Source organism: Paramisgurnus dabryanus, chromosome 18, assembly GCF_030506205.2.
Source record: "Paramisgurnus dabryanus chromosome 18, PD_genome_1.1, whole genome shotgun sequence".
Lineage (NCBI taxonomy): Eukaryota > Metazoa > Chordata > Actinopteri > Cypriniformes > Cobitidae > Paramisgurnus > Paramisgurnus dabryanus.
Window position 1 is genome coordinate 24,655,310 of NC_133354.1, and position 116,104 is coordinate 24,771,413.

The following is a 116,104-nucleotide window of genomic DNA, read 5'->3' on the forward strand; positions in this document are numbered from 1 at the left end:
CTACCATTCATCCCGTCAGGCTGACGAAAATATTTCTAGGAGTTCGACTAGCTTTCATACTTTAGAGCTACAGTGCTACTGGGATGAGTTTTTTGATACAAAGCCAAAATTATGCCACAGAGATCGACCTCAAAGAAGTCAAGGTGCTATGATAGATGATACGCAAATCCTTGTCAAAAATCTCTGTGGATGAGAAACGGCGATTTTTATTACCAGGTAAGAAATAGACACTTTGCTTCTTTTTTTTTATCTAAACAACATTATATTAACAAAATTGTGTCTAAAAAAAAGACACAATCGACATAAAAACACAAGTAAATAAAATTTCAAATTCTTTGGTAATTTTATTTTATAGTAGATTTGTGCACCAGGCAGTGCCCTTATTAACATGGCTATAATATAGGCGATTTGTTTAAGGAAATGTTACATATTAATTTTGACAAATATGTACACATTATAAATAGTACACATTATGTTGTTTATTTACACCCTTTATTGCCTTATTTGTGATTTTAAAACATGTTTAGCTGCTGGTAAAACGCTGTTGTAATGAGCGACATGTGATTCGACCAATGGCTGATCACGATCTCAAACGTAAAACAGATCAACTGACATAAAATAGTAGTATTTGTGCTTATCTGGTATACAATTTGTAAAATAACCACATTTCTGTTAGTGGCTAGTCAATTTTTGTATTATGATTTTGTCACGTAAATAATCGGCCCAGCGGTATGACCTGAAAATTCGGCCGTTAACTGTTATGCAAAGCGTCAAGCTTTTATCCTCTGTCGGTGTGTTTTGACTGTACTTAAGAACACACACAAAAATGCTTTCATGCGTCGCTGCGCAGACAAATTGGCGTTTGACATCAAAGTATCGCGAGATTGATTCTGAAGCACAACTTTCGAATCGTTCCCGCGGTATTTTGATGTTACGTGTGCGCAGCGGTGCGTGTCATGATGCTGAACACAAAAATGCACTGCCTCCAGCTCCAGCCTGGTTGCGAAGCGATTTGACACTCCCCCATCCACAACACTCCGCCCCATATGACTGCGTAGTCTACTGTTAACGGAACAATAGTGTTTTATGTTTCTTTCATGTATCTTTGAGCCTATATGAGCTGAAGCTCCACAGATATATTCACATACGGTGACCGGCGTGGACAGAGTGTAAAATAAGGTAATGTAGCTACTAATTTAAAAGTCGCCATTCTGTAGCGTATTTATCGGTTTCCTAGTGTATCGTTTCCTTGTGTTAGGCTGCGTCGTGTGCAAATGTTATGGAAAGAACCTGCATTTGATCTAATTTCGTCTCTTGTGATTTCAGCATGTTATACAGTTGTTATTACAATTGCGTAGGCATCGTTAAATATTTTAAATCTTATTCGCTGGTCATATGCGAGACGTTTTCGCGAATCTCATTTTATTATGCAATCTTGTATCTGCATATTTGTATTGTTTCGTTGTCCGCTAACTTATATGTTGCTAACTTCTAACCTACTGCACTGTGTGCATTACTGCCATTGTCACGTCACGTGACACCCTTAAAGGGTCAACACTAGATTTTTTTATCATGAATATTTGTATTATATTTAGTGGTAAAAATAAATAATTGACAATTTGTTAAAAACAACCTGTGTCGTAACGTCTGTAGGGAACAGAGTTTTAGGTCACGAGCTTTGATCAATGTCTCATATTTATTTGTAAGAATAATAACGTTACTTTCAGCAGTTCTGGAGTGATCTGTATGTTTGGATTTTGACATAATTCTTTCAATCTGAATTACATTTCAAACATAATACACAATAAAAAATATTGCATTTATTCTTTACATTTATGCTCTTGGTTTTCACTTTTATCCAGTGCATTCAAGGAAAACACTTTAAAGCAATATGTACTGATATACGTGTATTTTATCAGCACAACCTATGATCTTTGTGCTGCCAATGCATGTTTTCATTTGTCATTGTGTTCTTGTAGCTCAACCAGTAGAGCATTGTTTTACCAATGCAAAAGTCATGGGTTTGATTAAAAAAAAAACGCACATATTGATTAATGTATACATTTGAAGGCACTGTATAATGCAAGTGTCTCATATGTCATTTACTTAATAAAGGCTTATATATGTCAAGCCACCTGTCTTACATAATACTATATGCATTCATTGGGTAAAGTAAACCTAAATGTGACAGAAGTATAGCCAGAGTGAAATAAATACCTTCCTGTTTCACAGTATGTCTCGAGAGCAGAAAGCAGTGGAGCGTGCCAGAAAGGCTTTCCTCACAGGCCGGACCAAATCATTGGACTACCGCATTACCCAATTAAAAAACCTGCTGCGCTTCGTTAATGAAAGACAAAAGGAAATCGCAGAGGGTCTCAAAAAGGATCTCAGTAAGGTAGGTACTGGCCCATCCATCCACTTGTGTATAGTCCAGAATTTAACCCTATATGGCAAAAACGATTCATTGTTGTATATGTCTGATTCCAGAGTGAGTTTGGGACGCCTTTATATGAGACCCTTGGTATAGAGAGTGAGATTAACCAGGCCGTCAGCAAGCTGAAAGATTGGGCAGCTCCTCGACCCGTGACCAAAAACCTTCTGACCATCACCGATCAGGTCTACATCCAGCCTGAACCTTTGGGGGTAGTGTTGGTCATCGGAGCCTGGAATTACCCTTGGGCTGTGACCATTCAGCCCCTTATAGGAGCTATAGCAGCAGGTAACTGAGGTGTATGGAGGATCTGTGTAAAGTTTTTGCAAAATGCATTGAGGCCTACTTGATACGAGAATTTATTTGATTTTTGTGGGAATAAATTGCATACTTAATTCAAATATATATGCAGTCATCTGACTAGACTTTATTTTATATTAAAGATTGCTTTATTTATTTATACTTTGCACTTTCGTATTAAAGTGAACAGGGAATTTCAAAACATATTTCTCTTGTGTTTTCATAGCTTAGCCATGAACTTCAATCACATTATTTAAATGTATATTTCTGTGTACTTTAACCTGCCCTTTGATACTGCCAAGTGCTAACAAACCAAAGTACAATTTCTGTAAAAACCCTTAGTCACTATCAAACACTTAGTAATACTTATGGGGTCAAGTTAAGGAAATTGTGCAATTGACAGGCTACAGTTTAGGATGGTGCCTAAATAGCAGTTTCATACTTCTGCCATGTTTTAATTGATCTTTAAAGAACTGGCAGATCACGTCACAATGAGCTTAATCCATCTTTCTGTTATCTTTAAGAATGTTATTTCGCTCTGTACTAACTAAAAGGTCAAGTTTTGCTGAAATATTGACAGCTACGTGGTGTCCACAAGGTGTTTGGACATAAATGTGTGTTGGCAGTGTGTGAACACAACCACCCTACAAAGAAAAAAATCCACCTACTCATTTTTGAATCCCCATTAAACCAAAGTAGTCTCATTAGATATGTTGTTTTGATTCTCTTATCAATGTGATGATCAAAGCCCCGCCCATGGCTGCTGAATGACAGTCCTGCATTACCATAGTTTCCGCTCTCAGCGAGTTGTATGCTGTCTGCCATATCTCAATCGTAAGATACTGTCTAATGGTGCGTTCACACCAGATGCATTAAGCATTAAGCGTGAGTGATTTACATGATAAGTCAATGCAAAGACACGATAGACATCCTGCAGCATGATTCGTGCAAATGAGGCGTTTCACACAAATGATGTGGAGCGAATTAAGTGTTTTGGTCACTTGAAGTGCGTAACGCGAGTTAACCAATCAGGAGCTTGCTCTAGTAGTGACGCGATTACGACATATACACATATTGAGACTACAAGCTAGCTAAAGGCGGAAAATTTACCATGCTCGCGTCTGAATTTCATACGTGAATTATGCTAATTTTAAACGGGAATGAAGCAAATTTCTTGAATGAAGCTAGTTAACTCAAAATTTTCAAACATCCAAATGCACGCGATTTGTTCACTTCATTCGCGGCTGGTTAGCATTCACAGGAATTAGATCTATTTTAACTAAAAGCACTCAATGTCTCTTGGTAAGGGAGTGAGGAGCAGTAGCTCGTTTTCATTTAAAGGTACCTACCTTTAAGAAAAACAGGAGGTTTTTGCTCCCATTTAAATAATGACATTTTGGAAATGCTATAATAAATGATCCGTGGGAAAACTTCACAGAGAGATTCTGGGCACACCTGAGACTAAAATGACATCTTGTAAAAATTGACATAATAGGGTCCCTTTAAACATCTTTTAAACATTTGTTCAAACTCCAAGCTACATAATGATGGTGTAACCTGGGGTTTGAATAAATGTTTACCTGTAAAGATATTAAAGATGAACAATGATTGGATAATTACATTACATATCATATTACAATAAACACTGTGATGTTTAACAGGTAATGCAGCTGTGATCAAGCCATCTGAAGTCAGTGCACACACTGCCAAAGTAATGGAGGATCTCTTACCTCTCTACCTGGACAAAGTAAGATCCTCCTCTCACAATTTTCAGAAAAGTAATTCGTAAATTAATCAAATGCTCATATTTTTCCATTGATTTGGTGGATATAAACTACAGTCAATAGCCATTTTGAGTGGCAAGATGGCGCCAAATACCTATAGTAGTTTACATGATATGAATACAGAAAGTTTCAAGAGAGACATGAAAGTACAGTAGTAGCAGTGTTCAAATGCAAAGTTTAGCGGTCATAAGAAATTATGTGACAAACCAATCAGAAATAAGCATTCTCAACTGCATTCTAACAATCTCAGGAGCTGTACCCTGTTGTCACCGGTGGGGTGACGGAGACCCAGGAGCTGCTGAGACAGCGTTTTGATCATATCTTCTACACTGGTAATGGTACAGTGGCTAAAATCATCATGGAGGCTGCAGCTAAACACTTAACCCCTGTCACGCTGGAGCTGGGTGGAAAGAGCCCGTGCTACATTGACAAAAACTGTGATCTCGCTGTTGCCTGCCGGTCAGTTTATTCAAAGCTCTAAAGCTCTTTTTACTTCAGTGTTATAACTGAAGCTGAAACGCATTTTCTCTGTCACACATGTTTTAGACGTATTACATGGGGGAAGTATACAAACTGTGGTCAGACCTGCATTGCTCCAGATTTCATACTGTGTGAGCCCAGTATCCAAGACAAAGTCATTGAAGAGATCAAGAAGAATATAAAGGTATGTGTGTTTATTATTTACACTACTAGAGCAACTGCAGATGCAATGTGGCCTTATTAGTAAATGTGACCCTGCCTGTGAAAACCCAAAATACATTTTCTTTAGCACTTTTTTAGGTATGTCTAATGATTACTCGCAACTAATCGTTTGCAGTACAAAGGTTTGTGTAAGAAATAATTGATGATGGGCCGTTGAATTAAAATAAAATAATTCACACCCAAGGTGGTATAAGTTTACATAATATGTGTGGGTGTACTGTGTATAATAATTATGTATAAATACACACACACATGCATGTATATATTAATTTTTTTTCAATCAAACAGCAGTTGGTTCGTTTTGATTTAATCACAATAAAAACACAATAAAACATGATAACAATAATAAACGTGTTGACAAAAATGTTATAATGTTTTGAAACCAAACTTTTATTTACATGTTTATAATGCTGTCAAAAAATTAATAGTGATTAATTGCATACAAAATAAAAGTTTGTTTTGCATAATATTTGTGTGTGCACTATGTGTAATTATTTTGTATATATAAATATACACACATACATCTATGTTTTTATAAATATATATTTATCAATTTATACATTTAGAATATAAATTTTGGATTATATATAAATAAATGTTTTCTTAAATTATACATGTATGTGTGTATTTATATACACATAATAATTACACACAATACACACACAAATATATAATCAAACACAAACTTTTATTTTGTATTTGATTAATCGCGATTAAACTTTTTACAGCCCTATTATATATATATATATATATATATATATATATATATATATATATATATATATATATATATAAATAAACCAATTTATAAATTAATATAATAAAAAATATATAACAAAATTGTTTTTAGTAAATGTTGTTAAATTATTTAACAGAGTTAACTAATCAGACAATTTAATTACATTGTTATTAAGCTTGGATTTTCATTATAATATTTTCCCCATAAAAAATGCTTTTCAATTTAAGTCCATTTTGGATTTCATTTAATAAATTTGCTATTTAAAAATGACCTTCTTAGACAGCAGTCTGGTTATGTGATTGTTTGTTCAGTATTAAATTTGGTCACTTGTTGAAGTTAAGGTACACAGTGGTATGTTACGCTATGTTACTATGATACAGTATACTCAATCCTTAAAATGCAAAGTTAGCCACTTAAAATAAAAGCATCTGCCAAATCCATAAATGAAGATAAATTAGAAGCAAAACTTAAGCAACAGTTAAAACCAAAAATATCTGTGTAAACTTTGAATGCAGTGCCTTTATGTATGTTATCAGAAAGCCTGTAATCTTATCCATTTAGTATTACTGCACATAAACTTGAAATGAATAAAATATTTGAGTGATATCTCATCAATATAAAATGTTAAAAGATACCGTAACATAAGAGCTATTATACTTTTGTGATTTACAGGACTTCTATACCGAAAATCCCAAAGCATGCCAGGATTATGGACGCATCATCAATCAGCGCCACTTCAAGAGAGTGATGGCAATGCTGGAGGGCAGCACTATTGCTGTAGGGGGAGAAAATGATGAATCGGACTGCTACATTGGTATCATTACAGCTGCATTACTGTAAAATTACATGAAATAGTCATTATATTTGCTAGTCAATTCTGTATTCCCATTTATATCTGTGTATTGTGTCGAATCTTCTTTCCTTCATAGCTCCGACTATTTTAAGGGACGTGAAGCCGGATGCAAAGGTGATGCAGGATGAGATCTTTGGTCCTCTGTTGCCCATCATAACAGTGAGCGGTGCAGACGAAGCCATCAAATTCATGAACCAGAGAGAGAAGCCCCTCGTTATGTACGTCTTCTCACAAGACAAGAAGGTTAATGCTTGTTCACTTAATTCTAGACATATAAAATCACATTTCTTCGGTTAGACATACTTATATCTATTCCCTATACTTTTCAGCTGATTAATCGCATGATTGCAGAGACATCTAGTGGTGGAGTCTTGGCCAATGACTGTTTGATCCACTTCTCAGTCAGCACTTTGCCCTTCGGTGGAGTTGGTAGGTTTGTTTAAGTAGGATAATAATTCACAATGGCTAAAAGATACACCAGTGTCACGTTGACTGTAACTTAGCACTCTGGCTCCCTCTACAGGTAACAGTGGGATGGGCAGCTACCACGGCCAGTTTAGTTTTGACCGGTTGAGTCACCTGCGTGGCTGTCTTATCAAACAGCTGAAGATGGAGGGAGTGAATAAGATGCGTTACCCACCACATACAGCAGAGAAGCTGGGCTGGGCACGCTTTTTGATTCTCAAACAGGTCGACTTTGGCAGCCTGGGCCGCTTAGCACTGCTGGCTCTGCTGGTGGTGTTTGTTGCAGTGATGTTACAGGTAAACAATCTGCTGTTAGTAACATAATCATACATCCTTATATAGCATTTAAGCTAAATGGGTTTTAAAAATTTAAATGCATTTAACATGTGCATGTATCAGCTGTTTCACATTGGTATTACAGTATATTTTATCTACTTATATTTGACCTATTTTTAAATATATGTCATCCTGCCTGTGAAAACCCAGCTAATTTCTTATAATTTGCATAAAATTATCTTACATAATGTAAAGAACATTTAGTGACAATATAACCTTGATATCTTTAATATTGACGGAGTAAGAATTTTTTTTATGTCCATTATTGCAACAGCTTTTCCTGTCTGACTCGTCTTGTTTTTCTTTACAGAGGTACACTGACTAAAATGTGAAATATTATGAAGAAAGTTCATCTTTACCCTGAAGACAGATGTTGGGTGAATGGGAATGTACAAGTGCTGCTTTTCTCTTTTGCCTTATATTGTCATGAGCCTGGAAACAGGCCACAAATCATTTCAACTGTTAAACATGATTTTATTTTTAAAAGTAATTTAAACTAATATAACATTTTATTGATTTTACGAGTAATGAATGGAACATTTGCAATATCTAAAGCACTTTAATCGGTGTTTATTTAAATATGCAGACCTTTGCTCTCCCATCCATCATGTTTGGGTTGTTTTTAAATGAAGGAAATGAAACGCTATCAGAATACAGTCGATTTTATGATGCTGTATTCTTGAGTAATAGAAACACTTTACTTAAACTCTATGATATTTTAAAAGATGTCCAGCATTTTGAAGAAATGCACATTTCAAACAGAAAAACAGCCAACGTTATACATTTCATGCTACCGTTTCTTTTGGCTGATATGTTATACCTCTTAGAGATGATGGTTATATGGTCCAGTATGTTTCATGATTAGAAAGTTTTTACTGAAATATAAAATACTAAATCATGAATGTTTAATGTTTCAGGTATAAGAAAGTAGACCAAAGATGTGTATGTAATATCCATACTAAACATGTGACCCTGGACTACAAAATCAGCCATAAGGGCACATTTTTTGAAATTGAGATCATATGAAAGCTTATATAACAAGATGTTTGGATTGTTATGATTGGAAAAAAATAAAAAATATTGGGAAAATCACCTTTAATGTTGTCCAAATGAAATCTTTAGCAACTGCATACACTCACAAAAATAAGGTTTTGGTATATTTACGGTAGCAAATTTACAAAATATCTTCTTATAACATGATCTTTACAATAATTTTGACATAAAAACTATAATTTTGACCCATACAATATATTGTTGGCTGTTGCTGTAAATATACCGTGGTTTTGTGGTCCAGTGTCACATATGTTTAGTATGGATAGCTTATAGAAAAACTATGTCTGACGGATTTCCATTAAACTTCTCATCTGTGTCTTATACTGTAGTAATACTACTGATACAAGAGTTGTATCACATACAGTGATTTTTAATAGCACAATAAACATTTTACACAGCTTTTAATTGTGGGGTTACTGCGTTCAATGTGAAGCTTTGGCAGCTCATTGCCTGTTTTTCATGCTTTTATGTTTCATTCTTGTTTATTTTGTAATCTGTGTCTTTGTTTACCTCCTACACAAATGTGTGACCAAATCACGTGTACTCTTCATGTATGCACAGTGTTTTTCTTTGACAAAAGCACACAAACGTAATATTTTCAGAGTTACTCATCACAAAACATCACAGGTGCCATGTGTTCCTCACACATCGTGTAAACAGTAAAACCACCTGAGGCATTATTCTGATAGATAAATGCAGTAAACTTATTACACTAAGTCTCTGCTATGTACTTAAACGTGCTGTGCATGCTGTGCACTTTACACAAGGAGACTAAGGTCAACATAACTATTCCTGCTGTGTGGAATGAGGAAGTCAAACTGGTTCTGCGGGATCGATCTTGTTTCGATGAAACTGTCTTAAATTTGCTGCATTCATGCAATTTACAGTAAAAACACTAAAATTAACTTTTTATGATACAGTAAGTCAAACCCACTCCGGTTGTCAGTGAAGATGTTAAATACATACTGGCTCTACAATTGTATATATTTTGTGAATCAAACTCACCTTAAGCAATGAATGAATACTCACCTGACCAGCTTTTCTTTCCTTTGAATTTTTTGAGCCATTAGGGAGGTGTTAAGGTATCAGATATCAACATAGTGATGACGCCATAAAATGATTGACACTGTAAGTAGGTAAGGGTTAAACCGCCTCAGAAGGTCTAATTTTATGATTCATTTAGCCATATGCATTTACATTTTAGTTTCACAAATATTGTGTAAATATTAAACCCGTATTGGTATATATTTACAGTTGCTTATGTTAAGCCCCGCCTCTCTCTTTCTCCAGTGGGCGGGGTTAACGTGGAAACAGACAGGTGGCTCGAGGAAACTGGATTTGCTACAGTTTACTGTAGACGGAAATATCGTGAAAGGTGCATTGTTTGACAAACGTTAAAAAAGACTTTGAATTGACTTTCAGTTGGGCAGCAATACGGAAAAGATCATTTCTATAGTTTTCATGTGATTGTTTTTTACAACACAATCACTCTCTGAAGAATATCCACAAGAAGACAAAATGCCAGGGTTAGATTTTAAGTTTCTGGAACGACCGAGGAGGAGGTTGTATTGTCCTTTGTGTAATAAACCGATGAGGGATCCTGTGCAGGTGTCTACATGCGGACACAGATTTTGTGACACCTGTCTGCAGGAATATCTCAGGTAAAGCTTTTTACTTCACATGCTAGAAAGGCAATATGTGGACTAACATTTGATTTGATGTATTTTTGGTGATGTAAAAGCATTTAAGCGCATTAAATGTTATTAGTTTTACCGTACGTGTAAGTACTTCAGTGCACCATAATTGCTATAAAAGCAAACGCACATTTTATTGCTACGACTACGAGTACAACATTATTGGTAGTAACAGGTTTTGAATTCATACTGTGTTATGTGAAGTGTGATCGAATATGACCTTAACAATTTTTTCAAAAAGTAAATATCCTAAAAATGGTTTTGTTTATGAAAATTTTTTATAGGGCACTCGTAAATTGTATTAATTTTAATTACTCAGTATTAATATAAATTAATATAAAAAATAATATCAGTTGTTGTACTAGCTAAATATTTTCCTGACATAAAAGTGCATATGCACATCTTATCCATTATGTCCATAAATGTTTTTTTTTTTTTAAAGTAAATGTATGTTTTTTTTACACTGAAATGACCTTCAAAAACTACCTGAATTCACCCTTCTTAAAAAAAAAACGTTACATACAATTTCATAAAATGAATAAAATATCTGGTCAAAAAACGTTTATTATTCTTAAAGCAAGTTTAAGCCACTTGGCAGTTTCCCAGAGACAGGGCTTAAGTTTAGTCCAAGACTAAATGCATGTTTGAGTCTTAACTGAAAACAGCTTGCACTTATATATTTAAAACTATATCAGTGCCATTGTTTTGTCTTAATGCACAACAACAGTAATGTTTTTTTATGTTTAAAAAAAAACTACTCAAATGTTGTGATGTAGCTTTAAGGCCTAGTCCTGGTTTAAATCTAAACCCTATCTGGGTATTTACAACTACCACCATCACATGGCAGCTAGTGGATTACAACAAAACAGACTTTATATCTGATAGATCTGATAGCCTATAAAAATATAAAAAGTTAGTAATTAAGAATTTAAACACATGTTCATTATAAAAGACTTCATGTATTTTACTACTTGCTAAACATAAATAGTTTTTATTGTAGCCTATCTTCTTTTGTACACAGAATGTGAAAATACAAATATCACTTACACATAATTGCACCTTTGACAAAAGAAACACCAAACAGGCTGAACAGGATGTCAGAGATTTGAGTGTCACAAAAGAATCTGATAGGTTGTGCTTTTCTCTTCCTGCACTGTTAACCTAGATATTGTCTTATTGTACTTAAACAATGAAGTAAACATCACTTAATATTTTGAGTTTTGGATAAATAAATGTTGTAAGAAATACCCATAATCCTATGTGCCTTAATATTTTGATTATTTAAACTTTTTCGCAGAATAAGAACCGATAAGAATAATTACTTAAATATTTGTCAATAAAAGTTTATGCTATTATATTATTCATGTTGTTTTGTTGTACAGTAAATGCTAATTTTGTATAGTCACAGTTCAGGTGATCAGTTTTTACTTACATGAACCCTGTTCATCAGCACATTTTATTGTTGTTTTCTACAAAGTATTTAAAATGCATGTCACAAATGCAGTTTTGTGTCTGTTTATGTGGAGAATCAGTTCTGACTTAAGGTCAGTCATACATCTTGTGTAATAATACCATTACTAACATTAAAAGTAATATGGTAACACTTTACAATAAGGTTCATTAGTTAACATTAGTTAACTTGAACTAATAATGAACTGCAATAATGAACGTTAGTTCATGCACTGTGAACTAACATGAACAAACAATTAAAAGCTTTATTTCTATTGCTGTCACTAACATTAACAAAGATGAAAAATAATGTAACAAATGTATTGCTCATTGTTTGTTCATTAACTAATGTTTAATATGAACCTTATTGTAAAGTGTTTAAATTTAATTCATTGAACTAGTTAACTAAGTGGAGCCATTGGACAGAGCAATTAATATTACAAATTATTTCAAGTTAAATGTACTTCAAATAAAGTTTAATGAACTTGCAAAATTATTTTAGAATTACTAGAAATTTTCAGTTAAATGTAATTTGTTTTAGTTAAACAAAATTTAGGACAACTTCCTCCAATTTTTTAAATAAATTAAATTTTTCCAGGTTTACATGTGCATGCTTTATATTTTTAAACAAATAATTTAATATTTATTTTATTAATATACAGTACAGAATACACAAAATCTGCTTTATTATGGAAACATTTGTAATGTACTTTTATTTGTTATAATTAAGAAATCTACATTAAGCTACGTTAAAATAGCTGATCTGAATCGCATGCATAGACTGTTTATTCAGTAATAACTGGTGCCACAAACAATCGCATTCATTGTGCTTTGTTTTAGGATGTTATCCTTGTAGTGATTCAAGCGTTGTCCAATCACATTCTAACATGTGCTATTCAGTTACTAAACTAAATGTAACAGATGATAATTCGAAGTTACAGTATATCAGATCATTTAAGAGTTTATTAGTTGAACATCTTCTACCGTCTTATTACCTCAATGTGGATGAAACACAAATGCAACTATATCAGAGTTTTTTTACTGTATTAAGTATTTAGGTTCCCTTAGTCACAGATGTGCACGTGTGTCACGTGTATTGAAAAGATGAAAGATCTATTAATATTCTGGTTATGTGCTGGCCGTGCTGATTCTCTTTATTACATGTGCTGTGGGACGTCACCATCACAGATGGATGGTCCACTCACTTTCTCCCGAAGGCGCGCTGTGTCTGTATGTGGTGTGGGAGGTGATCCTGATATTTTCACACTGAAGTTCCTGTAAAGACAGTTGAGCAAATGCAAATTAATTTCTTCACATACATGTGTGAATGCTGCTTTTCGTTATGTACGGAGCGTAGACGTCACATGTGAAATCAATCAGTTTACAGTATGTTCAGAAACGTATGGTCCAAATAATTTGAACTCTGTTTCAGAATTCAAGATTTGTTCCTCTGTTTATAGATTTGCTTGTACACTTTAAAAAGATTTGTTGTTTCAACTTAAAAAAGTTCAAATTTTGAGTTAATTCAACTTAATTTTGAGTCAACTGAGATTGAATTAACTCAACATTTTAAGGCATCAGGAACACTTATTTTTTTAGTTGAAACACCAAATCTTTTTACAGTGTAAAACCTGTTGGAAAGCATCTTTTGCAGCGATTTTTGTGTGAGCATATCATTGAACACCCCTGACCACTTGGTGAGTTTCACGTCTTTGTAAACGAAAGTTTAATGCAAAAATATAATGACCCAAAAATATAATGAAACCGATACAGAATTTCTGTGCCGATGTTGATATTTATATATTGATATATTTTCTTTTACTCTCTCTGTTTCAAGTGCACAGCATTGTCCAATAGTGGGGAAAATGCTTTTATTTGCCAATACTGATTATATGCCGATATATTTGTGCATCCCTAAATGAAACATAATCAATATTGGCAGATAAAAGCATTTTTCCCAATTTTATTTTTATGAAAGTAGAGTTATCCTTTAAGATAGAAGAGGTTTGTCTACAGTCAGTATTAATTTGTCAAAGTATTTCCAAAGTATTTTTGGAAAATATGAGTTTTTAGTTGTTTTTTGAATATAGTGAGAGATGTGGCTGATCGGACTCCTATAGGAAGATCATTCCACCAGCAGGGAGTAGTAAAATGTAGTACAAGCACTAACTATTGTGCTTTAACTATGGTGTTTTATCATTGAATGACCCAAATTTCATACAGCAATGATTTCTGTGAAAGTGTTGTGAATCATTTGTGACCCTAACCAGCCATAAGTAGCACGGTTATGTAGCAAAAGCTAATATTACAATATGAGTCAAAATTATTGTTGTTTTTTAATTGTCATATCCTAATAAACCATACAATAAAAAGCGTGTTTATTCAGCTTTAATTATATACATATATAATGATAAAAAGACCCTTATTTTGTTCTCCAGGGTCACATTCATACTCTGTAATGCAACTCTCTGTTTTTCTCTGTTTAATGTCAACAGTGAAGGAGTGTTCAAGTGCCCTGAAGACCAGCTGCCACTGGATTATGCCAAAGTGAGTGCACTATTATTAAGCGCCAAATGAGAAGGACTGGAACGAGTTTCACTAAACCTCAGCTACTATTTCATGTCTTGTTTTAATGTGTTTGGTGTTGCACTGCATCGTATATGGTATGACATCACCCTTCTCACAAACTGTATGAAAACATGAAAAGTTCGAATGCAACAGCCACTAATCGTCACCTCCGTCAAAAAAAATGAGATAATAATATTGACCGAATGCTCATCAAATACTTTTGCTTCAAATCTGATTAATCCCGGCCTCGAGTCAATCAGAAATATCTGTTTGTCTGCCAAATTCTAAAGGAAGGAAAACTAGATGAACGATGACGCGCATACGTCAAGGTGCGCAAAATAGTTTTTTTGTCAGTTAAAGGAGCTTAACTGAATATATTAGGATATTGACCGAAATGAGCATTTTACCTTTATTCAGAAAGGAAAGTGAAAAGTGACTTTTTTAGAAATGGAGATTGCATGCATTTAGAGGGTTTTGCAGTGAAAGACAGTCAACTTTATTAAAGGAACACAAAGCAGCATTTTTATGTTAATAAATCATCTTCGTAAGTCGATATATGGTTTAATGACTCATTACCGGACGAATGAAGACTCTCTCACCCGCCCCTACCATCTGTAGGACGAATACCCCACTTGCAAGTTCGCTGTATCCGACCCGGTGTCCTCCAGTCTCGCAAAGTCTCAGATATCGCGAGAAGCAGGATCACTTTACGGCACACAACACAGAGGCAGGCGAGCGAAACACGGCTAGCGATTGTTGCAAATGGCAGAGCCGGGGAAGATGCAACGAAAACCCTTGACGGAAGATTCCAAGAAAAGAAAAAGAGCTTCAGACCTAATATATATTTTAGGTTGACCATACGTGCCATTTTTCCCTGGCCAGGATTTCGGGTCCGTCTTCCGGAAGTCATATTTGTCGACCGCATACGTCATAGAGGATTATTATGATTATTAATACAGAAAGGCAACAGTTACATTTTAAGGTAAGAATGAAACTACGATTGCATGTCTTATGTTTTTAACTGAATGGCGTATGTGCTCAACAAATACGCCTACCGGAAGATGCACCGAAATCCTGGCCAGGAAGAATGGCAGGTATATATATATATAGATAGATAGATAGATAGATAGATAGATAGATAGATAGATAGATAGATAGATAGATAGATAGATAGATGTAGAAGGATAATATTTGTCTAAAGTTATATTAGTAAGGTCTATAAGTTCATCTGGACGAATTATGTTTTCCCTTTGCTTGTCTTTATATATTTTTTATTTATTTATAATTATATTATTCTCATGCCCACTCTCCCAATAAAAACAGAACACGAAAGCAGTAGTTTGCCTCGTTCATATCGGTTGTTCATTGTAAAAATACTATTATGCATGACAACACATTAAAAAAAATCAGTTGGAAAGGAAATATTACTTACCTAACTTAACTTACATAACTGGATTGGAAATAAGCTGATAAACTGTTACTGGTTACGAGGAGGGAGGGACAACAGTTCGTTTTTACAACAGTGTGTTTGAAAGCATTTACAAAACACTAGGGGGAGCTCGTAGAGAAATAAAACTCAGACTTGCCTGGTTTCCCTTTAAACACGAACGAAATGACTTAAGTGACATTTGAGAAAAAAATAGTGAAAAAAAATTGCTCATCTACTGTACATGAAAACATGTCAGAGCTCTTCACATTCAGTATGGTCTACATTATAGTCATGCTGTCCTGCACAATAATCACAGATGACCCTCTCTCTCTCTGACTCTTTCACTTTGAACTACTTTTGTCACTATACCTTCACTAGGACAGTTATGTATGATAGCTTAAACCCCAGTGAACATTCATTAATGTGGATTTGTGATTACAGATTTTTCCAGATCTGGAGTTGGAACAGCAGATTCTTGCTCTGCCCATTCGCTGCATTCACAGTGAGGAGGGCTGCCGATGGGCCGCACAGAACAAACTGCTCCAGGTAAAAACAAACACATACAGTACAGTATGTTCATCTTTATGGAGAGGTGTGGATGACCAAAACCAAATCTATCACAAAACCAATACTTAGAAAAACATAGCTGAAAGAAAGCTTTTTTTCTAAAGGAAAAGTAGCCAAAATAGTCAGGATCCTCATAATAATGTCCACTAATAATGCAATGCGCAAAACAAAAAAAGATCATATATGTTGTTACTTGGTTTTAATAAGTAGTTATTGACACAAGTTATAATATATTACAGTATTTATGTCGCTTGAAAAATGTGTGGACATTAACTCAAACGCAAATTTATATTGTACTCAAAACCCAGACAGTGTCTCCACACTGGGGCAGTCCCCTTTATAAAGGGACCATTTTTACTGACTTTGTACAAAGGAAAATTACCTATATCCGTGTGATCTGTCTTTTCTGAAGGATCTCACTCTCTTACTCTAACACTGGGTGTATCTCGCCCCTATCAGGCTCATCTGTCCGTGTGTGAGTTTAACGTGGTGCCGTGTCCGAACCGCTGCCCGATGAAGCTGCTGAGGCGAGAGCTGCCCGATCACCTGCAGCACGACTGCGTTAAGAGAAAACTGCACTGCGATCACTGCGGTGACCAATTCACCGGTGATGCATATGAGGTCAGACAATCCTGTTTCTTAAATTTCATTTAGTTCATGTTTCTTCTGCTGTTGTGAGTGTTTTGGATGCTTTTAAAATATGCTTTATAGATGCTCAACCCTAATTTTTATTATTCTGGGGTCACTAAGTGGTCAAAATAATTCAAAAACACTTGTGCATTGGTCATCATTATCCATTGATGGGATTGGGCGAGTGTCCTGAGGCACCAACCAATATAGGGGTCCAGACTGCAACCAAGTTTTTGAGACAGCGCATGTGCAAATGTGGAATTTCTTCTAGTTGTTTTTTCATGTTAAAAGACGAGTAGATCGCAAGCCCATAAGTGTGCAGTGGTGGATTTAGGAAATGCATGGGCAAGATGGGCAGCTGCCAAGGGTGGCATATTGCAGGGAGGGCTATATGGGGCAACAAATTACCTGCAACAAATCAATTACAACCTAACTATAGTGATTGAAAAATAACTGTAGCTGCCAACATATTGAATCTCTATGGCTAATTTAAAAGACATCTATATTTTGCTGATATGTTGTAGGCTACATTGCATTAAAATATAGGGGGGCACTTCAAATGTCTTCACCTTAGGGCATTAGTGTCTTAATCCGGGCCTGACAAGTACGACTAGTTACCATTAAAACACAAATTCATAGTTTTTAAAGTACAAGCGTACAAAAATGTTCGCCCTCTGGAGGTGATCAATGAGCATAACACACATTACTGTACATTCAATTTGATGTTTTTATAAGCTCCATTATATCTGGCTTTTTGTCTGCTGTTCATTTATCCTTCACCTTTCTCTTTTGATCTTAAGTGCAATGAACCTGTATGAAATATTTTTCTATCAAATGCCTACTACCATTTTTTGGATCTCTATTGTAAAGCGACCTTGGGTTTGTAAAAAAGGCACTATATAAACTGAACTTATTTTTATTATTAAAATCATTATTATTGGTTTTTATCTATATATTTATGGATATTTTATAACACCTATCTGTCCTCAAACAGAATCACCAGGATGATTGTCCGGAGGAAAGCATCTATTGTGAAAATAAATGTGGTGCTCGTATGGTGCGCAGACTGTTGACCCAACACTGTGCGTCTGAGTGCCCGAAACGCAAGCTGCCCTGCAGATACTGCAGAAAGGAGTTTCTCTATGACACCATTCAGGTTAGACGAGACAATTTTTTTTCAGTGTTTCCTTGGATTGAACCCACAACCTGCCGTTGCAAGCACCATACTGTACTATCAGTCGAGCTACAGAAACACAAATAATTTTTTGACAGCTTTTGTGGAACTGTTAAAGAATTGTAAACATGGGGGTTTGGGTTGGTTTAAAGGTGCATTGTGTAACTTTTAGAAGGATATCTAACAAAAATGTAATATAATATACATCACTATATTATCAGTTGTGTATAAAGACCTTACATTAAAGGGATAGTTCGGCCAAAAACGATATTAAACCCATGATTTACTCACCCCCAAGCTGTCCGAGTTGCATATGTCCATCATTGTTTAGACAAACACATTTTCGGATATTTTAGAAAATGTTTTAGATCTTTCAGTTGATTAAATGTAATGTTACGGGGTCCAGCCATAGACCTTCAAGTCTAAAAAAAGTGCGTCCATCCTTCACAAATTAAATCCAAACGGCTCCAGGATGATAAACAAAGGTCTTCTGAGTGTAATCCGCGCGGTGTTGTTGTAGAAATATCCATATTTAAAACTTTATTAACGAAAATAAATACCTTCCGGTAGCACCGCCATCTTAGTCGCATCCGCATTCAGGATGAGAGCTTACGCAGCCTACGGAGGCTACTCTGCTGCTGCTCTGTGCCCCCGCCCTCCGAATTTGTCATACGTCACTAAGAAAAGTGCGTACACTATGCTAATACTCTCTCCTGAATACAGAGGAGTCTAAGATGGCGGCGCTACCAGAAGGTATTTATTTTCATTAATAAAGTTTTAAATATGGATATTTCTACAACAACACCGCGCGGATTACCCTCAGAAGACCTTTGTTTATCATCCTGGAGCCGTTTGGATTTAATTTGTGAAGGATGGATGCACTTTTTTTAGACTTGAAGGTCTATGGCTGGACCCCGTAACATTACATTTAATCAACTGAAAGATCTAAAACATTTTATAAAATATCCAAAAATGTGTTTGTATGAACAATGATGGACATATGCAACTCGGACAGCTTGGGGGTGAGTAAATCATGGGTTTAATATCGTTTTTGGCCGAACTATCCTTTTAAGAACTGTATTGTTTTTATTACCTTAGAAAGACCTGTTTTTATCTACATACATACACCATGGTTCCCCTTACATAGAAGTCGCCGTGATGTTTCTACAGTAGCCGTAAGCTGACAAATTGCTCTACAGAGTGTGTTTTATCACTACGTTGTCTCAGACAATGACATGTTTGTCCTGTGGCGGCTACTGTACAATCTTGCAATTTGCGATCTCACACGTACATAGAACTAAAATCTACACACTGCACCTTTAATATAATTCACAGAATCATCAGCAACAGTGTCCACGGTTCCCAGCGCAGTGCCCGAACAGGTGCGGCACACCCGGACTCACCCGAGAGAACATCACCACTCATATAAAGGAAGGCTGCAACACTGTTATGGTCCTCTGTCCATTTAAAGAGGCTGGCTGCAAACACAGGGTATGATGATCTTCACTGAGTCATGTTTAATCCATACTGTGGTAAATACTATGAAATATCTTTAATCTGTCAGATGTATGGTAGCCCTAACAAGTATTTACAAATGGCATTCACACCAGACGCGAATGAATCAAATGAATCACATTATTCACGTTTAGTTGGACACTTGACTTCGCTTTATTCACGTGTAAAATGTGTGACGTTTGCGCATAAAATTCGAGTCATTTGCACGTGAAATACAGATGTGAATACGCTCATGTTGACGGCTTTGGCTAGCTCTTAGTTTCAATATGTATATATAGCTCAAAATGAGTAAAAGAGCGTTTTTTAGAACTCACCAGATTGTCCGAACTCCTGGCTCACTTTTTTCCAAGCAAGATACTTTTTCTCCTGCTTCTATAAAAGTACGAAGATGTGTCGTACAGCGTCCGGTGTCCACATACTGTGAAGATGATTTTGTCCTCCATTGTTGTTTTGTATTTTTGCCTAAGTTCACTATGTCATCATCACGTCACTACTAGAGCAAGCTTCTGATTGGTTAGCACAGAGCGAATATCCGCCAATGTCCATTTTTTTTAACTTAAGCGATTTGTGCGAGTCTATTGCGTCTTTGCATTGCCGTAACATGTAAATCAATTGCGTATAACGCTTTATTCATGCCTGGTGTGAACGCATCATTACACTGCATGAATGTCATTGAATTCGATTTTACACTTTCTTTCTTTCTTGCGTTGTTATCTGTATTGTATATGTTTTGGATTAAGTATATAATATATGTATATTACAGTAGAACATATTATAAAAACTATACCCTTGATATCTTTAATATTGACTGAGAAAGGTCATCAAATTAATGTGAAATCAGTGATTGAAATCTAGTGTTGTCTCTGTTGTACTCGCAGTGCTTAAAAAATGCAGTGGGGCGGCACCTTGAGGAGGCCACAAACGCCCATCTTTCTCTCCTGTGTGGTCTGGTGAACCGTCAGAGACTGGAGCTCAGGGAACTCCGGCGTGGAGTGGAGGAACTCTCCGGAAACCGTAATGGAACCCTGCTCTGGAAGATCACAGATTACGCGCTACGACTGCAGGAGGCCAAGAGCAGGACCGATGGGAGTCTGGAGTTGTTTAGCCCCGCCTTCTATTCCCATAACTACGGTTACCGTCTGCAACTGTCCGCCTTTCTCAATGGGAACGGCAGCGGGGAGGGCACACACCTGTCCATCTACATTCGAGTTTTACCAGGAGAGTATGACGGCCTGCTAGAGTGGCCCTTCCCGTACCGCGTCACCTTCTCGCTCCTGGATCAGAGCGACCCGGCGCTCAGCAAACCTCAGCACATCACAGAGTCCTTCAGCCCGGATCCTAACTGGAAAAACTTTCAGAGGCCTCGACCCGGAGCTATGGGAAGTGTTCGTGCGGGCTGTCTGGATGACAGCATGCTGGGGTTCGGCTATCCTAAATTTATCTCCCATGAGGAGATGAGGAAAAGGAACTATATCAGAGATAACGCTGTATTCATTAAAGCCTTCATAGATGTGGTGCAGAAGATAATGAACTGAGGGGTTTGAAAAGGTAAAGGCGAATCTTCAATGGCTTTTTACGTTTTGATTGAAAAATGGGGATGAAAATGACTGCATAATTTTAATGTTTAATATGATCAGGCCTCTGCCACAGATGAAGGATAATTAATCACTGCTAATATGTCACAAAATTTGTGTATTTGCATTGTAATTGACACGTACAGTATCTTCTTTGTAACATTTTTGTTTTTAAAAAAGTAAACAATGAAACTTTTAAAAAAGGCTGCTGTGCTTTTGTTATGCATGCATTTTAATGCTGGAAATCTATGCAAATATTCGTATCTGTGCTTTTGACCCACTAAAGGATGTGTGACAAACCGTGAATCACAATTCCAAAAAAGCTCAGATGGGAGTGGTAATATCTGTGGGTTATTTACTAAAAAGGCGCAAAATAAATAACACAGGCGCAAAAGAAAAAAAATTTACTAAGAGCAGCGCAAATTAGTTCAGGGTCACAAATAACAGAGCTGATGCTCCTCAGGTGCGGGTGATCTAATAACGCCTGATGCGCTTGAGTTCAGCACCACGGACATCGGATGGCTGAAAATTTGGGGTGTGAAATCTCAGCTAACTGTTATGTGTCCTCTGCCTTGTACCACGCTCTCTATGATCTCTGTGATGCCTCTTCTATCAGCAACAATTGCAGCCATTTCAAGCGCAAAATTATTTAAAGAGCACCTATTTCATTGCTAAAAAACAACATTGTTTTGTGTATTTGGTATAATACAATGTGTTTGAGTGGTTTATAATGAAATAAAACATTACTTTCCAAATACCGTACATTTTTGTAGCTCCAGATATCCTGCCTTCCCTAAATGCTCTGATTTTTTACAAAACTCATCGATCTGAAAAGCGCTGTGTCTCTGATTGGCTAATCTATGGAAGGCCGAATTATCTTATTGGCTTGAATACCTCTGACGTCAGCTGGAAATGTGACGCTTTTTACCGTGTTTAAAAGATTTGTGCACAATGCAATGGTGACAGGAGTTAATTTACAGACTGAGTCGATAGACTGTTGTGTTCAACAGGCCGAGGAAGTAAACAGTTGCCTAAAATCTGTGTGTTTGTTGTAGTCCATGAAAAAAAGATTTATGTTGAAAACTATAACTCGCATCATCGTTTACTTTGGATTTTGTACCTTTAGCATATCGTTAACATGTACTAATACACACTTACACACCAAAGGACATGTAAAATCCTGAATTGAATAATTTGCTATTTAAGACATTAAATAATGGCATCAAAACCGTTTATGATAAAAGAGTATCTGGCAAACGCGAGCGTCTCTTTTATCATAAACCCTTTAGACGCGTCTGCAGCATGCACTTATTTTGGCATGACACATGATGCACACACGATCTCTCAAAGCGCGGAACACATATTTTGAAATTATGAACCACACACGACGGGATACATACATGTTGTAACGAACTTCGCATCGAGCATCCTCGAAAAAAGAAGTCAGCGGGCGCCACTGGTTACAACCCATGCTCATCATGTAATGCTAAAAATTGTGTGTGGTCTTATGTACTCATAAAAACACAACAAAACAATAACTGCACAAAAATTCAGAACCAAATTTAATACAATTTTCACTTTACATGCTCATAAATATTCATCCTTCATCTTTAGCATGATCTTCCACCCTTAAACGGCAAAGAAAGACATCAGGAAACGTCTCCTTGTCGAATATCACCAGTCCATCTTTACCCTCAGGGTTTTCCTCACATTGGACAGAAATCTGAAAGACATCATTCATAAACAAAGATTAAACTGTCTATTATCATAAAACCATTCTGTCTCTCGCTTTATCCATTAAAATATACCTGAGGTTGACGTGCAACAGGCCTTAAATCGTTAACCTCAACGTCGTCTCTCAATGGGAAATAATTCTCGCTAAGATTTGATTCTTCATCACATTTGCAACAGGTTGTCCCCTTATTTGATAACAAAACAATACTTCAATATTTGATAGTGTTACAGTACTCATGTATTTGTTACTTTAGGTACAAACAAAAACATACAGTAGAACACGTGACGATATTACGACTCAAAACATTATCATTCAATGTTAGTTCTGCCTTACCATTGTAGAAGTTGTTTAACGACAAATTATGCAAACTTTAGATTAAAAAAAAGTTTTTTTGTGTATCGCGCATACAGTCAATAACAATCATCAAATGTCAATGACACAACATGACAGAATACTTCCGGGACACTGCACTATGGAAGCTTGTTGAGTCCATGAGCTCAAATAGCGGTTATCAAAAACCTGAACGGACAATATCATGTGCCTTAGACAACTTTTAGACTCAATGTGTTGGGTTTATTCTAGCTTTAGTCTGAGAGTATTACCCAGATCACACTTGATAAAATTATAAATTACCATGAAGACACACATATAGCACTCAAGAGTATGGATTCATTACGAACAATGATTGTTTTCTGGTTATTTCTCGGCTTTGAGAAAAGAAACCAAGCGTTAAAAGGATTTACAGAAACTTTTACACAAGAAAATTACAATGATATAAACATCAAAGATATGCGTTGTAGTGTGAACACAAGTATTTTCTCTACAAGTAGCGTAATTTAGTCATTCAGTGTCATTCACTATTAAAAATAAAAGTATTATGAAATATTATTCACAATGATGCCCAAGAAGCATGTATTTAAAAGTTCTTTAAAGAATAATTTCTTATTTTATATTTTGTTGAATCTTTTCCACTTTAAAGTACCTGTTGTACTACAGAAAGCTTTTTCTGATGTTAACGATTTTTTTTTTTTAATTTAGAAACCTTAATAAACTTTATAAAAGTGTTGGACTAATGTAAGATAGTATTAAGTCAGTCATGTTCAGTCTTTTGTACTGTAATTAGAGTTTAATTCTCTCTAAGCAGATGGGACACTGTCGAACTATAAATAAACACTGTAACAATTTTTTTTATCATCACTAGTATTGAGATGTTGTAACTTATAAAATATAATTTAATATACATAAATATAAATTAAAATAACTTGAGCCACACTCTAAAAAATGCTGAGTTATTTTCAACCCAGCATTGGGTCAAAAAGGGACGAGCAAATCAGCTGGGTTACAGTTAACAAAAAAATTGACTCAACAATTTGTTAGAATAACCCAGCATTTTGGGTTGAAGCAACCCAGCATGGGCTAAATTACAACCCAGCGGAGTGGGCTCGTCCCTTTTGACCCAATGCCGGATTGAAAATAACTCTTTTAGAGTGTAATTCAACTTTATTTTTCTATGTCACACCAACTCATGAAAAGTCAAGATAAAAAATTTCATTTGAAATGATTTGTAAATCCCAGTTGATTATACTTAAAAATGTAAGTGAAATTTAAGTTTTTGTTTTTTAATATCACCACAAATGTTGTTTTCTTTAAACATGTCATTTTCATCACTTTAGTTTTTATTGTTTTTGCCAAGACATTAATGATTTAATAAAGATTCAACTTAAAAAGTTACTTTAATTGATAACACCTAAATAATGTAAGTTTATTAACTTTTTCACCTAAAGTGGAATTTTAAGTTGAATAAACATGCATTTTTAGTTGTTACCAACAAAAGTATTTCCCTCTTTTATGATGATATTTACAGTGTAATTGCTGCAATTCCACTTGATGCTTGAACAAGTACAAGAAAAAAGCTCTTCTGGCGTATAAAGCAGGAAAGTGTTAAATATATTTATATACTCTACCACTGAAATGTATTCTTCATTTATGGCAAAATTGAAAAGCCAAATTAATGATTCGATATTGCTTACCTTCAAGTTGCACATATATTCCAGCTTTCATCTTTGAATGCAAATCAATTGGCTTGTAACGTCAAGGTTGCAGGCAGGGACAAGCTACCTTAAGCCCAATTGCTCTCTACAGCACACTTCTCTGATGGCGATGGGGGTGTGTTCACAACATGCAGTGCGAATGTTCACTACTCAGTGGGATGGGTAAAGCAGATGTGACATTTTGAGTGTTGATGAGTAAGATGTGTTGCACACTTGACAAACTGTCTATTTCACTATCAAGTATTTTTTTCCAATTATGCTCCAGTAGTAAAAACCACAGTGAGAAATAAACAAATAATGATATGATATATAATATAATATAATATTTATCATATATAATAAATACTAAAACTATTAGATGAATATTGAATTTTACAAATATAATAATGGTAACAGTAAATGCTTTTACAATTCTCTGAAATGACTAGAATCGGGTGTTGTTAACCACAGAATCAACAAAGCAGTTCAATAAAAAAAAATTTTTTTTATTACTATTAAATAACTTTTTGTTTCATACTGAGAAAAAACTGTACCACACCTCTTGTGCATATCACATTTACAGTAGTAAACATCATAATCAAAGTAATATCTTTATCATTGTAAGACACAACTCTCATTTGAAGCCATTGTGAGCCATATTTACAGTTATCATCATGAGGAAAATTAACCATGGATTTTTTTTGACTGAACCGGTATCCAAAATGCTCCACGCCATTGCCCCAAGGCCGATGCCCACCACTGTCTCACGGTCCTGGCCCACCCACTCATGGACTTGTGTAAATGACTATTGTTTTTGGTGGGTGCCTGGAGTCGCCCATAAGAGGGATGGGTTACAGTAGGTAAGGTTTTGTCTTTTCATGTTCATGTTTTTTAATTTGAAGTTATAGTTTTGATGTCTTTAATTTTGATTTCATGTCTGACCATGTTGTCTCTTGTTTCATGTGTCTTGTTCTGATTGGCTCCCTTGTACTACAGTATGTGTCATGTTCCCATTAGTGCCCTGTCCCTCATGTTGCCATTGTCTGGTGTCAGTCATTAAATGCATATAGTTGCTCTGTGTTTGTTCCTGTCCATGGTCAATGTCAAGGATTTCGTGGTTCAAGTCTGGATTTATACTTATGTTTTGTTTTATTAAAGTTTCATCTGCACTTAGATCCTGCCTTTGTTTCAGGTCTGGACAACTCATTACTGCACTTGGTAGGTTTTTTCCACAGCGTCTGAAGTTTGCTAAATATCCATGATTTCTCTTTTGAGAAACATTAAACATGCATTTTTGTATATGACAAGATCATAAGGAGCGCATGATGCACTGTTCTCTGTTGTGGGTTTTTTACCTTGTTGAACTTATATGCATGAGTAATTATAGTCGTAACCCCATACGGTTTGAAATTCTTTTTATATCTTGCAAAAGGTTTGCCTTCAGTCTGCACTATTCAAAGTGTACATAGAGCAGGTGAACTTCTGCTCCGCGCTCACAAGTTTATATTCAGCTGCATTCGTTTTGCTAACAATATACATCCTGTTTTGCAGCTCTGTATCTCTGTACAAAACATTACGTCCAAACAGTAAGGCAATCATTTTCCTTTGCTACTGTATATAGCCAACAGGCCGTGGCCTGTCTGAACTTAAGGTCAAGACTTATGCAGCTAAACAGCAATTAATGCTCAAATCATAAAACAGTAGAAACAAGTAAAGATAAAATAAAAATAACATTTTTCATGACATCTGTCATGCTGGTGAATGAGCTCAGCTTTAGTGCAGATATTGATGAAAAGCTCCCTGATCTCTGCTTCACCTCACCCAAATTTTCTCATTGTGAATTTTGATCTGCGTTTACATCCCTGTGTCAAAGAGATGAACCATAACTTTTGGTTGCGATGTCCTCAGTAGGACACGGACTTTATGGCATTGTGTCTACATCTTGTTGACACTGAATGCTTTCTGTGAATGTTCCGGCAAAGTTAGGTCCTCTTTATGGGAGCAATCCCAGAACATTTACGGGATGTGTTTGTGTTCACACAGAAGCCTGAAATTTGCCTGCAATTATTCACATTTTTCTTTAATATAACTGTACTACTGACAAATACTTTGATAATGAATAGACTTAACTCTGTTTGCATTTGTTGCACATGTCATTATGCACAATTGATCAAACTTTCAGAATAGGAAGTTGTAAACCAAAGAATCATATTACAAGCTCCTCAACTAATTCTAACCATCCAGTTAGCATATTGTAATAAAAAAAAAGAGTGTCGTGGCTATACATATGATATACTTGTATCAACTTGTCAAATGTTTTTACTGTCATTTATTAAAAAATCTTCTTTTGTGAAACTCATATAGATTTTGAACAACATGAGGGTGAGGAAATGATGAAAGACTTTTCATTTTTGGGTGAACTTTTCCTTTCATAGAATAGATAGTTTATCCAATACTTTAGTTGCAACAAACTGCAAAGGATTCCTGTAAGTTACTCCTTATGGACATATTTTGTAGACTGATTCTCTATTTCCTATTTTCTCAGTACAGAAGTCTCTCACAGTGGTCTTTCACTTCGTGGTTTGTGGTATAAGTTCAGTGTTTTATATTGGTTCGTTACTTAAACCTGGATCACTTTTAACTCTATTTTTATCACCATTATAGTGATACCAAATCTTGTGTATCTAGACTGTGTAGACTTTAAATATTTGTTTTGGATAGGCCTGTGTGAACACTGTAACATTCTGACACTAAGGGCCCTATCTTGCACCCAGCGCAATTGACTTTGTCAGTGATGCATGTATCATTCGTATTTTGCACCGGCGCACAGCGGGTTTTTCCCTCCACAGACGCACGTCGGCAAACTAGGGAATGAACTTGCGCTCCCTGGGCGGTTCAGCGCAAAAAAGGAGGCGTGTTGCGGTGCAAACCATACCTGATGCTATTTTGCAGTTTCAAAAAACAATTGCGCCACTGACCAAAAAAAACTAGTCTAAAGTCAGTGGCGCGTTGCGCGTGGATCATTATGCTATTTTAAGGGCGCATGCTTGACCATAATGTATAGCGTGCACAACGCGCACACACTTTGCTTATCTAATCTACACAGATGCAACAAGTATTTTTGCAAATCATAAATTGTTACAATAAAAAATATTAACACATGAGATAAGGGAAATCATTGTGGTGAGCATTGTGGTGATAGTTTTCATTTATTTTGTGTGGCTGCGTTAAAAAATGATCATGCAAATAACGATTAAAATATTTTCATAAGTTTGTGGTGTGGCAATTGTGGGATTTTTATGTTGTTTTATTAATCTTGCTAATTGCTAAAAGTGTTAAAGTTACAAAGATGTCCAAATAAGGACTGTGGAAATTGATTTTGTTCCATTTTTATATTTCTTTAATTGATCATTTTATTCTATAAACATTGTGTGTTTCATATATGCACTGAGCTATTATGTAGAAATGAGGTGTTTATGTTTGAGAGTGGAGAGTTACCAGTTTTTGTGTGTGTGCTGCAAGGAGGAATTTAGGAATTTACGACTGGTATCGATCAAGATAAGAGAGAGGCCTGAGGGGGAAAGCAAACAGGCGACTATGTCATTAACTAATGCCTTAATGTTCACAGGATAAAATATGCAATGTATTTCTTACTTAATCAGTATTAATCATTGAATAATTGATGTAATAAATATAAGATGTTGTCTTTGATAAATTTGTATTAACCAATAAAATGAAGGTTGCATACAGAATAACTTAATGGGGGCAGGGCAGCTCAACCTTGAAGAAACAGAATCTCCTGTGTGTATGTATGTGTGTGTATGTATGTATGTGTGTGTATGTATGTGTGTGTGTGTGTGTGTGTGTGTGTGTGTGTGTGTGTGTGTGTGTGTGTGTGTGTGTGTTTTCTTTCCTAACAGATGATTTTAATAATGATTAAAGTGTTTGCTTAGAGGTAGTATTGCAGTAAAAGATTTAATATGTGTTTATCTATCTAAAGAATTTAATGTGTGCCATATTCATATAACCAATTTTACAAATAATGAAATGATGTCATGATATTGAAATATGTTTTACATAATAATCACTTTCATCTTACAGCTTATGTTTTTTATAAATGAATGTTTTATTAATGATTTGTTTTTAAGAAAGCATTATAACATGCTATTCAAAGTGGAGGAGTACTGGAGAGGAACTGCAGGGCTCCCAGGGATGAGAGGAGAACAGATTGTTTTTTCTTTGTCTATGTGTGTCCATCTTTGCCTACAGGCTAAAATTGGGTGTGGTGATGGAGTCAGATGGACGAGGGGAACGGCCTTTGTGGGTGGAGATTTTCTGAAGAAACATCGACGTCACATATTTTATAAATAAGCATGTTACTTCCTGAGCTGGTTGTTCGCTACTTGAGAGGACCCAGCGCTGTTAAACTTTTTCATATCTGATCAATAAATATTTGAACTTAGAGATTTGTATCTTGTGCCTTCCCTCTAAATTACACGCAATGGACGCCTTAAAGCCCAACAATTGGTGACCGCCGACGTTTTGTGGAGGGAAAGGAGAGAGTGAGAGGAAGGAGGGTTTCACATTGAAGAAACCAGAGTAAGGGAGGGCTCCATTTCAACACAAAAGACCGGTCTTCTAAAATAGAGGTAAGCAGAAACCTGTTATATCAAATTCTGCTATTGGACATATACCAAATTACTTGTGTTGATAAGGAGATCCGAACTGAATTACAAATTTACATTTTTGTAAATTGATCAGAGTGAAAAACTTTTATTTTTATAGATATTAAGAGATTTATTAAAATTGGGTTTGAGGCCCTTAATGTATTAGACATTATAAAGTAATAAGTTTGGGTTAGAGGCCTTTAATGTACTAGACATTATAAAGTAATAAGTTTGGGTTTGAGGCCCTCGGGTTAAAGTCCCGTAAAGGTAAATTGTGGTTGGAGTCCATTAATGTATTAGACATTATAAAGTACCAAGTGGGTTAAAGTCCCTCGGATGCAAATTCCGTAAATTCTAATTTTAATCCGGATATTATTTAATCGCTTTCAACTTTCGCTAAAAAGACGGGTCAGTAGTCGCGCGGGTGAAACCCCTGAAAACTACTGGTGTATATATTCTTTTGCTAGATTAGAGTGACGTTTTGTGGTTTTTTGAAATTCTGCATGCTTGTAAATTGTGTGAAAATGGCTAAATTCCAGAAAGAATGTGATGAGTATGAGTGTCCAACAGTGTATGTGTATTTGCAAAAGATTGTGAGGCTTAGGATGGTCCGAACAGATCGAAATGCTTTTGTATATAGAGAAAAGACAAAAAGAGGTTGCATTAGCGTGGAACACGTTGAGAGAAGAAAACTGTTGGGAGGCAGAGGAGAAAAAGAGAGTTCCTCTCACGCCTATTATTTTTGCCATGGAACATAGACTGGTAAACAAAATTAAGACTGTAAAAGCAGAAGGAAAAGTGGTTTGGTAAAGGACCAAATGTGACAAGCTTAGAGAAAGAGTTGAGAATTCAGACGAGATTAGCTCTGGTTGCTGCTGTCATGCAGGCTATTAAATCAAATAGAAAAAGGGGAAGTTAGCAGTGGTGCAGCTGCAAAGCAAAAGGAAGTTAAACAAGGAAACAGTCAGCCAGACTCAAGTGTGACAACTACGGCTCCTCCTCCAGTTCCACCCCCAGTGAAATTGATCTACCCCTCCTTGCACACACCTACTCCTTATGAGAAAGCCAAAGCCCAATGAAACAGCCCGTTTTTCAAATCAATAGCGGTGAATTAAATGTAGATGTAGATTTTATTTGTGTGAAAATGTAGTGTGTCTGTGATATAATGGGTCTGTTAAAACCATAAATGGGATTAAGCAAAACCTAGCAGAAAGACAGAAGCGGAGCTTTGAAAGAAAAAACAACAAATTACAGAAAAGAGTAGAGACCAAGTTATTAAAGGTGGAAATAAAGATGAAAAAAAAAAAAAAAAAGGACAGAAAATTGTTAAAAGGTGAATGAAACAGATAGATTGTATAAAGGAAAAAAAGATTTAACAAAATGAAGAGGAGTCTTCATCTGATGATGGAAGGTGGTCACAAGATAAATTTTATTTTTAAATTGAAAGGCAATATTTTGCATGGGTCAAGCTGAAACCTTGTGGGCTGATTATTCCCATCCTTTGACATTCAAGAAAGTGAATAAAAGCTGGCAATGAAAAGACAGTGGCAAAAACTGTGTGTGACATCAAAGTGTTGGAGTTACAAAGAGAGAAGTAACTCATAAACTGGACTGAGAACACATTCTATTTGAATGGGACTATACTTAAACTCAAGCAGTGAAGGGGGCACTGCATATGGTCAGAGACAATTACAAGGATGAAACACCAAAAAGACTGAGTGGAATCCAGAAAGATTCATAAAGATAATAATGTTCTTGGAGGAAAGAGAAACTGGACAATACTTCACTGGACACTGAACTTTTTCATCTTCATACGAGCCTTTGAGTGAAAAGGGGGAAAGAGTAAACAGCCGTTCAATGCTTAGTAAAGACCTTGTTACTATAGGGACACAGACAATCTTTATGAGAAAATCAGCTAGACAAATTTAAAGGCTGATAAAGAACTTTGTTGTTAGGTGTGACTACCTGTTCTGAAATCAAATCAGACTCCTATTAATCTGACAGGAAGAAATGCATAATTGAATTTGGTATCTACAGAGGAAGTCAGAATTCCACTGATGGTACTGAGCTAAAAAGTAAATATATATGGCATAGAACAGCTATGGCAGAAAGGATATTAAAATAGATAAAAGAAATAAATTGAAAAAGAAAAAAGAACACCATAGAACACTATAAAAGGTAAACAAGAAAAGCTGTGACAATAGAAAAAATAACTGATTATTGTAACAAACTTTGTATATAAGGAAATTGCCAGCCCAGACATCATATATGTGCATGAAGGTGTTCACATGGCAGATCTAATCACTGAGGGTGAGCCAAATGATTGGATACCATTGACTGATATACAAATTATTATTATTGTAATTAATTGTATTTGTTATACCATTGACTGAAAAAGCAAATATATTGAGAGATGGTTTGTTCGCGGTACCACTGACAACTCCCCCACCGTTAAACACACTGTTTACAGATGGTTGTTGTTTCAGAGCAGCAGATGACACATTGAAGGCAGGCTTTGCTGTGGTTGAGCAAGTTGTGGGTGATTTTGTAACACGACTGAGTGGTAGATTGAAAGGTAAACGGTCAGCACAGAGAGCTGAAATTACAGCTGTTATCAAAGCCTTGCACTACACTGGTGAAGAGAGGGTGATTGTTTATAGTGAATCTGCATATGTGATTGGTGCAGTATATATGGAACTGCCATATGGCAGATAGGTGGGTTTGAAACCAGGAAAGGCCGGCCTATAGTAAATGCTAGCAAAGCCTGACACATACTACAGGCTGTGAAGGTACCTAATGAAGTGGCTGTTGTCAACTGCCTAATAAACCACTTATATCCCCAACCATGGTTTCCCAAGACAAAGTTAGATCTGACATACTGACAAACACGTAATGGAATTGACAAATAGTTTCGGGGCTGCTTATCACCCCAATGTTACAGTAATGCTGAAATAGTGAACCTGACTTTGACATTACAACTTGACTTGACAAAATCTGTGCACAGACAAAAATAACATGGCTTGAGGCATTATCAATTGCATTAATGTCTATTCGTTATTCTGTTAACAGGATTTCTGGTTTCACAACCTTTGAATTGCTTACAGGTCGACAGTTTCCAGGTCCAAGGCATGACGTGGTGCAGGATCCCATCCTGCCTATAACACATGACGTTTCATCTGACAAACTAACTGCTATGATTGAACATTTTTCTTGCCAGGCTACCAAACAACGAAATTGTGAGAACGACCCAGCTGTTAAAACTGATGATTGGGTTTCTAACAGACACAGGTGTGGACCTGAGGACTCAGGTCCAAGAGAGGGAAAGTGTTGAAAGTGAAAGTGAATCAGCTGGAATACAGAGAGGACAAACAGGAAGTGGTAACACATCAGTGGTAACACTCACACAACACTAACAACAAAGTCAACAAACTCTGTAAAATTGTGCATAAAAGAGGTGACATTTTTTCCAGCCCAGTAACAGAACCCCTAGCACACTGTGTGAGCACAGATTGTGCCTACGGAGCAGGTATAGCCGTACAATTCAAAGTGAAGTACGGTACACAAAAGGTTGTAAGACAGAACAAACACACAGGTGAATGTGCAGTTACCCATGCGGACGACGGCAGATTGATTTTTCATTTAATAACAAAACAAAATTGTACTGATTTACCAACATATGAGAATTTTACCTACAGCCTCAGATGTATGAGAGAGTGGTGTGAGAAAGAAAACATAACAAGTGTATCCACTCCCCGGCTGGGGTGTGGCCTGGATAAATTGGATTTCCACAAAGTGCTGGAAATCCTGACAGAAGTGTTTAGAGACCTGAATATCACAATTACCATATATTCATTATAACCTGGGTAACTACATACCACATTGACCTTTGAATTTTAATCTTTGAATTTCTTAAGTTTCTTATACAATTCTAGAGTATTAATTTCATATTTCATTTTTCTTTTCCTTTTTGAATTTACGATTGTTATTTGAGTATTAGCCAATAGGCATAAGTGTATTTTTTCCACAGAGATGAAGCTATATGGAAATTGGAAGGTTCTGTGGGCCCTAGGAGTTATAACTGCAATTATAATCACCATAATATTTGGCATAAACAATGGAGATCCCTGTGTAACAGACTGATAGTGTCTGCAATAGAGAAAAAAGAAAATCCACCCAAATACAGCATGCGCTATTAGGCCTACAGAACCTGGAGGATGATGAGGAGAAAATGTGTGACCTCTTTCAGAGGTCAAGAGAGGGAATTGTGGGATTTTTATGTTGTTTTATTAATCTTGCTAATTGCTAAAAGTGTTAAAGTTACAAAGATGTCCAAATAAGGACTGTGGAAATTGATTTTGTTCCATTTTTATATTTCTTTAATTGATCATTTTATTCTATAAACATTGTGTGTTTCATATATGCACTGAGCTATTATGTAGAAATGAGGTGTTTATGTTTGAGAGTGGAGAGTTACCAGTTTTTGTGTGTGTGCTGCAAGGAGGAATTTAGGAATTTACGACTGGTATCGATCAAGATAAGAGAGAGGCCTGAGGGGGAAAGCAAACAGGCGACTATGTCATTAACTAATGCCTTAATGTTCACAGGATAAAATATGCAATGTATTTCTTACTTAATCAGTATTAATCATTGAATAATTGATGTAATAAATATAAGATGTTGTCTTTGATAAATTTGTATTAACCAATGAAATGAAGGTTGCATACAGAATAACTTAATGGGGGCAGGGCAGCTCAACCTTGAAGAAACAGAATCTCCTGTGTGTATGTATGTGTGTGTATGTATGTATGTGTGTGTATGTATGTGTGTGTGTGTGTGTGTGTGTGTGTGTGTGTGTGTGTGTGTGTATGTGTGTGTGTGTGTGTTTTCTTTCCTAACAGATGATTTTAATAATGATTAAAGTGTTTGCTTAGAGGTAGTATTGCAGTAAAAGATTTAATATGTGTTTATCTATCTAAAGAATTTAATGTGTGCCATATTCATATAACCAATTTTACAAATAATGAAATGATGTCATGATATTGAAATATGTTTTACATAATAATCACTTTCATCTTACAGCTTATGTTTTTTATAAATGAATGTTTTATTAATGATTTGTTTTTAAGAAAGCATTATAACATGCTATTCAAAGTGGAGGAGTACTGGAGAGGAACTGCAGGGCTCCCAGGGATGAGAGGAGAACAGATTGTTTTTTCTTTGTCTATGTGTGTCCATCTTTGCCTACAGGCTAAAATTGGGTGTGGTGATGGAGTCAGATGGACGAGGGGAACGGCCTTTGTGGGTGGAGATTTTCTGAAGAAACATCGACGTCACATATTTTATAAATAAGCATGTTACTTCCTGAGCTGGTTGTTCGCTACTTGAGAGGACCCAGCGCTGTTAAACTTTTTCATATCTGATCAATAAATATTTGAACTTAGAGATTTGTATCTTGTGCCTTCCCTCTAAATTACACGCAATGGACGCCTTAAAGCCCAACACTGTATTACGTTTATTTTATGTAAATAATAATTAAAATGTTTTCATAAGAAACCTTAATGTATATGAACTTGATTTGTAAGAGTACTTTGGGGTTGGACCTTGCTTGCGTTTCTGGGGTCCGATTTCAAAGCCCCCAAACCCTTTCAGTGGTGAGGGTGGACGCAGCGATGTCCTCTGCTGGCGTCAGGTCCTGAGGCAGATCCACCTCCCGTTACACGGCGTGCCCGATTTATGCTGGCAAGCTTGGGATTCCCCCGTCTCCTGACATCATTGTAGCGCATGGCGCAACGATTGGGATGGCAGCTGATGAGACAATTGTGGCTATTTCCTCTCACGCCTGTTTAACCTACGCTGATTTCTCCTATCCCCATACAAAACAACTTCTCTGTCTTTGACTGCTCTTACAAGAACGTGGGTCTGCTCGGCTGTGAACCGCTCCTGGCGTGCGCCTGTAAATCCGTCATAATAATAGCAACCCGCCATGGAACTTGCGCCCTGGCGTTTAAAGGGAATGTTGGATAGCGTTCTGATTGGTTTATTTGACGTTACGCCCAAACCACACCTATGAATAATGAACCTACTTCAGACCAACCCCTTATTGATTTGTGCCTGGCGCAAGAGTTATTTCTCCCACCGGGAAAATAGCAACAGTGCCCAAGATCCGCCCACAAACTCACTTGCGCTTTGCGCTTCGCACTTGCGTTTCAGATCGTTAAAATAGGGCCCAATATATGAGTTTGATTTGGTTAATTTCTTTGCTAGCTTGTGCTATCAGCCAGTAGCATGTGTGTGTGTGTGTGTGTGTGTGTGTGTGTGTGTGTGTGCGTGCGTGCGTGCGTGCGTGCGTGCGTGCGTGCGTGCGTGCGTGTGTGTACCAAGATAGGAATACCAATATTTTATTGCATTATTTTATTACGTACATAATTGAATACCTACATAAGAAAACTAGATTTTTCTAGTAGGCCCTCAAGTTAAGTTTATTAGTGCACAAAATATTAAAATATACTAACCTTCTGTCACGGTCCTGTCTTCAGGTCACAGTTTTTAAGTCTTAGTTACAGGATCATGGCAGTCCCATGTTTTGTGTGAGAGCACTGGCTTTGTTTATTCCTAGCCATGTGCTTTCGGTCTCATCTCCTGACCCCACCCCCTCGTTTCCTTGTTAATCATCTTATTATTGTTTGATTCATGTCACCTGTTCCCCTCTTGATTTGCTCCCCTATTTAATGCCCTTGTGTTTGCTGTCTTGTGCTGATTTGTTCTTATCTGTACGTACCGGTGTCATCTATAGTCAAGAGTATTTGTCAAGTATATGGTTCTAGTTTATTGTTTTAAATCCAAGTCGTGTTCCAGTTTTTGTTTAGTACTGTGTTTATTTTTGTCTTAGTACTTGCCTTGTTTTACCCCATTGTGGGTATTTTGTTTTTGGTGTCTTGATTTAATAAAACATTTGTGTTCATCTGCGCCTGGGTTCTCTCCCTCTCTCTTTTTTGGAGAATCCTGACACCTTCAATACAACAATATGCATTGTAAAAAGTGCAATACAAATACATTTGAATTGAATTGCTAACTGGACTTTGGTGAACAATCTGCTGTCTCTTCCGTGGGATTTGATGTTGTTGATTTCTGATCCCTCTCTGGTGGTTTCACATCTTTTTTTTTTAGTTACTGACCCATGACTTCCCCTCATGTCCCCCGGCCTTATTGTTTTTCAGTAACATTTTAAAATGAATTAATAAGAAGAACAGTATTTATTTGTGAGAAGGGCGCACATTTATGCTGAATGTAGTAGGAGATGTCATAACAAAATATTAAAATTAAGTTATTCTAACTTGTAGTGATTTGTGGTTTCAACAACAGAACTAAACATAAACATTGACTGTTAATGATCAAAACATTTATGCTTTGGTAGACTTTTTTATCTTAAAGTGCATTCATCAGTGTGGGTGTTTCCTGGAACTCAAACCTACAATTTGTTGGGCTGTTGACTTCAACACAATGCTCTACCACTTACATAAAAACCAGAACAAACATGACATCTGTCTTTTCCATTTAGGGGAATTCATATGCTAATACAAGCAAACACAGCATGTTGTCTCAATGTAGTTAACTTTCTAACAATGTTGTAACAATATGGGCAAAAGGTTGGTGTGTTGTGGACTGATGTGGTCACAATTCTGCCACAAGGTTGCTTTCTAACCAACCTCCAGGGCCGGGTCAGTGGTTTAGGTTGTGCTTATTGACCTGATTTTGCCAAATGAGAGATGTCCTCAGGCCAATATATTGTGTTGTGTTGACCCAAGAACAGCATTTTTGTAAATAAAACCTAAACCCACCCAAAATCATAACCAAACCCTAAAATCAGAGAGAAATGATTACATCAAACACTTGGCAAAATCAGGAGAGCCGTGCGTGTGTTGTGCAAACAACCACTGAGTGAGGCACAGAAAATGACAAGAGGCACATATTTTTACATTTTAGTGACATTTGGTTGTCAGAACTGAAAGAGTCTGCTTTTGTTCATCAAACGATGATTTATATTTCTGCTTATTTCGGTGAGACAAAAGCTCAGCCTAGTTTAGTTTATTTATAGTGTAATTATGATAGAATTTAAATTAGACTTGTGGCGCGACAAGAGCCGACAAGCGGATGACATCAAAATACCGCGAGAGCGATTCAGAACTCATACGGAGGAGTATGTTGTCTAATCTCTCTCGCGGAATTGTGATGTCATCCGCATGATGGTTCTTGTGGCGCCCAGCCTGTCGTCTTATTTTTTTTCTTACGTTCATTAGGAAAATCAGCTGCACCTACGACATAGCCATCCTTAAAGGCCTGCCTCGTGACACCTGAGGACGAGGATCTTACCGGCGTCCTGAAGTCGAAGGTTAGCTGTATTTTTCGGTTTCCTTTGACTACTTTTCAATAAATCCGACTGTCGTTCTGGTAACAGTGTTGCATAATCGCACTCTGTCTGAGATGTTGATATGCAGGAGTTAAAGCGATGAATTTACTTTTACATTAAATAAACTTTACATGTTTTTCTTTAATTAAAATACAACTCTATGATTGTGATGTTTAATAGTATAGTTAAATAATATTGCCCTGTTCTTTAAAGTTTACGATTGATGTTAATTATAGCAAAATAATTTGTAAACGTTATGAAATTGTAATTGGTCATTTTGTATTTATTCTGTGGCTATATTTTTAATTAACAACAACAAAACATTCATGTGGTATAAAAAATGAACAAAAGTGGTCTGAACATCGTCTTTCAGTTGCTGAATATTGCAGACGTTGCTGGAGACCTCTTGCGTTTTACAGATCTACGTTGTCACAATGTTGCAGGCACGTACAGTGCAACGTTCCCACAACCCAAATGTGTTTTCTGTGTGTTTGACTACACCTTGTGGACATCAGATACAACTGCAGACATTTATGACCACAGCAAACACAGAATGTTCCCATTTGGATATTTTTGGGAATCAATAAACAGTCTAAGAACGCTCCCTATCCCTTTTTTTTTTAATAAAAACGAATGTTCCCAGAATGTTGTGGGAAGGGTTTTGTAACAATCAAGAGAGAACCTATATAGAAGAATAACATTATATTAAACCCAAAAATAACCTACAGGGAATTTCAATTTGCACAGCTGGGGTGTATTCCAGAAAGCAGGTTATGTGACTTACCTGGGTAAGTTTAGGAGTAAGTAAGCGGATAACCTCTGCTTTCGGTTCCAAAAACGAAGGTAACTTTCGGGTTATGTAAGTAACCATAGCAACTGACTCTCTAAAGATAACCTGCTCCGGAGCAGGTTATATTGCAGGGTAAGTTCATTTTAGTTAATAAAACGAGGCTCCGGAGGATGTCTGCGCATGCGTGTACTTATGATGAGCTTGCAGCAGGCGTGGAAGCATATATTTTGCATAATATTACAATGTTAAAGCATTTATTTTATTACATTTACAATCGCGAATATTTATTGCTGTCTTCAAAAATGTATGATATTTCTTTAAAGAAACATTTTTTTTAATAACATGGATTGATGTTTGTGATTTAACTAATTACTATACATTTAATTATGTCCATTATTAATAAAAATTTATTCATATTTGTGTTCGGACTAAATACTATACATTTAATTAAGTTCATTATTAATATATCTCCAAATATCAGTGGATGTACGAAACACAATTCCATCAGTTAATAAATGTTAACAATAAAGTACATTTCCATATCAATTTTGTCCATTCATAAATAACCTCATCTTTCACTTACTAGATAATTTGAGATTAATCTAAAGTTCTAATAAATGTGTGTGCAAATACATTGTCATTATTGAGTCAGAAATCTTAACCTATGTTACTTAAGTGACAATGCACTCAAAAAATGGGTTTTGTAGCACTGTTCATTATACACAAATATATTTAGTTACATTAACACATACACATTTATTTTTAAGACAAAATACAAGTGTAATGTGTTATGCTAAATCAATTTGTTATTCACTCTGGTTTACCTAACTACCTATCTTTAAACAAAAGTAATTGGTTTACTTTTGCGATAGAGAGTAGACCTATTATCAGGTTCATATTCCGGAACAGAGGGGGCGGTAATGCTCCATTAAGCTGGTTACCAATCGCCGGTAAAAAAGAAAGAAGAAGAAGAAGAATATTTTTCAAACTAAAGGATGTGACGTCATTTTAACAACTTCCACGAAGACGGCGCGCAGGTGATGGTGTGGTAAGTAAACTAAATACGTTTTTTTCTTCAATCCATCTTAAAACATTGTTGAGGCAACTTTATTTTATGTTTAAGGCGATGGTGTTTGTTTTTGATGGTGATGATTTCACGTCATTTGTGCAGCAGTGAGGTAAAGTGTGTGATTTGTGCATTTCAAATGTAATGGAGTGCTTCACGCGATCTGTCGTGTGACGTGTTTAAACCGTATTAAACGTGATGTACTCGTGTTTAAACAGTATTAAACGTGTTGTTCAATTTCGGCCATTATTAGTGTTTTATGATAGCAGCAGTGTTGTAAACTGCGTGATTTGTGCGTTTCAAAATGAACGGATTGCTTCACGTGTTCGTGGTGAGTTGAACTTCGATTTTCCGTCGTGTTCCGGTGGTAACGTTAGCCATTGAACTTGTTTTACTGGTGATAATAGTGCTTTTGAAACGTATTTTCCTGTGTTTAGTCAGAGCATTTTCTCAAGGGGTTCTTAAAGTTTATTTTTATTTGTTACTCTGAATGAATACTTAAAGTTATGTTGAAATGTAAAATTTGTGATCTAAAGTACTAAAACATGAAAGACTGCTGCACGTGCGTTGTGGTGGTTATCATAGATATCATAGTACATATTCTAATTGATATATTCAAGACATGATTATATGCTCTACTTGTTCATTTAAGTAGGAATTATGCTACAGATGTAATATTGCATGACGACAAAGGCCCACTTTCACTTGTAATTTGTGTGCATGGCATGCAGTGCACTGTCATCAGAAAAAGAATACTTTGCTGACATAAACAGTCACTTAAAGAAGAGTAAAACGGTATTTTGCATGTTATCAGGTTGTGTTTTCCAATCAAATGTCAATGGGACTTCTATATCACACAAAAACAGAAAACACAACCAGTGAGTGATTTTAAGCCTGGTGTAGTTTCCATTTCTGAATTATTACAGGAGGTCAAAGGTTTTTATGGTGATAAGGCAAGTGATGCTTTTGTTCATGACTGGAGCCAGATGTGTTTTATTAAAACAGATTATTTAAACTAGAGCATATCACACATTTTTTAGGTAAACTGCATTGTATGTTAAAGTCTGTCAGTGCCTATTTTAGTTAGCTAGCTGATGATTGATTATCCATTGCTTGAGTTATATGGTTGGTGCTTTGTTTGGTGACTTTGAAAAGACAAGTCCACGCATACTGTATTGTAAAATATGCTTTTATTTTGTTAAATGGACAATTCATAAGTTAATGTTTTTTTAAACCATACTTACAATTGATTTAAAAAAAATAATTAACTAAATTTTACTTGTTTTCCACAGTCATACCACAATGACTTCTCCAGTCTGGCTAAAAGTTACAAAAGGTGATCCTTCAGTATGCCATTCCTACTTCAGTGAGTGACTCAGGAATCGCCTTCAATAGCAGATTTCAAAACTAGATGGCCTGCTCTTTTCAGAAGGGAAGAGGTGAGTGAAAAGTTTTTGAGTCATTTATGTTTAACTTTATTGGTTTTGTGGTAACAATAATTTATTTTATTTTGTAGATTTGTGCACAGTTTAAAAGAATCACAACAGCCCCATTGGTGTCTACATACTTGGCGAAGATGAATCCATATTCTGCAAAGCTTATAAGGATCTATGCAAAACTACAGAGAATTAAAAACCTGCTGGTCTCCACAACACTGGTATGATGAACTGCACTCATTAAAACCTTATAATAAAACTTCTTTTTGCACTGGTGAAATTGGAATTAGAAAGTTTCTGGACCTTGTAAAAAAAGAAACATAGGTACAGTTTAAAGTGTCCCTTTTTGTTGTTGTTTTCCACTTACATGCTGTATTTTGCATAATAATCTAAAAATAAAGGTAAATGTTTACCTGATATTGTGAATGCTACAATTAATAAAATTTTGATATTTACATATTTAGACTGACAACATTGATCAGACTCCGATCTTTCTTTGTCTACCTGAATGAAGACCCGACCAGTCTAATTAAAGAGTATTTGGTAAGTATATGTGCATATATATACTTTGCTGTATTATCAAGGAATTGAAATGTTGTGGTATCCCAGGTGAAAAAGTAGTACACTTCCATATTGTACTTACAGTGCTCTATTTTAAACTAATTTATACTTGGTATACTAAAATTTATTCTTTAGTACTTTTTAAGATGTTCTTAAGATTATCTAAGTGTACTTATTTGTGCTGTTTTGAGACAACATGATTATGAACTAAAATGTGCTTTGAATATACTATCTCTGTATTAAAAATGTATTTAGTTAAAACTTGTAAACTTGAACCCAACTTTCATACAAAGATGGGTTCAAGTTTACTACGAGTGGTACTTAAATACATTTTTAAAATAGATTTTTAGAACATTTTAGTTCATATTCATGGTGTCTCAATAATAGAACAGGGAAGTACAATTATACCTTGTTCACACTGTCAGTCTAAATATGATTTTGGTGCATATTTGAATCCATCAATTCCAATTCAATCACATTTAGAACGTGTGAACGGGCAAAAACCACATGAAATCAGTGTTTTTTCAAATCTTTTTCGGGCTACATCCATGGGTGGTTTAAAATCCTTTTCAAATCGCATTTCTGGAAATCCAAGTCAGTCTGACCGCTCTGATCGCATTTGTGTAGCTTTTCCGTTATGTCATGCTGTTGCGTCACATAAAACGTAAACACGTCAGATGTTGAGGCAGATTGTCGTGCCAACGCAATGTCATTGCCATAGAAACATTGCAGATAATCCTGAAAACGGCAGAACGCTCCAGGACGAACAGTTGTGATCCACAATATGGACAATGAGTTTGTCAAATCGGATATGCCCTAAAATCTGATTTAGACTGACATTGTGAACAATGTACAAGATGTTTAAGATTATCTTAAGTAGTACAAAAGAAGAATTTTTAGTATACTACGTACAGAATTAGTGCATGAAAATAGAGCACTTTAAGTTAATTATGGACGTGTACTTTTTCACCTGGGATAACTTTTTATTTTATCTCATCTCCACTCATGGTATTTCAAACCTAGTAGTTTCTTTCTAATGCAGAAAACAAGATATTTTAAATAATGTTGGTAAGCAAACAATACTTGCCCTATTTTACTTTTTGGCTGTTGTACATTATGGAATATGAGACCGTTATTAAAATACTTCAGTTTTACAGAATCAAGTGATGTGTTGGTTTTGAATAACATTAAATGGTAAATGAGATTTTTCAGAACTTATTAATAAACATAAAATAATTTTATCATTGTCATTCTCACCTGCAGGATACAGATGCACCCAGTACCCAGGAGGCGATCCAGAAGATGGTAATGGGAGTGCTTGTTGTAAAAATGTATGGTTCAGACATCGAAGACAGCCCAGCAGATGTTGGAGTGTTATTAAAGGGATTAAGAGTTCTCGGACCTCAACAACATTGTGTATGCAACAACCATGCTGATGGGACTGAAATATGAACTGAACTTGAGCTACTTTCCCAAATTCAGGTACACTTTTGAAGTATTGCAGTTGTTGTTTCTGGAGCTAGATGGGAAGTAACTATCTCATAAAGTTCAGACGCTGAAGACCAAGCCTTTTGCAGATGTTTTGAGAAAGGAATGTTTTAATATTTCATATGTAAATGCCATGTTTTTGAAATGGCAGTACAATAACATTCAGGAAGTAAGCAGTGTCGTCAATTTATTTTGATAGTTTTGCAGTGTGTTTCTATTTAATTAGATTAATGTAGAGTTGTTTAAAGCTTTGGCTGTACGTAAATGGTCCTGCATCTAATTTGTCATGGAATGTTAACGTTTATAATGTTTTTACAGTACCATTTAACTTAAAATTATACCAAAGTTGTTGAAAAATCTTTGGAAGTCGCATGTGCCAGCTCTCTGAATGGAGAGCAACCTATTTTGTCAGTTAGCATTACAGTTGTGTAATAATGTTGTTTAATTATACGTATCCAGGGGCTTGAAAAAACTGCCTGAATGGTGCTTCGTGCATTTCATTTGTCAGTAAGTGTAAAAAATTGTAATGTTATAAGGTAACATTGTAATATCCAAAGTCCTTGAAAAACTTTGCAAGTTTTTCAAGTTGATGAGTGCATCTCATTTGTCGGTATATCCTTTACGGTATCTGTAGTTTAAGTGCAATAAACATGGCTTGAAGAACTGGTGTCTGAGAATCTTTTATGAATAAAATGAATGTTATATAGAGTTTATTACAAAAAGTATATTTTTGTGTGTGATTTAACTTGAAATAGAAATTGTTGTGTTAAAGTAAATAAAAGTAATTGGATGGAACCACTGTCCACAATGTAAATGAGTTGTATGAATAAACTACTCTTGATTTGGACAAGCAAAAAATATTTGATTAGTTTGTACAAGTTAAACACATGTTCAAAAAATGTAACAATCTTAAGTTATGGATAAGTAACTAAGATAATTTTGTTAAACATTACCACTTCACATTAGTTATTTATTATTCAATTGTGTTGCTGCAACAAAATAATTTGGCATTGACTGAAAACAACCCTTAAATGTTAATAAAAACTAACTGGGTTGTGTGGAACCACTGTCCACAATAAAATTGTGTTCGTTTAAAGTATCATTTTTTTGAGTGTGTGGCAATGTTACAGTAAATGGGTATAACAAATAGAAACACATGATGCCTATCATAATAATAATTATTGAGGGACAGAAGTTACCCCTGCCTGCAGTGTCTGATATGGCTGGCTTGTGCATGACCCACAGAATGACACCCATGAAGCACAGGCACGATTTAACACTGACCCACAGAGTGGCACAGGTGAAGCACAGACTTCATCAGGTGAAACACCATTGAATCACAGACATGGCATAGTGGTCAGATATTTTCTATTATCAGTTAGAATCATGTACACAATGAAATGAAATTATAAATATATTTTTCATAGTATAATATTTATTTCTTAAACATGCACATCAGATCCTTAGACCCCTCCTTACATTTGATCTATAGTTGGTCTTTTTCTAAATCACCTTTTTTTCTTTAAAATTGGCCTTTTGTGCTTTCCTGAGCTATCATTTTTGAGCCAAAGGGAAATTGAGATATTTGGTTATATTAGATAATACAGGACATTTTAGAAGTGAAGTGAAGTGAAGTGAGTATTTGCCAATGTATTCCCTTACTTGGAATGTGACCTCTGCATTTAACCCATCCAGTGAATAGTGAACACACGCACTGCAAGTCGTGAACACACAAACACCCGGAGCAGTGGGCAGCTATCCCTGCAGCCCACGGGGAGCAATTAGGGTTAAGGTGCCTTGCTCAAGGGCACCACAGTCGCAACCCGCCGATCTGAGCCTCGAACCGGCAACGCTCGGGTTACAAGCCCGAAACTCTAACCACTAGTCTACAACTGCCCTCAACTGCCCTAGAACATACTATGAGCACTAATGTAACATTTCTATTCTTCACTTCTGTCACAGCAGATCCTAATCGTCCAATGCAAATTAATTATAATTTTTAGTGTAGTGTACTGAAAAGCATTACACAAAATTATTGAAAATATTAAAAGAGGGTGCATTAATCTATCAGCTATCAGTAAATGTTAAAATTGATGATACAGTGTGGAAAGTCCAAAAACTAAAAAGGGTCACCCAAAGGAGCAGAAGTGAAATAAGTACAATATAGTGAATATAATCATAGTGCATTTTATGCATACACAACACAATCATATCTGAAAAAAAAAAAAATGTAAATAAGCCTTATCACAGACGCACTTATGTGCCACAATCCTTATGAAAATTAACCATGGTTTCATTGGTTGTCAAAACCATGGTTATTTTGTGGTTACCATGGTTTTACTGTAACCATGTTTTTTTTTACTGTAGTAAAACCATTGTTAATTTTTGTAAGAGAAAAATCTGATTAAATGGGGTAAAATAGGTCCGTATTAATTAATTAATTAATTAATTTTACCTGTTTTGTAATGACGCACTTATATAACGTTATAAAACGTTGATTTTGCCAGAAAGTATTGGTTTAGAATGTTATTTCTCATTTTAAAAACTTCTAAGTTCTCTGACGTTTCCATGGTGACTCGTGAAATCTGTGATCCATTGACAATGCCTTTATGTTGTTACCGTGAGCGCGCTTTAACTCTGGGTTACTTTCAGCGGGTTGATTGAACTAACTCTGAAACTGTGTTTTGGAACCGACATACCCAGAGTAAGCATGTTTAGGGTTGATCAACCCAAAGTTTAGGGTTAATCTGATGGTAAGTTAACCCTGCTTTCTGGAATACACCCCTGAAGTGTTTAAACAAACCTCGGTTTAGTTACTAACTCTAAAATGATCAGTGGTGGAATCACATGGCTGGAAAAGACTCTAAGCCAATCAGATTTGAGAGCCGGAAAAAACGGTGGTATAATATATTATTTAAATATATTCAAATATATTATAATTTGCAGCAAACGTGCAAGATTTGGTAAGAACTGTACTGTTATTTTAACAATCATGAGTAATATTTTATCAAATCTTTTATTTATTAGATTCTGCACAATCCTCCACTGTCTTCTCCACAACTTCCTCTGCCATCTTTTATTTCAAGGTAAGTCATATTCTTTAGCTTTACTTGTGCTCTCATTATTTAAAATTAAATATTTTTTATATTTACACATAGAAACAAGTACAAATGTATGTAGAGAGTTTAAAAAATGCATGCACGACTAGCGTGGAAACTGTATCTCCAATGAAGTGACAAGATTGTTGCTGTACCTGATTCATTTAACCCCAGTGTTATAACAAGACAAACCACAAAATACATTTACAGCATATACTGCATTATCAGCATTATATTGAATACTGCCAGTTACAATAATAAACGACAAAAAGTACTTTAATTATGTATCTTAATGTGTACAGTAACAACACACACTGTGAAAAATTGAAAGTTGGATTAACTTAATAAATTATTTCAATTGGTAACCCTTGGAAAACTTTGTGAAAAATTTAAGTTAATAAAGCTCAATTTTTATTAACAACATTTTTAATTTCTATAACTTTCACTTTTTACAGTGCAAGAAGCTAGAACACAAAACCAGTAGGTCGCACATATAGGCTATATTTATATAAAATACATTGCATGGGGTTAAATTATAGATTTTTCTTTTATGGCAAAAATCATTATATTATGTAAAGATCATGTTCCATGAAGACTCACCTACAGTCTTGCTTTTATTGCTACCTGCTATTTGGTGATGTCCCAATAAGTTTGGTTACAGCTGTCAGCCAGCAGAGGGCGCTATAACAAACCTTTTCATTAGTAATATACTGGTAGGGACCTCATTTGGACTTTGACCTTTAAATGATGTATAAATCTCATTATCATTATAACATAACAATATATATCCATCAGGATACTTTTTAAGAATAAGTTGGCATAGCGTTTCAAGTAGATTCTGGAAAACATGAGAATCACAATTAGTGCTGTGACGGTTCGCAATTGATCCGTAATCTGTATGGATCACGACCCACGGTTCGGCTCGTATGCGACTTGCGGATTAATATGCAAGTTTAAATGGGGAAAGTTGATCATTTGCACGTGTTTCAGAAGTTTGCAAATGTTAAAATTCAAGTGATTTTAAACAATTTAAGTGCAAAAAGGACGCTAAAGTGAGCAGCTATCTGTACGCAGAGACGCACATTCGGTTGAATGTGTCCGGTCCAGCTCCAGTTAGACGTTATCATCTTTTCCCTTCAAAGATCAGAACTCTTGATGTGTAAACTTTAGAGAGAGTTGTGCTACTGTGTCTCATACTGTAGTCCATTACAATACATTTGGTGAATAGAGCAATGAAAAACAATGTAATGTTTTTATTGTGTGGCGACAGTTTATGCACAATAAAAATGTGTTGGCAAGTTGTGTCTAAACAGGTGAAAAGTGCTTATGGTTTTGCCAAAAGAGTGACTGATTAAATCAGTGGGTTCAGGCAACTGAGCATTTGGTTCAGACAATAGGGTTTAGTGTTTTAGCAATTGAGAAAAACTGTAACATGGACATTGCATGCTTTTCCTCGCATGGGGGTTTGTGGACTTCACTTTACACAAGAGAGCTTGAAGAGAGAAGATTCCTTCCTGCACGCACATGGATTTAATGCGTGCATCTTGGACTCCTAGCATCTGAAATAAATTCAGTGCGTCATGAGCATCTGCGCTTCTCTATTTGTCTCATGTGCACACACTCTTGAATCTGTTCGAAGTCTAAACAAAAACATCCTTTGGTATTTGTTCAGTTCAACGTGTTTCATGCGAGCTGAGGCAAACAATTCCTTTAAATTATAACCCGCTGCATATTGGCGCCTCTCTCACTCTCACGCACATGCAGAGAGCTGCGCTGTCCAAAGTCAGATCACTAGGTGGGAATCCTGTTTATGATATGCATTACAAGGAGTTGTAGCAATACATCCCTTGTGTTTAAATTATAAATTGCGTTCAGCTTTACGAATGTTTTTAAAGGCACCTCTGAGAGGTTGTTTTCCCCTCTTGGCAAGCCGACCGGACGTGACGTGGGGGCGTGGCAGCATCGACGATCCCATTTTTTAATTCGAAGTTGTGACTTAATTTCGATCAATTTCGACACCCCTGACACCCTTACTAATAAAAACACTTGTTTATGTCATAAGTGTATGTATAGATTAGAGTCAGAAACCAGATTAGAGTCAGAAACGAGTCTTATTTGGTCTTAAAGGACAACACCACAGTTTTTCAATATTTTACTATGTTCTTACGCTAACTTAGACAAATTAATACATACCTATCTTTTTTTCATTGCGTGCACTTAATCTTTGTACAGCACGTTGTAAATGTGTTAGCATTTAGCCTAGCCCCATTCATTCCTTAGGATCCAAACAGGGATGTATTTAGAAGCCACCAAACACTTCCATGTTTTCACTATTTAAAGACTGTTACATGAGTAGTAACACGAGTAAGTATGGTGACACAAAATAAAACGTGGCGATTTTTTAAGCAGATAAAAATGAGAACTATATTGTATGGCAGCACTTGCAAACTGGTCTAAAGTCAATGGCGCAATATTGTTTTTTTTTTATTTAAAGAGCGCGTTAGTAATATGCACCTATAAACGAGAAGAAACACACGTTTCCTTATTACACCCATAGATGTGCAGAAGCACACAAATGGTTTTAAATATGAAAAATTAAAGGATTAAAATGTAAAAGATTATTAATGAGTTTTTTTGGATATAAATGAGGACTAATTATGAGAAGTTAGAAGGCATAAAGAGCTGCTTCACCTGTAGCCTGGTAAGAAATGAAATGTTTTGGTTTGAACAAATGCAAATATTGCATCTGTTTTTTAAATGTTTTTTTTTTTTAAATACTACCCCACGGATTTATTGTATATGATGACTTTGTACCTCTGGTTATGATGAGATGAGAACCTTTTTAAAGGGACATTCCACTTTTTTTGAAAATATGCTATTTTTTTTTAATGGAATCCATTCAGCTGGTCTCCTGGTCTGGCGCTACCACTTTTAGCATAGCTTAGCATAATTCATTGAATCTGATTAGACCATTAGCATCACGCTCAAAAATAACCAAAGAGTTTTGATATTTTTCCTATTTAAAACTTGACTCTTCTGTAGTTACATCGTGTACGAAGACCAACAGAAAATTAAAAGTTGAGATTTCCTAGGCAGATATGTCTAGGAACTATACTCTCATTCTGGTGTAATAATCAAGGACTTTGCTGCTGTAACGTGGCTGCAGCAGGCGTAGTGATATTACGCAGTGCCCGAAAATAGTCCCCTTGGTTACTTTCAATAGCAGGGCACTATGTTCAGGCAGTGCGTAATATCTAATGTCCGAGTGCTGAACCGTTTCGGCTCTGCACACGTTTATCTCCTGTTTGTTTCAAATAAAGTATTTGTAGAGCTCTGTTCCAAAAACGCAATAAATCCATTTTGACTAATTTCGGTAAAAACGTGTTTTCTATACTAAGAAAGTGACAAGATGAAAACCACTATTTTTTGTTACAAACTTTCACATAGCATATTTAGGTTATAATAACATTAAAAATTCAAATTCATAATTTGATTTTCAAAAATGGATTATGCAAATGCAATGGATCAGCAAAATGCAATAAATCCATTACAAGTTTTTTTTTCCGAAATACTATAAATCTATTGAATCAATATATACACTCACCAGCCACTTTATTACACCTGTCCAACTGCTCGTTAACGCAAATTTCTAATCAGCCAATCACATGGCAGCAACTCAATGCAGTTAGGCTGACATGGTCAAGACAATCTGCTGCAGTTCAAACCGAGCGTCACAATGGGGAAAATGGTGATTTAAGTGACTTCGAATGTGGCATGGTTGTTGGTGCTAGATGGGCTGATCTGAATATTTCAGAAACTGCTGATATAATGGGATTTTCACGCACAACCATCTCTAAGGTTTACAGAGAATGGTCCAAAAAAGAGAAAATATCTAGTGAGTGGCAGTTCTGTGGGCACAAATGCCTTGTTGATGCCAGAGGTCAGAGAAGAATGGCCAGCCTGGTTCGAGCTGATAGAAAGGCAACATTAAATCAAATAACCGCTCGTTACAACCGAGATATACAGAAGAGCATCTCTGAACGCACAACACGTCGAACCTTGAGGCGGATGGGCTATAGCAGCAGAAGACCACACCGGGTGCCACTCCTGACAACTAAGAACGGAAAACTGAGGCTACAATTTGCACAGGCTCACCAAAATTGGACAATAAAAGATTGGAAAAACATTGCCTGTTCTGATGAGTCTCGATTTCTGCTGCGACATTCGGATGGTAGGGTCAGAATTTGGCGTCAACAACATGAAAGCATGGATCCATCCTGCCTTGTATTAATGGTTCAGGCTGGTGGTGTAATGGTGTGGGGGATATTTTCTTGGCACACTTTGGGCCCAATTGCTCACCAGTTGAGCATCGTGTAAAGGCCACAGCCTACCTGAGTATTGTTGCTGACCATGTCTATCCTTTTATGACCACAGTGTACCCATCTTCTGATGGCTACTTCCAGCAGGATAATAAACCATTTCATAAAGCGCAAATCATCTCAGACTGGTTTCTTGAACATGACAATGAGTTGACTGTACTAAAATGCCCCCCACAGTCACCAGACCTCAACCCAGTGGAGCATCTTTGGCATGTGGCATCATGGATGTGCAGCCGACAAATCTGCAGCAACTGCGTGATGCTATCATGTCAATATGGACCAAAATCTCTGAGGAATGTTTCCAGTACCTTGTTGAATCTAACCACAAAGGATTAAAGCAGTTCTGAAGGCAAAAGGGGGTCCAACCCGGTACTAGTAAGGTGTACTTAATAAAGTGGCAGGTGAGTGTAAATGTGCATTCATCTTTGCTATGTTATATTCATGGTGCATACATTGCTGCTTTTTCAATGATCAATGATCAGCTGTAAAATGTTTTGGTCCTGCTCGATTTTTGTTGAATTCGCTTAATTTAATGGAAAGTTTTTCATGAGATCCCCTGGGGTCAATGTGTTAGCATGATAGAAGCTTGATGCTGTTATGTGAGAACAAGCAACAGCCGGCATTTTTCCGTCGCCAGAGTGGCGTACGTTTCTTTCCGCTACAGAAAACCATCACAGGTTTATCAATTCCAACAAAGTATTATTTTGTTTTTGTTTGTTTGTTGATCACAAAGTAGAAAGTAGATGAGGAAAACTAGAATTCTGTGTGAATTCAACGCGTCGCCATTGTTGTTTACAATGCGTGGAATGGTGCGCTGTGATTTGTTGAGGGGATTTATTGCATTCAACAGAAAAAGAGAACTGGTCGCGTTTTGGGAAAAAAGGGAGAAAAGATGACAGAATAACACAGCGGATATCGAATTTTGCATAAAATTAAGAATTTACTTTTTTAATACTGACCAGATACAATAAGATTTTGGTGGTAACTATTTTTTAAATGAAGTTTATTGCGTTTTGGAACCAAACTCTTCATTTTTAGACATACAAACCCTTTCTTGCATATTTGTAAATTATTTTTTGAGATTACACTGATCATGTAGGCTATTCATACTTTATAGCAATTAAAAGCCAGCTAATTTTACTTCCATGACTGAAAGAAAATGACTTTTAAAGGTTTTACAAAAAACAACCATTTCAATACAAATGAAAACGCAATTTTTTTTAACATAAATCTTAATTTGGTGGTCTTCTCCCTCCGTTTAGTTTACAAATTTCATCATTTAAATAAGCCATCAGCATGGCGCCAGCGCAACTGGCTTTTAAAGGGGATGAGAGCTGAGACTAATGCAATTTAACTACATGTACTTGATTTATGGAATCTGATTACGTAATCCAGATTACATTTAATCAATACCACCCGGCTCTGCATACAACGCCCCTGCCATTTTTGCATCATCTGCCAAATGCCCAAGAAAGCCTAACAGAAAAACTGAAAATATGCCACAGATTGTGTTTTTACATTTCTCATCATTTGTAAACTTGAAAGTGCATTTACAACCATTTAAAAACAAAGTCAACATCATTCAGACATTGCTTAGAAATCTAACAACGCCCCTTAGCTGTTATAAAATGCACTGGTAACCCACTGCTTCTTTGGGCTTATTGCTTTAATTAATTTCCACTGACAGCCAAAGTTTTGGCTTGTTTTAGATGTCTGGGCTGTGTCTAATTACATTTTGGATCCACACAAAATGTAATAAACTGTAACAGATTTTTAAATTAGCCAACAAAATGTATAAGGTTACACCACATGCTCATCATCTAATGCAAAAAATTGTGTGTGGTCATATATTGTCGTCTTAAAAACGCAACAAAACAAATGCTGCTCAAATATTTAGAATTTTAATTAAGTTTTCACTTTTCAATATATTTTAATGCATGTGTGATTATTCAATTTTAAATAATGTCTTGAATATTCATCCTTCATCTTCAGCATGATCTTCTACCCTGACATGAAATGGAAACGTCTCGTTGTCAAATATCACCAGTCCATCTTTACCCACAGGGTTTTCTTCACATTGCAGAGAAATCTGAAAGACATCATTCATAAACAAAGATTAAACTATCTATTATCATAAAACCATTCTGTCTCTCGCTTTATCCATCAATGTATACCTGAGGTTGACGTGCAACAGGCCTTAAGTCCTTAACCTCAACGTCGTCTCTCAATGGGAAATAATTCTCCCTAAGGTTTAATCCTCCAACAAATTTGCAACAGGTTGTCCCCTTAATTGATGACAAAACAATACTTCAATATTTGATAGTATTACTCATGTATTTGTAACTTTAGTTACAAACAAAAACATACAGTAGAACATGTGACGATATTACGACTCACAAACATTATCGTTCAATGTAAGTTCCGCCTTACCATCGTAGGAAATGTTTAAAATTAATGGAAATTGACGATTTTAAAAAAGTTTTTTCTTTGCAGATGCCACTCATACAGTCAATGACCATTGACCACTGGCACTGACCAATGACGTACATGACAACATACACTTCCGGCGCACACTGTGCTACGTAAGCATGTTAAATCATTGAAAAAAAAATGTCTTTCGTCAAGCGTTAACGCTTACACCCTGTGTTAGTGCATCGTTACACAGATCATGCGTAATAAAATAATTCCCATGAAAACACATATAGCACTCATTACGAACAATGATTGTTTTCTGGTTATTTCTCGACTTTGAGAAAAGAAATTAAGCATTACGAAGATCCCTCTTCTACAATGATATTGATGATTAAACAGTTTTACAGAAACTTTTATATCAGAAAATTGCAATAATTAAAACATCAAAGATCTGTAGTGTAGTGTGAACAAACAAATATTTTCTTTACAAGTAATTTAGTTATTCTGTGTCATTCATAAAGGTGCTAAAAGCATTATTCACAATGATGCCAAAGAAGCATTTAGTCAAAAGTTCTTTAAAGAATCATTTCTTTCTTGCATTTTATATTCTGTTGAACCTTTTCCACTTCACAGTACCTGTTGTACTACAGAAAGCTTTTTCTGATGTTAACGATTATTTTTGAAAATCTTTAGGAACCTTAAAAAAACTTAATAAAAGTGTTGGACTAATGTGAGATTAAGACATCTTTTCAGTCTTTTGTAGTCTAATTAGAGTTTACAAATGGGACACTGTTGAACTATAATTAAACATGCACTGTAAAAGAAATTTGGCGTTTACATTTTTATCATTACTAGTATTAGAGTACTAGAGTTGTTGTGACTAATAAAAAATAATTAAATTAAAATAACAAATTATTTCAACTATTTTTATACATAACACCAACTCATCCCTAGTTAAGATAATTAAATTTGAAATTATTTGTGAATCCAAGTTGATTATACTTAAAAATGTAAGTGCAAATTTTTTTTACAAATAAAAACGTACTTCTGTTTTTATCACCCCTTATGTTGTTATCTTCAAACGTGTAATATTCATCTCTTTAGTTGGTGTAAATGTAATAATGATTCAACTTAAAAAGTTACTTCAATTGGTAACACCTAAAAAATGGAAGATTTCAACTAAAGTGAAAATTTAAGTCAAATAAATTTACATTTACAAACTGAAGCATTTTTAAAAAGTATTTTTCATCTTTTATGATGATATTTACAGTGTAAATGCTAAAATTCCACTTGATGCTTGAACAAGTACGAGAAACATGCTCTTCTGTAGTATAAAGCAGGAAAGTGTTAAATATATTTATATACTCTACCACTGATATTGATTCTTCATTTATGGCAAAATTGAAAAGCCAAATTAATCAATATTGCTTACCTTCAAATTGCATACAAAATTCCAGCTTTCATCTCTGAATGCAGATCAGTAGTCCATCGCAGCCTCGATGTTAGAGAATGAAGTATCCTGAAGACTTGAAGTCTGTATGTTCTCTACTCAGTGGGATGGGCTAAATGCAGATAACATTTCGAGTCGGATGTTTTCCACACTTGACAAACATGTCACTTTCATATAAGTATTTTTTTTAGTTATGATCCAGTAGTGAATGATAATGATTAGAATATCGGGTGTGGTTGAATCCATAATTTTCACATAACATCCTGCCCGACACAGCGGCGCTTCATTTTTTTCCGATGAATCTCAGGATGCTGGACTACTTACATGTTGTTTTTGCCAAATAACTTTTGAGATGTATGTAAACAAGTTCAGCAGTGACAAAGGGTTTGGTTTCATTAACTGATTTTATTTCATTTGGGGCTATGATTAGATAGATGTCTACTTTATTTACACTGACAGCCCAAATATTTCCTTGTTTGGGCATCCCAATTCAGGGTCTGGATTCTTTTAAGGTCACAGACTTTGAAGGCAACAAAGCGAACTGAAATGTGACGGTTTAGCCTACGGGGAGAGCTGAGTCATTTGCTGTTCCCTCCCAATATGTTTGTCAGTGGGACACAACAGCTGAGACCTATCAGACTTTATAAAAAACATATGGAGGCAGATATTTTTTTGTTTTATTTTAGAAAATATAGCACATTGATGCAAATAAAACGAGTATAAAATGTACCAACCCAGGTGTGCCTGACCTCAGTAGTCACAACAACAATAATAATCAGACACACCTGGATTAATCAGTTTTTCCAATAATGGCCGACAGGAAACAAGGAGCTGGCTGAAGTTCAGGAAGTAGTGCAGCTGGGCATAAAGCCTATTGAGCTTCATCCATGCCTCTATCTCCTCCAGGCAGGTGGTCAGTGTGGTTGTTGGCAGGGGAGCAGAAGAGGTGGGGCTATCTTAAGGTAGAGCTGTGTGTCATCTGCATAGGAATGAAATGTTATGCCATCTCTGCTAATGATATCGCCGAGGGGGAACATGTAGATAGGAAAGAGGGTGGGGCCAAGCACATAGCCCTGAGGAACACCGCAGGGGACACTGTGGGTGTCTGATTTGGCTTTGCCCAAGGCGACATGCTCAGTTCTGTCGGTCAGTTAAGACGTTGTGATAGTTTTTTGAGAGTCCAATGGTGTATTGCAGGCGGTGGAGAAGGATCTTGTGATCTACTGTATCAAAAGCAGCTGTGAGGTCCAGGAGGATGAGTAGTGATGGAAAACGAGTATCTGCTGCCATCAGGAGGTCATTGGTGACTCTGACCAGGGCTGTTTCTGTGCTATGGCCAGGACGGAAACCAGACTGAAATTTTTCATACAGTTTATTGTATTTGATGTGATCATGAAGTTGTGCTGCAACAATTTTCCAAGAACCTTTGATAGGAATGGAAGATTGGATATGGGCCTGTAGTTGGAGAGAACTTCTGGATCCAGGGTGGGTTTTTCAATAGAGGTCTGATGACAGCTGTTTTAGATGAGGATGGGATATGGTCGGCCCGTAGTGAGTGGTTTATGATTTTAGTGATAAATGGAGATACAGCAGAGATGTTTGCCTTTAGCAGGGTTGAAGGCAACTATAGTTTACTATAGTTTAATCATGATTCATTTTCTTAAGGGCACATGATCACAAGTGCATTGCTTGATAATTATTACATATCAATTATCATAAAACAATAGAAAAAGGAAACCAACAATACTTTTGGGCAAATCACACATACCACCCTCTGTCTGATGTTGGTGAAATATTTTACTGTCCATTCTGTGTTAAACAGATTTATTTTTATTTTGTTGCGGTGCTCATTTTTCACTTATTCAAGTCAGTAAAGCAGCAGTCAATAATGCGCTCTTTTGACGTGCGCCTAGTTTGCCTAGAAACGGCCCTGCTCATGGGGACAGAGGAAGGAGCTGTAAGGCAGGTACCGAGGTGTTGCATAGAGGGGGGAGCAATGGGGTGAGAAACAAAGGGATGACACTAAAAACATTTTGAGCTCATCCACTTTTAACCACATTCAGTAGTAGTCGAAAACCCATTTTACCGGATCGCTTTTGTGGTGTTAACTCCTATGTGGTCGAATGTGTTCGAACAGCCACAACAGTCTGAAGGAAAACAAAATGGAGACTTTGGAGTGGCCTAGTCAAAGTCCTGACCTGAATCTTATTAAGATGCTGTGGCATGACCTTAAATTGCCAGACAGATCCAATTTCAGACAGATCAAAAATTACATGTATCGCAGTGTGTCATGTAGCTGTCCATCAATGTAAACCATGCAAACTTGCTGTTGGGAACTCCTTAACAATATTAGGAAGCTTAGACCCTGACTGGCACTTTAAAAAGGGGGTTCATGCACGAAAACCATTCAATGTGGCTGAATTACAACAATTCTGCAAAGATGAGTGGACCAAAATTTCTCCCTAGCGCTGTAACAGACTCATTGCAAGTTAACGCAAACGCTTGATCGCAGTTGTTGCTGCTAAGGGTGGTCCAATCAGTTATTAGGTTAAGGGGGCTAGAACTTTTTCACACAGATCCATGTAGTTCATTTAAAAACTACATTTAAATTTGTTAGGTGATCTTAAATATTAAAGTGTGACAAATATGTAAAAAGAAATCTGGAGGGGGGATTAACACTTCTTCACACCACTGTACATGTACAAAACTCTGTACAGCATGTTTACTAACAACACAAGGAGCAGACTGACCTAATATTAGTTTGTGTCAATTTAAAGCCGTCTTTTCTCCCGCTCGCATTTAAATGAAAGCACACAGATCACCCCTCTAAAGTAAACAGGGCAGAAGTGGTCGAAAGTGGACAAAAGAGATAGATTAAAATACAAGGTGTAAACTTGAATGTGTCTTTCTTCTTCACTCGTGATACGATCAGTGAAAACACATCTTAATACTAGATATAAACAGTGCCTAAATAACAATACTTATGACCAAGGCAGTCTAATATAAAAAGAGATATTTGAGATTTATACCCCTGCCATTTTTGCATCATGTTTGCTAGGTCTATGTGACAAAAGCAGCCATATGACCAAGAAAACTCAATACAAACTGATAATATGCCACAGATTATGTGTGTTCAGATTTCCTTTCAGTTTTAGGCCTGTTGCATGAAGTTTGCAAGCTTAAAGCACATTCACAACCACTGAAAAACCAAGTCAACATCATTTAGACATAGCTGGGGAATCATTGACAAATGGAAGGTGAACTGTGAATGTTTGTGGTCATATATTGTAGTCTTGAGAACACAAAACATTTAACGCACAAATGTTTAGAATACAATACACTTTTTAATATTTTCATGTTTGTGCCAATTGTCGCTTTACATTTTCTGTCCAGATTCTCAACAAAAAATTATGTCATAAACATTCATTCTTCATCTTTAGCATGATCTTCTACTCTGGAAAGATAAAGAAAGTTGGCAACAGGAAATGCCTCCTTGTCGAATATCACCAGTCCATCTTTACCCTCAGGGTTTTTCTCACATTGGACAGAAATCTGAAAGACATCATTCATAAACAAAGATTAAACTGAGTATTATCATAAAACTATACTGTTTCTATCTTTATCCATCAAAGTATACCTGAGTAACAAATCCTGAATCATTAACCTCAACGTCGTCTCTCAATGGGAAATAATTCTCCCTAAGGTTTGATTCTTCAACACATTTGCAACAGGTTGTGCCCTTAGTTAATAACAAAACAATACTTCAATATTTGATAGTATTACTTGAGTCTTTCTTACTGTAAGCAGAAACAATGACAATATTACGACTCAAAAGCATTTCATCATCATTCAATGTTAGTTCTGCCTTACCATATCGATGACAGTCAGTAATGTTATATAGACGTTGTACAATAACAATTATGCAAACTGCTGATTTTAGAAAAAGGTTTATGTATATATTGTTTAAGGGGATCGATGTGCTTTAATAATGACCAACAGGAAGTAAGCAATATGCTTCCGGGTCATACTACGCATGTGTATTAATTCCTGCGGAGGTCGCATATGCGGCTGCATACGTCATCATTGGTTTATTTAAGTTAACTGACCATTACATTTTTAAGTCATAAGCATATTACAACAATTTACAATTAACTAAGAAAAATAGTCAACTTTATAATTGTTAATATTCTGAAATAAGACAGTCTTGCATTCTTATGACATATGCAGCCTATAAATGCAACCGCTGCAGCCTTTGGATTGAGAAACGGCCCATAAGTTACAAAAGCGGTCTTAAATGCTTTAATCTGAGAACATTACACAGATCATTTTTTATAAAATAATAAATTACTATGAAAACACACATAAACCAATAAAGAGTAAGGATTCATTACAAGCAATGATTGTTTTCTGGTTATTTCTCAGCTTTGAGAAGGTCAACCAAGCATTACAAAATTCCTCTTTTATTTCGATCCAGACTATTGAACAGTTTAACAGAAAGGTTTACATCAGAAAATGACAATGATATAAACATAAGAGATCTATTTTTGTAAAATGTAGGTGCTAAAGGGTTCTTGGGGAAAACATTTTTCCAAGAAGAAAGAATAATTTCTTTCTTGAATTTTCTAGCAATTTGAACCTTTTTCCACTACAAAGTACCTTACAGAATTGTTAATTTAGAAAGAACGGTTGTTTATGAAACCATACGGCCTGACAAATAAACTTTTATAATCCTTTATTTTTATAAGTGTTGGTCTGATAATGTGAGATATAATAAATAAATAAAGGCTTGCAGAAGAAATTGACTTTTTTATTAAAGGTCACACCTAACATTGTTTTCTTGAGACATGATTTCTCTTCAGTTGGTGTAAATTTGCTCATGAATGATTTAGATAATACCACAATAAGAGCTTAAAACTAAATGCTGCCATTACATGTTTGAAGAAAACACTGTTTTGTAATATGATTAAACAAACTGAAACTAGAATGTGAAAAATGCTATTTACTTATATTTATATGTTCTACCACTGATACTGATCATTTATTTAAATTGCAGGATTAAAACGAGAGATTTGACATTGCTTACCTTGAAATGGCATATAAGTTCCAGTTTCTGTCTGAATTCAACCAGTAGTCCATTTTAGGATATTATTTACCATAATGATCCAATAGTAAAAACTACAGTGATTGATAGATGGATAAATAAATAAATAATATCCTTGTAATAATATATAAATACTAAAACATGAGATGACTATGGGAAACGCAAGTATAATGGCAAAGTCTGTAGAAGTCTCTCAAATGACTGTTCGCGATCTGACATTAGATGATTTGAAACTTAAGAATCGAGGACATCCACACCACATTCGTGCTGTTGCACTGCTATGCACTGGATTAGTTAACCACATCTGGCGTGACATTTATTGAGTACAGTTAAAAACATAATGAGGACAGATGAAACAGCACATTTGACAACCTCAATTCAAACTGAAAGTCCTTTAGCTTACAGAAAAAATGTGCTTGCCAGCAACTTAATGATCCACAGAAACACAGTCATCAATTCTAGGTTTCTTTTTAAAAATCACTATAACCAATGTTAACTAACTTATGTTAATGTTATAGTGGATTTTCTCATGACAGAAGTTTCTCACGGTTGTCTTTCACATCACGGTTGATGGTTGGTATCTGGGTTGATCCTCTGATGACTCAATACATGGCTCAGAGGTATTTTTTCTGATATTTTAACCAAACAGTCACTCATGGTCGTATTAAATAAAGAGTAACTGATGTTTTCCAAGTTTTATTGTTTCATTGCTTAAACCTGGATCACTTTTAACTATATTTTAACTCCATCATTGTAATATTTTCTTTGGTCAAATCTTACGGTAATATCTGTATACTAAGAGCTGTTGAATGACCAGACTTTAAATATTTGAGTTGGATAGACAAACAATATTTTTCCTGCCTGTGTGAACATACTGTAACATTTAGAAACTAAAGTAAATTTGATTTTTTTTTTTTTTTTTTTTTTTGCTGGCTTGTGCTATCAGCCAGTAGCTTCTCTTCCTTAATCCAGTTGCAGTTTCTATCAGATGTTACCACAGAGAGGATTAATGCAACAGAATCTGTTTTGCCTCTCTATCGCTCGGTTCGAAGATTCGCAGAGTCATTTTTTGTATGTGCATTATGATTTGCCTGCTACTCTCTGAGGATGAATCTGATGTCTGGGATCACCGCATCAGAGCTGATCTGTTATTACACATCGCCATGACAGTTAAACATACATCCTAAAAGTCATATATCCAGAAAAAAAGTCATCTGAATAAGTAATAATATGTTTTTTCTGATTAAATGAAAACATAGACCAAGTTGCTGATGCCTTAACTGTTCATAGATATCTCAGTTTATTTTTAACTGAAAGAGACGGATTACAGCTTTAAAAACCCTAATAAAATAGTTTGAAATGCTGTTTTCTGAGTTGTCTTTCTAAAAACACATCAAAGGCCTCATTTCATATTTAAAACAAATCTATAATAGGAAAATAGTAGTTTACATCACAAGTGTGAACCATAATTTGCTACATGCTATATGAGAGTCAGTGGAAATCCTCAATCAAGAGCCATTACATGAAAAACCCTTCTAACAAAATGATGATCAACTTTACCGTTAGGTTTCATCACAGGTACCATCGGCGCGCACCATTCCGTAGGTTTCGTTATCTTTTCAATGACTATATTCTCCTCCATTCTCTGAAGTTCAGCTTTAACTTTGGGGAGTAATGGTAACGGCACTCTTCTCGCGGTGTGGACTGCGTAAGGCTCTACGTTCTTTTTTAGATTTGTTTTAACAGGTTCTGTTCTCATTATTCCCTGTTCACCGAAAGCTGCGCTGACTTTCTCGATTCTTTTAACTAAGCCCATTTTAACTGCTTGTTCTCTGCTTAGCAGATTGTTCATGGTGTCGCCCTCCATGACGTGAATTGTGAACTTGAACTTTTTATCTTTGTACTCCGTGGTCTTTTCAAATTGTCCTAAACAATTTATACTTTCACCTGGGCTGTCATATTTCGCATGTGTCTGACTCAGTTTAACTTTACTTCCAAGCGAATTAAAAGTCTCCTCATTCATGACGGTCACGTCAGCTCCAGTATCAATTTTAAATTTTACTCGTGAGCCTTTCACGTTCAATTTCACAAACCTGTTCTCTGAGACGTCTTGACTAGTTTTGCTTACCGTTCCCAGGTAATATGCATCATCATCATCATCACTTGGCTGTGTGTGTGTTCCTCTTGTTACCTCATTAACTGTCCTTGAGTAACACATACGCTCCCAGTGTCCTTTCTTTTTACATTTTCAACACTCACTTTCTGTTGCGGGGCAATTTTCCTTGTAGTGATGCTTCATTTTTCCACATTTTCCGCACCATCCGCCACCAGCCATTCTATCCCTCTTTCCTCTTGCTGGCTTCTTTTCATCCCATTTTCCTCTCCTTTCAGGTAGTCTGCATGTAACCTCCTGAACACTGCTTGTCGCACCTTCCTCTTGTTGGCTCACCTGCTGTGCGATGTCCTCCGCCTGCCTCACCATCAGCACCGATGTGTCAATTGAGGTCACTCATCAGCTGCAACTTTCTTGAAAGCTCTTTATCTTTGATGCCAACAACAAGCTTATCTCTGATGTTCTCTGTTTTCTGGGCACCGAAATCACAACTCTCTGCTAATTCGTAGAGTGCATGGATGAACATCTCTGCCTTTTCCCCCGGCCTTTGTATGCGTTGGTAAAAGCACGCCCTCTCGTGGATGATGTTCTTTTTCGGGATGAAATAGTCAATAAACTTGTTCAGCACGGCGTCAAAATCTTTTATCTGCTCGTCTCTCTCAAACGTGAACGAGCTGAATATGTTTTCTGCCTCTGGTTCCATGGCATATATGAGGGTACTCACTTGTACTTCGCCATCCTCCTCCTTTAGCTTCAAAGCTATCCTGTACCTCGTGAAGCTCTGTCACCATGCGGCCCATTCCTGAGGTCTATCAAAGGTGAAGTTCGTGGGTGGAGCAAATTTCGCCATTTCTACTTCTCCACAACTTCTGACACCATGCATGTCAAATAAGTCTCTCTTACAACGACTTTGTTGCTTAGAACTTATTTATTTAATAGAGCGTTACAGACACTGTCTCAATCCCTCAGTCTAAGACTACTGTATTCAAGTCCCGCCCCCTCTTACTCCGATAGGTTGTCAATCAACTAATTATCTAACCGCAATGACAAAGCCTAATCTTGGTCTTGTTTTAAAGAAGATAATTTAGGGCTTTTCACAGATGTGTTAGAAGGTGAAAATATTAAATATAAATATTTTTTATAGCAGTTTACCTTTATTTTAATATATAAAAATAAAGCAATAAGCCCCAAGAAACAGTGGGTTACCAGTGCATTTTATAACAGCTAAGGGGCGTTATTTCCTAAAACCCCCTTAGCTGTTATAAAATGCACTGTATCCCCACTGTTTTGCTGGACTTATTGCTTTTATAAAACGGTTACTTCATATACATAGCAGGATTTCATAAAATAAAACACATAAGTTGTAATTATATTAGTACAAATATTACTCTTCCGCCAAACAAAGAAGTTCCTCAGAATCAAGAGTGGCTGCAACAGAGCGCAGTTCCCAACCAACACAGATGCAGCAAAGACACAATGAAAATATGATTTAAGGTTTATTTTATAAATCAACATTCATCTAATTTAATTTATACATTAACATTTATATTGTGCAACTGTTGAATTGATGATCAAATATGCTTGGAAGCATGCTTAACTCTTTCCCTGTCAGAGTTTTTTTTTTAAGTTGCCACCCAGTTTTAGTTTAATGCCTTACAGAAAAAATATCTTCCTTAAATAAACATAAAATATCAAATGAAAGAACAGACCATCCGCTTTCAAACAACAACAACAACAAAAAAACGTTTCATCCTACCTTCATTTGTTCTCTCAGTTATTACCTCTCAAATTTTCAGCTATTTTCAGATAATTCCATTTTTGTGAAGAACTTTTGTAAGAGATCAGATTCAGAGCCATCAAAACTTACACGTCACGCTAAGTGCACCACAACACTGTTGTGTCGAGTGAATGCGTCAGTGTTTAAGTTGGGTAAGATTGACATCTATCTCCTCTCCACTAATAAAAGCTGGTGTGTGGTGGGCGTTCTGGTGCAATATGGCTGCCGTCGCATCATCCAGGTGGATGCTGCACATTGGTGGTGGTTGAGGAGATTCCCCCGTTCATATGTAAAGCGCTTTGAGTACTGAGAAAAGCGCTATATAAATGTAAGTAATTATTATTATTATTATCTAGTGGATAATAGCGGAGATATCAATTTAAGACAAAAACAACTCCGAGAACGTTTTCTCTTTATTGACGAAATGACTTAACACGATCTATGACATATATCTGGATATCGCCATTATTGTGCAAATTTAGAAAAAAAAATTATTAAAGACTGTGGTGTTTATTTTCATAATTCAGTACGCAGCAACAGTGGCGCAGTGATACTTATGTAATGTGGTCTGAAACGTGGGTTTACCGGGGTATTTTATCATGGCTTAGAACGCGTTTCAACCAATCAGAATGAAGAACCAGAACGAGCCGTTTTATAATAATGCAATAACGTATTATTTTTATAAATAAAATTATAAAATGTAAATGTTTCACACAATAAACAATGTAAACATGAAGCAATATGTCTCTAGTAGTTGTGATCCAAATCTCAAGATAAAATCATAAAAATGAGGTTTGTATCACACTTTTATAGTGGTTTTACCAACAACTGCCACTAGACTTTGCTGCATACTCTTGTATACTCACAAACTAATAAATTATTGTCACCGCATTATTATTATTCCAACAAGGGTTTGAAATATTAAAACTACATTCTGGGAGCTTTCCGATGATATATAGCTTGTCATGATTTTTGGGGTTTAGAGTAGGGGTTTATAAATATGCAAAAACAAATTTGGCCTACCTGTGGGCCCGTAACCTTTTACAAACTGACTCTCACTATGTCATAATTTTCCCCAAATTGTAATGAAATATGAAAATTATACTCTTTGAGCTTTCCAACAATTGTAACGATACAATAAAGTGGAGGAGGCAAGCGCAGACGATCAACACAGATTTATTAATAATGGTGGTAAATACAATGAAACAACAGAGTGAATGACTGAGTCCAGGATGTTGGCAATGGTGATCGAAGGTCTACGGTGGCGTGAAGAGTGTTGAATCGTGAAGTCGGTGATGAGTGTGATGATGGCCAGTGGATAGAACCAGGAACAACCCAAACACTCACACGGAGACGACAACACGAACACAAATCCAACACGACGACGAGAGACGATAATCCAAGTGATTGCTGCAACATGAAATGAGGATCTGACAACAGGAAGAGAGATGAGTGAGTATATGTAGCTGATGGATGATTAGGATCAGCTGGAGCGAGTAATCACTACACAGGTGACAACACTTAATCAAACGAGCACATGGACACAACGTGAGTACAAACACAAACACAAAACATGACACGGAGGAAACAGAGGATTTCCTACCGTGACAGTACCCCCTCCCCTAGGAACGCCCCTTGGCGTTCCCAGCCTGCTTTACCTGAAGATTGTAATCATCAATAAGGCGGTGATCCAGTATGTCCCGAGCAGGAACCCACCTTCTCTCCTCCGGACCGTAACCTTCCCAATCCACCAAGTACTGAAAACCGCGTCCCCTCCGTCTAGAGTCCAGAATACGATTAACCGAATACGTGGTTTCCCCATTAACGATACGAGGCGGGGGGGGAACCGGGGCAGGCGGATTAAGACGGGAAAAAATCACCGGTTTAATTTTGGACACATGAAAGACGGGGTGAACCCTCCTGTACGCAGGAGGAAGGCTAAGACGCACTGTTACCGGATTAATGATTTTGGTAACAGAAAACAGGCCAATAAATTTGGGCACAAGCTTATTCGAAACGGAACGCATCGGAATGTTCTGGGTTGAAAGCCACACTCTTTGACCGATGACGTAACGGGGAGGCTTCGACCGGTGGCGATCGGCCTTAGCCTTGGTGCGCGACCTTGCCTGGAGTAGAGCTCTACGAGCTCTGGTCCAGGTGCGGTGACACCTCTGGACTAGTGCGTTTGCGGAGGGGACCGACACCTCGGATTCAGTACTAACAAAATTAGGTGGTTGGTACCCTAAACTACACTTAAATGGAGACATGCCCGTAGATGACACTGGCAGAGAATTGTGTGCGTACTCCACAATTGAGAGTTGTTGACACCAGGATGAAGGATTGTTGGAGACCAAACACCGCAATGCCCTTTCGACATCCTGATTGGCTCGCTCGGTTTGACCATTGCTCTGGGGATGGAACCCGGATGAAAGACTAACAGTCGCCCCTAACAAATTACAAAACTCTCGCCAAAATTTGGACACAAATTGGGGACCCCTGTCAGAGACCACGTCTGTCGGAAGGCCATGTATACGGAAGACGTGGTCAATGACAGTTACCGCTGTTTCCTTGGCTGATGGCAATTTGGGCAAGGGAATGAAATGAGCCGCCTTCGAGAACCGGTCCACTACGGTTAAAATCACCGTATTACCCTTGGAGGGTGGGAGGGCGGTAATGAAATCTAGCGAGATGTGGGACCAGGGTCTCGAAGGGACAGACAGCGGTAAGAGTAACCCATCTGGAGGTCGATTGGAAGTCTTACCAACAGCACAGACCGAGCAAGCCAAGACGAAGTCGTGGACATCGCGAGCCATACCAGGCCACCAAAATCGTTGCTTGACTAGAAATTTAGTCCTACTAACCCCTGGGTGACAAGCAACACTGGAACAATGACCCCACTGGAGAACGTCTGACCGTAACCCCTCCGGCACAAATAAACGGTTCGGTGGGCAACGAGCCGGGGGCGTTACCCCTTCTAAGGCAGTCAACACCTTCGATTCGACCTCCCATCTGAGCGCGGAGATAATGATGGTCTCCGGTAAAATGGGCTCGGGAGTAGCAGTACGATCGGAACGCTCAAAAAGACGGGATAAAGCATCGGGTTTGATGTTTTTGGAACCCGGCCGGTAAGAAAGTGTAAAATCGAAACGACCGAAAAACAATGCCCACCGAGCCTGCCTGGAGTTAAGTCTTTTAGCAGTTCTAATGTATTCGAGATTCTTATGGTCCGTCCATACAATGAAAGGTACACCCGACCCTTCAAGCCAGTGACGCCACTCCTCCAGTGCCAATTTGACGGCCAACAACTCCCGATTGCCAATGTCATAGTTAACTTCCGCAGGAGATAAACGGTGAGAATAATACGCGCAAGGATGAACCTTTCCGTCTGAGGATGCGCGCTGGGATAACACTGCTCCTACCCCCACCTCTGACGCATCGACCTCCACTATGAATTGACGTGAGCGATCAGGGGTGACAAGAATAGGAGCTGAAACAAAGCAGCTTTTCAGTTTGGCAAACGCAGCCTCAGCTGCGTCTGACCACCTGAACGTCAAACTAGGGGAGGTCAAAGCGGTCAGAGGTGCGGCTAGTTGGCTGAAATTGCGAATGAAACGCCGATAAAAATTGGCGAACCCCAGAAATCTCTGCAGGGCCTTGCGAGACTCTGGGGATGGCCAATCTACCACAGCCTTAACCTTCTCAGGATCCATGCGAACACCCTCAGTCGAAATGATGTGTCCTAGAAAAGAAACAGACTGTGCATGAAAAACGCATTTCTCCGCCTTGGCAAACAATCCATTCTCTAGCAACCGCAGAAGCACTCGTCGTACGTGTTGCACGTGTTCCTGGAGAGACGAAGAAAAAATCAATATGTCATCCAGGTAAACATATATGAACTGATCGACCATGTCTCGCAACACGTCATTAACGAGTGCTTGGAAGACTGCTGGCGAGTTAGATAGCCCGAAAGGCATCACGCAGTACTCAAAATGGCCACGAGGGGTGTTAAAAGCAGTCTTCCATTCGTCCCCCTCCCTAATGCGGACCAAATGATAAGCGTTACGTAAGTCCAATTTAGTGAAAACGGCCGCTCCCTGCAACCTCTCAAAAGCTGAAGACATAAGCGGCAAAGGATAAGTATTCTTTACCGTTATGTTGTTCAACCCTCGGTAGTCAATACAAGGTCGCAAGGATCCGTCCTTCTTTCCCACAAAAAAGAACCCCGCCCCCGCTGGAGAAGAGGAAGGGCGAATGAACCCCGTTGCTAGAGAACTGGATATATATTTCTCCATGGCCGCCGTCTCTGGAATAGACAAGGAATATAACTTGCCCTTAGGCGGAGAGGTACCTGGCAATAACTCTATCGCACAGTCATAGGGACGATGAGGAGGAAGAGAATCAGCCCGCAACTTACTGAACACCTCCTTCAGGTCGTGGTACTCCGCGTACGTTCCACTGCTTCCCCCTGAAACACAGACTCAGAAACATTAACACCAGCAGACAAAAGACAAGACAAATGACACTCCTCGCTCCAGCTAACCACAGAACCGAGACGCCAATCGATCCTGGGGTTGTGTTTATGGAGCCAAGTGTGACCGAGAACAATGGGAGTCTGAGGTGAGTCTGTGATGAGGAATGAAATCTTCTCCGTATGGTTACCAGATGTGATGAGTGAAACAGGAATGGTGGTCTGAGTGATGACTGGAAGCTTGTGTCCATCAAGTGCAAAAGGTGCAATGGGGTGTTTGAGAGAGGTGAGAGGAATCTTGATCTTACATGCGAAGTTGAAGTCCATGAAATTGCCCTCGGCCCCAGAATCCACCAAAGCGTGCTGATCCAGTGTATGAGTAGACCACCGTAGTCTCACCGGAAGGAGTGTCGATGTAGATGAGGTCTTCCTGGCAGAGATCCCACCCGATAGTAGCCTCAGATTTACTATCGGGCTTGATCTTTTACTGGGCAGCGCTGGATGTGATGTTCTGGGCTGCCACAGTATAAACACAGTCCAAGGGATCTCCGCCTGTTCCTCTCCTCCCGGGAGAGCCGAGCTCGCCCCACCTGCATGGGTTCCAGATCTCCAGGTGGGCTGACCGCAACCTCTGGCTGCCGATGCTGAACCTCGGGACTGGTTGTGCGAGTGGTTCTCCCCCTCCGTCTGGCGGCTTGGTCTAGCCGGTTGTCAATACGGATAGTGAGATCGATTAACCCATTGAGTGAAGAGGGAAGTTCCACGGCTCGAATCTCCTGTTGGATGCGGTCAGCCAACCCATGCAGGAAATGATCCCACTGCGCCTCTTCGTTCCACTTACACTCCGCCGCCAGGGTGCGGAACTCGATGGAGTAATCGGATACGGACCTCTCCTCCTGACGTAGGTCCGCTAACAGTCTGGCCGCCTCCCTCCCGGCGACGGAGCGGTCGAAGACCCGTTTCATCTCCTCCGAGAGGGCGTGGAACGAAGTACAGCAGCTGTCGTGGTTCTCCCACACCGCCGTCCCCCAGAGGGCAGCCTTCCCCGTGAGCAAGGAGAGCACGAACGCCACCTTCACTTCCTCGGTAGTGAACGTGCGGGGCTGCAATGCGAAATGCAAAGAACAATGAGAGAGAAATGATCGACAAAATTTCGGCTCACCCGCATACTTCTCCGGAATCGGAAGGCGTGGTTCGGACTGGGGAATACCCCCGGTGGCGATCGGCGGTGTGGGTGGCGTGGGGGGCGCAATGGGTGGCGATGGATGTTGTTGTTGAGCCTGAAGGGCGAGCTCGGAAACCTTCGTCACCATTGCTTGGAAGGCTCGACCCATCTCATCTATCGCCTTGTCCTGGCGATCCATACGACCCACAGCTCTCTGTAAAAACTCTTCTAGATGAGATGGGGAGCGATCGCCTGCTGCCTCCATGATGGTCAGATCCTTCTGTAACGATACAATAAAGTGGAGGAGGCAAGCGCAGACGATCAACACAGATTTATTAATAATGGTGGTAAATACAATGAAACAACAGAGTGAATGACTGAGTCCAGGATGTTGGCAATGGTGATCGAAGGTCTACGGTGGCGTGAAGAGTGTTGAATCGTGAAGTCGGTGATGAGTGTGATGATGGCCAGTGGATAGAACCAGGAACAACCCAAACACTCACACGGAGACGACAACACGAACACAAATCCAACACGACGACGAGAGACGATAATCCAAGTGATTGCTGCAACATGAAATGAGGATCTGACAACAGGAAGAGAGATGAGTGAGTATATGTAGCTGATGGATGATTAGGATCAGCTGGAGCGAGTAATCACTACACAGGTGACAACACTTAATCAAACGAGCACATGGACACAACGTGAGTACAAACACAAACACAAAACATGACACGGAGGAAACAGAGGATTTCCTACCGTGACAACAATAGTTTGTCAAGATTTAGGTTTAGAATAGGGTATTAGTGTTACAAACAGTAATGTGGACAGTGCCACTTAATATTCATAGTAGGAAATTTTGAAAATGAAAAAATTGAGAAAATCGCCTTCAAAGTCCTTGGCAACGCATATTACAGTAAGGATAATTATATATAATTGCTAATTATAATGCTTATGATAATAAATTTTAGATATATTTATGGTAGGAAATGTACAAAATATCTTTATGGAACATGATCTTTCCTTAATATCCTATCCTGGTCCAGGGTCACGTGATTTGCAGGTTGACTTCCTAAAAGATATTATACATACTTATTTATAGTATTGCAGAAACTGAAATTAGAGAAAGTATTGTAACACTAACCCCAACTTTATTTCACAGTCTGAAGTCATCACAGTGCAATATTATTAAATACGAATATTTAATACAATGGATCAGTCCGTTTCATTTTTGTAAATCCACCTGGTGGTTCAGAAATGACACTGTAACTTTAATGATCAGAAAATGTCATCTTGCACTTTTCTTCTCAAGCCAAAAGGTGCAGATCGCAGACTCAAGGATGACCAAGAGAAAATTGAGAAAAAAGTCTGCAAGATAGAGAAAAATATCAACCCTCCTATAAAACTACTGTGCTTACTGAGGTAAGGTATGAGGATGGGTAAATAATAGCACATTTTTTCAGGTTTGTGAGAAGTATTCATTTAAAGGTCCTTTGTGTAGATTTTGTTGCGGCATCTAGCGGTGAGATTGTGAATTGCAACCAGTTGCTCAGTCCACAGCTCACCCCTCCCTTTCGAAACACATAGTGAAGCTACGGTAGCCACCACATGACAAACATATCATCGTCTAAGACAACATAGTGACAAAATGCCCTCTATAAGACTACTGTAGAAACATCCTGGCGACTTCCATGTAAGGAGACCCGCAGTGTTTGTAGATAAAAACAGCTCATTCTAAGATAATAATAACAATACGGTTAATTTTTTAAGTCTTTATACACCACTGATAATATAGTTATGTATATTAGATTGCATTTCGGTCAAGAGAACTTTATAAATGTTACACAGTGCACCTTTAACTTGGCCGATCTGATGAGATCTATATCACACTCTCACGAAGTCTCATACAAATACCTCTCTCCTTTGACTGACCATAATAAAATATGAAGCTTTCTTGCACAAACAAGATGTGACTGAAGTTCACGTGTTTGCATGCTGGACAATTCACATTGTAAATAAGGTCAAGGGGTGAAACAACAAAAAGTCATGTAACTTGTTATAATTTCCTTTCCTCTCTTTAAGTGCTTCCCTTGGCCTGAAGCCCCATCTATCAACACTACAAGAACCACTCCATCTCGTGTTTATCCCAGCAGTCCTGCTTCATGCAGCTTTCAGGAGGGGTGAGTCCTGGCGTTGGCTATACATTGTTTTCTCGCACACAAGATAAAAGCATTAATACCCAAAAAGCCCACTGCTCTCCCATCTTACTGTGTTTATAGAAACTGCTCTCCAGACCGGCTGGGGGAGCTTCTTCTGCCCAGCTACTTTGATCTAAGTATTTTAAGATAGTTAAAGCATTAATGCCTTCCTCTTTTATTTTATAGGTGTGTGTTTGAGGACATGGATGATGCTATGCTCATTACAGGGATTATTATTTTTGCCATGTAGCACCTGTTTCCTTCGTCCTCCGCGCATGACACACAGCAGTGGTTGCATCGTAATAGGTTCTCATCTTTCTGCAGGATTTTCTCTGGTTTCTTAGGTAAGCTGAACTATATTATTGGATCTCATCTGAAACCTAGTAAGCTGCAGTGCTTTACCAACATTGCTTGATTGACAATCCAACCAACACTTTATATGTAAAGTGCACAGGGCACTGTTTTTTATATACGTATACATTTTCCAGCTCAGTAATGTTTTTCTGTGAGCTCACCACAGTGCATTCTGGGATAGCCTTCTCTACAAAGCAACACTAGATTACAATTTGTCTCAAACATTTTTATGTCAGGAGTGCAACTGTGATGTCTTAAAGTGCTGCCTTTTTTGGACAGATCATTAAATTTCAGAACAGAGCCATATTACCCATGTTTTACCCAAAATGTTAGTGCTCGATTATTCTTTAAATAACAATGTTAATTTGACCGACAGGTTCTGATTTGCTAAAAATGAGCAGAGACGACTTCATTCAGATCTTTGGGCCTGCTGATGGAATCCGTCTTTTTAATACAATCGAGGGGAGGTGAGCTGTCTCTTTAAATAAACACTGCTCACCCGTCACCATGATCCAAATTTGATGCTTCATAATCGTGTTGTTTGATCTTTTCCCTTTAATGTCTGTCAGGTGCATGCAACCACGTCTCACTGTCTATGTATCTCAGCTGCAAAATAGATATCAACCACATGCAGGAACCATTCAGACGTATTCCTAATACTCCGGCTTTTCATTTTTTGTTTGTAGTCTACCATGCCCTCTACCTGAAGGACCTTACTGTGTTTGAGCTCACTGAGAAGATAGCCAATCTATATAATGTGCCCTCACAGCAGATTCATCATGTATACAGACAAAGGGCCGAAGGGGATTTACGTCTTGGTTTCGGATGCGGTAAGAGGGCAGAGGTTGGTCCTATAGATTAGCTAGGAGATTTGGGTGCTTTTCTTAGAAAAGGTTTTATTTTAAAGTTTTAATTGACATTTCTGGCTAATGTATAACAGGTCAATGTAAGTCGTGGCTTTGAAAAACACACAGGTTTTCATGTTCGAAGCAGTCTTTCCCTCATAATCCATTCCAGTTACTGAATTTTAAAATAAAGACCCTGAAAATATAATTCTCCAGGAATATAATAAAACATATGTATTTGTTCAGATGGTTCAGAACTTCACAGAGGAGACCAGCTTTATAATCAGCACTTTGAAAGGTAACTTCATGGACATGACACTTATCTCAACTATTCTTCTAGCTTTATGTTTGTCAGGTTGTACTCATCAGGAGAAAATTAACCAGATGTCCATCGCTTTAAAGATGCTTTCATAAGCAGATCTTTTCTATAATAGATACAAATATGAAGTAAATCAGTGTGTTTTTAAGAATACAATATGATTGTGTCACAATTGAATGGATCTGACTCTTAAAAGTGTCTTAAATAACAAGCTACAATGTAAAACACCAATCCAATTAATGGATTCACATTTAATTCATAATGTCCTTGTGCTTATTATAATACTGTATTTGGTTAATGTTCGCTCTTTTTTACCTGTGTGATTGCAGATAAAAGTAATGATGGTTACCATGTTGTACTGAAGTGATCAGCTACTAGAAAATTATGAATCCTAATAGCTTATTTAACAGACTGTGTGCTTTTAAGTTTTATATGACCTGCAAGAATGTGATGTGAATAAACAGAGAAGAGCTTTGTATAACTATACACTTCAGGGTTTTTTTTTAAGAGAAAATGTTGTCAAAGTTGGTTCTTAACATGTTTAATTAATTATAATATTAATTATTGTTGCACTTTATTATGTTTTGTCATTTAGAAGACATTTTGATAAATGATGATGAGCACACAGTTGACAGGATCCATTGACTTTTATAGTATTTGTTTATCCTACTATGGAAGTTAGTGTTGATTGTGTTCCTATTATCCTTTATTTAAATATCTTCTTTTGTGTTTAACAGAATAAAAAAACTCATACAGTTTTTAAACAATGCAAGTAAATGATGACAGAGTTTATTTTTGGGTGAACTATCCCTTTGGTGATTGCGGTGGACATTTTTATTAAATCCTTAGCTTCTTTGTTTGTGAAGTTTGTATTTTTCTGTTGTAACGTTTTTTTTTAATAAATTTTTTTTTCAAATAGCTATTTGTATACTACTAACATCTAAGCAAGCTGTTTGTTTGGTGACTTTTTCTTCATAAAATGCATAAAAACATATATTATTTTTATGGTGCTTAATTGTGCTTAATTTTATCAAAACTTAATCTGCATGTCATGTGACTACACAAAACTACAAGATATACAAAACTGGAAAATGGACAGATGCGTTTTATGTACCAATAAATTACCAGAGAATTAGATGATAATTTAATGACATATAAAAATATCAAAAATGTAAAATACCATTCATAAAAACTTTTTGAAATATTATTGAAATATTTTCTTATAATCTCAGTGGGTTCTTCAAGTAAATAATTTAGGTCAATGGCTGACAAAGATAAAATCAGTGAGAAGGGTCTTGAGATGAATTCTTAGATAAATATATAGTGTATTCAATGAAATCAAACAGTTAAAATATAAGGGATTTCCCCGTCCCTTACGACGTGACACGATGACGTAATTGATTATAGAATGTAAAACGTCACATAGAACGTCTGGTCTCTCAGGGAACCGAGGTTACTGTAGTAACCGATATGTTTACACTCTGTTGGGTTATTTTATGGTAAGAAGAAAAACAGTCAGGTGGCTCAACCCATAGATATGTATATAAAGGCTAGATGGCTCAAGGCGGAGTCAGCTGTGTCGTCACTTGGCGGCCATCTTAGGTCAGTGCTGCCATAGTGCTGCTCCCTGCTGCTGTGGACGGAAGGTGAGTGACATACGCCAACTAAAATGCTCGTAACTTGCTGAATTCTTGACGGATTTACAAACGGTTTGGTTTTTTACAAACGTTATTAACGTGGCTATAATTCTGGATGCTTTAACATGTTTCATGAATTTTTTATTTATTTTTAGTATACGTATTCAGTGTCATAGGTACATCTTTGACGTTTATAACAAACCAATCCGTTTGAAAATCGGTAAAAAATTAAGCAAGTTATGGTCATTTAAAAGTACCTGCATCATTAAAACTCAATGCTACGAGTGAGCGAGCGCCCTGTCCTAAGATGGCCGCCAAAATGCGGACGTTCCACTCAATTGGCCATCAGCGCGGACGAGCCATCTAGCCTTTATATACATATCTATGGCTCAACCGCTCCGCTAAAGATCCACTGATTCCGATGATCCACTTCGTGTTTTCCCGACCGCTCTGCAGCATCTCTCTCACAATCTGGAGTGGAGTTCCCAAAGTTCGTTGCATTAACAGGTACCTTTAGGTTCATTACATTACTTCGGTCGTCGATTCGCTGAATTAGTAATTTGGTAGTTTGTTTTTGTAATGATTTGCTCTCGGTCTTCTAAATGTAAAAACAACTTAGCAAGCAAATAACAATAAAAATCCACACTTAGAATTGCTTGTCTAAGCAAAATAATGTACCCGATCAAATCCAGCTAAATCCAAATTAAGATGGTAGCTGGTTTAAGCTGGTTTTCTCAGCCTCATGCTGGTTTTAGCTGGATTTTTTTAGTAGGGATCTAATATAATTAACAAAAAATGTCTGTTGTTGGCACACTTTGTAGACAAAAAACAAACCAACAATTGCTTCACAAAAAAGTAGACAGAGACAGAGGGTTAAGGATGGGAAGGCTGCTAAAAGCAATTCAACATTGCAACTGGATTCAAATCTCCACCAAGCCTAAGTCGTATAATAGAATATTTAGCAGTTTGTCAAACTTTAATTCTTGTTGTTAAGTATATTTATCTTAACCTCCTAAGAACTAGTGTGTCCACATACATCATGGACATCACATTTTTATGTTGTTAGCAGCTTAATACTTAATTATGTGTAACTGGAACCTGTTGAACACATATGTGGACAATTACACTGCTTCATGTTCAAAGAAAAATATTTGGTTATTATATTTATTTGTTCTTCTTAACCCCAAATAGCTGGAAGAAATCTAAAATCCATACCAAAGCTTGGGTATTAGGAGGTTAATAACATTATAATCACTTATGCTAGTCATCTATAATACACTACAGACACGTTTTATTAAAAACATATCAATAGTACCACCCCCCTCTACATAACATTAGCACTTTTTTTGGTTTGGACCACTGTCCCTCAAACTGTCTGTGCACGGCCCTCAGTAAAGCTTAAAGGTGCCGAAGAATGCATTGAACTAATATTTTAAAGGAGTCCAGGGCCCTACGCAGGATTTTATAAATACTGAGGTCCATATAAGTATTTTTTAGGGCATGCACAGACAGGATAAAAAATTCTACATATGAATTTTAACACATCAGAAAAATCAAAGAATCAAATAACTATAGATTTCAAACCATGTCAGTATGCAGAAGACTTGAATTGGTCATAAGGAATACATTGTAATACTTATTTTACCATCCTGGGCACACTGGGCTGTGTCAGTACAGTAAACATAGGCTAACTGAATATAGGATTATTTTAGTGAATTAACTAAAGGCTATCAAGAATTAATTTATTCAATTAATTCACAATATGCACACACTTATTATACACTTAATATGCTGAAATACAACATCAGTAATGCAGTGGTGAAACTAGAACTGTAGAAATGGGTTGGCCAAGGCTACTTTAGGAGGTCCATATCCCATTAAAGAAAACTGTAATTATTAAAAAAGCATAAATGAATCTACAATTACTTCACATTACCCCACATAAGATAAATATTTTTCTTGGCCTGCATGTATTACTGCATGAATTATACGAACTGTAAGATTTATTCATTAATTTTAAACTTCTCAAATCTGATTTACTGTCTGGTAATGAAGCAAAAGGCTTCTTGTTAACTGCAGTAACTTTAGTAAAAGTTGTTCAGGAAATCAAAATTCCATGATAAACCTTAAACTTACTGTAAATAGCAGAGCTCGACACAGAAGTTATTACAGTCAGGACAAGTGAGTGATTTTTTTCTTCTTTTGTTGTTTAATTTACTTTAATCACTTCCACAGGTATTTTTATTAGGCTTTAAGACCAAATTCAATAAAATGTTTAAGCCAAAAGATGAACATGGGCTCATTTAAACGCCATTCCAGTTCAACACAATGTATCTAATTATTATACATTAAAAATATCACTTCAAGAATAAAAGGGTGGTGTTGAATTTGAACTGAGCATTGAGTCAAATAAGACGAGCGTCAGAAAATGACAGAGGTCCAGACCTCGGGGACCTCAATGGTGGATACACCCATGAAGGAATCATATGATCCAATTTTATGTTTTCCATTCTCTTTACAGTGTTAAAAGCTGTTTGCGCATATAGAATACATATATACATATAGTGACGTTGGGACGGACTCGACGGAGTCGAGCCGACACGTTTGGCACTTGACTCGACGGAGTCGCGTCGGCAACGTGACGTTGGGACGGACTCGACGGAGTCGTGCCGACACGTGTGGCACTTGACTCGACGGAGTCGCGTCGGCAACGTGACGTTGGGACGGACTCGACGGAGTCGTGCCGACACGTTTGGCACTTGACTCGACGGAGTCGCGTCGGCAACGTGACGTTGGGACGGACTCGACGGAGTCGTGCCGACACGTTTGGCACTTGACTCGACGGAGTCGCGTCGGCAACGTGACGTTGGGACGGACTCGACGGAGTCGTGCCGACACGTGTGGCACTTGACTCGACGGAGTCGCGTCGGCAATAGGGCTGGGTTTCGATTCAAATTTCAAGAATCGATTCGATTCCGATTCTCAAGATCTTGAATCGATTATCATTGTTCGATTCGATTCGATCCGATCTGATCCCATCTTCGAGATTTAGATAAGTGTTTTAAAAAAAAGCCCGAAATGGTGCAAGATAGGGGGGGGATGACCAAAAATCTATTCCACAGAATGAGTCATTTTATTTCATGGTAACTGTATATTTCATAATATACATGTTTTTCAGTTTATATTGTTTTTGGATTATAAAAATGTGCAGTTATTTGCCACTCACTCTAGCTTTTAACTGCTCACCACAGTTTTAAAATATGGACAATTTAAAGTAAATAATGTTAAAGTGAAAATGCCCAGAGGATAACAACAAGTCTTGATAGACAGAATTTTGTTTTTAATTGAGTTATTCATTTTGTAGACTATTGAAGCTATAGTATGCATTGTATTTTGTATTTATGCATACATTACATTAAAAATAAAGGTAAAATGAACAGGTATAAATATATGCACAAACCTACAGACAGGATAAATACCTGTATATGAGAGTCGGAGCTCTAGATATATATATTATGACGGGTGCTATAATGTGATGAAGTCTGTTTTAAGGTCTTGATGCTCTTTACTTTCTATTAGACCTTAACATTTGCGTCTCTTTCTCGTCTTTCTGATCAAAGATGTTTGTACTATAAGCGAATTAGGCGTCAAACTAATGCTCCAGCAGCGCACGTGTCACTGATATAAATGCAAGTTTTGTCTTAGCTTGCTTAAAGTTCAGAAAACTTTACAACTATAATCATTATGTGTAAGAAGAACTCTTTATTTTGTGTCCCGTTGCGCGCGCCTCAAGAAACCTCTGCCCGTCAGAGACCGGCTGCATGAGCACAGAGGGAGGGACAGAGAGAGTTTCGCTGGAGACCTGCGGTGGATTTACTGGCGCTTATTATAAAAATAACACAAATAACTCGTATATTTGTTATGAGTGGATTATTTTACATATAGATCGCAGCTTTGAGCATTTCTAGAGTTTTCAAAACAACCGCTTGCTTAACGTTACTGACTGCTATGTTCGTTGTTTTAATGTCCTTCCACCTCGCGCGCATGCGTGAATTCAATGACGCGGCAAGTTTAAGTTATTAATTATTAAATCGATTCTCTGAGTTAAGGATCGATCTTTAGAAATAAACATGAAAATCGATTCAGAATCGATGAATCGATTTTTTCAACACAGCTCTAGTCGGCAACGTGACGTTGGGACGGACTCGACGGAGTCGTGCCGACACGTGTGGCACTTGACTCGACGGAGTCGCGTCGGCAACGTGACGTTGGGACGGACTCGACGGAGTCGTGCCGACACGTTTGGCACTTGACTCGACGGAGTCGGGTCGGCAACGTGACGTTGGGACGGACTCGACGGAGTCGTGCCGACACGTGTGGCACTTGACTCGACGGAGTCGCGTCGGCAACGTGACGTTGGGACGGACTCGACGGAGTCGTGCCGACACGTGTGGCACTTGACTCGACGGAGTCGCGTCGGCAACGTGACGTTGGGACGGACTCGACGGAGTCGTGCCGACACGTTTGGCACTTGACTCGACGGAGTCGCGTCGGCAACGTGACGTTGGGACGGACTCGACGGAGTCGTGCCGACACGTGTGGCACTTGACTCGACGGAGTCGCGTCGGCAACGTGACGTTGGGACGGACTCGACGGAGTCGTGCCGACACGTGTGGCACTTGACTCGACGGAGTCGTGCCAACACGTTTGGCACTTGACTCGACGGAGTCGCGTCGGCAACGTGACAATGGGACGGACTCGACGGAGTCGTGCCGACACGTTTGGCACTTGACTCGACGGAGTCGCGTCGGCAACGTGACGTTGGGACGGACTCGACAGAGTCGTGCCGACACGTGTGGCACTTGACTCGACGGAGTCGCGTCGGCAACGTGACGTTGGGACGGACTCGACGAAGTCGTGCCGACACGTGTGGCACTTGACTCGACGGAGTCGCGTCGGCAATGTGACGTTGGGACGGACTCGACGGAGTCGTGCCAACACGTTTGGCACTTGACTCGACGGAGTCGCGTCGGCAACGTGACGTTGGGACGGACTCGACGGAGTCGTGCCGACACGTGTGGCACTTGACTCGACGGAGTCGCGTCGGCAACGTGACGTTGGGACGGACTCGACGGAGTCGTGCCGACACGTGTGGCACTTGACTCGACCGAGTCGTGCCAACACGTTTGGCACTTGACTCGACGGAGTCGCGTCGGCAACGTGACAATGGGACGGACTCGACGGAGTCGACGGAGTTGTTCCGACACGTGTGGCACTTGACTCGACGGAGTCGCGTCGGCAACGTGACAATGGGACGGACTCGACGGAGTCGTGCCGACACGTTTGGCACTTGACTCGACGGAGTCGCGTCGGCAACGTGACGTTGGGACGGACTCGACAGATTCGTGCCGACACGTGTGGCACTTGACTCGACGGAGTCGCGTCGGCAACGTGACGTTGGGACGGACTCGACGGAGTCGTGCCGACACGTTTGGCACTTGACTCGACGGAGTCGCGTCGGCAACGTGACGTTGGGACGGACTCGACGGAGTCGTGCCGACACGTGTGGCACTTGACTCGACGGAGTCGCGTCGGCATCGTGACGTTGGGACGGACTCGACGGAGTCGTGCCGACACGTGTGGCACTTGACTCGACGGAGTCGCGTCGGCAATATGACTTTGGGACGGACTCGACGGAGTCGTGGCACTTGACTCGACGGAGTCGCGTCGGCAACGTGACGTTGGGACGGACTCGACGGAGTCGTGCGGACACGTTTGGCACTTGACTCTACGGTGTCGTGTCGGCAACGTAACGTTGGGACGGACTCGACTGAGTCGTGCCGACACGTTTGGCACTTGACTCGACGGAGTCGCTTCGGCAACGTGACGTTGGGACGGACTCGACGGAGCTGTGCCGACACGTGTGGCACTGAACTCGACGGAGTCGCGTCGGCAACGTGACGTTGGGACGGACTCGACGGAGTCGACGGAGTTGTGCCGACACGTGTGGCACTTGACTCAACGGAGTCGCGTCGGCAACGTGACGTTGGGACGGACTCGACGGAGCCGTGCCGACACGTGTTGAACTTGACTCGACGGAGTCGCGTCGGCAACGTGAAGTTGGAACAAACTCGACGGACCCAGTGTATTTAAGCCCAGTGTGTGCATTGTTTATTGTCGGTGATTGTTATATGTAATGCTCTGTTCCTGTCTGCATGTTCCAGTTCGTGTCTGCCTGTACCCGTCTTATGTCTGTACCCGTCTTATGTCTGTACCCGTCCTATGTCTGTACCCGTCTTATCTTTGTACCCTTCTTATCTTTGTACCCGTCTTATGTTTGGTACTTGGATCCTCTGTCTCAGCGTGCTTTAAGCAACCTACATTACAGAATCACCGATCGACACCAGACAACTGAGACCCTGGGATTATATACACATGGGTAACAAGATAACAAGACATACCTGGGAAACAATCAACAAAAGAACCAATGAACAAAAGAACTACAAAGGACTACAGATATGGTAGACACGGACAGGACTTCAAAATAAGAGTCAACACGGGAAACACAGAACAGGATCATAACAATCCCTTTAATAAATGTCTTTGACTTAATTACCTCAGTGCATTTTTGTTCAGTACATGTCAGTGGTCACTAGCTTTGCCCCAAAACTTTTTTTGCTTAAACTTTCACCCATGCCAACTGTTTTGTTTTGGACCCATAAAGAATCCTGAAAACCGTAAGTATATTCTCCTGAGACGCAGCAATTCATTTTGTCCTCTAAAGTGGACATGAGTTTCAGACCTCTAAGTCAAGCACAATTTATTCAACATATTTGAATCCTACTGTCCTGTCAAGAGGACATCCTGGGTAATACCATACTTGTGTGGATATATTTGTACAGAGCACACAAACTTTCTTTTCAAAATAACAAAAATTGCAATTTCCACATTTTATGGCAACAAGGGAAGTAAGTAATATTTTTTGGCAGATTATGTGTTTTCTTGATAATCCTCAATTGTTTTTTTCAACATAAGAGTTAAGACATTGTAGCGAATCAGCGGGAGGAGGAGAACAGTGTTATTTAAAACACTATAAACCTCCGACCGAAACACTACGGGAATTGAAGGGAATTTGGGGTAATTCCCATATTTAGCTCAAATGGAATAATAAGTACAACTAGATAGGTACATTTCCTGAAGAAAATGTGAGTGGTGCTTGCCGTGGCAAAATTCTGGGGAACATATATGATTATACTCCAAGCCAAAAGTAAAACAATCCAACTCCCGTGTCTCTACGATAATCTGATGCGAAGATATTAGGCTTTGTTTACTCTGTTGCTAGGGTACCGTATTTGGTTGCTAGGGAAAAAATTGGCATCCCATAGTGATTACACTCTGAGTCACGAGTCAAACGGTCCAACCCTCGTGTCTCTACGATGTTCTGATGCGGAGATATAAGGCTTTGTTTACTCTGTTGCTAGGGTACTGTATTTGGTTGCTAGGGAAAAAATTGCCATCCCATAGTGATTACACTCTGAGTCACGAGTCAAACGGTCCAACCCCCGTGTGTCTACGATGATCTAATGCAAAGATATAAGGCTTTGTTTACTCTGTTGCTAGGGTACTGTATTTGGTTGCTAGGGAAAAAATTGGCATCCACTAGTGATTACACTCTGAGTCACGAGTCAAACGGTCCAACCCCCGTGTCTCTACGATGTTCTGATGCTGAGATATAAGGCTTTGTTTACTCTGTTGCTAGGGTACTGTATTTGGTTGCTAGGGAAAAAATTTGCATCCCATAGTGATTACACTCTGAGTCACGAGTCAAACGGTCCAACCCCCGTGTCTCTACGATGTTCTGATGCTGAGATACAAGGCTTTGTTTACTCTGTTGCTAGGGTACTGTATTTGGTTGCTAGGGGCGGGGCTTGGGAGTGGCCAATGATGTGACCAGTTGCTACACTCCGAGTCACAAGTAAAACGGTCCAACCCCCATGTTTCTACGATGTTCTGATGCGAAGATATAAGGCTTTGTTTACTCTGTTGCTAGGGTACTGTATTTGGTTGCTAGGGGCGGGGTTTGGGAGTGGCCAATGATGTGACCAGTTGCTACACTCCGAGTCACAAGTAAAACGGTCCAACCCCCGTGTTTCTACGATGTTCTGATGCGAAGATATAAGGCTTTGTTTACTCTGTTGCTAGGGTACTGTATTTGGTTGCTAGGGGCGGGGTTTGGGAGTGGCCAATGATGTGACCAGTTGCTACACTCCGAGTCACAAGTAAAACGGTCCAACCCCCGTGTTTCTACGATGTTCTGATGCGAAGATATAAGGCTTTGTTTACTCTGTTGCTAGGGTGCTCACATTTGGTTGCTAGGGGCGTGGCTTGGGAGTGGCCAATGATGTGGCCAGTGATTATCCTCCGAGTCACGAGTAAAACGATCCAACCCCCGTTATTCTACGATGTTCTGATGCCTAGATATAACTGTTTGAATTTTATGTTGCTAGGGTGCTTAAAAGTGGTTGCTAGGGGCGTGGCTTAATAGCTCTGGGACTATCCTGATAAATTGATTGGATGTCTGAGTAAAATGAGCCCACCCCCATGTCTCTACGACATTGTAAAGCGAAGATATTCCATCTGGAACTTTTTTATTCCCTTATATGGGCATGTTTTCTGCCCCATTATAAGTCAATGGGAAATTTCGGGTGCCTCTTACACCCCAGGGGTACAACTAACACCCCAATGTGATGTATGTTCTTACAGAGCGTACCACCCTCTTCAAATGTTAGAACCCACATGTTTCTACAAAATCCTCGAGCGGAGCTATGACCCGTCAAAGTTCGGTCCAATGTTAAGTCAATGGGATTTTTGGGGTGGTTTTTCGCCCCCCTTTCGGAAATCCTGCACCCGATCGCTTATAAAAGTCATAGCACACCTCTCCTCAATAAACCGGTCAATTTGAGCCCTCATTCATGTGTCTACGACAAACCGTGCGGGACGAGTTACGCGCCGAAATTTTGTCCAGATATAAAAATAATAATAATAATAACTAGATAGGTACATTTCCTGAAGAAAATGTGAGTGGTGCTTGCCGTGGCAAGTTTCGGGGACAATTTATGATTATACTCCAAGCCAAAGGTAAAATGGTCCAACCCCCATGTCTCTACGATGTTCTGATGCGAAGATATAAGGCTTTGTTTATTCCGTTGCTAGGGTGTTCATATTTGGTTGCTAGGGGCGTGGCTTAACACCTCTTGGCATTAACTAGTGATTACCCTTCGAGTCACGAGTAAAACGGTCCAACCCCCGTGTCTCTACGATGTTCTGATGCAGAGATATAAGGCTTTGTTTATTCCGTTGCTAGGGTTCTCAAATTTGGTTGCTAGGGGCGTGGCTTGGGAGTGGCCAATGATTTGGCCAGTGATTACACCCCGAGTCACAAGTAATACGGTCCAACCCCCGTGTCTCTACGATGTTCTGATGTGGAGATATAAGGCTTTGTTTATTCCGTTGCTAGGTGTTCATATTTGGTTGCTAGGGGCGTGGCTTAACACCTCTTGGCTTCCACTAGTGATTACCCTTCGAGTCACGAGTAAAACGGTCCAACCCCCGTGTCTCTACGATGTTCTGATGCGACGTTATAAGGCTTTGTTTATTTGGTTGCTAGGGTGTTCATATTTGGTTGCTAGGGGCGTGGCTTAACACCTCTTTGCATTAACTAGTGATTACCCTTCGAGTCACGAGTAAAACGGTCCAACCCCCGTGTCTCTACGATGTTCTGATGCAGAGATATAAGGCTTTGTTTATTCCGTTGCTAGGGTGCTCAAATTTGGTTGCTAGGGGCGTGGCTTGGGAGTGGCCAATGATTTGGCCAGTGATTACACCCCGAGTCACAAGTAATACGGTCCAACCCCCGTGTCTCTACGATGTTCTGATGTGGAGATATAAGGCTTTGTTTATTCCGTTGCTAGGTGTTCATATTTGGTTGCTAGGGGCGTGGCTTAACACCTCTTGGCTTCCACTAGTGATTACCCTACGAGTCACGAGTAAAACGGTCCAACCCCCGTGTCTCTACGATGTTCTGATGCGACGTTATAAGGCTTTGTTTATTCGGTTGCTAGGGTGTTCATATTTGGTTGCTAGGGGCGTGGCTTAACACCTCTTGGCATTAACTAGTGATTACCCTTCGAGTCACGAGTAAAACGGTCCAACCCCCGTGTCTCTACGATGTTCTGATGCAGAGATATAAGGCTTTGTTTATTCCGTTGCTAGGGTGCTCAAATTTGGTTGCTAGGGGCGTGGCTTGGGAGTTGCCAATGATGTGCCCAATTGTTACACCCCTAGTCACAAGTAAACCGGTCCAACCCCCGTGTCTCTACGATGTTCTGATGCCGAGATATAACTGTTTGAATTTTATGTTGCTAGGGTGCTCAAAAGTGGTTGCTAGGGGCGTGGCTTAGTTTGTCTTTAAGGATCCTAAGATACTGATTGGATACCTAAGTAAAATGAGCCCACCCCCATGTCTCTATGACACTGTGCTGCAAAGATATCCACCTGGGCATTTTATAATGGCAGTCTATGGGAGATGTTGCTAGGGTGCCCAAAACGGTTGCTAGGGTAACCTTACACCCCATTGTGGGGGACGTCCTGACAGAGTCTAGCACCCTCTTCAATTTTAGTAACCCACATGTTTCTATGAAATCCTCACTTGGACCTGTGACCTGTCAATTTTTTTTGGCAATGTTAGTCTATGGGATTTTCGCCCCATTGACTTTCCATTAGGGCACTTTTGGGCACCTCTTACACCCCAGGGGTACAACTTACACCCCAATGTGATCCATGTTCTTACAGAGCCTACCACCCTCTTCAAATGCTGTAACCCACATTTTTCTACAAAATCCTAGAGTGGAGCTATGACCTGCCAAAGTTCGACGCAATGTAAAGTCAATGGGACGTTTTCGGGAGGTTTTTCGCGCCCCTTTCGGAAATCCTGCACCCGATCGCTTATAAAAGTCATAGCACACCTCTCCTCAATAATCCGGTCGATTTGAGCCCTCTTTCATGGCACTACGCCAAACCGTGCGAGACGAGTTACGCGCCGAAAAAGTGTCCAGAAAAAGAAGAATAATAATAATAATATCTTTGAGGAATAGTAATAGTGATGCTTTGCATAAATGCAAGCACCACTAACTAGATAGAAAAGTTTGTTGACAAACTTTATGTTGGCTTGACAAAGCGTAGCCTGAACGTTTAAAACGGTTTGATAGAAGTTTAGTTTAGTAGGCTACCTGGCTGTTAGTATGTTTAAGTATGAAGCTAGGCTGATTTAGCATGATGGTAACATGATTAGCATGAAGCTAGAATGATGCTAGCATGATTAGCATGAAGCTAGCATGATTCTAGCATGAGTAACATGAAGCTAACATGATGTTAGCAGGATTAGCATGAAGCTAGCATGATGTTAGCATGATTAGCATGAAGCCAGCATGATGCTAGCATGATTAGCATGAAGTTAACATGAAGCTAGCATGATGCTAACATGAATTAGCATGACGTTAGCATGATGCTAATATGAATTAGCATGAAGCTAGCATGATGCTAACATGAATTAGCATGAAGCTAGCATGATGCTAAAATGAATTAGCATGAAGCTAGCATGATGCTAACATGAATTAGCATGAAGCTAGCATGATGCTAACATGAATTAGCATGAAGCTAGCATGATGCTAACATGAATTAGCATGAAGCTAGCATGATGCTAACATGAATTAGCATGAAGCTAGCATGATGCTAACATGAATTAGCATGAAGCTAGCATGATGCTAACATGAATTAGCATGAAGCTAGCATGATGCTAACATGAATTAGCATGAAGCTAGCGTGATGCTAGCATGATTAGCATGAAGCTAGCATGATGCTAGCATGATTAGCATGAAGCTAGCACGATGCTAGCATGATTAGCATGAAGCTAACATGAATTAGCATGAAGGTAGCACGACGCTAACATGAATTAGCATGAAGCTAGCACGACGCTAACATGAATTAGCATGAAGCTAGCACGACGCTAACATGAATTAGCATGAAGCTAGCACGACGCTAACATGAATTAGCATGAAGCTAGCACGACGCTAACATGAATTAGCATGAAGCTAGCACGACGCTAACATGATTTACCATGAAGTTAGCAAGATTTATTATGAAATTAGCATAAAGCTAGCATGAAGCTAGTATGACTTAGCATGAAGCTAGCATGAAGCTAACATGAGCAAAAGACCCAACCCCTGTGTCTCTATGATGTTCGGATCCAGAGATATAAGGCTTTGTTTATTATGTTGCTAGGGTGCTTATATTTGGTTGCTAGGGGCGTGGCTTAATAGCTCAATAAGAATCCTAAGAGACTGATTGGATGCCTTAGTAAAATAAGCCCACCCCCATGTCTCTATGACACTGTGCTGCAAAGATATCCATCTGGGCTTTTTATAATGGTAGTCTATGGGAGATGTTGCTAGGGTACCCAAAATTGTTGCTAGGGGCGTGGCTTAATAGCTCTGGGGTGATCCTAAGGGACTGATTGGATGCTTGAGTAAAATGAGCCCACCCCCATGTCTCTAAGACACTCTAAAGTGAAGATATTCCATCTGGGACGCTTTTATTCCCTTTTATGGGCATGTTTCCTGCCCCATTATAAGTCAATGGGAAATTTTGGGGGCCTCTTACACCCCAGGGGTACAGCTTACACCCCATTGTGAGGTATGTTCTTACACAGCCTGTCAGCCTCCTTAAATGTGGTAAGCCACAAGTTTCTACAAGTTTCTCACTCGCAGCTATGACCCGTCAAAGTTTGTCCAATGTTAAGTCAATGGGACTTTCGGAATTTTGATGTCCCGTTTTAGGAATTCTATAAGTCGGATCCCTTTGAAAAGATATAGCCCGCTTCGTCAGACCAGTTTGAATGTCCGTGGAAAATTTGGTGGATGTAGCTTGAAAGCTGTAGGACGAGTTAGCTGCAGAAAAATAGTCTCAGAAGAATAATAATAATAACTAGATATTAAAGTTTGAGGACAAACTTTATGTTGGCTTGAAAAAGCGTAGCCTGAACATTTAAAATGGTTTGACAGAAGTTTATTTTAGTAGGCTATCTGGCTGTTAGCATGATTAGCATGAAGTTAGCATGATTAGCATGAAGCTAGCATGATTAGCATGAAGCTAGCATGATGTTAGCATGATCAGTATGAAGCTAGCATGAAGCTAACATGATTAGCATGAAGCTAGCATGAAGCTAACATGATTAGCATGAAGCTAGAATGAAGCTAACATTTATTCCGTTGCTAGGGTACTAAGTTTGGTTGCTAAGGAGAAAATTGGCATCCCATGATGATCAACCTTCAAGCCACAAGTAAAACGGTCCAACCCCCGTGTCTCTATGATGTTCTGAAGCGGAGATATAAGGCTTTGTTTATTCCGTTGCTAGGGTACTAAGTTTGGTTGCTAGGGAGAAAATTGGCATCCCATAATCATCAACCTTCAAGCCACAAGTAAAACGGTCCAACCCCCATGTCTCTATGATGTTCTGAAGCGGAGATATAAGGCTTTGTTTATTCCGTTGCTAGGGTACTAAGTTTGGTTGCTAGGGAGAAAATTGGCATCCCATAATGATCAACCTTCAAGCCACAAGTAAAACGGTCCAAACCCCGTGTCTCTATGATGTTCTGAAGCGGAGATATAAGGCTTTGTTTATTTCGTTGCTAGGGTACTAAGTTTGGTTGCTAGGGAGAAAATTGGCATCCCATAATGATCACACTTCAAGCCACAAGTAAAACGGTCCAACCCCCATGTCTCTATGATGTTCTGAAGCGGAGATATAAGGCTTTGTTTATTACGTTGCTAGGGTACTAAGTTTGGTTGCTAGGGAGAAAATTGGCATCCCATAATGATCAACCTTCAAGCCACAAGTAAAACGGTCCAACCCCTGTGTCTCTATGATGTTCTGAAGCGGAGATATAAGGCTTTGTTTATTCCGTTGCTAGGGTACTAAGCTTGGTTGCTAGGGAGAAAATTGGCATCCCATAATGATCAACCTTCAAGCCACAAGTAAAACGGTCCAACCCCCATGTCTCTTTGATGTTCTGAAGCGGAGATATAAGGCTTTGTTTATTCCGTTGCTAGGGTAATATGTTTGGTTGCTAGGGAGAAAATTGGCATCCCATAATGATCACACTTAAAGCCACAAGTAAAACGGTCCAACCCCCGTGTCTCTACAATGTTCTGATGCTGAGATATAAGGCTTTGTTTATTCCGTTGCTAGGGTACTAAGTTTGGTTGCTAGGGAGGAAATTGGCATCCCATAATAATCACCCTTCAAGCCACAAGTAAAACGGTCCAACCCCGTGTCTCTAAGATGTTCTGAAGCGGAGAAATAAGGCTTTGTTTATTCCGTTGCTAGGGTACTAAGTTCGGTTGCTAGGAAGAAAAATGGCATCCCATAATGATCAACCTTCAAGCCACAAGTAAAACGGTCCAACCCCCGTGTCTCTATGATGTTCTGAAGCGGAGATATAAGGCTTTGTTTATTCCGTTGCTAGGGTACTAAGTTTGGTTGCTAGGGAGGAAATTGGCATCCCATAATAATCAACCTTCAAGCCACAAGTAAAACGGTCCAACCCCCGTGTCTCTATGATGTTCTGAAGCGGAGATATAAGGCTTTGTTTATTCCGTTGCTAGGGTACTAAGTTTGGTTGCTAGGGAGGAAATTGGCATCCCATAATAATCAACCTTCAAGCCACAAGTAAAACGGTCCAACCCCCGTGTCTCTAAGATGTTCTGAAGCGGAGAAATAAGGCTTTGTTTATTCCGTTGCTAGGGTACTAAGTTTGGTTGCTAGGGAGAAAAATGGCATCCCATAATGATCAACCTTCAAGCCACAAGTAGAACGGTCAAACCCCCGTGTCTCTATGATGTTCTGAAGCGGAGATATAAGGCTTTGTTTATTCCGTTGCTAGGGTACTAAGTTTGGTTGCTAGGGAGGAAATTGGCATCCCATAATAATCAACCTTCAAGCCACAAGTAAAACGGTCCAACCCCCGTGTCTCTAAGATGTTCTGAAGCGGAGAAATAAGGCTTTGTTTATTCCGTTGCTAGGGTACTAAGTTTGGTTGCTAGGGAGAAAAATGGCATCCCATAATGATCAACCTTCAAGCCACAAGTAGAACGGTCAAACCCCCATGTCTCTACGACACTCTAAAGTGAAGATATTCCATCTGGGACGCTTTTATTCCCTTATATGGGTATGTTTCCTGCCCCATTATAAGTCAATGGGAGATTTTGGGGGCCCCTTACACCCCAGGGGTACAGCTTACACCCCATTGTGATGTATGTTCTTACACAGCCTGTCAGACTCCTTAGATGTGGTAAGCCACAAGTTTCTACAAGTTTCTCACTCGCAGCTATGACTCGTCAAAGTTTGTCTCAATGTTAAGTCAATGGAAATTTTGGGGTGTTTGAGCCCCCCGTTTAGGAATTCGGAAGGTCCCATCAGTTAGAAAAGATATAGCACACTAAGTCAGACCAGGCTGAAGGTCTGTGGAAAATTTGGTGCATGTAGCTTGAAAGCCCTAGGACGAGTTAGTGTCAGAAATTTGGGGTAGAATAATAATAATAATAAACTAGATAGTAAAGTTTGAAGACAAACTTTATGTTGGCTTGAGAAAGCGTAGCCTGAACGTTTAAAACGGTTTGACATAAGTTTAGTTTAGTAGGCTATCTGGCTGTTAGTATGTTTAAGTATGAAGGTAGCATGATTTACCATGAAGCTAGCATGATGTTAGCATGATTAGCATGAAGCTAGCATGATGCTAGCATGATTAGAATGAAGCTAGCTTGATGCTAGCATGATTAGCATGAAGCTAGCATGATAAGCATGAAGCTAGCATGATGCTAGCATGATTAGCATGAAGCTAGCATGATGCTAGCATGATTAGCATGAAGCTAGCATGATTAGCATGAAGCTAGTATGATGCTAACATGATGTTAGCATGATTAGCATGAAGCTAGCATGATGCTAGCATGATTAGCATGAAGCTAGCATGATGCTAGCATGATTAGCATGAAGCTAGCATGATGCTAGCATGATTAGCATGAAGCTAGCATGATGCTAGCATGATTAGCATGAAGCTAGCATGATGCTAGCATGATTAGCATGAAGCTAGCATGATGTTAGCATGATTAGCATGAAGCTAGCATGATGCTAGCATGATTTGCATGAAGCTAGCATGATGCTAGCATGATTAGCATGAAGCTAGCATGATGCTAGCATGATTAGCATGAAGCTAGCATGATGCTAGCATGATTAGCATGAAGCTAGCATGATGCTAGCATGATTAGCATGAAGCTAGCATGATGCTAGCATGATTAGCATGAAGCTAGCATGAAGCTAGCATGATTAGCATGAAGCTAGCATGATGCTAGCATGATTAGCATGAAGCTAGCATGATGCTAGCATGATTAGCATGAAGCTAGCATGATGTTAGCATGATTAGCATGAAGCTAGCATGAAGTTAGCATGATTAGCATGAAGCTAGCATGAAGTTAGCATGATTAGCATGAAGCTAGCATGATGTTAGCATGATTAGCATGAAGCTAGCATGAAGCTAGCATGATTAGCAAGAAGCTAGCATGAAGCTAACATTTATTGCGTTGCTAGGGTACTAAGTTTGGTTGCTAGGGAGAAAATTGGCATCCCATAATGATCACCCTTCAAGCCACAAGTTAAACGGTCCAACCCCCGTGTCTCTACAATGTTCGGATGCGGAGATATAAGGCTTTGTTTATTCCGTTGCTAGGGTACTAAGTTTGGTTGCTAGGGAGAAAATTGGCATCCCATAATGATCACACTTCAAGCCACAAATAAAACGGTCCAACCCCCGTGTCTCTATGATGTTCTGAAGCGGAGATATAAGGCTTGTTTATTCCGTTGCTAGGGTACTAAGTTTGGTTGCTAGGGAAAAAATTGGCATCCCATAATGATTGATGCTAGCATGATTAGCATGAAGCTAGCATGATAAGCATGAAGCTAGCATGATGCTAGCATGATTAGCATGAAGCTAGCATGATGCTAGCATGATTAGCATGAAGCTAGCATGATTAGCATGAAGCTAGTATGATGCTAACATGATGTTAGCATGATTAGCATGAAGCTAGCATGATGCTAGCATGATTAGCATGAAGCTAGCATGATGCTAGCATGATTAGCATGAAGCTAGCATGATGCTAGCATGATTAGCATGAAGCTAGCATGATGCTAGCATGATTAGCATGAAGCTAGCATGATGCTAGCATGATTAGCATGAAGCTAGCATGATGTTAGCATGATTAGCATGAAGCTAGCATGATGCTAGCATGATTTGCATGAAGCTAGCATGATGCTAGCATGATTAGCATGAAGCTAGCATGATGCTAGCATGATTAGCATGAAGCTAGCATGATGCTAGCATGATTAGCATGAAGCTAGCATGATGCTAGCATGATTAGCATGAAGCTAGCATGATGCTAGCATGATTAGCATGAAGCTAGCATGAAGCTAGCATGATTAGCATGAAGCTAGCATGATGCTAGCATGATTAGCATGAAGCTAGCATGATGCTAGCATGATTAGCATGAAGCTAGCATGATGTTAACATGATTAGCATGAAGCTAGCATGAAGTTAGCATGATTAGCATGAAGCTAGCATGAAGTTAGCATGATTAGCATGAAGCTAGCATGATGTTAGCATGATTAGCATGAAGCTAGCATGAAGCTAGCATGATTAGCAAGAAGCTAGCATGAAGCTAACATTTATTGCGTTGCTAGGGTACTAAGTTTGGTTGCTAGGGAGAAAATTGGCATCCCATAATGATCACCCTTCAAGCCACAAGTTAAACGGTCCAACCCCCGTGTCTCTACAATGTTCGGATGCGGAGATATAAGGCTTTGTTTATTCCGTTGCTAGGGTACTAAGTTTGGTTGCTAGGGAGAAAATTGGCATCCCATAATGATCACACTTCAAGCCACAAATAAAACGGTCCAACCCCCGTGTCTCTATGATGTTCTGAAGCGGAGATATAAGGCTTGTTTATTCCGTTGCTAGGGTACTAAGTTTGGTTGCTAGGGAAAAAATTGGCATCCCATAATGATTACACTTCAAGCCACAAGAAAAACGGTCCAACCCCTGTGTCTCTACGATGTTCAGATCCAGAGATATAAGGCTTTGTTTATTATGTTGCTAGGGTCTTCATATTTTGTTGCTAGGGGCGTGGCTTAATACCTCAATAAGAATCCTAAGAGACTGATTGGATGCCTGAGTAAAATGAGCCCACCCCTATGTCTCTATGACACTCTGGTGCAAAGATATCCATCTGGGCTTTTTATAATGGTAGTCTATGGGAGATGTTGCTAGGGTACCCAAAATTGTTGCTAGGGGCGTGGCTTAATATCTCTGGGGTGATCCTAAGAGACTGATTGGATGCTTGAGTAAAATGAGCCCACCCCCATGTCTCTAAGACACTCTAAAGTGAAGATATTCCATCTGGGACGCTTTTTTCCCTTTTATGGGCATGTTTCCTGCCCCATTATAAGTCAATGGGAAAATTTGGGGGCCTCTTACACCCCAGGGGTACAGCTTACACCCCATTGTGAGGTATGTTCTTACACAGCCTGTCAGCCTCCTTAAATGTGGTAAGCCACAAGTTTCTACAAGTTTCTCACTCGCAGCTTTGACCCGTCAAAGTTTGTCTCAATGTTAAGTCAATGGAAATTTTGGGGTGTTTCAGCGCCCCGTTTAGGAATTCGGAAGGTCCCATCAGTTAGAAAAGATATAGCAACTCGAGTCAGATCAGACCGAAGGTATGTCCAAAGTTTGATGGCTGTAGCTTGAAAGCTCTAGGACGAGTTAGAGTTAGAAATTTTAGTCTCAGAAGAAAAAGAATAATAATAATAATAAGTTTAAGTGCAACAACAGTATGTTGGCTTTCTCAAGCCAACATAAATATAAGTTTAATAGCAATAACAATATATTGGCTTTTTCAAAGCCAACATAATAATAATAATAAGTTTAAATGCAATATCAGTATGTTGGCTTTGTCAAGCCAACATAATAAGTATGAGCAATAGTAATAGTGATGCCTTGCATAAATGCAAGCACCACTAATTAACTAATTAATTATACAAATTATTAAGATTTTAAACTGATTTAGCAGAATAATAATAACAATTAATTAATGTATTTGTCCAGCAAATACTCATAATTGTTCATTTAAGAAGTTAATTCTGTGGCCTTTAGAAAATAACATTCTTACTGCTATAAAGTATTTTTAAGCATGTAGCTTTAAGATCTTAACGGCAGATTAAGTGACATTTATTTCATGAGCATTGAACACAGAAACAATTCAATTGTGAAATGCAAAACCGGTTTATTAAACTACGTTACACTACAAAAACACACAAGACTAACTATACATACAAACAACAAACAAGAAACATATGAAAGAGAAAGAATGGAAAATTAAGAGAGAGAGTAAAGGAAGGGCAATATCACTATAGACTTAACTTCTGCACAAATCATCAGAACTCTAAGAATCACCTTAATTAAAAGGGGCAATAACTTTTTACAGCGAATGAACAAGCGATACTTGCGTTTGGCTTTTGTGAGGCACGTGTGTACGTCCAGCTGTATGGGCGCGTATGCGAGGAAGAGAGTTCCTGAGTTTGTGGTCACGTGACGGAGTCCTTGGAGGTGTCCGTAGGAGTTGTTCCTTTTTGGGTTAATCCATCGGTCTGGTTAATCTGTGGCGATTAAGTTGTCCAGTTTGTTAAAGTTTGTCCAAGTGTCAGGGTGCCCGTGAAAACTATCCGAGAGAGGGACAGGTCTCACAGCGAGCCCGGCTGGGCGCCGCTGCCTCGCTGTTGAGCAGCCGTGTGGCGTGCTGTGCGTGAACTGTGTGCTGTGAGCATCGATGAATTGGGGTGCAGGCCTCTTAACCTAAGTTTAGACCAACCCCTTTGAAGTTCAGATGACCAATCCAAAAGGGTGTTGATAGAGTAGGAAAACTTTGTCTTTGTTTTACCAGACTCATTTGCATAGATGGACTATGCTAAAGATTTTGTTAAATAATAATTTGGATTAATATTTAACAAGTTTGATATCAGTTATGGTAAGATGATGCACATCATTGATCAGGAAAGGAAAATGGGATTATTAAGAGTGTAAACAAGGTATGGTTTGAAACACACATCAAATAGTAATCTCATGAATGTGAATTATGAGACATGCTAAAATGAACAAAGCATCCCTATAGTGTTACAAGAAAGTGGTTCATTACAGATACAAACATGCAATACAAGGATATATAATATATACAATTTAAACCAATTTATTTTGGTCTTAGCTGTGATCTTAGACAGACACATTTTTGTGTCATGGCTGCTTCGTCTCTGCTCACGGTTTGAAGTTTGCTTTGAGGTGTTAATTTGCTTAGATTGGCTAAATAAAACAGCCAGAGACAGTCAATAGGTCTGGAAATGTGTGTTATCAGGAGATTAGGATCTTCTGATGAAAGTGTCCGAGCAGACCTGGTGACAAAACTCAATCTAGGGTCACAGCATGAAACCGTTAACAACCCAGACTGAAAGGACCTCTAGTTGACGTCCAGCCAGATGTTACAACATAAAATTTCTCAGTATTTCAGAAATGTACAATAATTCTGACCCTTTCGAATCACAACTTTTATTTGATGTCCTTTGTAGTGGACACCAGGGCCCGTATGTATAAAGCCGCTCAGAGTAAACTTTTAGTCTTAAGTGTGTCAAAATTCTAAGAATGACGTCATTTTACTCTTATTCCTAGACTTAAGAATATGTTTGATTTATAAAGCCTCCTAAGTGTTAAGACTAGGTCTCAGCTCCTAAATTATTTAAGAGAGGTGGAGAGGTCTCTTAACCTAGTTAAGAGTAACAAGAGGGCAGCAGAGAGGTGGATATCATGCACTTTACAACAAAGAATGTGTTAGAATGACTTTAATTCAAATGTATTTCTATAGCACTTTTGAAAACAATTATTGTTGCATTGTTGCAGAGCAGAAAATGAACATACATAAACAACTGCAGGAATAAGAGTAAAATGACGTCATTCTTAGAATTTTGACACACTTAAGACTAAAATTTTACTCTCAGTGGCTTTATACATACGGGCCCAGATAACTAATAGAAAGCAACACCCAGTTGAGAGAGATAATTGCAGGACATTTAAAAATGTTTGTAGATGCAGAACTGTGAGAACATTTGTGAGGTGGAATAAGAGCAACATGGTCCTATGTGTCTCCAAGAGTCAGAATGCTACATTAAATATCATATTGGATCAAATATCTCATTATAAACTCCTAACCTTTAATTGCACATTGTGGTGAAAATGAAACTGAAAACAAAAATTAATGTAAAATTTAATCAAATGGCAAAAACACTGAATCAAGATGGATGTAATTCAGAACATAAACATTCTTATATGTTATGGACTATAGACGGTTTCATCAGATGCACATGCGTTGTTGCAATTACACATCTATGTGGAACTTAACTTTCGGTCTCTGTTTGTTTAATGGTCTGACGTATGGCTAACATTAACTCTGGAACAAATACCTCGTTGAAAATAACAAATGTTTTGGTCTCCTAAAGACGAGGAGAGATGGCGATCATGGATGGAGGTTTGGCAGCCAATCTCTAGTTAAGATTGTATACATTTATATAGTACACATTTAACACAGTAAAGCAATCTAGAAATAAACAACTCTAAAAGGACTCTGTTGTTGATTCTTAAGTTACATTTGTTCCACGAAAGCAGTTTTTTTATGTTGTTACTGCTGAAACCGTCTATAAAACATTTGTTATTATGTGAAATTGCTTTTTCAGAACAGAACTCAGTTAAAAACAAACTGCAATTTTTATCATTCCTTTTATTTTTTCTTAAATACTAACATTTAGCAGGCTGTGGAAACTTAGCTCAACTGCAGTTAATCTTACAACCAAGAGACAAAAAATCATGCAAAATCAAATTTTATGCAGTCTTTAAAAAGTTGAATTTGTTTTGACAGGTGCAGATAATAAAAAAGAGAGACAAAGGAAATGTGACAAAACATCATATAAAGTGCAACTATACATTGTATCTGTAATACATCTTACTTCATGTTTTATGTAAACATACAAAGGAGAAAAATACAATATTTTTCTATGAGGCTGGAATATTAGACCCTCTGCCCACCCCAGAATACAAAAGTAAACAATCTTCTTCTTTCTTGTGTAAAACATTAAATACTAATACAAACCCTGCGTCTCAATCAGCTACCAACAGTAGGTTGTGAATCATATTGTGTAGGGAAGAGCGGTGCACAAACTAATGTTTTTTGGATTTGAAATTATTTTTTACACAATCAACACACACATTTAAGTTTGTTTGTGGGACCTACAGTTTTCGCACAATTACACCGAAAGTGAGGAATGCGAGCGTTACAACTTACCCCATAAGTGGGGTTAAGTGTAAAAAACCAAGGGTTTGTTGTAACACCTGCTAGAAAATTTTGTTTAAACACAAATAATTCAATACAATTCTGTCTATATACTAAAGGTGGATATTGTTTATGTAATAGATAGATATCCACACATTCATTCATCATGATCCTTCATCTTATCATCCTTGTAATAGTCATGCATATAAAACATTTTTTTTGAAAGGGCTGCACAATTAAGACAAAAAAAACAATAGTGACTTATAAAATTTGATTAATAATATTCACATTGTTTTCATTGTATTATCATTGTATACTGAGATAGTTAACACTATGGGCCCTATCTTGCACCCAGCGCAATTGACTTTGTCAGTGACGCATGTATCATTCGTATTTTGCGCCGGCGCACAGCGGGGTTTTTCCCTCCACAGATGCACGTCAGCAAACTAGGGAATGAACTTGCGCTCCCTGGGCGGTTCAGCGCAAAAAGGAGGCGTGTTGCGGCGCAAACCATCTCTTATGCTATTTTGCAGTTTCAAAAAACAATTGCGCTACTAACCAAAAAAAACTAGTCTAAAGTCAGTGGCGCGTTGCGCGTGGTTCATTATGCTATTTTAAGGGCGCATGCTTGACCATAATGTATAGCGTGCACAACGCGCATACACTTTGCTTATCTAATCTACACAGATGCAACAGTTATTTTTGCAAATCATAAATTGTTACAATTAAAAATATTAATACACGAGATAAGGGGAATCATAGTGGTGAGCATTGTGGTGATAGTTTTTATTTATTCTCATGCAAATAACGATTAAAATATTTTCATAACTTTGTTGTGTGGCTGTATTACGTTTATTTTATGTAAATAATAGTTAAAATGTTTTCATAAGAAACCTTAATGTATATGAACTTGATTTGTAAGAGTACTTTGGGGTTGGACCTTGCTTGCGTTTCTTGGGTCCGATTTCAAAGCCCCCAAACCCTTTCAGCGGTGAGGGTGGACGCAGCGATGTCCTCTGCTGGCGTCAAGTCCTGAGGCAGATCCACCTCCCGTTACACGGCGTGCCCGATTTATGCTGGCAAGCGTGGGATTCCCCCGTACAAGGACGTCGGTCTCCTCGGCTGTGAACCGCTCCTGGCGTGCGCCTGGTAAATCCGTCATAATAATAGCAACCCGCCATGGAACTTGCGCCCTTGCATTTAAAGGGAATGTTGGATAGAGTTCTGATTGGTTTATTTGCCGTTACGCCCAAACCACACCTATGAATAATGAACCTACTTCAGACCAACCCCTTATTGATTTGCGCCCGGCGCAAGAGTTATTTCTCACGCCGGGAAAATAGCAACAGCGCCCAAGATCCGCCCACAAACTCACTTGCGCGTTGCGCTTCGCACTTGCGTTTCAGATCGTTAAAATAGAGCCCTATGTGACAACTAACCCCGCTGTGTAAAAATGTTTACAATTCCAGCTATCAGTTACTAGGAGTTGCTTCAAAATGTTGTTTTTGGTAACAAGACAGTGAGGTTGAATTTGGTGACTTACAACTCAGAAATAAAAAAAAAACATAAGAAATGTTGTTCCTCTTTGTTCAATATCCTAACCAAAACACATTAAAACTTTTCAAAAAATCCCAGGAGATGATCATCTGACAGTAAGAGAAAAATACTAAAAGCACAGATTGCTCAGCCCTGTAGAAATATGTTAAAATAAATGCAGCGTTAGTTTGTGCCCCGCTCACCCCTACTCATGTTTGGGCACTGTTAGAGACACTGGGTCACCAAAATAATGACTTATTTTCCCAAGACATGATTACTTCAGCATGCTGATGTTTATCATGCTTCCTGATGTTTATTCAGTTGGCTTTGAGAGTTTCAGAAATTTTTTATTGCAGCATCCTCTTATAACCTTCAGAAACCGTTTCCTTCATTAATCTTATAAATGCTAAGAACAGCAAAAGTGCCTACTACACAACGTCTTAAAAAAAACTAACCAGACATTAATCTGTGTTAAAGCGGTTACATTACGATGCCTTCATCATCATTGTCTGGTTCAGCAAGATGTTGGAGATTAATGGGATATGAACCATCTTCATACACAATTTGCCCGTAAAGGCCTTGCTGGTTCTCCATGCACTGGATCGAAAGCTAAGACACATTGGACATAGCATAATAAGTAAGGACAATAATTCAAAGTGAACTTGCTCTGCCTATCACAGTTCTGTTAACATTACCTGTACATAAGGCTGTTGTATTACGTTGTTCTCCTCAAATGTGTTGCGGTTGTATCCTATAAGGATTTCAGACTTTTCATAAACAATCTGACCATCGAGACCATCTTGGTTGTCCACGCATTGTACAGAAACCTTAAAAACATTGACAGATCACATTATAGTCACAGACAAATAGAGTGAAAAGTTGGTAACTTAGTTTCACTTTAGGTGAAAAATGTTAGTTAAAAAAAAAACGTTTTTTGATGGGTGTTACCAATTGAAGTAATTTAAGTTGATCTAACTTTTGGATCAATCTGTCAGTAGTTTACACACCATAACATACTGCATACTATAACTGATGGTAGATTTACAAAATAACCGGGTAAAAATAACGTAACAAAGCATAGAGAAGTATTTTACAGCGATGTTCACTTTAAGACTAAAGTAAGACTACGGTTAAACGTCTGCTCGATGCGCACAAATATTAATGGCCTAATACATACATACATAATACATACCATGGCTTCAGTCATGAAGATGTCGATGATCGAACTAATATTGTCAAATGATATACGGTTACGGTGTTCAGGAATCTTGCCGAAACAATCTGCTCAAAGCTTCCCCGTTAATTCATGAAGTGTATTTTCTTCAATCCGTGTTTATAGGCGTAAATCTAACCATTCTCAATCTTAAAAGTCTTTCTAGGGGTAAAATCCAGGAATTACAAACAACGGAATGTTTTTGGATACGGAAGCAGCAAAACACGTGTAGTGAAATGGCGCGAAACTGCGAGTATGCGCAGTGATGATTCAGTGATAGTCGGTCAGAAAAAACCTAACATCTTTAATAAAATGGGATTATAAGATATTGTTAATGAATTAAGTTTGTGATTGTCTTTGAGCATGTCTAGTTAGATCGAAAGATTTTGATCTTGTGACTGGTAAAAAATAAACTGTTTAAAGAAACAAAGTCCATGTCTTACATTTTATGTCCTTGTAGACTTGATGGTTTACACCTCACTCCCATCACTCCAGAAGACAGCAGTAATCCAAAATACTGTATCAGAGGACTGGAAAAGAAATGAAAATGATAGATTCAGTATCATCTCTTAAATCTGCCCAGACACACAGACTCCACCCAGAGCTTATAACCTTTAGGCAAATATTCATCAAGTTAAAACATGTTTTGAGCTATAAGAACAGGAAATATTGAAACAGCAACGCAATGGTTTTCTGACAGTATGGCAACATCACTTTAAATATCAAGAATGAATTTCTGAATCTCAAAATTACAGGACATCTGTACGATTTGGTGTCACTGAAATTTTTATTTAGTCAGACTCATTCAAACATTGACATTTTACAGGGATAAATCTGTCCTCGGATGCATTGACAGTAACTGTTTATAAATGTAAACACTGGAGCAACAAGTTTACCAGGTGTCGGTTTCTAGGAGTGCAAAACTCAATGTGCAGTATACGTGAAACCGGACTTGGCAGTTATGTGTGTGAAACTAACAAAATGAGCATATATTTACTAGGGCTGGGCAAAAAAATCGATTTTTCGATTAATCGATTTTTAAAACGTGGTCGATTAAAAATCGATTCTCAAAGAGCAGAATCGATTTTTTTTTTTCACATTTATTTCCACAAACATTGAACGGAGGAATGGAAGCATTTTAGATTTCGCAAGCAAGATGTGTTGTGGCTTTTAATTTGTTTTTATTAATTACCCACTTGTAAACTGCTGTTCACTGTTCTTTTTTATTAATATAGTATGTGTATTAAATCTATATTCATTGAGTTGAATCGAGAATTGAGTATAAAAACCTACCAGAGAACCGGAATCGAAAATTTAATCGAGAATCGGAATCGAATCGATTTGATAGCTTGTGAATCGAAATCGAATCGATCTGGAACATCTGAATCGATACTCAGCCCTAATATTTACGGGTACACTCTAAGAAAGGATGTGTTAATTTTTAACACATTGTTTTGTGTTGATTTTGTGTTCAAATAAATAAAAGGGACAACAGAAGATGGGTTAAAACAACACAAAGTGTGTTATTCCGTTAATGAATTATTCCAACATTACATGTCTTCTCCTTAACTAGACACAACATGTTTTTTTTAACACATTCGTTTTAAGAGTGTGCAAAAGGGTGGAGACTAATTTGCATACCCATCCAATGGAAGTTTTTACAGCAATGGTGGATCATGGTGTCTCTTAAGAGTTCTCAGAACTTACTGTTAATTGATGAAATGTTGTATTTAACATTGTAGTTAGCACTACATGTCTCTATGTGCATCAATGTGTTTGTAGTGGATTACGCAAGGAATAACTGATGACGGGCCATTGAATTATAAGAAATAATGCACACCCAAGGTGCAATGCGATGTATATGCAGTGGCGTAGCAAGTCAGTCCCGGGCCCATATGAAAAAAAATGTACGGGCCCCCTTAAGCCAAAGCGCCCCAACCTTGACTGTTAACTGTGGCGCGCAGGTCTGTTAACAACATATACTTTTAATAAGGTAGTCAAATATTTTACTTTACTTTTTTACTTTAAAGGGTAGATTTAAATAAAGAAAAACGAAATGTTTTGGGTAGTTTTTGACTCGTGACTTACTTCTCCGCCTTCTCTTTAAGGCCCCACTTTTATGTTTATATTTTTTCATACTTAATGTTCATGTAGATAGCCGCTATAGTAACCTCTCACACTGTGTTTTCTTTTTTCTCTCGATGCCGTAATAGTTTACGGCAGCCGAGGAGTGCAAAAAATAATAATAAACGCTAACAAGAAATGACGGAGAAATTAGATATTATGGAGAAATAAGAAATCACTACACATGATATACATACAAAAATATAATTATTGCGGCCACAAATAAAAATTAAATTGAAAAATAAAAATGTATTAAAAGCTGGGGCGCATACCCTACATGCCCAGATGCTACGCCACTGTGTATATGCAATGTAATAAATTAATTTCTTAATAAAATGCATATGTTAATACGTTCAGGGATTAACAATAATTAAAAGTGATAAAAATGGCATCTCCCATCAGATGTTCATATGAACAACAAAGTGAGCCAGTGGTATTATAATTTACAATAAATTAAACATGCCTTATGAATCTTTTTTAATCTTGTTCTTTGTATATTTATAAATCAAACAGGCATAAGATATTTAACACAGCACACAGTCAATTGCCCATTATAAACATGCATAAACATTATAAGCTTACATACTACACAGTGATGCATTTTAAAGTTGTTGGAGGTACTAGTGTAATACATGTTAACAAGGCCCACGCCAGCAACTGACCATACTAATCTTCTCATATTGGATTTTATTTGTCAAAAAACACTACCTATAAACAAAACCTATATTGTTGTGATATATAAATATTGTAAACCAATGCATTTCTTGGCTATTAATTAAGAAAAATCACAGCTCTTTGCCTCTTAACTCAATGTATTTCAATGGCTCACTATGAGCTTCCAGGAACTAACTGAAGTCTCCATGAATCACACGACAGCCAAGCTTTTTGGACTTCCATTGTCAGAAGTCTCTTACTATGGTCCAAGCGGTGTGATTGAGTAAGAGACTAATGTGCCTATTAACAGATCCACGACGTATACTAAATGAGGGAATTACAAGCAGTTTTAAAGCAGGTAGAAATTACTGTCACAGGAAAACTTTTACATATAACTCATCTTTGTGCATCGTAATAGCAAGTGATCAAATCGACTACACACTTTAAAACAGTTTGTGTTGAAAAGTGGTGGGGACAAAAGATCAGATGAAAAAACATTACACCAGGACGGGAAAAATATTGAATAACGGCGCATCAAAAATGGGCATAGTGTAGGCCGGTCAACAACACGAACATACTCAGCATAAAACCTTCAACAATGTCAACTGCACATGTAACAGTACCTGCAACACCAGCTCAACCGAACAGTGCCAAAGCACCATACTGTAGAAAACAGCAGCATGTTCAGTCAATAATTACAATGAAATTCATTACATATGTAAAAGAAAACACACCATAAGCATACAACACAACATATGTGACCCTGGACCACAAAACCAGTCAAGTTGCATAGGCATCGCTTGATTTTTCAGAACATTTAAACCAAATGCTTTTAAAAAGCGGTAGGGACAAAATCAGCCATTTCAAAAAGTGGTGGGGACATGTTTCCAGCGTCCCCAGTGTAAATGACACCTATGCATCTGAAGAAATTTAAGGTGAAAAAGGTCCTCCAGATTATACAAATGTATTAATGAAATGGTTCTTTGTGGCATCACTGTGAAGCACCTTTAAACCAACTTGAACAGACAATATCAAATAATACTTATGTCAACTATTATTAACAAAATGAATAAATGCTCTAAAAATGTATTGTTTGTTGTAAATTCATGCTAGCTATATGCCTTTTCAGTCACTTTTTTACACCCATTCCTTTTTCACCTCATCCTCCTCACGTATCTGTATTCGCATACAATCCAGTCTCTCTAATGATTCTCCACGAGTACTGTTGTGAGTTTATAATGTTTATGCCTCATGTTTCTGGTTTGGTGAAGTTCGACTTCCTGTTGCGCTGCACAGAGCGACCAGGTTATGACATCGTAGTACTGTGAAAACGATTCATAAGCTTTAAGTGTCTTCTCCAAATCCATTCGATGACGTTCCAGCAATCCAACGTAATCCAGTTTCAAAGTTAAATTCCAAGTGTCCCAGTAAATAAACAATATTTTGACTTAAATGTATCGGCCTTCCAATGGTTCTTAACAGTCTAAATTAAGGCCGTGGATCGAGTGAACAGGTGGTCCCTCTGTACGCACTTCCAACACTTCCAATATATCCTTTTATTTAAAGGTTGAACAGGCTTGACATTTCCATTAATATTACAACTTAAATGCTACATAAGTGAGAAAAGTGTTGGAAGTGCGTACAGAGGGACCACCTGTTCACTCGATCCACGGCCTTAATTTAGACTGTTAAGAACCATTGGAAGGCCGATACATTTAAGTCAAAAGATTGTTTTAACCACCTTCACCTGATCCCACATTTGTGTTGCCTGTTTCCTAACTCAAACAAAAAACAACTACCTAGGCCTTTCCCAGTTGCACATGTATTCCATATTACCGTAAAACTAAGAGTAAACAGGCACACTTACCATAAAACTAAGAGTAAACAGACACACACATTTAAACCCATACCAAATAACACATACATTCAAAACCATTAAATAATAATTATAAAATAACTTAAGTGCTATTACTAAGAGCATGATTATGCAAATGAAGGTAAAAAATATCAAAATGGCTACGACAGCAGTTCTTGATTCATTCTCCCTATACCTTGATGTCATAATCACAGATTGGTCTGTTCAGCATTGCAAAAGTCGACAAACCAAAGCTGTGCTTTGAATTTAAAAAATGTCACTTGCCAACTGGCAATTAACCCCATTTTAAATCCTCTCCAGTGGTGATTTTACTTGCATTTGACGCTTGTGAGTGTTAATTTTAGGCCCTGCTTGAACCTATGACCTGGGCCTGGCATCGCTAGTCGTTTGGAAGAGAACTAGCACTATCAATTTCCAACACTTTTCTATGCCTGGACTGTAAAAAAAAAAGAGAGAAAATTTCCCACAAAGTGGTCAACATTCATTTTATTATAGATAATGATGTGGGTAGGAAAATTTGAGCAGTCTGTACAACACTGTGAATCTCAGCTCTTACAGCTGACTTCTGATGCTTCTCCACTCGCTTTAGCTGAAGCTTTCTTCTTTCTGTAATAAAAGCAAAAAGATAATAAAATTAAAGGGTAATATCACAAATCTTTGCATCAAGAAGATGAACTCATCTAAAGACAGAATTATAATCATTATAATTTATATGCACATTCGAACTTCTCACAAAAACGCCACGTCTAATTCACAACACATGCGTACACACATTTTTCTTTGTTCTTCAACTTGTCCTTACATAAGTGAATTTGGAGAGTTCTAATCTAGATGAGCGGCCATGTGCACAAGGTTGTTATTTTTTATAATAATAGACGCCTAAACCATCTCCATATAAGGATTTCTGCAGCACTTGTCCAAAGAAAATTTAAGATCACCAAAGCAAAATAGCTAAAAAAAGAAGTCCATAATCATATTTATTATCTGTAAATTTCTGGGATGTTTTGCTGTAGGTGGGAAAGCCAGATGTGCTGTGTTCTCACCGGAGTAACGTGTAGCCTATTGTTAAATAAAAAGTAGGATATATGAGATACGATAACATAGACCTTTAAAGGGATAGTTCGGCCAAAAATGATATTAAACCCATGATTTACTCACCCCCAAGCTGTCCGAGTTGCATATGTCCATCGTTTTTCAGACAAACACATTTTCGGATATTTTAGAAAATATTTTAGATTTTAGTTGATAAAATGTAATGTTACGGGGTCCACCCATAGTCCACGACCTTCAAGTCCAAAAAAAGTGCGTCCATCCTTCACAAATTAAATCCAAACGGCTCCAGGATGATAAACAAAGGTCTTCTGAGGGTAATCCGCGCGGTGTTGTTGTAGAAATATCCATATTTAAAACTTTATTAACGTAAATAAATACCTTCCGGTAGCGCCGCCATCTTAGTCACGTCCGCATTCAGGATGAGAGCTTACGCAGCCTACGGAGGCTACTCTGCTGCTGCTCTGTGCCCCCGCCCTCCGAATTTGTCATACGTCACTAAGAAAAGTGCATACACTACGCTAATACTCTCTCCTGAATACAAAGGAGTCTACGATGGCGGCGCTACCGGAAGGTATTTATTTACGTTAATAAAGTTTTAAATATGGATATTTCTACAACAACACCGCGCGGATTACCCTCAGAAGACCTTTGTTTATCATCCTGGAGCCGTTTGGATTTAATTTGTGAAGGATGGACGCACTTTTTTTGGACTTGAAGGTCGTGGACTATGGGTGGAACCCGTAATCTCACATTTTATCAACTAAAATCTAAAATATTTTCTAAAATATCCGAAAATGTGTTTGTCTGAAAAACGATGGACATATGCAACTCGGACAGCTTGGGGGTGAGTAAATCATGGGTTAAATATCGTTTTTGGCTGAACTATCCCTTTAATATGACTTCACCATTGACAAGCATCTGTATAGAAAATAAAACTAGATGCCTAGATCAAGTGATTGACATTTGGAGTGGACAGGTATGCATATGCATGGTTTTATAAGGCTGAAATTGTTTTGCTGTACGCCATTTTTGGCTTTGGATGCACATAGACTTTTAGTAAGGATCATATACACAGTTTTATAAATGAGACCCAACATCTCAATCCAATAGAGCACATTTGAGATTTGGTGGAGTGTGAGATTCGCATCATTGATGTGCAGCCGACAAATCTGCAGCAACTGTGTGATGCAAGGTGTACCTAATAAAGTGGCCGGTAAGCGCATGTCTGTAAAGAGAAAACAGAACAAACCTTTTTCCCTTTATAGGCTTTTTCCCAAAGAGGAAGCGAGGAGTTGTGCGTATAGTTGACCGTCTGGGTGGTTTCTTCGCCAACTTATGTTTCAGTTTGCTTTAGGGAGAAACAACAAAATACTTGACTTAGCCATCCAAGTTTTACAAAGACAAAAGAAATGTGTTATTAAAAGCATAAGTTAAGTAATATTATAGTAACTTCACCTTTTGACTTTCTTGAAGCCAATCATGTAGTCAGGTACAGGACATCCGGCCTGCTTTATGACTGTGGCAATGCTGAATCATAACAAAGCAGTGGTTAAACGTCAGAATTAGCATTATTTTGCTGCTGTACTTGACCAGCTGTTAAGTGCCAATACCTGCGTAAGAGCGGTTTATCATCCTCTGTAAAAAACGTTACTGCCTTTCCTTTGTGGCCTGCTCTTCCTGTGCGTCCTGTAGAGCAGAAAGTACAGTATACAGGGTTCCTACAGGTTTCTTCAAGTTAAATTCAAGTCTTTTTAAGACCTTTTTAAGACCATTTATATAAAAAATTAATACCCATTTCACGTCCCTACCAGCAAAGAAAAACTAAAATACTTAAACTTGTGTTCATTTATTTTTCCGATGTGAAATGGGTAAAAAGATTATAAGCCAAGCAAGTGTGAAAAATTTTTTTCAGTAGGCCATAGAAAGTTTGCCAAACAATGTAAAGTTGTTAAGGAATTTCTGAGATTTTCTTTGATTTTTCCCACTTCTCCTTTGCCTGTTGCTGTGTTGTGTTGCAGTCTATGGTTGTGGTGATCTTCATTTACTGAAGGCATCACGTGTTCGCAGTATTTTGTAATGTGACCCGGGACTGTGTTGCGTTCTCAATTATTGGATCCGCCACTCTTTATTTATACTACTTTATTAAACAAACAGAGATGCAAACACATGTATGTTCAAAAAAGAGAAAGGTAATCTAAGCCCTCACACCCAGGCAAATATCCAGATACTTAGGCTACATTGCCACAGACCCCTGCCATCCCTACCAACCTAGGTATATAGAGAAAAATTAAATTCGAAAATCAAAAGACGCCGACATTAATTTGGAATATTCAATTTCATTTTTTATGTTAAACCAAAACTCTTATTGAACGATCTAGCACTTCTTCTTGCTTTACTCCTTCTTCCTCTTCTTCCTGGCCACCTCCTGCAACGTATCCAGGGCCTTCCATCTGGCTGCATTCATTTATATTAATTTCACATTATATTTCATAAATCCAACCATAAATGAACAAAGCTGACAATGTTTGTCAAAGCATCACAAAACACTTTACTGTTTTTGCACTGACATATGAAGCAATACTTGTGTAGATGACCCCTTTTATCAAACTCTTTTGAATACAATAATATGTATAGTATATTAATGATAGAAAGTGCAGGTCTAGAGATTATAAATGTAATCGGTGTGTTATGGTTTATGTAGTTTTCTTTCCTTTTTTAGATAGAGCAGAAGCAGTAAAAGTGCCTCTTTTAATTCCTCTCTTGCAGATTAAAAGAGCTTAATCCACTTATTATTTTAGATTCAAAAGTCTACTTGCTGTCCCAGTGTTTGGTGACTTTATATTAGAGCTTTGCGTTTTTTATATCTAGAGTCAGCTTGAGCTTTGCTCGTGCAATGGGCTTAATTAACATTCACATTGCTTTTTTGCTACCATCTTTGTGATCTTTGAGCAAACTTTTTAGATATAAAAAGATGGTTCATTAATAATAACATTATTAAACAAAGGGACGGAGAAAGAAAGTGCAGCGCGTGGTCGTGACTTTCAAACCAAGCCAGTTGTTATCGCAATAGAAACGGAGGCACGCAGCTTGAAACTGCCTTGAACATTAGCGCTGACTGACCTTGATCACGGCCGTTTTCCTATCGACTCGGGTTTTACACATAATGTTAATCGGACCCGGTCCTCCGTGAAAACCTCTATGAATACAACTCTGCTCAAGTTCAGAAACATGTTACGCTGAACTCGCTTCATGTCGCACCCAATTCATCGAGAAACAGAGAGCATGTGAACGTACAGCAGACTCATCGGGAGAGACACGATGTGCTCGCAACCAAAATGCCATTAATAATAAAAAGGCGCAGGCGCTGAAAAGCGATGTGTTTGCATCCCTGATTTAATCAAAATGTGGTTGACAAAGAAACTTTTAAGGAAAAATACAATATGGAGAAGTTACATACAGCACAATTTTTAAGACCCAGACATCAAAATTTAAGACTTTTTTAAGTCTTTTTAAGGTATTATTTCCAAATTCATAAATTCAATGCTTTTAAGGCTTTTTAAGACCCCGCGGGAACCCCGAGTATAGACTAGTTAAGCATTGCAAAAGTACACAACATGAATTACTATTGTCTACTCTGTTGGTACACTGACCGATCCGATGGATGTACTCTACAGAAGTGGTTGGGAAGTCGTAGTTAATGACCAGATTGACGCCCTTGAAATCAATACCACGGGCCAGAAGAGCAGTGCAGATCAACACCCAGATCTTTCCTGAACGAAAACTGTTCACAACATTGTCCCTCTACAATAATTAACATGGAGACAGAGAAAACAGGAAAAAATATATTTTTAATAACTAAACATGTTTAATAAAGTGTGACGAGTATTGAAAGTGTTAAAGAGATAGTTTACGCAAAAATGAAAATTCCGTCATCATCTACTATGACCCTAACCAAGATGTCTTTGTTCTGCTGAAAAGATATTTTGAAGAACGTTAATAACCAAGCAGACCTGGGGCACCATTGACTTTCATAGTAGCAGAAAATAATATTGTGGAAGCGAATGGTGCCCCAGATCTGTTTGGTTATTAACATGTTTCAAAATATCTTTCTGTGTGGAACAACTTGAGGGTAAATAAATGATGGCAGAATTTTTTGGTTGCAATGTAGCTACAGTGGATCTTTAATAGTGATCTGCATTATTTTGTCATAATTAACCTGTTGTTGAGTGCGTTCTGCGTGAATCACGTCCACATTTATTCCCTCATACACCAGCTCATGAAACAGCTCTCGGGCTCGTTCAATAGACTGAACAAACACCAACACAGGCGGCAGAAATCCCTGAAAAGCACAATATTTTAAGTCATGACATCATTGTATCCACCAAATAATCTTTTATAGGGCTCTTATTAAGTAATGAATTCGCAACATTTTTGCATCATGAGATAACAGCTGAATGTGATTGGCTGACGTGGTGATGTCACTGACCTTCTTTATAAGGTTTCTCACAGCCAGCAGTTTTCCACTTTCTGAACCCACAAACAGCAGCTCCTGCTCCACCGTCTCAGCTGCCGAGTTCCTGTGGACAAAGACATCCAGGCATACATGAAATGTTAAATACACTAAAATACCACACTATTAATAATTAAGGTTCTTGAAAGGTTAAAACAAACGATTTTTCTGAGATATGGATGTAATACTCTATAGGTACTCAAGATTACCATGTTTACCATGCTGTAGCATTAATACAGGGTTTAATTGAAACAGTTTAATTCTCACATAACACATTTTGTTTCTGCTTATGTCATGTTAAAGACATCTTCCACTAGTAGATTGTAAAATTAATATGAGAGATATAAATGCACACAAACAGCAGGTGGCGGTATGTGGTCTTAATCCATGCATGCTTTTTTGCTTTTTAATTTGACAAATGATCTCAAACCATATCTATGTCCTCCAATAGAGACAGAGTGCAGTTATGCTAATTTAAAAACCACGCCCACTGGGGGTAAAACAATCCAACCGTCTCCATTGACTTTGTATTGCGAGAGGCTGCCTCAATGTCATTTTTGGCTTATAACAAAAAACAGAATAATGCCTAAAAGCTGCTGTGAGACAGGAGCCGTTTCTCAATATGCGTTCTTGTCTGTACTTGTGTTCTTGTGGACTTGTGAAACGTCATCAGTCGCGGCCCAAGTACTGTTCCAATTCAAAGTTCGCATCAAGCCCAAGTTCACATAAAATCCCCGGATGTGTTCTTGATCCGCCCATTTTATCGAGGATGCATCAGAGGAGACTTGTGTGGACTTATGACAGCGAAGTTTCCCAGAATGCATTTCGCGTCAGGAGTTCGTTCTTCCGAGTCTGAACTTACAAGTTCGAACTACAAAGGACACAAGTCCGAGTTCGGCGTACTTGGTTTTGAGAAACGGCTAGGGTGTACAGCTAACAAGCCAAAAAACCCAGAAATAAGTTTTTATATATTGACCCCAAAAAACGAGCGTTTAAAGACACAGAAGTGGATCGCTGACTGCGTTTCCCCCCATTGCGCGTAGTTCTACTAATAGTAGTACTATCAAAAGTTTCCTGTATCAACTTTTGTGTCTTTAAACGCTCGTTTTTTGGGGGTCGGCAGCTTTTTTTGGCTTGTTAGCTGTATGACAAGGAGGCGGCCTCTCGCAATACAAAGTCAATGGAGATGGATGGATTGTTTTCCCACGGTGGGCATGGTTTTTAGGTTATGACGCGTTGCGCTCGTCTTTATGAGAGCAGGGATACCTGGGTCCAATGTTGACTGAGACGAGGTTGTCCAGGTTCAGTCGGCACCACTGCTCTACATCTGTGGCGAAGGTAGCGCTGAAGAGAGCCCGGCGGATTTTGGGAGAAGTGCAGGCAAGAAAGATAGCGGCGAGCTGCTCTCTGAAACCCGTCTTGCCCTCCTCAAAGAGCTTATCTGATTCATCCACCACCAGCCATTCAACTCTAAAAAACAACAAAGATCACAACATTCATAAACCTTATAGAGTATTTTTAAGTAAACATTAAAGTATATCGTTGAAAATGTGTTTTTTTTACCAATCGTACTGACCTACTCAAGTCCACAGCAGGTTGGTCTTGTTTCAGCAGGTATATCAATCTGTTAGGTGTGGTCACCAATATATCTGAAAATCAAAACCATGTTTAAATTAATTTGAATAAATGCAACGTATGACGGCAAAGGTTTTTGCAAATGTACATACCAAATTTCTTTGCTGACTTGGGCCCGAATTTTTTCACTGCGTCCGCTCCTTTATTGATGATGTGAACTCTGAAGCCCACACCTTCTGACAACTTTAACAGCTCTCTGTGTGTCTAAAAATATAAAATAGCTTGCTTTACTTCAGTCTACATGTCCACCAATAGATTTTAATACATTAAACGTGAGCCTGTCTGTGAAATTCAGGTTAAAGTCTCATAATCTGATAATAAGATTTGATTTGAATAATTGACTTTAATCTTCACATTCATTTCAAACTCAGGGTTATGTTTTTCACAGATGTATAAAACAATAAATGACTATAGAAAACAACTGTGTTTTCACAGATCTGCAGGGGATGGATGTGGGTGTGGTGTTACCTGACTGGCGAGCTCTCTGGTAGGGGAGATGATGAGAGCTCTGAATCCCTTGTTTAGGGGCTTACGAAGGTGGGCCAGAAGAGGCAGACAGAAAGCTATCGTCTTACCAGAGCCTGTAGGAGCGCAAGCCAAGATCTCTCTCTTCTGAAACGATCAATCAGACGTAAGTATTAGGAAACAAACGCAAGATTCACATCTTATTTAAAATAAAGAGTCAGACGTCACATACATGCATCATTAGAGGAATGGCTTGCATTTGAATGGGTGTGGGGGTTTGGAAACCCGCCCCCTTGATGTTTTCAATGACTCGTGGGTCCAGATCATACTCCTCTCGCAGCTCCTCAAAAGTGGACACAGGATCTGGAATGTCTGTCCCGTGAACGTTTATCCGGTTTTGATGTCGTATTCGATTGACCTTAAGCAGACACACGGTTTAAAAAGCATTGTGGTTATTTACACAAAACTAACATTATTACTTCCCCCAGCTTCAGTCAATATTAGAGATACACCAAATGTTCCGTAATCAAAACTATTTGGTGGAAAATAGCTTAATAATCTTTCTCAGACACTTTAAAGTGCTTCCACATGGCCGACATGCTGAATTTATAAAGCGTGTACATTTCATTCTACGCTGGTTGTCTATTTGATCGCATCATCAAAAATGTTATTGTTTGGTTAAACTTATTCAGTTTTCACTTATTCAGCTGAACACCGAAAATGGTGTCCCTATGCCTTTAAATGATTGTAAATTGTTAGTTAAAGTGGCATTGTATTGTACTTTTGTAGTGATTGGCACAAACAACTGCTTTTATTGCAACCAACATCAAAACTCGGGCTACATACTACATTCTCCTTTATGCATGCATGGCCAACATACGTATACAAAGTATGCACGGTTACACAAATCCGGCGGTGACCCTCGCATAGGTGTTAAGCTACACCCTAACCCTAATCCTAACTTGTCATATGGGTAACTTCTTGCTTGAGTCAATTACAAAATTCAGATTACCAGTAATCCATCTGCCATTTCGGAAAGCTGTGTTACAAACAATAACAACCCTCTTTACCTTTTCCTGGTGAAGCTGTTGTAGTCTTTTTAATGACGGTTTGTCATTAGTCTTCGTCTTGGGGTCTTTTGCCTTGTTTTGTGATGACATCAACTGAATCCCCTCTATTTCCTGCTGTCCGTCATTGCTGGTCTCCTCCTCTATGTCTTTATCTAGAGTTAACAACCAGTGAGAACACAAAAACATTTTTCTGACATGTATTTCTCGTGAATAAAGTCCATTTAAATAGAGACATTGCCAACCTTTAGCTTTTTTCTTCTTCTGTGTTGTCTTGACTGGCTCATCAACTTTAGTTCTTTTCCGTTTTCCAGTGATGCTCTCTTCATCATTCCCATCATCGTTTTCCTCACCAACTTTGGACTCTAGAGGCATCTTTGTGCCAAAGAAACTGACTCCAGGCAGCTGATTCAAACTGTCCTGGTCATGAGATTTCACTACCTAAAGGAACATTTTAATGAGTTAGGTAAGAGTTAATAACCAATACAATAATGTTTTGGTTATGTAAATAGTTATAATGGTAATTGTTTTAATGAAAACTACAATGTGGGTCTCTACTAGTAGTGTGCTGGCTTCTGTTATCTGGCCCAATTTAACACCGTGTAATCCTAGTGGATAAAATCCCAAACAAGAAACTTTGTAATGGTTTTCAATGGTTAACAACCGATGCTTCATAATGATAACCACAATCAAGCCATTATAATTTGTATTGTTTTAAGCAGTGGTGCCAAGTACATAAACAGTATGTTACGCACGATATTTGGATTTAATCAGGTTAGCATTAGCATTTCCAAGCACGTTCAATGAGAAATGCACACACATGTTAGCCATGTGCCAGGTTTTCGAGTAGATATCAGCACGCATCTGTCATTTTAAGCAAAAACAATCTAGCATGCATAAACATGACGTTGCACTTTACTTGAAACATACCTTAAAACGCTCCGCATCTTTGGCAAATCTTTTCAGATCAAACTTTGCCCCGGCTCCAAGCTTTCTAAACAAGTCAAACGCGTCCATTGATACTGCGCTAAGACACGACTAATCGATCCAGACTCATAGCTAACCTATCACAATAGGCGCTCGATTATTACGATGATTACTTGTTTCATTTGTCGTCCACTAGAGTGCGGCGTTGAACATTAAATATATGCCGAGTCCCAACATAAAATATACCTACATATACCAAGTCCTAAAACGTGAAAGTTTTTTTTTATAGTATTTTATTGTTTTTAGAGTATGCAATACTGGATCATAGGCCGTTTCTCAAACGGAAGGCTGCATCCTCCGGCGGTCGCATATGCAGGCTGCGGTGCATACGTAATCATTTCATAAGCATATTACAGTAAAATAAGCATATTTTAACATAAGCATGAGGACATTACGTAAACATATTACATTTGGCAGATGCTTTTATTTACCATTTTATAGTAGGACACAGCAACTTACAGTGCATTACAAGGTATGTATTTGCAGCCTGATCTCACGAGAATTCATACATATTTCACAGTAATCAGTTGGCTAACTCGTAATTCAAACGAAGTGAATCGTGCAAAAACGTATGATTATCATAAAAACAATAACGAAATATCACCCCAACCCCCAACATCACAGGGGCCAAGGCAAATCGTACAAAAATGTACGTATGTGGTCATTCAAGTTAATACGAATCAGTTTAATGTATGAGTATAATGTTGTCGGCCATTTGAGTAGGCCTATGCTGGGATCTGTACTCCATACTTTCACTGGAAATACCAACCAGGTAGGCTACCTAAAGGATACTTATTTTAACATAATACCATTTTATCAAATACATCAAGCTGTCACACTGTTATGATTTCCTTATGCAGCTTCTTTTTGCAGGATATGTTTCACATATAACTTATCTATATTTTCTCACTTAGCTAGTTGGTGTTATATTCACACAATAATATCATAATGAAACAATCTGAGGCCAAGACAGATTAAACCACCATTCCAGAGCAATTAAATAATGAATTTAAATAAAGCTCTACCTATGACAGATTAACCAAACACTAATTCGTCTGCGATTGCCTACATGTTTTTTTAAAAAAAAATTCTGTTGAGATGAATGTCTTTGCTTAAGTGTCAAAAAAAACTAAAACCACAAATTATGACATTATAATTCATAAATAGTACTTATACATAATGCACCATATACATTATGTATTTACTATGAGGGGCCATGCGGCTAGAAAATCATTCACTTATGAATACATATATAAAATCATGCATACACACATATAAACACTTGCATATGCTGTACATGTATACTGTAGGATGTTTACGCAAATACCTATATTCTAATGTGAAATTCATACCAATACATCTTAAAGGAATAGTCTATCCTTTTTCCATATTAAACTATGTTATTACCTTAACTAAGAAGAGTTGATACATACATCTGCGCTGCGACACTTCGATAGCATTTAGCTTAGCCCCATTCATTCAATGGTACCAAACACAGATAAAGTTAGAAGTGACCAAACACATCAACGTTTTTCCTATTGAAGACGAGTACTTATACGAACAAGTATGGTGGCACAAAATAAAACGTAGCTCTTTTCTAAGCGGATTTAAAAGAGGAACTATATTGTATGGCTGAATAGCAATTTTGGGAGTACTTCGACTCGCATGAAAAATCCGCTCCCCTTCTCCCTCTCATAA

At 38.1% G+C, this 116,104-nt stretch overlaps 4 protein-coding genes and 6 long non-coding RNA genes across 14 annotated transcripts; 6 read left to right on the plus strand and 4 right to left on the minus strand.

Annotated features, from left to right (window-relative positions):
- The first annotated feature begins 1,020 nt into the window (after positions 1 to 1,020).
- aldh3a2b (aldehyde dehydrogenase 3 family, member A2b) lies at positions 1,021 to 9,064 on the plus strand. The gene is made up of 11 exons (XM_065287440.1): positions 1,021 to 1,179; positions 2,233 to 2,395; positions 2,488 to 2,719; positions 4,393 to 4,478; positions 4,766 to 4,974; positions 5,062 to 5,179; positions 6,629 to 6,770; positions 6,886 to 7,052; positions 7,139 to 7,238; positions 7,333 to 7,571; positions 7,921 to 9,064. The coding sequence occupies exons 2-11, from the start codon at positions 2,234 to 2,236 to the stop codon at positions 7,933 to 7,935; spliced, it is 1,470 nt and encodes a 489-aa protein (XP_065143512.1). The 5' UTR covers positions 1,021 to 1,179; position 2,233; the 3' UTR covers positions 7,936 to 9,064.
- A 963-nt stretch (positions 9,065 to 10,027) lies between these two features.
- On the plus strand, positions 10,028 to 21,470 carry traf4b (tnf receptor-associated factor 4b). The gene is made up of 7 exons (XM_065287441.2): positions 10,028 to 10,324; positions 14,302 to 14,353; positions 16,245 to 16,349; positions 16,830 to 16,991; positions 17,995 to 18,156; positions 19,510 to 19,665; positions 20,568 to 21,470. The coding sequence occupies exons 1-7, from the start codon at positions 10,182 to 10,184 to the stop codon at positions 21,222 to 21,224; spliced, it is 1,437 nt and encodes a 478-aa protein (XP_065143513.1). The 5' UTR covers positions 10,028 to 10,181; the 3' UTR covers positions 21,225 to 21,470.
- Positions 21,471 to 22,854: 1,384 nt separating this feature from the next.
- On the minus strand, positions 22,855 to 25,159 carry LOC135776924 (uncharacterized). Its single transcript, XR_010544233.2, has 3 exons — positions 25,029 to 25,159; positions 23,072 to 23,182; positions 22,855 to 22,986 (listed from the first exon to the last, which is right to left on the minus strand). It is a non-coding gene; the product is annotated as an uncharacterized lncRNA (long non-coding RNA).
- A 3,166-nt stretch (positions 25,160 to 28,325) lies between these two features.
- LOC135776603 (uncharacterized) lies at positions 28,326 to 35,135 on the plus strand. Its single transcript, XR_010544123.2, has 2 exons — positions 28,326 to 33,558; positions 33,723 to 35,135. It is a non-coding gene; the product is annotated as an uncharacterized lncRNA (long non-coding RNA).
- A 4,445-nt stretch (positions 35,136 to 39,580) lies between these two features.
- LOC135776609 (uncharacterized) lies at positions 39,581 to 41,574 on the plus strand. The gene is made up of 3 exons (XR_010544129.1): positions 39,581 to 39,940; positions 41,251 to 41,397; positions 41,475 to 41,574. It is a non-coding gene; the product is annotated as an uncharacterized lncRNA (long non-coding RNA).
- A 4-nt stretch (positions 41,575 to 41,578) lies between these two features.
- Positions 41,579 to 44,303, plus strand: LOC135776608 (uncharacterized). The gene is made up of 3 exons (XR_010544128.2): positions 41,579 to 41,615; positions 41,859 to 41,937; positions 43,219 to 44,303. It is a non-coding gene; the product is annotated as an uncharacterized lncRNA (long non-coding RNA).
- An 8,499-nt stretch (positions 44,304 to 52,802) lies between these two features.
- LOC135776605 (uncharacterized) lies at positions 52,803 to 63,082 on the minus strand. Of its 4 annotated transcripts, XR_010544125.2 has the most exons (5): positions 59,866 to 60,606; positions 58,420 to 58,521; positions 54,765 to 58,334; positions 53,095 to 53,205; positions 52,803 to 53,009 (listed from the first exon to the last, which is right to left on the minus strand). It is a non-coding gene; the product is annotated as an uncharacterized lncRNA (long non-coding RNA). The 4 variants fall into 4 exon arrangements; XR_010544127.2 differs by lacking the exons at positions 58,420 to 58,521; positions 59,866 to 60,606 and adding an exon at positions 61,444 to 63,082; XR_010544126.2 differs by lacking the exon at positions 58,420 to 58,521 and having other exon boundaries at positions 59,866 to 60,605.
- An 8,400-nt stretch (positions 63,083 to 71,482) lies between these two features.
- LOC135776607 (transcription factor CP2-like protein 1) lies at positions 71,483 to 74,050 on the plus strand. Of its 2 annotated transcripts, XM_065287445.2 has the most exons (6): positions 71,483 to 71,586; positions 71,654 to 71,948; positions 72,335 to 72,425; positions 72,645 to 72,788; positions 73,050 to 73,101; positions 73,452 to 74,050. In XM_065287445.2, the coding sequence occupies exons 3-6, from the start codon at positions 72,392 to 72,394 to the stop codon at positions 73,453 to 73,455; spliced, it is 234 nt and encodes a 77-aa protein (XP_065143517.1). In that variant the 5' UTR covers positions 71,483 to 71,586; positions 71,654 to 71,948; positions 72,335 to 72,391; the 3' UTR covers positions 73,456 to 74,050. The 2 variants fall into 2 exon arrangements, with proteins under 2 accessions (XP_065143517.1, XP_065143515.1); XM_065287443.2 differs by lacking the exon at positions 71,483 to 71,586 and having other exon boundaries at positions 71,597 to 71,948; positions 72,528 to 72,788.
- A 22,489-nt stretch (positions 74,051 to 96,539) lies between these two features.
- LOC135776925 (uncharacterized) lies at positions 96,540 to 100,619 on the minus strand. The gene is made up of 3 exons (XR_010544234.2): positions 100,479 to 100,619; positions 99,518 to 99,649; positions 96,540 to 99,431 (listed from the first exon to the last, which is right to left on the minus strand). It is a non-coding gene; the product is annotated as an uncharacterized lncRNA (long non-coding RNA).
- Positions 100,620 to 105,155: 4,536 nt separating this feature from the next.
- Positions 105,156 to 114,490, minus strand: ddx52 (DEAD (Asp-Glu-Ala-Asp) box polypeptide 52). The gene is made up of 15 exons (XM_065287446.1): positions 114,350 to 114,490; positions 113,665 to 113,860; positions 113,423 to 113,574; positions 112,585 to 112,770; positions 112,356 to 112,499; positions 111,980 to 112,091; positions 111,829 to 111,901; positions 111,519 to 111,722; positions 110,229 to 110,319; positions 109,959 to 110,081; positions 109,393 to 109,543; positions 107,353 to 107,428; positions 107,198 to 107,269; positions 106,992 to 107,090; positions 105,156 to 105,295 (listed from the first exon to the last, which is right to left on the minus strand). The coding sequence occupies exons 1-15, from the start codon at positions 114,434 to 114,436 to the stop codon at positions 105,235 to 105,237; spliced, it is 1,827 nt and encodes a 608-aa protein (XP_065143518.1). The 5' UTR covers positions 114,437 to 114,490; the 3' UTR covers positions 105,156 to 105,234.
- Between the last annotated feature and the right edge of the window lie 1,614 nt (positions 114,491 to 116,104).

Bases quoted from the DNA above. Each gene is read 5' to 3' on its own strand.
- aldh3a2b (XM_065287440.1), top strand. From the start codon at position 2,234: ATGTCTCGAGAGCAGAAAGCAGTGGAGCGTGCCAGAAAGGCTTTCCTC. The intron at 2,720-4,392 runs GTAACTGAGGTG...GATGTTTAACAG, and splicing joins TATAGGAGCTATAGCAGCAG to GTAATGCAGCTGTGATCAAG. The intron at 5,180-6,628 runs GTATGTGTGTTT...TGTGATTTACAG, and splicing joins AGATCAAGAAGAATATAAAG to GACTTCTATACCGAAAATCC.
- traf4b (XM_065287441.2), top strand. From the start codon at position 10,182: ATGCCAGGGTTAGATTTTAAGTTTCTGGAACGACCGAGGAGGAGGTTG. The intron at 14,354-16,244 runs GTGAGTGCACTA...TTGTGATTACAG, and splicing joins TGCCACTGGATTATGCCAAA to ATTTTTCCAGATCTGGAGTT. The intron at 16,992-17,994 runs GTCAGACAATCC...GTCCTCAAACAG, and splicing joins TCACCGGTGATGCATATGAG to AATCACCAGGATGATTGTCC.
- LOC135776607 (XM_065287443.2), top strand. From the start codon at position 72,392: ATGGAATCCGTCTTTTTAATACAATCGAGGGGAG. The intron at 72,426-72,527 runs GTGAGCTGTCTC...AATGTCTGTCAG, and splicing joins TTTAATACAATCGAGGGGAG to GTGCATGCAACCACGTCTCA. The intron at 72,789-73,049 runs GTAAGAGGGCAG...GTATTTGTTCAG, and splicing joins ACGTCTTGGTTTCGGATGCG to ATGGTTCAGAACTTCACAGA.
- ddx52 (XM_065287446.1), bottom strand. From the start codon at position 114,436: ATGGACGCGTTTGACTTGTTTAGAAAGCTTGGAGCCGGGGCAAAGTTT. The intron at 111,902-111,979 runs GTATGTACATTT...TTTGATTTTCAG, and splicing joins CAAGTCAGCAAAGAAATTTG to ATATATTGGTGACCACACCT. The intron at 107,270-107,352 runs GTATTGGCACTT...GTTATGATTCAG, and splicing joins GATAAACCGCTCTTACGCAG to CATTGCCACAGTCATAAAGC.